This window comes from Lissotriton vulgaris, chromosome 2_1 (assembly GCF_964263255.1).
Source record: "Lissotriton vulgaris chromosome 2_1, aLisVul1.2, whole genome shotgun sequence".
Taxonomy (NCBI): Eukaryota; Metazoa; Chordata; class Amphibia; order Caudata; family Salamandridae; genus Lissotriton; species Lissotriton vulgaris.
In genome coordinates this window covers 2,080,562,135-2,080,706,313 of record NC_141687.1, presented here as the reverse complement: position 1 = coordinate 2,080,706,313, position 144,179 = coordinate 2,080,562,135, and positions in this window count along the sequence as shown.

Below are 144,179 nucleotides of genomic sequence, written 5' to 3'. Positions count from 1 at the left end.
AGACCCATCTCCCTCTTACAAACCATACTCGGCAAAGATCCTCAGTCTCAATGACCTCAGCTACCACCAGCTCCTCAACACCACGCAGTCCAGATTCAGGCCCAGCCACAGTACATAACAGCTTTCATTGCAGCCAAAGATGACAGCCACTTGATCCTAGACAGAGGAGATATGGCAGTCCTCATTCTTCTTGACCTCTCTGCAGCATTTGACACTGTGTAGCACTGCATCCTCATCAGGTGACTGAGCAAGATTGGCACCTAAGGACCCACTCTCTGCTGAATCTGTTTCTTAATGGATAGAACACAAGTTGTCAGTATGGCACTTAATCCTCAGAAGTCTGCAAACTCATCTGTGGATTGTCTCATGGTTCGTTGCTAAGCCCCACCCTCTTCAACACATACATGACCAGGGCACAAGTCCTAAATGAAGAAGTGGGGGGACGCTCGCATACAGGAAGTGACATCACGACCGGAAGTGACGTCACGAAAGGCAGCAACCTAGAAGTGGGGGGACGCCCACAGACCGGAAGCGACGTCAACGGCATCCATCCATTGGTTGCAACGGCGAACCTGGTAGGTGAAGGGGCGTGGTGACCGGCGTGGTGTCCTGCGGCAGTCCGAGAACCTTCCGATTTCAGCCATCCACCCGCGCGCACCTATTTTGTAAGGGTGGACGCGGTTTTCATTGTATATGGTGGACGGCTTTGTGATTGAGCAGGGTGGACGGCGTCCACCCTGGAAAACCCTCGAAAATAAGTGGGGGGATGCCGTCCACCCGCGTGGTACCCCGACTCGTGCCCTGTACATGACCCATCTGGCCAACGTCATTCAAGCACACAAAATCAACATCCTCCCTTTCAAAGAAGGCATACAACTCATACTCTCCCTCTCAGACAAGAACTCCAACACAAGAAAAAAGTTCACAGCTTGCATGACCGAAGTTACTATCTGGATGAAGGCCAGCTATCTCAAGCTTAACACCAACAAGACAGACGCAGTGATCTTCGGGAAGAGCACCTCATCATTGGGCTCCAACAGGTAGCTGGCCAAAATTGGACCCACACCCGACCCCACACTATGAACTTCAGAATAATCATTCACAGCAAATTGGACATGACTGCACAAGTCAATGCCATCACTGCATCCTGATTGTACACACTAAAGATGCTGAAGAAGATCTTCAAATGGCTCCCAAGCAGCACTGGAAAAACATTCACTCACACCATAATCATCAGCAATTTGGACTATGGAAGCACCCTCTATGCCGGGATCACCAAGCAACTCACTAGAAGATTACAAACCATCCAAAACTTAGCAGCCAGACTCATCCCCAGCCTACCATATATATAACTTCACCTCATGAAACTACCCTGGCTCCCAATGCACAAATGTGCACAATTCAAACTCCTTACACATACACATTCAAGGTACTACACAAATCAGGCCTCACTTGACTGAACATCTCCTTCCACCAACTACCCAGACTCCTCCCCTCGGCAGGATTCCCACTTGCACATATCCCACACATACAAAGAAGCAGATCAGGAGGACGAACTTCCGCTTACATCGCTCCTAATGTGTGGAATGACATCCGACTCCATAGCAAAGCCTCCTCCTCTCTTCTTGAACGCTGAAATAAGCTGAATACCTAGCATTTCCATCAACCAATTCAGGTCAGGATACCCTTGCAGGTGATAATGCACCCTTCACATACACTTAACAAAATATAATAAAACATAACATACAAACTCTACTTACAAATCCAACAGAACCCTGATGGTGTTTTAGATATTTGGAACAAAAAACATCCACCAACAAAGATCCACAGTATAGTGTTGCCTCTCTGTTAAGTAAAGCGGCACACTGTGACCAAACATGTGCTACATGTGTCGGTCAACAGTAGTGCCTCACAATGAATGAAGTACATCATTAAAACATTGGAGGGTCATGCTTGAGGAACTAATAAGAGGGCTTGCTCGAAAAGGCACAATGAACACCTGAAATCTACAGTGACATATCCATATTTTTATATCCCAAAGCTCATTATATCAGATTAGTTTCATGTCACTTTCTTCAATGGTAAAATGCATATCAAACAACTCTGCAATCTGCAAGGCTAAAGTTGGTAAGTGTGCATAGGTATACCTCAATGATACAAAGTTATATAGGAGGCTTACTGGAAAAATGCTGTCATTTAGATTACATGTAAGATTTAGTGATAATATTTAGCTGGTTGGTCAGATACAGTTTTACCACAACATTTCCAAAGCACTTTAATAATGGTAATGGTAATTACGATTAGCCAGTTCAGTGTTTCTCCTATAATGAATCTCCAAAGACTTAAAAGCTAAGTGAACAAATAGAGATTTGAATTAGTGATTTTTAGATTATACATAGACGTATGCAGACAATGCATAAATCCACTGAGCTATTTTCATATCATGCAGAGTTTACACACCACAAAAAACAAGACACCAGAATCAGAAGAGAGATTATTTCATTCAATTAATCCCTCTGGAAAATCATTTACAGAGCTAATGATTATCCTGAAACTCTATCCCGAATCAGGCCTATATAGCAAGAAGCACTGTAAAATTAACAGACGCAAAGACTATTTTCTTTCTGAAGAAGGGTATAATCCTTATTTAATTTGTTCGGATGGTTTAGGGACTCATTTTTGCGAACCAGGATTGAGTGTTCCTCATCAATGTTGGGAAATGAATGTCCCCTGTTAGGCAACACAGAAAGGGGACTACTGCTCTGAGTAACATATCTGCATGATATCTTGTATAATTACATTTTTCCTTTGGCCTAGTGCACATAATCACAACATGTGCTCACTGTGGCCTATGCAATCCTGCAATTGGTGAGAGGTCTTTAACCTGTATAGGGAGAGTGCAGCACCTATTGGCTCCACATGTGTGAAGTTGTACTTAAGTCCAGACAGGGGTGTGGCCAAGTTGGCAAGCCATAGCAGTCACACTTTTTAGAGGTTTGGCAAGGTAGTGGGAAAAGGGGTTTAAGCACAATTGCACCTATCCTGTATACTGCCCAGTTTTTTTGTATGGTGCCCCGGATCGGAGATTCTTTTCCCTAGATCTCCAAAACAAGAGACTTGTTCTAGCAAACAATTTTTCAACAAATGATCCAGCACACATATCAATGTATTTAGAAATCTATACAATAATGGTCATTGCACATAGGTCAAAAAAGCTAAAAAAAACTTCATTAGCAGAGTCTTCTGATGTTTTTTTTAAGTATAATCTTTATTTATTTCTTCAATCCTGTAGCCAACGCGTTTCGTCCTCCACGGACTTCTTCAGGGCTACAATCAATATATATACAGATATACACACAATTAAAATGTGTACCATGAGTACAATGCAAAACATTATTTTCCACATTTCAAATGCTGCCAACATGTTAAAAAGAACTACAACCTAAATCTAGTGGTGGTTTCTAAAAAATGTGCTAAATCATATTGGGGTACAATTTATTACATTTCATCTATTTACACAGTCTTTACACATATTTACAAATTTACAAAAGACACATATATAAAGCATTATTGTATATTCAAACTCTGCTACCTACTTAATTATATGACCTGGATGGTTAAGATAGGGAAGGGCCTATCGACCTCATAGTCCATGAGAGTTAAGGTGGGTGGATATTATATTTGCTATATACTAAATGACAAACCTAAAGTTAGGAATGGATTAAATTAAGAAAATACATGGGAACCATTTTATGATTGTACAACCTATTGGGTTCGTTTACCGATGGGGATGAAGAAACTGCAGTATGTATTTATATTTGTTCTAAAACAAATTAATTTGAAGCTTCTATATACTAAATGACAACCCTAAAATTAGGATGAATTGGATTAAGAAAATCCATAGGAACAATTTAAGATTGTACATCCTATCTGGTTCGCTTACCGATTGGGGTGAACTCTTCTTAATGATGATTAAATATCTGTAATTCCAACAGGAAAAGAAACTGCAATGTGTATTTACCTTTGTTCTAAAAACAAAAGGATTTAAAGCCATATTAGTACATCAAATATTGTATGCCCAACGATGTCATTGTTATCACCTAAATTCTATATGCCTACCGTTTATTTGTTGAAAAATATTCCAATTCCATATGGTTTAGATGATTTAGGGTCAGATAGCCCAGTGTGACAAAAATCTGAAAAAGTAAAATAAGAGTGCTTAGAGCCTATATCTATAGCTGCAGCTATGGTAGGAAGGAAGTAAGGCTTTCTTCTAGCATAAGTACCAAGCTCACCCCCATATTGCTAGGAACCAAGTAGTGTTAGAAAAAAGAAATAGCGGCCCAGATGTTGCAGACCTGCATTTTTCTTAGATAGAATGGCATTCTGGTATATTGCTATGAAAGACAATACTTAGCAACCGGAGCCTGCGGATTTGTTATGTTACCAAGTTTAAGGTGTCTCATTCCAGAACCATAATAATCACTCGTTCTAATCATAAGCCCCATGAGTTGTAAAGAATTTGTGTTCTTAATCAAATAGTGATACGATCGATGTGTAGGAAAAGAGGCCGCCATATTGTAAAATCGCATTCCCCATAAGCTTGTTAGCCTCGACCCCGTTAAATAAATACTGCTATATCAAGTTAAGAGCAAAATTATCACCAAAAGGTCTGGTGACAGAGATCAATTTAATGGCTAGAAAATAACAACATGATTCCTAATGGGGCATCTATCTGATTAAATAGCTACATTCGCAGGGTTTGGCTTACTTATAAGTCTGGATCAGGCCGGCTCCATCGCGTGGCGTCTTCTCTTGTGATGTGTAAATCACCAAGAAAAGCGAGCCTTAATGTAGTGGTTTCAATTGATAAATTGCTGTCACCTGTAAATGATTTGCGCCAACAACATCGAATCATCACTTAGTTTCTATGCTAAACGGGCGCCATTTTAAGCGTCCCGAATATACATGTTATAGGTCTTTCCTTTACTGAAACCCGGACTAGAAACCAAATTTGGATGTTTATATAAGAAGATCGTTGCATGAATTTTAATATGGCTCGAGCCATTTTACCATCTATGCTATTAAAAAAAAGGAAAGAAGAATTGTAAAACACTTTTAGAGGTGTTCGCTTGGCCTGAATATTATCCTGTGTTTATGTTAATCATTCAACACAAAGACTCTGCGAAATACCTTTCCTGCACTTTGCACAGTGAAGGGGTACTGGCCGCTGCCATTCTTAGTGATCCAGTCGAGGGCATTGTTCCGGATCCTTGCAGTCTGCGTATTAGGGTTTGGTGGGATACTGTGTTGTAGGCGGCTGAGAGGTCGATGAGGATGAGGGCTACTGTTTTCCTTTGTCCAGTAGGCAGTGGATGTCGTCTGTTGCGGCGAGGAGGGCGGTCTCTGTGCTGTGGTTTTTTCTGAAGCCGGATTGGGATGGTTCGAGTATGTTGCACTCTTCGATGAAGGTGGCGAGTTGGCTGTGGATGGCTTTCTCAATGACTTTCGCTAGGAATGGGAGCAGGGAAATGGGTCTATAGTTTTTGAGGTCGGTGGGGTCCCTCAAGGGCTTCCTTAGGAGGGGGTTGATCCTGGCATGCTTCTAGTCGTCAGCGAAGGAGGCATTTGCCAGGTAATGGTTGATGGTATGGCGAAGCATGGGGGTGATGGTGTCGGCAGCTCTGTTGAAGATTTGGTGGGGGCAGAGGTCCGTGGGGGCCCTGAAGTAGATTGACTTCATTGTCTTCAGTGTGTCTCCAGTGTCTCCGGTGGTGAGGGCTGTCTAGCTGTCAATTTTTGGCTTCAGGGTGTCATGGGTGGCTGGTGGGGGTTTAGTGTTTTGGTTGTCTTTATCAAAGTTGTCGGTGTGATGGTTGTTTTAGTTGAAGTTGTGGTAGATTTTCTTGATTTTGTGGTGGAAGAAGGTGCTGAGTTTGTTGCAGAGGTCTTGTGAGGGAGGAATGTCAGTCGACTCGCTGGTGGGTTGGTCGAACTCCTTGATGATTTTGAAGAGTTCTTTGCTGTTGTGTGCATGTGTGGAGATTCTGTCTTCAATTGCAGTTTCCTTGTGGTTCTGATGAGCTGGTGGTGGACGTTGGTGGCGGCTTTGAAGTTGTGGGCTGCTGTGGATTTGGAGTTCCTCCTGGTCTTCTCGAGGCAGTGGCAGGTGCGCCTGGACTCTCGAAGTTCAGGGGTAAACAATCTAGCCTTCTTAGCGTGTGTGTTGTTCTTCTTGAGGGGGGCAATGGTGTTGACACTGTCGGTGATCCATCTTTGCAGAGTTTGGGATGCGGTGTTGGGGTTGTCGTCTTCCATGGTGGTCGGGGTAGAGTTGCTGAGTGAGGAGGTGAGTTTGTCATTGGTGATTTTGGTCCAGTGTCTCCGTGGGAGCAGGTGATGGTGTCTGTGGGTGGTAGGTGCTCTGAAGGAGAAGTGGATGCATTGATGGTCTGTCCACAGGAGTTCGGTGGTGTGCATGAAAGCGATGGAGTTTCCTGTTGTGAAGAGGGGGTCGAGGGTGTGTCATGGGTTCAATCATGGTCTTGCAATGGCCAATGTTGTGGAGGTTGTCCAGGAGGGATGCGGTGTTAGGGTCTAGTTGGTTGTCGAAGTGGTAGTTGAGGTCTCCCAGCAGGGTGAAGTTGGTGGATGCAATGGCATGCGGGAAGCTGATGTGCTTGATGGAGTTGGCAAATGGTCTGCAGGGTCCAGGGGGCCGGTAGATGAGGGTTCCCCGGAGGGTGGTGGTAGGGCTGGCTGGTATCCTATAGTGAAGGTGTTCCATCAGGTCTATGGGCTCGTCAGGGAGTGTGCTCAGGCGTAGGGTGGATTAGTGGACAATGGTGATTCCTCCTCCCAGGAGGGTGGGCGGTACTTCCTGGAGATCTTGTATGCTTTGTCCGGGGTGGTGCTGTCAAGGAGGTCCCAGATTTCTGTGGCATGTTTGTGGAGTGATCTTACGTTGAGGAGGATGCATTGCAGGGTCTTCGGTTCGGGTGTGTTCTTATGGGCTGGTTGTGCTTGGTCTGTGTTTGTGGCAGTGCTGTAGATGGGCCAGCAGCGATGACAGCTGAAGGATCTGTGAGTGTCGGCTGGTGATGCTATCTTGCAGTTGTTGTTGCAGCGTGGGTTGAGTGTGTGGAATGCTGCTGGGTCGTAGCGTTTGTGGTACAGAGGTACAGGGAAAAATGGGCAAAAAAAGTGGGAAAGAAAGGAATATAAGTGGAATAAGAGGGAAAAGTGCAAGAAATGTGGAGGAAAGAGATAGAAGGAGAGTAAAAGGGAGAGCCAAAAAAGAGGGTGAAAAATGAGTAAAACAGAGCAGGAGATAAAAAGCGGAGTGAGAGAAGGAGACAGAGGTCCACTGGACCACCAGGGATGAGGCGCAGGTATAACCTGCGGGTGGAGGAGGGCCTTGAACACCAACTATCAAGAGTGCAGGGACTCGAGGGGAAGCCTCACTTAATGGTGGAGCTGCGAGGGTTGGAGAGCAATTTCACTGACAATGAGTTTGTGGTCTTGCTCACCTGTACCCGCAGCGGCCGCCATTAAGTAGGGGTCAGGGAGGGCTGGACAGCTCGGAGGCGGGAGCGGGGAGGGGAACTGGCTTGGGCAAGTCATGCTGGTCATTCTGGGGGGAGGGGCCGCCGGGTCAGCAGCGGCGGGAAAAAATGGGTAAAAAAAGTGGGAATGAGTGGAATAAAACTGGAATAAGACAGAAAAGTGCAAGAAAAATGGAGGAAAGCGACGGAAGGAGAATAAAAGGGAGAGATAAAAATGAGGGTGAAAAACTAGTAAAACGGAGCAGGAGAGGAAAAGCGGAGCGAGAGAAGGAGACAGAGGTCCACTGGACCACCATGGATGAGGCACAGGTATAGCCTGCAGGTGGAGGAGGGCCTCGAACACCAACACTCAGAGTGCAGGGGCTCGGGGAGGCCTCACTTAATGGTGGAGCTGTGAGGGTGGGAGAGCAATTTCACTGGCAATGAGTCAGTCCACATCCAAATCACATCCGTAAAAAAATATATAAGTATTATAACATGCTAGTTCATAAATCTTCCTCATTCATTCAAGATTAAACCTTACTAACAACTCGAGACATTCTTGTTCATCTATAAATATCAAAGCTCAAGTACAGAACTTACCTGTGCATGAGCAGCAACAAAAAAGGAATATGGCTGCAGGTTTTGTGTATTTATGCATGCTCTGAAATGCTCAGAGAGTTCTAATGTTCATGATTCTAGCCTTGTATGTGAAGAGCAATAACGAAACAATGCATAATGCCTTGCTATAAAATTCCAGTTGCTGAAAAACACTGTATGGAATGCCACCAAACTGGTAATCAGTGCTGAAGTGGCAGGACAGGGGTGGCACCTGGTCAGGAATGGCCCGTGCCGGGCGTTATACTGGGGCGGTGACGTCAGGCAGGGGAGGGTCAGGGTGGGGGGTTGTAAAATGCAGGATATGGACCATTAGAGGTAAGTACCGAGAGGAAAAAACGAATGTCGATGCCCACGCTGCATCACATTTGGCAATGCAGCGTGGGCAACGAAATTCGTTTTATTTATTTTTTCGGTACTTACCTCTAATGGTCCATATCCCGCATTTTACAGCCCCCTACCCTGACCCTCCCCTGCCTGATGTCACTGCCCCAGTATAACGCCCGGCACGGGCCGTGCCTGCACCAGGTGCTGATCTTTGACTCACAATAAAACGCCACAGGTTGCTGTGAATATACATTTATTAAAAGCGTGCACCTGTTTCAAAGCACCAAGCTTGTGACCTTATATTATAAAGGGGAATTTCCCATGAAGCTCTCTTACAGCTATCCCAGCAGGCACCAAAAAGCTGCTCTCCGTAACTTTGAATTAGAACCATTGTTAGCTAGCAGGCTGACTTCATCTAACTACCTGCCACCTTGGAAATCTTTATGAAACGAGACACCAGGATCCCATTGTCCTACTGCTAATTGGTCAACCGGGGTGCCAAACACTGAGATGATTTCCGCCTGAAGAAGCTTCTCTAAATCTACAATCTCAAAATATTGTAAAACTATTGACAACCCCATGTTCTTGGAAAGAATTATCATCATATTATTTGCTCCCTCTGTTCTAGCGCTCTGACGGTGCCTAGGTGAAACGTAGCACTTTATATAAGATTTTACAATGATCAACACCTATTGAAAAATAACAGGTACAGTTTACACATGCTGGGGCATATTATCAAGGGGCTTTATCTCCGCTTTTTTGGCTTTAAAGCCAAGAAAGCGGAGATAAAATTATCTCCCTATTACCTAGCTGTCGCTAACACCAGTTAGCGACAGCTAGTAGGAGATAGCGACCATCTTGGGCCCCACTTTGCATGTCAGTGATATTTATCACTAATGACATGCAAAGTGGGCGTGCCAAGATGTTAGCGACTGGAAACAGTCGCTAACATCGCTATCTCCTATTACCAACTTTTGTAGATATTCGCACTAAGCGCGAATATCTCCAAAAGCTAACACCTGCCCTGAGTAGTTCTTAGCCATGTTATCCAATGGGAGGTGGATAACATGGCTAAGAGCATTAGCTCGGTAATGCATGAATATCGCGGACTTTTCAGCGATATTCATGCATTGCGGACGATTTTTATCGCATTTGCGATAAACCTTGGTAATACCAAGGTTTATCTGCGATAAAAATCGCCGCAGCTCAGCGGTAAATTATCGCTATTATCGCTATTGCTTGGTAATATGCCCCAAAGTTCCTACACATGAAACTGGCTGGATTCCTTGGAGCTATGTAAGGGAGAGGTATTCCACCCACCAGATTCTTGGTTGGAGGGGGGTGGGGGAAGTTGGTCCAATGAACAATAAAGAACGCGACATAAGCTGTAAATAGTGAGCAAAAAAGACACGTTTAGCTCAGTCATCCAACACAAGTAGACATGTGTTTGAATGTTCGCACTACATTACTCCAACCCTACATCGAGGGATGCACTTCAGCCAATCTCTCCGGAGACTATAAAGTGCATTTATGGTGTTTGCAAGACGTTTATGGAACCGGGTATGGAAACCTAATTAGATCTGGCCAGGCTATCAGTGCCATCAAGCCAGTCAGATTCTAACACATTATCCTTGAAATGTTGTGGTCACCTAAACATTGTAAAATGGTAATAGTATCACTCTGCATGGTGAAATAACGATAGTAAAAAAAGTATTTGTCTGTCTGACCTTTTCAAACAAGAGTGCCTTTTTCCGTGTTTTTTTTTAATGAGCATCACATGTTTATCTAAAATGTTATATAGTGAGGCATTAATAGATCTCTTGTTCTGTGTGTTCCGTACAATTAAGGCATTATCAATGTTTTTAGCTCGGGATTGTGGTGCATATCAAGCTGGTGATTGCAGGTGGGGTCCACTAGCCTCACTTGTTTGGCCTGCAGACACGTTATAAGGCATGGGTAAAGTGGGATCTGACCCAGGGCCCCAGCCTTTACAGGGGCCCCTGATAGATCCGGTCTGGTTTCCACACAGTCCTGCTCTGATGATCTTGAATGATTTCTGAACATAGACTCTTTTAAATACAATTTCCCTTTAATTTATTTTTGATATGGGTAATGTGTGGGAGTCTGTTACAGATATTTAGCAGAGAAATTCATTACAAAAAGTTCCTTTTAGATCAAACAAAGACCTCACATATGAGAAATAGGAGGGGTCACAGAGATTATTACCTGTAACATTAGTGTGCTGCTGTGTTACAAGATTGAAAACACACATCACTGTCCCGGAATACTTAATGTAAACACATCTAGAATTTGGACCACTCTTCCGGTGCAGTGTCAGTGACCTGGTCAAAGAGGGCAAGGAAAAAGCCTAATTTGGATCATAAATTCAAAGCTGGTTCAAACAGGAGCCATCAAAATATGTTTGGTCCAGGGTCCCCAAAATCCTTATAATGTTTCCGGTGGCTTGGGATTTTTTTTCATCAATAGACTTTGCTCAGAAAAAAAGAGAGATAAAGGCAGAAAAGTGGTATAGAAGAAGGAAGGGAAAGACGGAAAAACAAAAGTGATAAAAGGAGAAAGCTGGGATGAAAAGAAACCGTCATGAATGAGAAAAGGATCAGCAGGTGTAATGTGGTGAAAAAAAGAGGCATCAGGTGGAATCATAACTAGGCAGCCCTTTGTATGTGGCACCCCTTTCTTGCAGCACCCCCAGCATAGGGCTTCTGAGATAAGTTTTGCGCTTTGGTTCTTATTCTTTAACAAACTAAGCACAGACTGGTGGCAGTCTTAACCCCCCACCCCCTCCATCCACCAGCCTCTGCACTGTCACTTGCCTGTTCTGGTGACGAATCTGGCCTGCTTCAGATCTGTTACTTGGTCTCTGCGCCAGGGTCCTATGCCCACAATTGCTTGGCTTTGTGATGGCCCCTCTATGTGTGTTTCTTGCACTTCTTTTTTCTCATTACTATGGAGTCTCCTTAGGATCTGTCTGTGTTTGCCTATTATTGTCCATTACGCCACCAGTTTAGCTCTTATAATTTCTTCCTTAAATCTTTCCTGTCATTTCTGTATTGATGATTCAAAAATCTTTACTTTCACTTTTCTCATTCGTTCTTCAACTATACATCAGTTTTCTCGTCTCTGTGATATACAGCTCTGTCTAAAACAGCCTACACATTTAAACCAACTGACCTTGCATTCTACCTTCTCTTTCTCTTCATGTCCCATTCTCCATCTCACGTTATCTCCCCTCTCTTCTTCTGCAAAAGCATTGGTATGATCGTTGATTTCTCTCCAACCCTCGTATCTCACCATAAAGCAACATCTCATCTCCCTCTAGCCTCTTTCTCTCCCATTCTAGTTGCCAACATTGTATCAGTTGCACTTTAAACATGTCACCTGATTTTTTACGGTGATTAACTAAAAGTGCCATTCAACTTCAATAAGTTACAAATGTCAATGAGGGAATAACATTTTTGCAAATGCTCACAGCTGTGAGACCTCAGTCAGTCACATTGCATTTCGAAGCAGAAATGCAGTACTGGTATTCTGGTTAGAATTAGCAAAATTTACACTACCTTGTGATTGTCCACGTTCGCCCTAAGAAAATGTAGTAATACAATACATAATTGTTAGCTAAAATCATTAAAACTCTTGAAAAATGGGAGATTAAGGACATTTGCCACAATGTTTAAACTGCTAAACTGTGTATGAACTGAATATCTCAATTCTTTTTTCCCTTTGGTGGATTGTTTGCAAACACTGGACATAAAAAATTAACTCAGTCATTGAAGACATTCTTCAAAAGCACATTCCGGGGAAACTATTATATAAGGAGGTATAAGTATAGATGAGCATACTTTCTGCATACAAAGGTAGTAAAAAGCCTGCTTGAGGAAATAGAGTGCTTCATCTGTTGTCATCAGATGTGCCGCTTTGGTGGTGTGAGAGCTTTTATAGGAACACTCATTGATAGGTATTCAGACAGCAGTTAAAAAAGCTGCTTTGACACTCATCTGTAAGGAAAATATCAATGCACTCCTTGCTGGAGCGCCAATTAGTCTGGGGAAGCAGTGTAGGGGGAGGGGGAGAACATAAATGCTGGCTGCATCCGCACTTGATTACTCTAATGAAATGTCCATTGATTCCTATAGATTAATGTGAGAAAATAGAGGCTGCCGAGTGGCTAACACCTTTAGGTCAGCAGCTGTGTGTGGGAGGGTGAAGGTGGGAGTGTTCAACAAAGGCGAAGGTGGGAGGAGGAGACAGGGCGATGGCGGGGAGAAGAAAGGTGGGGGGCCTTTTGAAAGAAGTAAACAATGGAAGCCCTCTCGGTCTCTGTGCTGCGCGCTGCACACCGAGAGCCATGCTTGTCTGCCTCTGCCAGTCCCCGATTTGACTTTGCTGCTGGGCAGAGTGAATTCTCACAGGTCATCTGTTCCTGTTGGATTAATTTGATTCAGCGTTTAGAAAACGAGGCTGGGTGTCGAGCCTGTTAATAGCTCTCTGCTGCTGACGTTGTGGTTGGTCAGTGGTTCGTTTCGTTCTCTCCCTTAATAAATGACACAAGCCGGCTCCATCCTGCCACCAAGGCCACATTTGCTATGCCAACTCAGTGCATGCATATATAGGAACGCCGCGGTTTATGGAAGTGGCGAAGCTGCCATTAGTGTGGCAGGTTCAGTCGTACCAGCACCTAGGGGGCAGCGTGAGAGCACACAGCCCACCTATTATCGTTGCAATTTACTACCTATATGAGGAGAAAGGAACCTACTTTCCTACTGGCATTAGAGTTATGCACCCTTGGTACCCCAGCAGCTTAGAACACCCCTCCTTTCTATCCCTCCATTTCTCCTGTTATGTCTGCAGCTGAAAGAATATTCAGCAAGGGAAAAAACGCCCATCAAATTTCATAGGTATTGTGCTGCAAGGCAAGTGGTAATGGTGGCCAAAACGCAACTGGTTCCTGTTTTAAACACTAGAAATATTATAGATATTTTTATTTAAAAAAAACATTACCGTGATTCAGAGTAACTGAAGCTACAGTTATGCAGTTCTTGGGCTGTTAATATCTCTTTTTACTATCGCACAGCTCAATGCTGCTTATTGCATTGATCGAAAGGACAAATCGCACTTCTCAAGGGACCTGTGACCCGAAGGTTGTCTACAGATTTTTGCACGGGGACGTTACATGCCGACCTTACTTTCTAGATGAGAAGATGTGTGCACGTGCCGGGGGAGACCGAGGGCCAGCGAAAGATTAAATCGCCGATGTACTCAGTGGTGAAAGACGCCATTTTGTAGCACATTGCTTCAAACAGCAGTGAGGCGAAGGCACAGGACAGGAGGGGCTGCATGTCTTCTGCACAGGGGGAGAGTGAGATTCTCTTTACAAACTTGTATGAAATTCTTCACCGTGTCTCATGCATAATTTTTGGTAACATTCTAATTGGGATATGTTTTATACAGATGTAGAAGAAACCTTGAAATGTACAATAAACACTTGTTTCAATTTGCTTCCCCACCTTCTACTGTTTTGTGTTGTTTACATAGGGTTTATAATGTCTGTAAATGAAATATGCTACATCACCTATAAAAATAAACAAATGGTGTATTCGTGATATATATTCTTTTCTGTTATCTAATCTTTTATTTGACTTTACTATGCACGACAGAGTTGTCCTTTATTTTCTCAAGGTGGCTTACACTTTATTGTCGGCACGTGGCACTTTCTCTTCTGTATCATGTGACCCTGTGCCATTCCCTGCTATCTTCCTAATGACATCAAAAACGTGCAGGCTGATGTATGGATGAAGGTTTCCACACGCACATGTAAAATATGAAAATCTATGCTCATCTCTACATTGCCTCTTGCCTGGGTCCACCTCCCTCTTGCTAGGCATGTTCCAGTGAGATGGATTGCTTCTGCAGAATGCTTGCTTTCAGGGTCCATTAATGAATGTGCTCTTGCCTGCAGCCAGGTCAAGCTCGTGTGGGCGTTGTATCGGATCAATATTTTTTTTTCAGATAGAGGGCTATCAGCAATGGCAAGAAATACAATTTCGTGAAAAGAAAGTCAAACGGAGAAAACACAGGTTAGAGGGACAGATGCTGCATGTTTCTGTTTGAGCTACTCCAAGTGAAATTCTTAATGGACGCAGGAGGCTGTTGGCAGCATTTCGTATTTGCCCTACGTGCGATGGAGGCCATTGTGTTTTTGGGACGCTCTAATGGCCGGAATACTTCAAGTCCTTAGAAAAGCTTTCTGCTTCCCCATGTCTGCTTCGCCTACTGGCACCCTATACGTCTCGCTTTTAAGTAGTACTGCAGGTCCACAGATCTTTTTTCCCTTTATTGAGGAGCGGCAGAACTCCAACCACTGGGTCAATAAATTGTATTACACCCCCTTTGTACTGAACGCCCTACAAGCCGGGGCTTTCCATGTGTAATTGCAGGCTGCTATTAGCCCAGAGCCCTGTCCGCGGCTGCGCCACACTATTGCTGAGCGCTCCATTTTTCCCCTGCCATTTGCTTCTCACACACCATGCTGACCACGTTGGCCAGAGGCAGCGCTGGGTTTATAGCGCAGCATCGATTTTTTTCCCCTCCTCCCTCCACGCTGACAGACTCGTAGATCCAAGACAAATAAAGAAGTGCATTCAGTGGCGATGAAATGCCTTTCGTTTAGCCTGTGCTGAACTGCAGCTCATCCTGGCGCCCTTCGCCTCTGCATGCTGGTGGAGCTGGGCATTTGAATACACATTTGTCATTTCTTGAACCATACGATTAAATCATAAAACTGAAGCTGAATTCGAAAACAAATGGAGGTACCGATGCTGCAAAACCACGTCTAATGGTGTTGGCATTCGGAAAGCTGTGAACTGCTGTTATTTGAAATTTTCTCAGGCACTGTGTTAACTAAATGACGGTAGATATTAACATGACGCGTGAATGACTCTCGTGTGTTGTAAGGAAATATGAAGGTAACTGAAGCAACGTTCAAGGCCAATGCTTGGTTGGAAAGATAGTTATTCAATAGCGAGTTTAATAATCAACATCTTTTGGTCCGATCTACGTAGACGTGAAGGGTGATGTTGACCCATTTTACATCTTCAACTAGAATGGCATTCATCAGACCTGTATGGTTTTGAGAAATGTAAGATTACCTATACCAGCATGCACTGGGGTGATTTTAATATCACCATGCTGATGATTGTCTATGCTGCAAGTCATACCATTGCCACATAAATTGCACCTTATGATGCACCCCCCCTGCGCCCCCCCCCACTCTTCAGAATGTGAAGAGGGGTGCCTGAGTCTCCCATATCTAAAATATATTCATTGGCTTTGGGCTGAATGGGGGCTCCCTGAAGAGTTTTGGTCCCTGAAGAGTTTGGGGGCCCCTATGCCACAGAGGTGACAGGAACCTCCTTTATGCCCTAATGCTCAAGGGTATGTCGCTGTTTACAAAGGTCGGCCTATTGGGTGTGAGAGGAAGACCAGAAAGATCTTCAGTGGAAATCTGATCATAAGGTAGCAGAGGCACATCATGTGATGTGTAGGTGAAGATATTAAAATGTCTAGAGTTAAGACTCCGCACATTTTACATCTCATTTGTGGTGGTTGCCCTCGATGTAATGTGGAAAACATGTGTATGGGTCTTCCTTTGATAAGTGTAATGGACACCCTCCACCCATGGAATCCCATTGCTCTGACAACTCAAACTGGTTATTTCACCAGTTAGAAAGCTTTTGTCTCCGCTTCCTTATTTGTTACTGTGTATCGCTTAGCCTGTGATTGTTTTGTTCTGCCACTGTTGTAACTCTAGCTGTAACATCTGTTTTTTTTGCCTACTTTTCATTATCTGTTACTATCGATCGCTTAGCCTCTACTTGTTTTGGTCCATGGAGACTATTTTTTCTGCCACCGCTTCCTACTGGTTTTGCCACGGTTTTTCTGCCTGCCTCCCACCTCCAGTAAACCCCACCCAGGACCTACATAATGTAGACACCAAACGCAAGCTCATCTGCACTTGTCTGTGCCTGGACCATGCCCGGTGCCAGGAACCCTGGCTCTGCTGCCACACGAAGATACCCCCCCACCGAGCTCCAATCCCTGGACTACACAACAGCAACTGCTGCTGTACATCTCCCCTATCCATGGGTGGGCCTTTCACCTGCCAGCACTGCCTCTTCTCTGACAACACTGAAGAATCAACACAGAACGAGCACCACCATGCCGGCCATGACCAACTGAAGCCTTCTCTATTGCCCTCTGCTCAACGCACTTTCACTCTGCAAGCACGCAACCAACATTTGGAACACCATCACCTCCCTCACCCAATGTAATTTTCCTCACTGAGACCTGTCTCAACTCCCCATCCACACCTGACATCACCATAGCTACACCGCATGGCTACAAGAAGACAGCACCAACAAGCATGGATATGGAATTGCCATAATCCACAAGAAACCATTCACTGCACCACCACCGCAGATGATGTCACCCCTATCATGAAACACCTCAACTTCCAACTACCAACCAAAAACAAAACCACCATCAGAGGCGCCTTCGCCTACAGACCTTCAGGAGCTCACCTCAGTTTCTGCAATGCCATTCTCAAATTCAGCACTCTGCTCACCATAGACTCAAGAAACTACATCTTCCTCAGCGACCTCCTTATTCACCACAACGACCCCAACAACACCGACAATGTCAACCTCCTCAGAAGCATGAACAATATAGGTCTCAGCCAACTTGTAACCAATCCTTCACACATCGCAGGAAACTTACTAACCCAATCTTAATGGCCAGCTAGAGAATCAATTACAGCCATGTCACCAAGCCCACCTGGACATACCACGCCATTGTCCACTTCACCATCTCAGGATCCCAGGCACTGCCCCTAAGCTACCAGGCAGTCCACACCGCAGCTTGAATAAGGTATCAGAGCACCAATGGCTGACACCCTCAACATCTCCTGCTCTACACCACAACCAACCTCGAGCAGGCGGTCAAGAACTTACCTGCTGGATCCCACACTTTGCTAACAGAGTCAACCCCAGCAAACCTACTAAGCCCACGAAATCCACCAACCAAAGTTATTGGTACACTACAGAATTAAGGACCATGAAATGCACCTGCAAACAACTCAAAAGGAAATGGCACATCAGCATGGAGCCCACAGAGAAACCCACATTCAAAACGACCCTCAACTAATACCAACAACATCTGAAAAAGACGAAAAGAAGTGCCCTGTCCACCCATATCGAATCAAGCTCCAACCACAGCAAGGAACTCTTCAACATCATCAGAGAGTTCTCCAGTCCCTCAGCCACTGAAAATGTAACCACCTCTTAGCAGGAACTCTGTGACACCCTGTCAGACTTCTTCCATGACAGGGTCTCCACCATCTACAGAAACCTAGAACCCCAACCCTCCAACATCCCCAGCCATCTCGCCCCCACAAATAAGAAACATGACAACTTGCTCACCAAGACAGCACAGCCTTCTTAAACTCCGACCACCCAGGAGCACACACAAACCCCAGCCCCTTCTCATCTTCAACCTTGGAAGTAAGAAAATAAGCAGCAAGCTCATTGCTATTTTCAACGCACCATGGCCACCTTACTCGTAGAATTGAAACGCACAGAAGTCAAGCCTTTACTCAAGAAACCCTCTGCTAATCCCAATGAACTCAAGAACTACCATTCCACATCTCTGCTGCCCTTTTCTACAAAAGTACTTGAGAAGGCCATCAACTACCAACTCACTGAATACATGAAGAATAACAATCTTCTGAACTCTTCTCGATCCGGATTCTATCCCAACCACAGCACCAAATTTGCTCTGATTACTGACACAGACAATAACAGATATCACCTAGTCCAAGGAAAAATGGCAGCCTTAATCCTCTTGACCTCTCAGCAGTGTTCAACACTGTTTCATGAACCTGATCAAAAGACTTCACAACATCGGAATCCAAGGAGATGGATTCAAGTGGATCACCTCCTTCCTCACCAGAAGATCTCAGCTAATCCGACTCCCTCCCTTCACCTCGGAACCCAAGAAGACCATCTGCGGCGCCCCTCAAGGTTCATCTCTCAGCCATAACCTGTTCACTACCTACATCACTCACTTGGCCAACATCATCAAATCTGACATCTTACGCAGGTGCATGACTAGCATCGCAGACTGGATGAAAGACAACTGCATAAACCTCAACACAGACAAGAATGTAGTGTTAATTTTTGGGAACAACACCTCCCCATGGAACAATGCCTGGTGGTCTCCATGATAGGGCCAGAGCCCATCCTGACCAACCACACATGCAACCTGAGTTTCATCCTGGACAGTAAGCTCACCATGAAAAGATAGATCAATGCCATTTTGACCACCTGCTTCCTCACCCTCCGCTTGCAGAGCAAAATCTTCAAGTTGCTGTCCATCGACACCAGACTGACCATCACACAAGACCTTGTAATCAGCCAACTAAACTACGGGAACTCACACTAAGTAGGAATCACCTTGCACCTCGTCAATAGACTGCAAACTGTACAAAAATTACAACTCCCCCAAACCGACCCACATCACCCCCAACTCAAGAAGCTCCTCTGGTTCCCTGTTGCAAATTCAAGCTGCTGGTCCATAACTTCAAGGTGCTCTACAACCTGCTACCAGCCTTCATTACCACCAACTAAACTTCCACCTTCCCTCCAGACACATGCACTCCGGTTCCCTCTGCCTCACCCCCACCACCCACATCCACCACAGCAATATCGGAGGATGCTCTTTCTCCTTTCTCGCCAAGAAATCCTGGAATGACCCCCCTCTTCACCTCAGGATCATGTCCTCCTTGCTGGAATTCAGAAAAAAAGACTCAAGACTACAGCAGCACTCCCAGAGCCTGGATACACTCAGAGGTGATTAGACACAGTATACAAATCCTAATTGTTTGAGCTCTTTCTTACAGACACTCTTTCTTCCAATGTCAGATGCTTGCCTTCATCGTTGATCTTTTACAGTTGATGACAACACACTAGAGCTTTTCTCAGTATGCATCAGTAGACTAAGGTCCCTATTGTGAGATTTTGGTGGAGTGGTGGTGCAAACCACAACACCACAATTCCGCCAAAGCTCGTGCAGCTCTCCCGCCAGATTACAACTTGTTCGTAGTCCAGCAGATGGGCAATGAGGTAGTTACCCCTGCGGTGCACTTTAAAATGCAGCAGTGCCTTTTAAATGCACTGCAAAGGAAACTGTTCCCATGGTTCCTGCACAGCATGGACGCATAAGTCCATGCCATGCAGTAACCTATATGCATCCACATATGTCTGTGGCACAGGGTATTTCCTCTCTGCCAGGATTTGTATGGCAGTTGAAAAAGCCTGGCTTAGAGGAAACTCATAATATGCTTGGCAGGACTGTCGCTGTCCCCCCAAGTACAGCGACGGCTCGTGGAGGGAGTTACGGTGGGGCAGGAGGGCGGGGAGGGGGAGGGGCAGGGCGGAGGTTGCTAAAAACCGGCATATGGATAATTGCAGGTAAGTAAACAATTTAATTAATAAAACGAATTTCGTAGCTCGCACTGCATTGCATTTTGCGATGCAAGGCGCACTACGAAATTCGTTTTATTAATTAAATTGTTTACTTACCTGCAATTATCCAAATGCCGGTTTTTAGCAACCTCCACCCTGCCCCTCCCCCTCCCCGCCCTCCTGCCCCACCGTAACTCCCTCCACAAGCCGTCGCTGTCCAAGTATATTGCGGCCTCGGATCGCCGCTGCTATGCGAGGGAATGGCGGTTCCCTGGCAGAGCCGGCGGTCTTCGTATGGTCTGACTTCCTGAGTCATAATCGGGTAGTCGGACCTCAGATGAGGCTGTGCCTGGATCCGCCCCTACTGCGCTATCACGAGTCTGGCGGTCTGAGGACCGCCAGACTCGTAATTTGGCCCTAATGTTATTGCAAGCAATGTAGCAACAAATTGCTATACCTATCCATTAGGCAAGTGGACTATGTCAAAGAAAGGGAATGATACAAGACTATTCACAGTAGTGAGGGAAGAGAAGCTAGGGATTTTTTTATTATTGGTCCGAGCTTATATGTTGGGTCATATTTTGCCCTTATCAATGGGTAAGGTGTGTATGGGTGTCACTATTTTTAAATGGCAGAGGAGCGAGGCTGTCCTTATGAATAGTTTCTTTAAAAACTCTGAGGATGTTGATGAGGTTCTTCCTTAAAAGGGGTCTAAAGGTGTTCCATTTTGGGATGTTGTGTATGTGCTTCTGCCTGGGAGATGCCTGTTTAATGATCTCAATGTAAAGTCTGGTTTTAATTATCTTATCTGCAAGGAATTGTTTGATTGAATTGCATTTGAATAATGTGGCATGTGCTTGGAGGCATGAAGAGGACTGATGCAATGCTTAATTCTTTAACTAAAGGTTTGCTTTTGGTGGATTTTTCCATTAGAGTGTTCTTGTATTATGTCTTCTTAGCTGTGTTGATGAGGAATCCAGAGTTGTCAGCTTTTCTTGCCTCCATTCGTTTTTCCTTTGCAGCTGAAATATTTTTTTTGTCACAGAGTATTTGGAGTTACCAGAGTGAAGAGGAACTTAACTTGGTGGATGGCATTTCCACTGGGACACTGGGTTCCATGATGTTTTTCAAGGTTGTATGTCAGGCACTGGGAAGAGTTTTGATGATGTTTCCTAACGATCTAATTTCATAAATATTCGAATAGTGTTTTGCAACCATAACTTCATTTTAACTGTGTTTTGCCATGATATTTCTGAGGTCAAATGAGTAAAAGTGACTTTTTGAGTTTTTGGATGAAACACTACATCCTATTCACATGCTTTTATATTCAATGGATCACAACTCTCTCTGTGCCAAACTATGTATAGCCGAGGTTTGCTGCAAGACCTGCAACTGACCTCTTGTGGAAAGACCCCAAGCCTAACGCATCATTGACTATGCACACTGTCGGATTGTCGCTAGGCCTGTTCTGTGGTTTGATTCTGTGTCCAAGCCCTGAATTGATCCTTCAGTGCTGCAAACTCTACTGTGCACAACATTTGGCTGTGTGCAGCAAGCATTGATCATGGGTCCTAGTGTACTGCCAATGCCAATTTCCAGGGACTGCAACCAATCACTAGCAGTCACATGTGCACCAGGCAACCAGTGCAGACTCTTCCATTACACACAGCCTTTGCCCATCTGCAGGGGCATTTGGCTGCATGGCCTGCATCCAACTTCCAGTGGAGTTAATGCCCACTCCATGGAGTTTGGCTGTGGTAAGAGATGGCACTCAGCTACCTGGGGTGACAACCTTTGCTTATACAGAGAAGAAGTTGGCCATAGGGCTTGTTCTGCTGCCATGGCTTGCACCCATTTCACCCAATTCTTTCTGCACACAACATTTGAATCAATGACACAATATTATATTAAACAATTTCATCAAAAATATTGTGTAAAAAATATAGTTTACCACAGCTTCTTGATTTCATACTTATGATGGTAAATACCAAATATGGCTGCCACTAATATCATCCAAAAACATACAAAATATTGATTTTTGTTAGTATAAATAGAGGTTATGGTAGTAAATGTAAAATATTTTAATATATGAAATTAAATATAATTTACATTAAATAAATTCCACTAATGTTCAATACTTTATATAAATATATACTTTTATAAACAGACACATGTTTGTATTTATAATATATATGTATATTACATATATCTATATGGCTAGATATATTTACATTTATATGTGTGTATGTATATTTATATATATATATATATATATATATATATATATATATATATATATATATATATATATATATATATATATATATATATATATATATATATATATATATATATATATATATATATATATCCAACAACTTGCCTCATTTTGGTCGACCCCTGGCGAATCTCCAATCGGTGCAGAATTCCTCGGCAGAGCCTCGTCGAATTCAATCGTCCACATCTCCACTTCAGGAATGAAAACGCACTCGTAGGATCTCTTCTTTCCAAATTATTTATTTATCCATAGTTCTCAGCATAAAAAATACCAACGCGTTTCGCCGCCAACTGACGGCTTGCTCACGGTAGATATTTACATTGACCACTAGCTTCCTTTAAGGAGTGGTTACCAAACACACGTGATTTCATTGTAACTTCCTGTCATATTTGCTAGGCATCATGGGTCTTGTAGTTTGTTCGATCTGTTAATACACAGAATTCTATTTACGAACATACAATTGTCATTTCACGCATGATCAATGTCGATCATCATGTGTATATCGTGCCCACAATATTTCGATGTTTTTTTGGGCGCCATAAGGTCATAAACATTTTTCCCCATATTAATTACTTCAACCCATGATCGTATCAGTGTAATCAATTGGAATTACATTCATTGCCAACATTTCCAATAGAACGCGGGTTATCATTTATATTAATGGGGTGTAGCCCTCTAGTGGGCGAACTCTACTTGGTGATTGCTGTTCAGATTGAGGCCCTCCAGTGGGCTTTTTCATTTAGCCTTTACCATAGCACCCTTCAACCTTCAGCTAATTTCTATATGAGGGCTTAGTGTTTGTGTTTCTTTGTTCTTATGTGTTCATATTTGACCCGTTTGTATGATTATGATACATTCTATGACATTACAGAAGATAAAAAAATATTATTATTTTTTTTGTTTTTTTGTTATGTATATATTTCACATTCCCTATACGACTATTCCACAACTTGGTGCATTATTCTTATTTTACTTTTTTACAATTTTACAAGTGTACATAAAGTTCTTCACTCTGGTTCAGACCGTCCGGATGTAAAGTTCGGAAATTCAATATTTGTCGTGATTCCCTGCCTCTTAATTTTCGCTCTCTGTCCCCTCCTCTCTCATGAGGGACAATTGTTTCAAGAGCGTAAAATTTTAGAAGTTTCCAGTCCCCATTGTGTGCAGCTTCCATATGTTTCGCGACGGCATTACCTCTATCCTTATTTACCGTCGCTCTTACATGTTCAAGGATTCTTAGTTTCAATTCTTTCTTTGTGCTGCCAATTTATTTCAAAGCACATGGACATTCTATCACGTAAACTACATATTCAGTTTTGCAGTTTATCAGTTGTTTGATTATCCAGGGTTTTTTATTGGGTAAGGTTACTTCTGTTTTGTTCATGGCAATCTGGCATACTTTACACTGTTGACATTTTACAAAGCCTTTGCTTTTCAACCACTGAATGCCTTTTTTCTTTTTGTCCGGATCTTGATGGTGGCTGTGTACCAGCTTGTCTCTCAGACTAGTTGCCCGTCTGAATGTTACTTCAGGGTGTTTTCCCATTATTTTGCCGGCAGTATCATCTAGATGTAGGATTTTCCAATTCTTTCTTAAAATATTTATGATCTGTTTGGATTCCCTTGAATGCTCTATGATGAGTCTCACCTGTTGTTTTTCAGGCTGCATTTCATCCTTCTTTTTGGGTTTTATTTGGAGGATTTCTTCTCTCTTCTTTTCATTTGCTGGTGCCCAGCTAGTGGTCAATGTAAATATCTACCGTGAGCAAGCCATCAGTTGGCGGCGAAACGCGTTAGTATTTTTTATGCTGAGAACTATGGATAAATAAATAATTTGGAAAGAAGAGATCCTACGAGTGCGTTTTCATTCCTGAAGAGGAGGTGTGTATATATATGTATATGTATATATATATATATATTACCTACTGGCGGTCGCCAGTAGGTATATATAGTTAGGATTTTTTCCCTATGGGATTTCTGAAAATTCTATGTCTAATATCTTTGGCGTTTGTGGACGGAATCGGCTGAAATTTTCAGGAAAATGGCACATTTTGTTTCTGAGCAGCCCCTGAAAATTTGGGGGGTGTTCGGCAAGGGGGGCCGAGAAAAAAGGGGGGTCCCAAAACGCATTTTTCCCATGTTAATTTCCATAGGGCGGTTGGCCTCACTTTTAGCCCGAACGGCTGAATGGATTTGCACGAAACTTGGCAAAATTGTAGGGACTGTTAGCCCGATGTGCCTTTGCTAGGTCTCAATATATGTGCTCCAGTGGATTTTGAGAAATTAACGTTTAAAATAAGATATATATCTGTAACAGCGCTCCGGGTAGCGTTCCGGTTCGCGTACTTTTCGCGTAACGGAACTTTGCGCATGGAAAGCTGATTGGCTCTTCGGTGTCTGTCAACATTCTAAACAGTCCGGTGCGGCCGCCATCTTGTCTCTCGGTAGGATCGAGAGACAAGAGGAGGCCAAAACAAAGGGGGAAATTTCCATAGTAGTAGATCCTCCCTGACCCCCTAGGTTTTATGTGGAGGTTGTAAAAGGTCCCAGCAGGGCAAAAAAAAAAAAAAATTTTTTTTTTTGCATGGTGAGCGCCTAGTACGCGAACCGGAAAGCGTTCTGGACAGCGTACTATAAGGATAATAGAATGATAGACTTTTTTAATACTGAATGTTGTTTGTTGTTTTTGTTTTTTTTTTGTTTTTTGTTTTCTTTATTTTTAATTTCTTTTTTTATTTTGATTGTGTTTCATACTTCATTAAACTTTCTAACATTTCAGTGTCAGAAATGTCAAAATTGAATATAGGGTGTAACATTTTCTCATTTTGAAGCAGGTTATCCACTGCTTCAACACATTGTAGAAGTTCGTGGTCTCTACTTTGATCCATAAAATCATCAATTTTGTCTTGGCTGCTCTCCTTCAGTTCAATTGAAAATGTAACTTGTTGCTCGCCTTCCATTTTGCCTGAAATTTTGAATAAAAACATATATATTAGTAGAGATAGGGCACTGTTGGGATTAATGTTAGATAGGCAGTTTTTATCTGTGAATTCTTCTTTTGGTAGTGTATAGTATCAGAGTGGAAATAGGACTATAAAAAAGTGTATGTGATTTAACCAAGAGAAGCCTAACTCCATTCATAACTATAACAGAGAAGTCTATCTAAATCCATAACTACTACAGAGGGATAGTGTATATCTATCAGAAAAAGTCTACTATATTAAGTTATAGTGCACAATATATTTCATTTTTAAAAATTATAACTTACCTTCACAAAGAAGTTGAAGTTTTTGGAAGCTATTGAAATGTGATGTACAACAAGAAGTAGTAGTCAAAATGGCTGTGTTTTCTTCTCTTCCTTTATATATATTCAGGTATTTAACCAATCAAATGTCAGTTAATAAAAGTAGAAAATGAAAGTAACATTTTCATTGGTTGTCAATTCCAACACTTCAGATGTGTTTTGTGAAGTAATTTACCTCACGGTATTTAGAGAGGTCTATAGGCTTAATGGCTAAATGGAATTTCAATCAAATTTGTGAAAAAGAAAGGGATTGTTATGTAGTATAAGCTAATCTATATTTGGTGAGAGTGTCTCCAGTCGTTTTTCTGTGAATTACTTTCGCACCTTTTTTTTGGACCGCTTCCCGGAAAGCGGTCCGGTACGCGAACTAGGAGCGTAACGGGAGTCCACCATTTTGTGTTTCGGTCGAATTAAGATATAAAATGGAGGGTAAAGAATGTTCAGAATGGGTAGAAGGGGGCATGGTACAAGTATTTTGACCCCCTAGGTTTTCTGAGGGTGGCTGAGGAGGACCATATGTGTGAAGAAAAAACTTTTTTTTTTAAATTTTGCGCGGTTAGCTTCCAGTTCGCGTACCGGGTAGCGCTCTTTGAGCATAGTTTGTTGAAAATTACAGAAAAAAGTTAGAAAAAAATAATAATTGTGAGTGATCAGATGAAGGGTAGCTCTGAGAAGAGCTTTTGGGTTTATGGTACATTTAGGTACTTATAAGTAGGTACCAATGCACAGTCTTAAATTCAGAATGAAAATTCTGTTGCCCTCATCTGAGAAGTGAACTCCATCTCCTCTGTAGATATCTTGCATGTAGTAACGCAAGTTATTGTTGTACAAGGAGCCCATTCCATGGTCTCTCATGTAAGCTGAAACAGATTTGTTTACATGCTTCCTCGCTTTCTCAATTTGTGGACAAAATTGGTTGGACCACCTCCATTTCTGTCTTTGGCATATATTGGAATATACCAAGGCAGTTTGAGGAAAAAGTGCCATTAATTGCTCAAAGGTGTCCTTTAAAAGCATTTCCAGACCTACCCCAGTCAAAGTGCCCAAATCATTACCTCCACAGTGCACAATTAACAGGTCAGGTTTTGGCAAATGCATAAAGGTTTTCACCAATGGTATCAATTGGTGACATTTTAATCCTCTTTGGCCCAACCACTTAATTTCCACATCTTGTAAATTGAGGTTAGGTAAATTTCTGTTCTCAGCATACCTTTGAGCCCAGTGGATGTAACTATGTCCAACAATCCAGACATTAAACATGGTGGGAGAAGGTTGTGCTGCAGTCAGATGAAGTGTGGTAATGAAAGGGCAGTTGAAACAGTAGGAGTTTGTAAAGAAAAAAAACTGTGGATTTCCAATGCTAATGGAAAGGGGCGACCATTCGGTCCCCCCGAACGTATGGCCGAGTACCACGATCCCCCCGGGAAGCCATCTTGGGCGGGGGGCGAGTCTCGGCTGGTATGCCCGAAGCGGCGTAGCCGGGGCGCGCCTTTTTCCCGCCCTGGAGTGGGCTGGCCTAGACACTGACGCGGCCGGGCCACGCCCTCGGGGCAGGCCGGGGCGGGTTTACGCCCGCCCTGAAGACGGATAAAAGGAGCAACAAGCCAAGGAAGCATCCTCTTGTTCCTGTGCTCTGAAGCTGCACCACCTCGCTGCACGTGAGCTCGAGACGGAACGAAGAGCCAATTTTGAGCGTTGTAATCTTTCTTGTTTGTTTTTCAGATACTCTATCGTGAGAATGCCTAAGAAGGTGGGAAAGCGAATGACTACCGACCAGATGCTGCGTGTTCTCATGAAGGAGGTGACCGACTTAAAGAAGCGAATGGCGGAGAAAGACGAGGAAGGGGGGCCGAAACGTCCTCTGGCAGGAGCAGCTCCAGGAGGAAAAGGCAAGAGGCCCAGAAGGGGAGCAGCTGGGGGGGACAACCCAGTTCCCTGTACCCCACTCGAAGCACCCACTCCTGTGCCGGAGGAAGGGAATCCGATTCCCGTAGTGGTCACCCCTGTGTCCGGGGAAGATATGCCGCCCGAGCTGGCAGCTCAATTAGCAGCGTGGTTGGGAAAAGGTAGCAAGGGCGCCACGGCTGACGACGCGCAGGTGTTGATGAGGCAGCTGCGGGAAACAAGGGAAGCGACGACGGCACCATCGCCATCAGGTCCAGTCGCAGATACAGCTTCCGGTTCAGGTAAGCGGCCATTGCCGATTGCGAGGGATGAGTCAGCACCCTCTCGGCGGGAAAAATTGGGTCAACATGTCCCTCTGGCGATTAAAGAGAAGATATGGGCAGGGGAATATATAAACATCTTCTCGTTGCTTACCGATCATTATGAAATGGAGCATGTTAAGAGCCAGAAAGAGCTCATGCATCCAAGTGTTTGGCGCGCAAAGATGGCCGCCTTTAAGGTAAATGAAAACATTGGTAATTGGGGCAAGGCATGGGGGGTTTTTACATCCATCCTGGGTGAACGTAGGCCCGAATTGCTGCCCGAATTACCGATTTATCAGTCACGGATCATGGGCTACTCCGTATCGCACGAGGGCAATCATTGGTTTTGTTACGACAATGTTTTCAGAAAAGCGAAAGAGCATGATAAAAACTTAACTTGGGATTGTTATGATTCTGTGTCTTGGTCCAAAATGGAGGACTCCGGTATGTTGAAGGTGCCATTGATAGGAAGTAACGTTGGTGAATCCTCCCGCCAATATGCGGGGACGCCTTTTCGATCAGGTACAAGTAACGACAATCACTCGAGGCCAGCCGGCAACGCAAATAAAAGGGGAGTTTGTTGGAACTTTAACAGGGGGAAATGTACTAGGCCTCAGGGGTCATGCAAATTTAGGCACGAATGTGGGGGGTGTGGGCAATCTTCCCATCCTGAGTCCATGTGCAGAGCCAAAACGGGTGATAACGGGGGTAGAGGAGGCGCCAAACAGGTCTGACATAGTCCGAGGGGCGCCTTTACCTACCCCGATTGATACCATGGCAATGATTCCCTGGCTCAGCGAATACCCGGATCACGCTTCCGCTGGGGTGTTGCGCAACGGATTTTCATATGGTTTCCGCATCCCAGTGGGAGAGTTTCAGGGTATGCCGCGATGTAAAAATCAGATATCGGTCTTACAGCATACGACCGTGGTACAGGAAAAGATCAGGAAGGAGGTGGCTCGAGGTCGAGTCGCCGGTCCATTTAATGTGCCACCAGTTGCTAACTTTGTTTGTTCCCCTTTAGGGGTGGTCCCCAAGAAGGACCCGGGTGAGTTTCGGCTGATACATAATTTATCAGCCCCACGTGGTCTTTCAGTGAACGATGCGATAGACCCGGAAGTGTGTTCGGTACGGTACGCATCCTTCGATGAGGCCGTAGCCATTTTGAATCGCCTGGGGCCCGGTGCGCTGATGGCAAAATCTGATATCGAGTCAGCGTTCCGGTTGCTCCCGGTACATCCAGACGATCAGCGTCTCCTTGGTTTCACGTTTCAGGGTCATTATTACATGGATAGGTGTATGCCGATGGGGTGCTCTATATCTTGTGCCTATTTTGAAAAGTTCAGTTGCTTCCTGCAATGGGTCTTCATGAGGAAAACGGGGTTTCAGAATGTGATGCATTATCTCGATGATTTTTTGTTTCTGGGGGCAGCCGGGGATCCCGAATGTGGACAGGCCTTGACTGCATTTTGTGGTCTGATGAATCATTTTGGCGTGCCATTGGCACCAGGTAAGACTGTAGGTCCCTCGACTTGCCTCGAGTTTCTGGGGATCGAGCTGGATTCCGAGGAAGGTTGTTTTCGTTTACCAGGGGACAAAGTGTTAAAATTCAGGGCATCCCTGCAAATGTGTTTAAGTGAGTCTAAGGTTAGGCTACATCAATTGCAGCAATTGGTGGGACAGTTGAATTTTGCCCTAAGAGTTATACCGATGGCCCGCCCCTTTTCTCGCTCGATCGCTCAAGCCATGGTCGGCCTAAAGGAGGGTCATCATCGCACACGGCTCTCGGCAGAGGTTCGCCAGGACATGCGCATTTGGTTGGCATTTCTGGCGGATTTCAATGGCCGAATTGTCTGGAACAAACCGGCCGTGTCCTCCGAGGAGCTGGGGCTGTGGACGGATTCAGCAGGGAGCATTGGTTTTGGCGCCATATTCGGCACTCAGTGGTCAGCACAAAAATGGCCGTCATGGTGGCATGAGAGTGATCTGACAAGTAACATTGCTTTCCTTGAACTTTTTCCCATTCTGGTGGCCCTGAGAACTTGGCCAGAGGGGTTCAGAGATCACTCTGTGGTATTCTGGTCTGATAACATGACCGTTGTTGAGTGTATCAATAGCCAGGCAGCACGCTGCAAGTGGATCCTGAGATTACTCAAGGAAATTGTGTTATTATGTATGCAGTTGAATGTAGTATTTAAGGCAAGACATGTCCCGGGGGTGATGAACCAGGCGGCTGATGCGCTTTCTCGTTTTCGTATGCAGGCCTTCTGGGGTTTTCTGCCCACAGCGGACCCGGTGGCAGCACCCTTTCCCGAAGCTCTCTGGTCTCTCGGTGCCCCGAACTACAGAACCTCGTGGGAGAGAGTTTAGCACCCAGGACGAGGAAGGCATATGAAGGGGCGTTCCGTTCCTATTGGGCCTTTTTGGGGGCAGCTAGGGGGGAGCTTTGGGGCCAGGAGGAGTTGGTAGTGAAATTCCTGCTATCTTTACGTCATGCAGGCAAATCGGTGGCTACGGCCCAGAGGCATCGGGCCGCCATTTCCTTCGTGGCTAGGGCTCATGGGATCCAGGACCCGACAGCGTCTTTCGTTGTGCAAAAAGCGCTACGTGGGTGGCAACGCCTTGAGGGTCGCAGAGTAGATGATAGGCGCCCGATAGGTCTGGATAGGTTGGCTTTGTTGTTATCTGTACTTCCTGCAACATGTTCATCCCAGTATGAAGCAGTGTTATTCCGAGCCGCTTTTGTGCTAGCATTCCATGGGGCTATGCGAGTAAGCGAATTAGTGGCAAGGAACAAGCTGGATACCAGGGGGGGACTGTGCCGAGAGCATGTCCGAATCAGGGGGGAGACAATGACTGTCTCATTTGTCAAGTCCAAAACCGATCAGGGTTCAATGGGGGACTGCATAATGATACGAAGGATCCCCGGGTCATCCATGTGCCCGGTGAGTTGTGTAGAGGGGTATTTAGCACAGAGGGTGGCATCATGGGGGGGGACATTGTTGAGACACGCTGACGCCACCCCACTGACGAGGTTTCAGTTTCAGCGGGTGCTTGCGATGTCGATTACGGCTGCGGGCTTGAACCCGAGCGAGTTTGGGACCCATTCCTTTCGGATAGGGGCCGCTACAGAGGCTACGGCCAGGGGTCTGAATGTTGAACAAATTAAACGTGTGGGGCGTTGGTCCTCCAATTGTTATAAGAGGTATGTGCGGTTGCACATGTTGTGAAGCTGTAACGATGTACTCACGCTTCTTGTTTTTGTTTGGTTTCAGTTGCGCAAGCTTACGAGGCGGGGCGGACTATGCAGTCGACCCAACACCGGGCCAGCGGTCATACTTCACCGGCTGTGAAAAAGGAGGTGTGGGTCGTGGGCCACTCATACGTGAGGCGAGCCGCGGACGTATTCAAAGAAGGTGACATGTATCACGTGGCTGGGGAATACGGGTACAGTGTGTCCTTCTACGGAAAGGGCGGACTCTGTATTGACCAGTTTCAATCATTTTTTGAGGGTTTGCTAGGGCGGACGAGGTCACCGCCGTCTATAGTCATAGTACATCTTGGGGGCAATGATTTGGTCACCACTGGTAGACGACTTCTTCTTGAGGCGATGCTTTCCACTGTAAGTTGGTTGGCGAGGAGAGTTCCAGGGTGCACGATTGCATGGTCCCATATGATCCCGCGAAAAGTATGGCGGGGGGCTGTTTCTGTTTCTGCTTTAAACCATTCAGTAAGGAAAATTAATAACAAAGTGAGTAGATTATTCCGTTCCAAGACACTGCATTCTATTTCGCATGGTTGTATTACTGGTGACAGTATGTATTTGGGGGATGGTGTTCATTTGTCCCGGGTGGGGAACGAGTTACTCATAGGAGACTGTATAGCTTGGCTAAAGACTTTAAGTCATGACCTTTAGGTAGGAGTGTTGTGGGGGGTCCGGATAGCCGGTCAACTATCCGGCCTGTGGCGGTAAGGTCATGATCGGTGAGCACTAATTGGAAGATCCCTATGAGTGGGCGTCACCCATTACGGATGGGAGCGCTCGAAGGAGGTGGCCATTGGCCCCTCAACGGGGAAGGCGGTCCCTTCTAAGGATGGGACGCCGAAAGGAAAGGAAAGGCGGTCAAGGCCCCTTCCTGGGTAGGGGGGGCTACAGCCCCCTCCCGGAGAATTTCCCGGGGCCAAGACATCTGCGACGGCAGATGTGGTAAGATGTGTGGGGTTTGGGGGGGGGTCTACGCTACCTTCTAGATTCCTCACACGAGTCCTCGGACGACCTTTAAGTGGCGTCGAGTTTATTGGGGCCCCCGTCAAGTCAAGGGAAATTGGTAGTTGCACTCGAGGTACGCCTCTGTGCGGTCGCCCCTCACAAGTGAGGGGGATATTTCTGGTTAGGGATCTTGACACCGGTTACGACCTTGCCGTTGGCCCTTAAACGTTAGGATGTACAATTTCAAAATTTCAAGTTAGATGTTTTTGTAGGATGTTAGTTCGGCTAGGAGAACCTTTGTATTAGAGAATATGTTAAGGTTAGCCAAACATCGCAATGTGGTAATGAAATTGTACATAATATGAAACTGTTATTTTAATGTTTTAATTTTGTTTCATATTTTAATAAATACGGCCGGGAGGGTCACTCCCTCCCGTCTTCCAAAAGTTCAGAACTGTTTCCGGGTTCCCATCCTTGGGGATTGTGTTGAGAGGGGGTGGCGGGTATCTCGGCCATATGGAAAGGGGCGACCATTCGGTCCCCCCGAACGTATGGCCGAGTACCACGATCCCCCCGGGAAGCCATCTTGGGCGGGGGGCGAGTCTCGGCTGGTATGCCCGAAGCGGCGTAGCCGGGGCGCGCCTTTTTCCCGCCCTGGAGTGGGCTGGCCTAGACACTGACGCGGCCGGGCCATGCCCTCCGGGCAGGCCGGGGCGGGTTTACGCCCGCCCTGAAGACGGATAAAAGGAGCAACAAGCCAAGGAAGCATCCTCTTGTTCCTGTGCTCTGAAGCTGCACCACCTCGCTGCACGTGAGCTCGAGACGGAACGAAGAGCCAATTTTGACCCACCCACCAGCCCCTGAAGACAGCGAGTTGTTTTGAATAAAGTTTGATGTGGTAACTCTTTTATTTGCAGGTCGGATTATTATCGTGATAACCTTGAATATGCAATAAAGAAATGGTCAATTTATGGTATGTTTTGCAAATAAAGTGATCTTGCTCTAGTGTTGATCAGTAGCATGTTTTAATAAATTGTTGCTTTTAACTGTCTTTTAAGTAATTTAGTCATTTAGTTTAGAATTCATTTAGCTTAGAACTGTCGTATTTATTTTGGTCGGGCGGTAAGGTCATGTTCGGTGAGCACTAATTGGAAGATCCCTATGAGTGGGCGTCACCCATTACGGATGGGAGCGCTCGAAGGAGGTGGCCATTGGCCCCTCAACGGGGAAGGCGGTCCCTTCTAAGGATGGGACGCCGAAAGGAAAGGAAAGGCGGTCAAGGCCCCTTCCTGGGTAGGGGGGGCTACAGCCCCCTCCCGGAGAATTTCCCGGGGCCAAGACATCTGCGACGGCAGATGTGGTAAGATGTGTGGGGTTTGGGGGGGGGTCTACGCTACCTTCTAGATTCCTCACACGAGTCCTCGGACGACCTTTAAGTGGCGTCGAGTTTATTGGGGCCCCCGTCAAGTCAAGGGAAATTGGTAGTTGCACTCGAGGTACGCCTCTGTGCGGTCGCCCCTCACAAGTGAGGGGGATATTTCTGGTTAGGGATCTTGACACCGGTTACGACCTTGCCGTTGGCACTTAAACGTTAGGATGTACAATTTCAAAATTTCAAGTTAGATGTTTTTGTAGGATGTTAGTTCGGCTAGGAGAACCTTTGTATTAGAGAATATGTTAAGGTTAGCCAAACATCGCAATGTGGTAATGAAATTGTACATAATATGAAACTGTTATTTTAATGTTTTAATTTTGTTTCATATTTTAATAAATACGGCCGGGAGGGTCACTCCCTCCCGTCTTCCAAAAGTTCAGAACTGTTTCCGGTTTCCCATCCTTGGGGATTGTGTTGAGAGGGGGTGGCGGGTATCTCGGCCATATGATTCATTAGCAGTGATTGGTGCATTTCCATTTCTGAAAACAGAACGTTAGGGTGCATGGATGTGTTCTTTGAAAGATGTAATTTGAATGGTCAAGTAAGAAACATTTAATGAAAGATTGCACTGGATACGCAGGTGCACTGAGAGTTCAGAGTTCAATTGAAACATTGTTGTGTGAATTTGCAAACATGAGAGGTCTTCCAGGAGGTGGTTGCTATGGAAAAAAGGCAGAGAGGGCAGAGGGGGGAAGGGTTTCGATTTGAAAAAAGTGAGGGAAGAGTTATGATTGGCTAATATGAGAGATATGTGAAATGAATATCTGTATTTCTGTGCTTTCAATAGCTGCAGCCTCTGGAGTGCATCCTTTTTCTTCTGCTGAAGACAATTTGGTGTATTTCTGAGACTGTTTTCAAAACTCAAAAAGTATTTGCTAAGGTGAGAAAAGATTTATTTAATTTAGATAGAGAATAGTATGATTTAAGGAGAAAATGATGAAGAAAGCTGTGTTTTTAAAATGTGGCTTTGTCTCTAGTGATATACATATAGATTTTGTTTCTTTGAGAAATTGTAATTGCATATTCGGTGTAGCATTCTGGCATGCAGTAACACAAGTTATTGTTGTACATGGAGCCCATTCCATGGTCTCTTATGTAAGCTGAAACTGATATGTTGTTTTTAAAAACGATTTTTAAAATCAATTACATTTCTGGATATGTACTGCTAGAGCTTCATAGGTTGTTTTGGGTCATATTTATAAGGCATTTGAGTGTCTTTGATGTTATTTTTTCCTTTTTAAATGGAAAGCATTCCTCATGGGGCAAGTGTCTTGTAAATACGCTCCCACCTGTGCTTGGCAAATTTAGATTTTGATTATGGGAGTTACATAGCCATGTTAATAATGTCCAAAAAATGGTGCTAGGGCATTCCAGAAAGCGCTTTCATGTGTCTCAAGGACATTTTCAGTCATTTCCTCTTGAATGCAGGTATACTATTGATTTATATGCTGTGTTTAAAAACGATTTTTTGAAATCAATTACATTTCTGGATATGTACTGCTAGAGCTTCATAGGTTGTTTTGGGTCATATTTATAAGGCATATGAGTGTCTATGATGTTATTTTTCCTTTTTAAATGGAAAGCGTTCTTCATGGGGCAAGTTTCTTGTAAATACGCTCCCACTTGCGCTTGGCAAATTTAGATTTTGATTATGGGAGTTACATAGCCATGTTAATAATGTCCAAACAATGGTGCTAGGGCATTCCAGAAAACGCTTTCATGTGTCTCAAGGACATTTTCAGTCATTTCCTCTTGAATGCAGGTATACAATTGATTTATATGATGTGTTTAAACACGATTTTTTGAAATCAATTACATTTCTGGATATGTACTGCTAGAGCTTCATAGGTTGTTTTGGGTCATATTTATAAGACATATGAGTGTCTATGATGTTATTTTTCCTTTTTAAATGGAAAGCGTTCTTCATGGTGCAAGTTTCTTGTAAATACGCTCCCACTTGCGCTTGGCAAATTTAGATTTTGATTATGGGAGTTACATAGCCATGTAAATAATGTCCAAACAATGGTGCTAGGGCATTCCAGAAAACGCTTTCATGTGTCTCAAGGACATTTTCAGTCATTTCCTCTTGAATGCAGGTATACAATTGATTTCTATGCTGTGTTTAAAAACGATTTTTTGAAATCAATTACATTTCTGGATATCTACTGCTAGAGCTTCATAGGTTGTTTTGGGTCATATTTATAAGACATATGAGTGTCTATGATGTTATTTTTCCTTTTTAAATGGAAAGCGTTCTTCATGGTGCAAGTTTCTTGTAAATACGCTCCCACTTGCGCTTGGCAAATTTAGATTTTGATTATGGGAGTTACATAGCCATGTTAATAATGTCCCAAAAATGGTGCTAGGGCATTCCAGAAAACGCTTTCATGTGTCTCAAGGACATTTTCAGTCATTTCCTCTTGAATGCAGGTATACAATTGATTTATATGCTGTGTTTGAAAAGGATTTTTTGAAATCAATTACATTTCTGGATATCTACTGCTAGAGCTTCATAGGTTGTTTTGGGTCATATTTATAAGGCATTTGAGTGTCTATTATGTTATTTTTCCCTGATGTCTTCAGTGATGTCATTTGAGATGTCATCAGTGAAGTCATCAGTGATGTCACTGACCATGTCATGAATGATGTAATATGTGACATCATCAGCAGTGGATTGCGGGTGCGCGATATATAGTTAGTGCAACTAACTATATATGGAATTTCAATGGTTTTATGCGAGTAAAATAAGGTTTTGTAAATGCTAATCCCTAACTATATATGGTCTATAACCTATGGTTTTTTCAGTGAATTTTTAAGGTTTTGTAAATGCTAATTCCTAACTCTATATTCTCTATAACCTATGGTTTTTTCATTGAATATATATATATATATATATATATATATATATATATATATATATATATATATATATATATATATATATATATATATATATATATATCCATATATATTACCTACTGGCGGTCGCGAGTAGGTATATATAGTTAGGATTTTTTCCCTATGGGATTTCTGAAAATTCTATGTCTAATAACTTTGGCGTTTGTGGACGGAATCGGCTGAAATTTTCAGGAAAATGGCACATTTTGTTTCTGAGCAGCTCCTGGAAATTTGGGGGGGTTTCGTCAAGGGGGGGCTGAGAAAAAAGGGGGGTCCCAAAACGCGTTTTTAACATTGAGTTTTCCATAGGGCGGTTGGACTCACTTTTAGCTCGAACGGCTGAATGGATTTGCACGAAACTTGGCAAAATTGTAGGGACTGTTAGCCCGATGTGCCTTTGCTAGGTCTCAATATATGTGCTTCAGTGGATTTTGAGAAATTAACGTTTAAATCAAGATATATATCTGTAACAGCGCTCCAGGCAGCGATCCGGTTAGCGTACTTTTCGCTTATCGGAACTTTGCGAAGCGAAGCTGATTGGCTCTCCGGTGTCTGTCAACATTCTAAACAGTCCGGTGCGGCCGCCATCTTGTCTCTCGGTAGGATCGAGAGACAAGAGGAGGCCAAAACAAAGGAGGAAATGAAGGAAAGGGGGCAAGGTAGACCCCTTCTGACCCCCTAGGATTGATGAGGGGATATTATAGAGCCACGCTGGGCCCAAAAAAAAAAAAAAAAAAAAATCAGTTTTTTTCGCCGTAGAGACGCATCTTGGTACGCGAACCGGGCAGCTAACCGGAAAGCTAACCGGCAGTGTAACGGGAGTCTGACGAGTAGCTGATTGGCTGTCAACATTGTAAACAGTTCGGAGCGGCCGCCATCTTGTCTCTCGGTAGGATCGAGAGACAAGAGGAGGCCAAAACAAAGGGGGAAATGAAGGAAAGGGGCAAGGTAGACCCCTTCTGACCCCCTAGGATTGATGAGGGGATATTATAGAGCCACGCTGGGCCCACAAAAAAAAATTTACGATTTTTTCGCCGTAGAGACGCGTCTTGGTACGCGAACCGGGCAGCTAACCGGCAGTGTAACGGGAGTCTGAGGAAAAGCTGATTGGCTGTTATTATTGTAAACAGTCTGGAGCGGCCGCCATCTTGTCTCTCTGTGGGATCGAGAGACAAGAGGTGGAGAAAAAAAAAGGTGTAAATGAATGAAAGGGGTAAGGCAGACCCCTCCTGAACCCCTAGGATTGATGAGGGGGCTATTAAAGTTCCCTGGGGGGGTGAAAAAAAAATGCGATTTTTCGCGGTAAAGGTGCTTCCTGGTACGTTAACCGGGCAGCTAACCGGCAGCGTAACGGGAGTCCGACATACTGTGTTTTTTGAACGTTTGTGATATGTGCACGTGTGGATTTTGTCTAATTAAGGTTAAAAAAATATATATATATCTTTAAGCGTGTTTTGGCGCGCTTACGTTTTGGGTTTGGTTTGCGCTGCAGAGACGATACGTCACGGTTATGCGATGCATCATGAGGCGTCTCACGGGCTACGTGATACGTAGTAAAGAATAAAGAATATATTTTACAGCTATAGATATTAGCTTTTAAAAAACCAATGAAATTCACAGAAAAAACCATAGGTTATAGACCATATATAGTTAGGAATTTGCATTTACAAAACCTTGAAAATTCACTGAAAAAACCATAGGTTATAGACCATATATAGTTAGGGATTAGCATTTAAAAAACCTTATTTTATTTGCACAAAACCATTGAAATTCCATATATAGTTAGTTGCACTAACTATATATCGCGGACCCGCAATCCACTGCTAATGATGTCACATATTACATCATTCATGACATGGTCAGTGACATCACTGATGACATCACTGATGACATCTCAAATGACATCACTGATGACATCACTGATGACATCTCAAATGACATCACTGATGACATCACTGACATCTCATTTGACATTACCGATTACATCACTGATGATATCATTTATGTGATAATACATCTTCAGACTGTAATATAACCTTAGATACACTCAGTGTAAACAGGCACTCACAGACTGTCACACATCCATGGAGTTACTCACACACCTAGTCAGTCATGCAAAGAATCAATCACACCTCCATTTCCTCAACTATACAGTTATACAAACTTTACTTATTCAAACATATACTAACACATATTTACTCTCTTATACAATCCCTGATACAAGTTCACAATGATCCATACAGCCACTCACACATTCACTGGCTCTTATGCACAGTTATTTATATATGTCAACTCTCACATGTACTGTGTTTTACATATGTACTTACTTTGACATGTAGCACTGAGATATCCATTCACTCACCAATACACTCATGCACACAGTCAACCGCCCATACAGCTGTTTCCACATGCACTTTTGAAACCATACATCTAGTGAATCAACTGCTCACACATCTATGCACAGAGTCATACACCTCCCAGCCACCCACACACACACTCAGTCTCCCATACAAATACTTAGGCAACCAATCAATAACCCATATAGTTACTCATATAGCTACTTATCAACACATGCAACAGTTTACAGAACAACAGACATAATGATGCACAAATTAAGACAGTTTAGTCACTAAGCCATGCACTCAGTGAGACACATTTAATCACTCACTCATACAGTCAGTCATGCACCTACTAAATCCTTCATCCAGACACTTATACATCCACTCATTCTTCAATATGTAAGACATATTTTAACTTTACTGAAACATACAGTCACTGGATGTTGTCATCAGTGATGTCATCAGTGATGTCATTTGAGATGTCATCAGTGATGTCATCAGTGATGTCACTAACCATGTCATGAATGATGTAATATGTGACATCATCAGCAGTGGATTGCGGGTGCGCGATATATAGTTAGCGCTTATAACTACATATGGAATTTCAATGGTTTTATGCGAGTAAAATAAGGTTTTGTGAATGCAAATCCCTAACTATATATGGCCTAAAACCAATGGTTTTTTCATTGAATATATATATATATATATATATATATATATATATATATATATATATATATATATATATATATATATATATATATATATATATATATATATACACTAAAAAACCATAGGTTTCACACCAGTTATAGTTAGCTGGAAATTTTACTGACATAAACCATTGAAATTCCCATGTTATAGTTAGTTGGACTCACTATAACTTGCGCGCCTGCAATGCACTGCTGATGACGTCACATATTACATCACTCATGACATGGTCAGTGACATCACTCATGACATCACTGGATTGCGGGTGCGCGATATATAGGTAGTGCAACTAACTATATATGGGAATTTCAATGGTTTTGTGCGAGTAAAATAAGATTTTGTAAATGCTAATCCCTAACTATATATGGTCTATAACCTATGGTTTTTTCAGTGAATTTTCAAGGTTTTGTAAATGCTAATTCCTAACTATATATGGTCTATAACCTATGGTTTTTTCGGTGAATTTCAATGGTTTTTTAATAGCAAATATCAAAAGCTGTAAAATGTATTCTTCTTTTAAATGACACTTTTTCCCCAAACTGCTTTGGTATATTCCAATATATGTCAAAGACAAAAATGTAAGTGATCCAATCAATTTTTTCCACAATTTGAGGAAGCACAGAAACATGTGAATAAATCTGTTTCTGCTTACATGAGAGACTATGGAATGGGTTTAATATACAACAATAACTTGCGTTCCAAAATTCAACACATCTACAGAAGAGATGGTGTGCACTTCTCTGATGAAGGGAATAGAATATTCGTCCTTTATTTAAAAGTGTGCATTGGAACTTACTTGTAGGTACCTAAATTAGCCACAGAACACAATAGCTCTTTTCAGAGCTACCCTACCTCTGATCATTCAAAACGTTTATCTTTTTCTATTTTTTTTTCTTCACCAAAGTACGCTCCCCGGTTCGCTTACCGGTGCGCGTACCGGGCGCCTCCCCCACGAAATTTTCAAAAATTTAATTTTTGTATTTTTCCATATATCAGCGTCCTAATCCCCCCTCAGAAAACCTAGAGGGTCATAAACTGTCTACCGTGCCCCCTTCTACCCATTCCGTACATTGTTTGTCCTCCATCTTATGTATCAATTCTACCGATACACAAAATGGAGGACTCCCGTAACGCTGCCGGTTCGCGTACCCGGGAGCGCACCGGTAAGCGCTCGATAAAAAAAGGTGGGAAAGTAATTTACAGAAAAACTACTACAGACACTTTCACCAAATTTGGAATAGGCCCTACTACATACCAGTCCCTACCATTTTCCAAAATTTGATGGAATTCCATAGAGCCATTCAAGTTGTAGCCCTGTCTAAATAACCTGAGGTAAATTACATGGCAAAAACACATTAGAAAGAGTTGACATTTTCAACCAATGATAACATTACTTTCAAGTTGTATTTTTATGTGCTGACATTTGAATGGTTTGTTACATGAATATATATGAAAAATAAGAGGGAAAGACAGCCATTTTGACCGGAACTCCCTGAGGCACATTTACAGAGCATTTCCTGAGAAACCTAAGACACTTTTCCAAATGTAAGTTAATAGTTTTGAAGGAGAAATATGTTGTGCACCTAAAGTTATTTTTATAAAAACGTTTCCTGTTAGATATTTACTGTCCTTCAGTTATAGTTATAGATTGAGTAAGGCTTCTCTGTTGTAGTCATAGATTGAGTTAGACTTGATCACATGCAGTACTTTATATTTCTACTTCCTGCCTTGTAGAATACACTGCCCAAACATAAATTCACTCTTAAAAACTCAGAACTATGTTGTACACGTTAAGTTAAAAATAAAAATGTTGAAGTTTCTTACTTAAACTCTATTTGTCTCTCTCTTTTTATTCTACCTTAACAGCAATTATGGATAAAGAAGCACAGGAACCCAAAGTACAACCTGAAATACAGGACAATAATGATGATTTTTTTTAATGTGACAGTAGATGAACAACTGTTGGAATTTATGGACAATTTTGATAAACAAGAGACAATTTATGAAAAAAAAGATCATGAAATTTCAGATGAAGTACTACTTGAAATTTCCACAGATTTTTAAAATTAATATCAATAAAATTTTATTTATAAATTAAAAATTGTTTAAGACATTATTCATTTTTTTTTCTAAATTTAAGATATAACAGTAGAGTAATTATAAAAAAAAGTCAGACTAATGGTAAAGAGTACAACATTTTTATATTACTATGTGCTCAGGGAATGCTCAAAGGATCTGTTTCTACTTTCCCATGAATCTAGGAGAATAATGTACTTACTTGATGTGTTTTAAAATGTGTTTTTTGACTTAAAATGGCTCAAAGGCTTTGTAAATATGCCCCATGCTGACTATGAATCTCTAGCAGTATATATCAAGAAAACTAAATGACTTCAATAAACGTTTTTAAACACATCAAGTAAGCAAATTATTCTCCCCCATTCATGGGGAATTTACTTAAAATGCCCTAACACACATGAGGGTGTATATACAAGGCCCTTGCACCACTTTTGCATCACTTTTAACATGGGAAAAATAACTTGAAAGTGGCTTAAATGCCTTGTAAATATGCCCCATGCTGGCTATAAAACTCTAGCAGTACATATCAAGAAACCTAAATGACTTCATGAAACGTTTTTATACACATCAAGTAAGCAAATTATTCTCCCTGAATCATGGGGCAAGTGAAATATTTGTTTAAAGAAGCAGACACCATTTTTTCCTTCTCTGGGGTAGGTCTGGAAATGCTTTTTAAAGGACACCTTTGAGCAATTGATGGCACTTTTTCCTCAAACTGCCTTGGTATATTCCAAAATATGCCAAAGACAGAAATGGAAGTGGTCCAATCAATTTTATCCACAAATTGAGAAAGCGAGGAAGCATGTAAATAAGTCTGTTTCAGCTCACATAACAAACCATGGAATGGGCTCCATCTACAACAATAACTTGCGTTACTACATGCAAGATATCTACAGAGGAGATGGTGTGCACTTCTCAGATGAGGGAAACAGAGTTTTCATAAAAAATTTAAGACAGTGTATTGATACCTACTTAGAACTTACACAGAACCCAAAAGCTCTTTTCAGAGCTACCTTAATTATAATTACTCTTTTAAAATTTCGAATGTACCTTTTTTCACTAATTTTCACTTATGTTCGCTTCCCGGTTCGCTACCCGGTTCGCGTACCGGCAGCTAACCACGCGAAAAAATCTAATTTATTTTTTCTTACGACATATATGAGCCTCCTCAGCTACCCTCAGAAAACCTAGGGGGTCAAGATACTTCTCCCATGCCCCCTTACACCCATTTCCCACATTGTTATTCCTTCATGTTATGATAAGATTTGTCCAAAACACAAAATGGCGAACTCCTGTTACGCTGCCATTAAGCTACCCGGTTCGCGTACCGGGACGCGCCTCTACGGTGAAAAATCGCAAAAACATTTTTTATTTCATTTTTTGCCCCATGGGGCACTTTAATTTCCCCCTCATCAATCTTAGGGGGTCAGAAGGGGTCTACCTTGCCCCCTTTCATTAAATTCGCCCTTCGTTTTTCTCCACCTCTTGTCTCTCAATCCTACCGAGAGACAAGATGGCGGCCGGTCCGGACTGTTTAGAATGTTGACAGACACCGGAGAGCCAATCAGCTTCGCTTCGCAAAGTTCCGTTACGCGAAAAGTATGCGAACCGGAGCGCTACCTGGGACGCTGTCACAGATATATCGGTTTTTTAAAACATTTATTTCTCAAAATCCACTGGAGCACATATATTGAGACCTAGCAAAGGCACATCGGGCTAACAGTCCCTACAATTTTGCCACTTTTCGTGCAAATCCATTCAGCCGTTCGAGCTAAAAGTGAGGCCAACCGCCCTATGGAAAACTCAATGTTAAAAACCCCCCTTTTTTCTCGCCCCCCCCTGGACAAAACGCCCCACATTTTCAGGGGCTGCTCAGAAACAAAATGTGCCATTTTCCTGAAAATTTCAGCCAATTCCGTCCACAAACGCCAAAGTTATTAGACATAGAATTTTCAAAAATCCCATAGGAAAAAAATCCTAACTATATATACCTACTGGCGACTGCCAGTAGGTAATATATATATATATATATATATATATATATATATATATATATATATATATATATATATATATATATATATATGCACTGAAAAAGCCCATAGGTTTCATACATGTTATAGTTAGCTGGACATTTCACTCATACAAAACCTTTGAAATTCTCCCATTATAGTTAGTTCAGCTAACTATAACTTGCGTGCCCACGATGCACTGCTGATGACGTCACATATAACATCACTCATGACATGGTCAGTGACATCTCAAATGACATCACTGATGACTTCAGTAAATGTTTTTTTTAAATTTAAATATGTTTTCTATATGTGTATCACAAGGTCGATGATAGAAGAAATAGATAAATAAATGTCTCAATGGATTTTTTTGTAAAAATGATTGCATAATTGACTTATTAGGTATATCTTAGTGAATACATGTATTAGCGAGTGATGTTTAAATATGTAAATATCTGTATCAGTGTCTCACTTTGTCTATAATTGGCTGCATGGGTTGGTGAGTAGCTACATGAGTGTCTATATGAGTTATTAGTTGGCTTTTTGAGTATCAGTATGAGTGTCTGTATGGTTTGGTGGGGAGTATTACTTAGCGCATAAATGCATGAATGAGTGACTCACTGTTTGTATGTGTTTTGAAGACAGCATATATGCAGGACTGTATGGGTGGATGAGTGTGTTTATGGGTGTGTTAGTGAGAGATTGACTGTCTCAATCGTATCTTTATGAGTAGCTACATATGTTTTCATCTACTATATATGAGTATTGATGTATATAAGTGATTATATGTGAGAGAGAGAGATTGAAAGAGTTCCTGAATAAATAAGTATGTGTTTCTGTAACTGATTGTTTAAGAGAGTAAGTATATGTACGTTTCTGTAAAAGTAAGTGTAGTGTTGTGTATATATGCTATATATGCAAATAAATGTATGTTTGATAGTTTATTTGCATGTGTGAGTATATGTGTAAGTGGATGGATGAGTGCCGGTGTGTAACAGGATGTATAAGTGTATGAGTACATATGATGAGTGAGTACATGTATAAGTAACTATGAAGAACTGTTGGTGAATGAGTGTATGTGTATGTAGATGGTGGAATTACTGAATGGCTTGTTGGTAAGTGGTATCAGTATCTCCATTTTTTTGAAAATTTTACTTTCTATTTTTGAATGGGTGTATCAAATGTAATATTACACTAAGAGGAGGTCTGCCACTCTTTCACAAGGATGATGTAATCAGTGATGTCATTTGAGATGTCATGAGTGATGTCATGAGTGATGTCACTGACCATGTCATGAGTGATGTAATATGTGAGGTCATCAGCAGTGCATTGTGGGCACGCAAGTTATAGTTAGCTGAACTAACTATAACGGGAGAATTTCAAAGGTTTTGTGTAAGTGAAATGTCCAGCTAACTATAACATGTATGAAACCTATGGGGGTTTCAGTGAATTTCCAAGGTTTTTTAAATTCCTAACTATTACTGATGTAATATGTGATGTCATCAGCAGTGCATTGCGAGGGCACGAGTTATAGTTAGCTTAACCATCTATAACAGCTGGATTTCTCTGGTTTTGTACAAGTGAAATGTGCAACTAACTATAACGTCCGGAAACCTGTATTTATTTCAGTGAATTTCTAAGGTTTTTAAAATTCTAATTTCTAACTATACAGTCCCTGAAACCTGTGGTTTTTTCAGTGAATTTCAAAGGCTTTTTAAATTTTAATTTCTATCTGTCTACAGAGGTTGGACATGTGCAGAAAGAGAAAGAAAGGGATAGAAAGAACCAAGAGAAATGCAGAAAGTGGCAACAGAAGTTCACAAAGACAAAGAAAGGCTCAGAAAGAAGAAAGAGAAATGCAGAGAGAGGCAACAGAAGTCCAGAAAGACGAAGAAAGGTGCAGAAAGAAGCAAGAGACGTGAACAAAGAACCAAGAGAGGAGCAAAAAGAGGCCTTGTTGCAAAGTCATCCTGTGCCTCCAACCTTTTGCTGACGGGTACTAGTGGTAACTGACGAACCAGGCCTAGAGCCAGTGCAATGCTAAAAGAAAAATAGAATACAGTGAAAACACCTACATACACTAGGGAAAACTATGCGCTGGGGTACCCCTGTGATTGGCATGACCTCCTCTGTAAGGCCATAGTACATAATAGGGCAGTGGGATTAAAACTACCTCTAAGTCAGAGGTACAGAAAGATGCTTCTTTAAGTAGTAGTCATGTTTGCAGAGTGGTGGAGAAACGGTGCTGGGCCTCCAATCAGCGCTCAGGAGTACAGCTGCATAGTACTTAGGAGAGGTACTAGGAGGGCTTATTGGCACCCAAAGTCCCTCAGGAGTAAATTGGACTTCATCCCCCTTCCCATAGTCTGCCAGGAGGCACGTTTGCACAATGGTGTAGAAAGTAGGGCATGTCCCCTGAAGACGATTTAGCAATCCCACAGTGTGGGACTTACTAGAGGTAACAAGAGGGGTAGTTGGCCCCCAAGAACAACCTTGGGGGCCAACTACCCCTCCTTTTATCTCCAGTAAGTCCCACACAGCAGGATTGCTAAGTTCTCCCCCTTTGCCCACCACTCTGCAAACGCGCTACCTGGCGTGCTCTTGGATGGGGATTGAAGTCCCCTTCTCTGCTGGGGGTCCTTTAGGGGACAACTAGCCTACCTCTTACCTCCAGTAAATTGTAAATTGATACTTGTATAGCGCACTACTCACCCGCAAGGGTCTCAAGGCGCTTGTACGAATACCGCTGTGGAACCCATCCTGGCTTTCCCTGTGAGGCGTCCACTCCTGGGCACCCCCAAGGTGGAGGCAAGGCATCCTTAGCATTGTGGGTGCCGTTGTGGAGATTAGGCAAGCTATTGCCCAGAGTTGCAGAGTGGGGAATTGAACCCTGGTCCCGGGCTAGACCTCTGCATCAGGGTCTGCCGCTCTAATCATTGAGCCACATTTCTCCACTCAGAAAGCCCCACACAGTGGTATTGCTGAGAGCTGGACACAGGCCACACCCCCTTTCCTCACAACTCTGCAAATGCGCCTCTTGGCGCGTTGTAAGTTAGGAAATTAAGTCCCCATGAATACTGAGGGTCCCTGGGAGCCAACTAGCCCACCAGGTACCTCCAGTAAGCACCACATAGCTGGTCCGAGACCACACACCCATTTTGCACCACTCTGCAAATGCAGCTCCTGGTGCACTGCTGCTCAGGGGTGAATTCCACTTGTGTCTTGAAGAGGACCTCATCGCCCCGTCAGCAGTGCGCCACAGGGCGTGTTTGCAGAGTGGTGAAAAAAGGGCATGGCCTTGGGCCACCTCTCTGCAATCCAGCTCTGTGGCGCTTACTGGAGGTCCCTGGTGGGCTAGTTGCCCCACAAGGACCCTCAGTATTCAAGGGGACTTAATTCCTAAACTTAGAACGTGCCAGGGGCCGCATTTGCAGAGTGGTGCAGGGAGTAGGCGGGGCCTCCGGCGGGATGCCGGCTTTCCTATCTTTTAAATATTTGTACAATTTTGGGGGCCCTGGGGACCCCATCCCCCAGGGCCTGAGTTTTTAAAAAAAACATGAAGGGGGCACCCATCTCAGTACCACCCAGAGCCAGCAAGTAATCATAGGAGGCTTCAGGGTTTTCCATGACATTGCTATGAGGCACTTGACACATGGCCAAATCTGTGAATTTACAGTCGTTTTTGGTGCGTCTTGTACTTTTCATAATACCTAATTGGTAAACTAGAGGATCTACCAATAATTGCACATCAATAATCTCAGAAACATAAGCCATGACTTGCCCCCATTTCTGCAATGGGGGGAGTGTGAATTCTGAAAGCGTGTGAATAAAAGTTGTGTCACAATGGCCATATCTAGGACATGCTTGAGTCACACCCAGGGACATTCTAGGGAAGGGTAAGGTAAGTGTAATGCAGTAATTAACCTGGGTAAACTTAAAGCGAGCATTGTGGGAAACCCATTTTACCTGTGTAAGTGACATCTACCACTTTTTAGAGTTCAACTCAGTACCCAGACATGAGACCCACTTGCGCTTACTAATCAGTGCCAAGCTCGTATCCAAACCTGTATCACAGAGAATAAGACTGTAACAGCTCTACAAACTAATCCATGAGTCAGTTTTCATTGTAGTCCATCATGCACGGCAGGGGCCTTCTGACAATTCATCCAAATATTTCCCATCTCAAGAATCAAGGCATTATGCATCAGGGATTGCCCAGCCCCCAACCCAGTACTGTTCTGCAGCTCCCGTCTGTGAACAGGTTGCCGAGACACCTCACACCTGCCTCACGCCAAAGTGTAGAGTCGTGGGCATCCAACAGGGAATGCAACCCAGGCATGCTCCATATTGGCAATTGAGGGGCATACAGCAATGCACCTCGACTAGGCTGAATACATTTATTCCACCACTAATTTTCAATTCACACTAGTCTACTTAATCTCCTAGAGGGCCCCTCCAGGTGACATCAACACCTCCAATATTCTGAGGCCGCAGATTTCATCACTAATCAATTTACCCTCTCCCACCGCAGCACCAATTGTAATTGCGCAGCCACAAAGTAGTATTCTCGGTTCGATACCTCCAAACCACCCTCCATCAAAGGATGCTGCAGTGTAGGAATAGAGACCCGCTTGCGTGCCTCTCCTCATACTAAATCAGCCAGGAGAGTCCGAAGGTTCCTAAAATAGGCTCTGGTAGGAACCACAGGAAGCGCTGCAAAGGAAGGAGTTAGGATAATATTACATTTTTTGCTACAGAAGCCTGGACCATAGGGGATAGGGGAAGGTGATTCTAAAACCCCACAGACTGTCGTAAAGCCACCAAGGTCCTGTCATGATTACCATTCAGGAGGTCTCTATCCACGTGATATACATTAACCTCCAACTCTCTCTGTAATGTACCAGTGAATGGAGTGGGAATAATACATTTTACCCCTTCTGAGGCCAATGCTTTCCCTTCTGTTACACACACTGGATTGGGAATAATATATTTTTCCCCTCCTGAGTCTGAAGCTTTCCCTACTGTTGCACACACTGGAGTGGAAATAATAAATGTTACCCCTTTGGTGTCCAATGCCTTCCCTGATGTTGCACATTCTGGAGTAGGAAAAGTTTATTTACTATTTTTGAAGTTTAATAGTATTTTTTGTATTGTTTACATATGTATTATGTGTTTATGTATTTAATGTTATATTTATATATACATTTATGGAATTTGCAACATATTTTTAGTAAAATGCATTTTTATATAAGGTTTACTGTTTTATGGATAGTTAAATGAGAAATATTTTACACTATTTTGCAGTTTATTTGCCACATTTATTAATTATTTTTGCATGTAAAAATGTATATATATATATATATATATATATATGATATAGTTGTTATATTGGTATATTTAAAAAATAGTAGGATATTAAAATATATATTATAATTAATATTTTTTGACCATTTTTTATTACATATGTGTATATAAACATACACACATTCATATATATGTGTGTGTTTAAATACGTTAGTATTAATATATGTTTAAATATAACTTACACATATTTAATTTACATAACATTAAAAATATATATTAAAATATTTAAAATGCACTGCTTTTCACTATATATATATCACACTACGGGTAAGCCGGGCTGTGCGTGTGGGGTTGAGAAACGGGGAGGGAGTTTCGAAGGAGATTGCCGACCTGTCATCTCCTCCCACTTGCAGTACAGTGCCTCTGCCCCAGCGCTCTAACAGTACGCGCAGCAATTCCAAATCCGAACACGGAGGCAAACGTGGCTGCCACGAGTAACAATAGTGGCGCGAGGAAATCTAGAGCTGAATGATGAGTGAATGGGAGACAGCGAGGCAAGCGGAAGCCCTGTCCCTGTTCAGTGAGGAGCAAGATACTACGCTTATCAGCGTAGCAAGCAGTAAAGCACCAAGTAGCGGAGAGCCCACATTAAAGCAAAAATTGGCACTCTTATAACGATTGAGCAAACGAGAGATCAATAAGTGGTGGGAAGTGGCCTCCCTCACGAACTACATCGAGGTGGGCAGAGTCCCTAGAGGATTAAGGATAAGTATCGTACCAACCTACGATAATCCTAACAAAGACTTACTTACAGAATGGGCATCGTACATGGCCAAGACTTGAAAGGGCATGCTTGAAATGCTCGTGAAATACGCTAAAATTGACCTCAATACAACACGCAAAGATCTAGCAGAACTTAAGATTGAACTGGAGAAATATAAAACTGAAAAATTATTTGAGGAATTCAATAAGACACTCCCAAAAAGACTGCAAGACTACGAGGAAACCATCAAACAAAAGAAACAACGTAAGTTCATTAGGGACAAACGGGATTATGCTGAGGGACGGATACTAACGTATGCCAGAAAGTACGACAAAGCACAGAAAAGTATCAGGGCTAAACTAGTAAGCAATAAGAAATCTACAACAGTTACATCTGGATCAAGCTCAGACCTGAGCATCGACACAGAGGATCGCACACGAGGTATCCCTTTAGACGAGCTTCTGCTGACCATTCATCAGGAGTTCGAAATTCTGAATCAGAAAAACGAACCAGGCCATCAGAACAGAGTACAAACCAGGGGCCAAACATCGAGGGGCAAGAGTACCACGAAAAAAGTAAGAGGAAGAGGACGCGGAATGCCAGTAGAAGAAGAAAGTTAAAAAGGAAACACAGGAAAACCAATATGTGCAAATCCACTTTTGAATACAATGAAGCAAACAAAACTGTCGTAAACATTTCAGATAGAACCCTGAACCACATTGAGATTTCGGTGCTACAAGTAGGATTATCCTTTTGCCCCAGTACTCCATTGGACTATGTTGATACTAGGGTGGACCTTTTTCTTTTCATTAGAAAACTAAAATTGATGAAAATGTATGCAACTCGCTCCAGTAGCAAGCAACAAACCGTAGATCCAGTGGGTTCCACCAGTGTCAGTTTGCAGGTACATGACTTGGAACTACTGAAGGACATGTATCAATTGGAAACGGCAGATGGGAATGAGAGAAATGAACATGCTATTTTACAAGCCTGTGGAGTAACAGGCGAGCGAGTCAAACACAGTGGCCTGAAATTAAAGACTAAATTCAATCCCAATGTCCCATTCGACAATATAGAAGCATACAACCAAGTGGTGATGAATGAACTTAAACGAACTCGAATGAATTTCAAGAATTCCAAATGGGATAACCTAACCAAAGAACAAAGAAGTGCACTGAAAGCATTAGAAGACGATGGCTCTATTATAATCAAGCCCTCCGACAAGGGGGGCAATGTAGTAATAATGAATTACAAGGACTACAAAGAAGAAGCCATGAGACAGCTGAGTGACTCTTCATGTTACGAACTTATTAATTGGGAAAGGTACAGACGCACCATTAAGGAATATCACACACTACTTGGGGACTGGTATCACACTGGTCTACTAGACACTGATGAATACAAATTCCTAAAGACAGAAAATCCACGCATCCCTTGCATATACTTCCTCCCCAAGATCCATAAGGACCCCACTAGACCACCAGGGCGTCCTATCGTATCATCCAATGGAGGATTGTTGGAGAACACATCCATATTCCTAGATCTATACTTGAATGAATACGTTCGGAATCTTAACTCATTTTGCAAAGACAGCACAGACTTTCTTAGAAGACTGCATGATGTGAAATGGGAGGAGGGATACTATATGATTAGCATGGATGTGTGCTCTCTGTACACTTGTATTAATCAAGTGAAGGGTGTGGAAACATGTATGCATTATTTAAGGAGTCGTCATGTGGATTGTTGGAGGCACAATACCATGCTTCAAAAAATGATGTTATTCTGTCTCCAAGAGAACATTTTTCTTTTTGAAAAGGCGGTATACCGGCAACTCTCCGGGACCGCAATGGGGACTTGTTTTGCCCCCAGCCTAGCGAATCTCTTCCTAGGCTGGTGGGAGGAACAGGTGGTCTGGGCTGAAGGGTCTGAGATGTGCACTGACCACATTCTTATGTGGGTCAGGTACATCGATGACCTATTTTTAATCTGGAATGGCCCTGAGACACTAGCGAGACAGTACATCAGCCATCTAGGAAATAACAACCTTAATCTCAAATTCACTTATGTAATAAGCAACACATATTGTGAATTTTTGGATGTGGCAGTAGAGATAAAAAATGGCGAGTTGACCACACGTCTTTTCCGGAAGACCACAGCCGGAAATGCGGTCCTGCATGCGGCGAGCCACCATCCGGCTCCCCTGAAGAGAAGTATCCCCTATGGGGAGCTGTTGAGGGCCCGCCGCAACTGCAGCACCGACGCAGATTTCCATCTTGAACAGAAGGCCATGATGGAACGCTTCGCCCAAAGGGGATATAGTGACGAGGTGTTAAACAGTGCTCAGACCAAAGTTCAGGGTCTAAAACATGAGGAAGTCCTATTCAGTACATCTAAAAGTGACTCCAGAAAGAAAGGATTGGAGAGTAGTACCCAACCCAATCCACCCCGAATGATAACCAACTATAGTAGGGGAGCCTGGGCTTTGGAAAAAATAATGCGAGCTAACTGGAAACTGGTAACATCTGACCCCATTGTGGGGGGACTGGTGGGCAATAAACCTCAGATAACGTACCAACGAGCACGATCCCTAAAGGATAGATTAGTTCGAAGCTATCCAGGAGAAGATAGAAGCACAAAATGGCCCCCAATTCCCAACGGTTTCACCACGTGTGGGAGTTGTAAGTGTGACCGCAATGGCAAATGTTGCAAAAATTACAAAACAGGATCAGGTCAAACACGCACGATCAGTCAACCCATCAATTGCAACACCGATTTTACTGTCTACGTACTGGAATGCCCATGCGGGCACCAGTACGTGGGAAGTACTAAGCATCCTCTAAAAACTGGGATTCTGCAGCACCTTCGTGCCATCTCGAATAAAGACCATAATTACCCCATGGCCCGCCATTATGAAGAAATACATGGCAGCAACAATGGTAGTCTGAGATTCTATGGAATAGATAGAATACCAAGAACCATTAGAGGTGGGGACTGCGAAATACAGCTGAGGATGAGAGAGTCTAGAAAAATCATTGACATGGAGAGTAAGACCCCAAAAGGACTGAATTATGGGGAAGAATTGGCATCCCACATAGGCTCCTAGAGCTGATCAGGGCTGGGCAGAAATATACCCGCGTTGTAATGAATGGTTTATGTGTTACACTTTTTCACGTTTTATTTGATAAGGATTTTCCTATGTTTAGACATGCATAATACAATTAGTGGGGAAGGCACAGCCTCAATGAGTTAGCAGACTGTATCATGATATCCCCACTGTTTGAATTGAAAGCAATGCATATATTTATTGAACATAGGAACATGACACCATACTCAGGAGAATGGATTGAAATTTGAGTTGGTTGTTACGTATAATTTTAATGTTATTATATTATTTTTTTGAATTGTCACTGTATAAACACATTCATTTGGATTGTAATTTCTCACCTTACACTCATCCTGAATAAGAGCACTCATACCTTGACCTTTACCACCAACTACCCACTGGCAAATTTTACATGATGATCAATCTACGAGGGGAGCTCTCCTCTACGCACATAGCCCCATCCCATGGCTCTATCGCGCATTTAAATCAGGGAGCTCCCGTAAATAATCTCGGGACTACAGTCCCGATCCGCGGTATCTACCCAAACTACAATTCCCAGGATACCTAGGGGTGACCTGTCAGCAATTGGCTAGATATTGGCCAATGTGAGCACTACATCACGCTGGTTATTTACATTGACGGGCAATTCGATTAATGCGGGATATATTGCTCGATAACTCACTAGTTATCTCTTCCCTTGGGAGGCTCACTGTCAATTATACATGACGATCATCGACAACCTTGCCAGCGGGGTTACCGAACACAGCCAACTTTCGTATCCCACGCACTCACAAAATTGCATACAATGATTGTCGAAATGTTGACATAGTGCAATAGAAATTGTTGAATCGATTCAAGTTCTACATTAACGATGTTTGTTATTGAGTATTTTCTTTATGTCCATTGTGTATTGAAACAGTTGTGGGACTATAAATATGGCAAAAAACTAAATGGTGGTTACTTGATAAAGGCTTACGCCGAAACGCGTTGTCTTGGGTTAACGAGTGCACAATAAAGGGTTTGTGCAAGATTTCCTGGTGTGCCGTCTCTGTTTCCTTCTAATTGGTGGGATCCAGTACCTGCAGATATATATATATATATATATATATATATATATATATATATCTCGTCATGCGGGGGCCGAGAAAAAGGGGGGTCCCAAAATGTGCTTTCCTCATGTTAATTTCCATAGGAGGAACAGACAAGGCTACAGCCCGAACCACTGAACGGAATTACACCAAACTTTGCAAAATTGTAGGGACTGGTACGCAGAAGTGCCTTTTTTATATTTGGTGAAAATTGCTCCAGTGGTTTTTACGAAAATTAGGTTCAAAAACACATATATATCTATATGCGCACTTCCAGTGCTTACGGGTACGCGTACCGGGGAGCGCACCTGGCGCGCCACGGAAGTGCGCGATCGGAAAACTGATCGGCTCTCGGGTGTCTGTCAACATTCTAAACAGTCCGGAGAGTCCGCCATCTTGTGTCTCGGTAGGATCGAGACACAAAAGGTGAAAATATAAAGGGGGAAATGATTATAAAGGGGCAGGGTATACATCCCCTGACACCCTAGGTTTTCTGAGGGGGGCCTAGAAGGACCCTGTGGTGCAAAAAACTATATATTTTGTTTACATTTGCGTGGGGTAAGCGCTGGGTGCATTCCCATGTACACTTACAGGTACGCGTACCCTGACGGTACTACGGGGAAAACCAGAAAAAAATATATTTCTGGGTCTGGGGGGTCCTTGTGGGACCCCCTTAGCAGGCCTAGGGGGTCAGCGAGCTTCTACCTTGCCCCCTTTGCGTGTTTTGCACCAGTGGCAGCCAATCAGCATGCCTTTCACAGGAAAGCAGCATGCTCATTGGCTGTCAATACTTCTAACCAGGAAGTGTTGGCATTCATCTTGTGCTAGGTAGACCGAGGCACAAAAGAAGCAGAAAAACAAACGTGTAGAATGCAAAAAGGGGGCAGGGCTGCTCAGGTGGTCCCACAAGGATATTAAGATATTTAAACTTTAGCTGCTAATAGAATTAGCATAAAAAACCTTGCAAATTCACTGAAAAAACCATAGGTTTCAGGCCTTATATAGTTAGGAATTAGCATATAAAAAACCTTTGAAATTCACTGAAAAAACCATAGGTTTCAGGCCTTATATAGTTAGGAATTAGCATTTTAAAAACCATTGAAATTGCTCCTATATAGTTAGTTGTACTATCTATATTTCGCGCACCCGCAATCCACTGCTGATGATGTCACATATTAGATCATTCATGACATGGTCAGTGACATCACTGATGACATCTCAAATGACATCACTGATGACATCACTGATGACATCATTCACGTGACAACCACATACACCTTTTCATACACTAGTAAAATCTTTCATCACTCTTTGTAAAATACAGAGTATCATATTTGAATCCATTGTCACAGCAATACAAGTATCTAAAACCCCACTCAGTGAATCATAGATGTATACACACATCTAATTCCTTACCTGTAGATTCACTCATACATGCTCTCAATGAACAATAGAACACTGTCAAAAATACTTATACACCTATATCGACATTACACACCAGCACACATCCTATTCACATATGAAGTCATCCTACTCACGTATGCAAACAATGGATCATACTTACATATTTACTTAGCTACACACTTATACAAACACCACTTCATCCATTCATTTAGATATTAAGTCATACTTAGTGAATTATAAAATGATTATTACAAGTAAACAGTTATCCTTACAGTCACTCGCACAATCATTGAGTCGTATGTATACTTACTTATATACAACAATTGACACATACACTGCCTTTTAAATTTTCTAGTTTGTTGGACATGTACCATTGAGAAATATATTTGCTCATCACCACACCCATAAAGAGATTCACTCACCCAAACAACTGTTAGAACATGTAGTTTTCACTTCATATATCTACTGAATCAACTACTCACACATCTTTGGACAGTCACACACCCCCCACCGAACCACACACACTTTCACTCTCCCATACAAATACTCAGTTAACTAATCAAGAACTAATATAGACCTTCACATAGCTAGTAACCAACTGTAGAACTAGTTTACACAACAACTGACAAAGTGATACAGATATTCACACAGTTTAGTCACTATCCACTATATTTAGTGAAATATAATAAATTGGTAAAGAAAACAGTCAATTACACTGCTAGTAAATCCTCCATCCAAAAATGTATTTATATATATATCCACTCATTCTTCAATGCAAATTGCTATATTTATAATGCATATTTAAATACCGAAGCAAACCACATTCATTGGATGATGTCATCAGTGGTGTCATCAGTTATGTCATTTGAGATGTCATCAGTGATGTCACTGACCATGTCATGAATGATCTAATATGTGACATCATCAGCAGTGGATTGCGGGTGCGCGAAATATAGTTAGTACAACTAACTATATAGGAGCAATTTCAATGTTTTTTTAAATGCTAATTCCTAACTGATTATTGTATATACTTTTTTTTAATATTAGTGTAAAAGGATATTTTTTTGAACTTTTCTACTTGCCATTATATGTAGAGATAAACTATATTTTTGTAATCAACATTTTTGATACAATATTGCTGTATCACAATATTTCTGGTTTCAATATTGTGTCAGAGATCCGAAAGATTGGGTAAAGCGTCTAATTGGGAGTGGTGTAAACATAGTATTCAAAGCTCAAAAACATTAAACAATTAAGAAAGTGCTTAATTTGTAGGGGTTAGATGTAATATTCTAACTTCAGTCCAACAAAGATATGAGGCTTCCTCTGTGGCTAATGTATTTACCCCAATTCCACTTATGCGTGTGTGAGTTACCAGCTGTCTCTATTGTGCTGTCTTCTCCTTCTCTGACTCCTGTGACTCCAGTGCTTTAAGCCTGCTGTAGGAGGCTTACAGCACTGGCTTGGGGTGGGGCGCTGCCTCACTCTGATGAGAAAGTTGTGTCCGAAATATCCAGCATAGGTACTCCGTCCAAACCCACTGTACCTGATCAAGACCCAATAATGAATAACCAAGAAACAAGATCAAGAATTAAGATTAGATGCTCACTGGGGGGCGAGGGGGGCAACGTAGACGCGTTGGCTGGTTATGATAATTCCCTGCTAGCAATGATCCCGGAAAAGAAGACTTACAGCAGGCACACCATATAGAAGTGTCCAACATATACATCCATGGCTTCTTTGTTACAACTTCCCAGTGGCAGCTGTAATGTACGGAGGGTGTTGGGCAGGTGGGCAAAACAAATAAATAAGTACATTTTTTTTTTACATTTACCTCCCTGGTGATGTTCTCTGTGCTCTGGTCTTCTCCAGGCAGGCAGGCAGGCTCCAATGCAGGCCCAAGGAAGCGGCAATAACCAATCCTGGTGCTGCTCTCATGAAGCATGAAAGAAGCGCCAGGATTGGAGGAAGCAGCCTCATTTGACGCTCCAGGGGACACTGGAGCCGTATTCTGTTTCAAACCTAGCTGTCTTAGACAAGAGAAGTTTAAAATGTGCATTACTGTTTGGCTGTCGCAAGACAGCCAGCCAAAGAGACCTGCGCATTTTAAACGTAAAGTGCACTGCCCATTACCCCATTCTGTTATTTGTACCACAAATAAACCTGCAACTTCTTCATCCCAACATGATTGTCTGTGTATCATTTGGGTGGGGGAGGTTGTGGGCCGAGGTGTACCGATGCAACTACTATGCCCATTACTGCTCTCTGCAGCTGCCTGACTGGCAGCAGCAGAAAGCCCCACCCCCGCCCCCCCCCATCCTGATGCTCGACTCGGGTTGGGGTTTTGAAAAATAAAATGGTAACAAATTAACTTTATTACCATTTTATCTTTCCATTTCGGGGGCAATTTGTGCGGCAATGCTCTTCGGCCTTAACGGAGGAGTTGCTCCTGAAAACTCCTACTCAGTTCAACATCCAGAAACTTTGCATTTGAGTATAATGTGCAGAATAATTCTTATAAATACTGAGTACTAATCACTTAATCTAAGGTATGACGTTATTCTTTTTTTATTACTTACCATGAAATTCACCATTGCGTGGATAGACAGTTCCTGAGTCCTGGTGGAATGGAAACACAAAGTACGGAATTGAAATATTGAAAATGTCATGGCTCTGCAAACTGAAATGAACACTAAGGGAATATGTACAAGAATTGTAGCTCTGCTGTTTTGATGCTCCTTAGCATAATTTATTTTACTGCTGCAGCACAGCAATTCCTACTGCATGCTAGTGCCATATTTACAATATGGCGTTATGGGTAGTTATAGACAGCTAGCGGCCATAGAAAATGACGCTAACGCAACTTTCAAGTTGTTAAAAAAAATGCACATTACCGTGAAAAAATAACTACCAGCCAATTAGGGGCAAGAAAAATCATTGATTATATCTTGGAATGCATGGGACAAAGAGCCATTTCAGGATATTTTCTCCCTTAACAGACTACCTTGTAAGGAATATGCCTCTTGACTGCGCATCCCGTTACCCCGCATGTTGTCACAATGCGGTCATTACAACGGCCACATTGTAACAACGCCTATCATTACCCCACTAGACATAACAATTTGTGGATGGGGCGCTGGATGTTAGAACAGTATAATTTACTATTCCAACTCCAGTCTGTGCGGACAGTAGGGAAGGTGTTGGATTTTATATCCAACACCTTCTCCTCCCTCCGCAAGTCATTGTTACAACTTGTGGGGTAATGGTATGGGTTGCTACAATGCAGTCGTTGCAACAACCTCATTGTAACAGCATGCGGGGTGATGGATGTGGGTTAAGGTTGGTTACCTCTTGTAAGCATGAAATGTAATAATGTATGCAGGAAAAGTACACCAGATCAGACAGTGGCATTTTAACAGCTCCATTGTCATCATGATGGCACTTGGTGTACCATACCAACCCTGTATACAAGTAGACAGGTTGTCAGCATGTGCAAGCAACATACATACTGTTGCAATCACACCGCATTCTGAATGACTTGTTCTACAATTACCACATACATTAGCAATGTCAGATAGTTAGAAAATATGCACACCTCACACCCAACTTTCATTTTCTCATTTTAATCATCAATACTAGTCGGAAGCTGATAAAGATGCACATCTTGGCCACATCTATCCATTCTTATTCCACCTGTTCAAGAAGTCAATTGGTGGGTAGATTGCACAAGGAGCCAGGCAATTCCATGCACATCTGACATGACACTCACTCCTTGAAACACATTATTACACAGAGAAAAACAATCACCAGTAAGCTGGGGTTGCTGAAGTTGGCCATCTCTGCATCTGTATAAGGGGGGTCTTTCTACAAGACATAACATGTACAGCACATCATCAAACCTTTTTTACACCTACATGAAATGCAAGTACACCACAGTTATATGCTACACTATTGGTCATGTGACCCATCAGGTTGTAAGTGGTCAGATACCATGTTCACATTTTGGATTACACATATTTATAGGATGTCTTAGTCATACATACATGTGAAACTATTACACATGAACCTGCTGGCCATTTATCACACCCTTGTGCAGATAGGCATCTCAATAACCTATATACATGTAGCTGACTTAGATGATGGGGTGCACCCACACAATTCACTTACATATGCAGGTAATGGTTTATTGAAGCCCTCTGTATACAAACAGCATTAAATAAATAGCCTACATGTATTTGTAATTTTACATACTGGTCCACATATCAACTTGTGCAGCCTACCTGTCAGTGCTGCTGAGGGTATGTTATCATACAACATAATTTCCACAACCCCCTGAGACTTGTACAACAGATAACTACTAGGGAGTAGCAAAACGGAGTAAGCTATGGCAGACATCAAAGATGCTAGCCAAATCAGAGGTGGCATGCCAAGGACCTTCAAAGGCGCCTCACTATGTAGCCCCTTCACAAGACACTCACTCAGCCACAGGATACTTCGGCACATCGTAAGATGGTAAATGGCAGCTGTCTAAGAACCTTGCATGACACTCCCTTTATGTGATGCACATTTCAAACTGGAAATGACTGATGCCTGTAGCAGGACTACCTTCTTTGGAGCACAGGTGCATTGTCAGCCAATTATTCACATGAAGGGACATAATTAAGAGAGAGTTACTGAGAGCAACTTAGGGCCCTATTATGATATCTGGCGGAGTTTCCTCCACCCGACATCATGTCAGTCATGGAACCGACTGACACCCATTCGGCGGTCCTGACCGACTACTTAGGATGCGACCAAACACTGTTCAGTTGCATTCCTATACTTTACAATAGGAGCATGTATTCTGGCTGGAATGCATGCTCCCATTGTAAAATAGGAGGTGCAGTACATCCCTGAACCCCCTGGCAGGCACCTCAATGTGCCTTCCACAGGGTTCAGAGAACAACAGGGGGGCACCATAGTGCCCCATCGGCTTTCAACTTCAGGCCGTGCACCCAAGGGGGCCCTGCTGGGGGTCCCAGAGAGGTCGGCATGGAAAGGCTGCCGAAACCCGACACTGTGATCCTAAGAGTGGAAAGAGCCCCCCTTGGGATTACTAGCTGCATTCCAACTGGCAGATGGTCTCTCCGAGTCAGTCGGAAACCAGTTGGAATGACTGTTCAGATTCCTTTCGGACCGTCTCCATCGTAATGAAGAGGCCAGAAAGGAATCCGACCAGCAAATTACGATGCAGTTTCTGACCACATCGTATAAGGGCCCTAAATTGGTAAATATGTGTTACTACAGTTTAAAAACACTAGGATGTGCCTTATGTACAAGAATGTGGCCCACCTCAGTGTTACCTCTAGTGCAGGCCCAAATGAAGCAGAGTAGTGCCAGAGCTGGCATCATAGTGTTATTTCGCTAAGGTGCCTGCACTGCAGGGGCAATTGTTCATGTGCAGGAAGGGACACCTTCCTGTACATAATCAATTTGTGCAGGGAATTTGCTATATATCTGTGTGCAGCAGTAAGCAGCACATATGGAAATATCAAAATATGAGGAGAAATATTACATTTCTCATGTCAACGCCTGCTGCAGACCAGGTATTTCCTGGTGGAATATTTGGCACAGTGCCATACTATGTAAAGATGGGGCAGCATCATGCAGTAATAGGTGTTGTGATGGAACACCCACTGCAACACACATTATACAGATATTCCATGCAAAGTGCTGTGTGAGTATGGCCCTTATTTAGAAGTTGGCATTAAGCCACGTTAAATGATGTAACACCCACTGGTACATGAGGTGAACAACTGGACTCCAGCAGAACGCCTGAAAAAGTTATCTACTGATGACTTTGACTCCTTGTAAAAGTGTCCATAAGTTAGAGTACACGCATGGCCATGCATGTCAACTCCATGCTTACCAGGAACTCATTTAGAATGCCAAGATCTTGCCAGAGATGATTATGTTTTTGGGTCTCCCGGTCCACACAATATAGCCACAAGATCTGCTGGATGATGTTCTCCCAATGGCTTTTCCTCACCCTCACAGGGTACCCCTGGATCACTCGACCACCAGCTGCAAGCATTTTGGGCAGGTGGTGCACCACCAGCTGCAGAAAAGTGCCCAAATCCCTGGAGTTCATGAGCATAGAGTGCTTTGGTCCTGGCATTATCCCACCCACTTATAAATACTATAATCTAACTAAACCCCATAAAGCCCCCAACGCCCCAAATACCAACTACCCTAAAAGACAAACACCCAAATCGTATCAGTACACTTGACAATAAACTTCACAAAATATGCATTTAGTTGGACACAATACACACAACTGGGACAGCAGACACAACACAGCAACTCCAGAAAAACTCTAATCTAGACTCTCCTGCCCCACACACACCACCACTCACAAGCACAGACAGATTAACTGTGAGTAAATGTGAAAGTGAAAGTATCTTTGCAGATGCTGATTTCCAGCTTGCAATATCAATGACCTCACTTCCTTTGCACCATTACATAATTTCCTATGTGGATGCATGACAATCTTCAGGCTTTGGGTGGATTTTGTTCATGTTAGTGTACTTAACCTCTATTGCACTAGAGGGCTTGCTATGTTTTTAACAGTAGATATTTTGCGTATGCGTCAGAGCAGCTTTTTTAGGTATGCTGAAAACAAGCTCGAGCGGAAGTGTCTAGAGTGATTCTTTTTAGCACTAGGAAGAAATTTATAGTAATTTTTTTATTCTGATGTGCTATTCATGTTCCTAATGAGAGTGCATGTTGTGTTCTATGTTATGTGCATTGTTGTACTGTTTGCTCATGTGTGAAATGTGTGTAAATAATCATACACATATGTGTGATCATCTGTGTAATGGTTCTAATATTGATACATGATCATACACAATTATAATACATTTGGACACTTTTCCGTGGGTGGTAAGTGTGGCTGTTATTTCTAGCCTGCCTATTACTATTTATATGGTTCCACCTATGATGCAAGAGTCAACCTATGCAATGGCGACACTGTAATACATGTACTAAAACTCTGTGCAAGGGCAAAATGGCCCATGTAGCACATTGGAGGCCTCAGGTAGTAGTCCGGAGATATAAGTGCCTAACTTTTGCCTGTACACACATGCATGGGGATGTTTTGATGGGGCTTCGTGAGTGATTGCATACACATCATTTGCATCCAAATATACTTTCCCATACAACAGTAACGGCGTAAACTTTTGTGGGCACCAACACCATTGTTTATCACCATGCATGTCTTGGTATGATCTTGTACAGTTTTTAATGACAGTATGCCCTCTCACATGACTCCCTATCTATAGTACGCAACAAGACAGTGTATCTTGTGCATTTCATTGGGTGTACAGATGCAACACCGTGGCATAGGCAACATTTGATAGGTAGCCTTAGTCCATAGTAATGGAGCTAAATGTCTGACTGTGACGTGTAAAAAAAAATTTTTTATAGCATATTGTTGACTGTAAATATGTGAGTGTGTTTAAATGAATATCCTATGTGGAATACTGCCATGTACTTCTAATAAAAGTAGACTCTACTGGTAAGAACAAGTAATAGACCAATCACATGGCTAGCATCAGAAAGGACACACACACACAGTTGGTGCCCACCCTCTATGTAACAACACCAGAATCATAGTGACTCCCAATGGTGATCCATCTACATCTTGTATTTGGCACGCACAAAACATTTTCAAGTAATGGATGATGTTATGGTTTGCATCTTATACTCTGCTAGATTTCTAGTCTGTGTGACAGACATAAGTTTATAAAATATTGTATGCCATAAGTGTAGTGTAATGTGTATATAGGGCTCAAATACTTACAAGCTGTTAGTGTTGTGAATGTTTATTAATGGATGGAGGAACATTTCTCACTATACAACCTTTCTTTGGATGATTTATGTTAAATGTTATTTGGAGAAGGAATGGGTGATGATGTTATAAACCTTGTTGCTGCTGATGAAGTTGCAGGTTGCATAGGCTCCTCTTCTCCTCCCTATCCCTCATTTGGTATTTCTGCTTCCACAGTCTCCTCTGGCAAAGGCACATTTGCCTTTACACACATGTTGCTGTATGTGGCCTGACGCCGAAAGGCCGTCAGGACTCTAACACGCACTACAAAAATTAAATACTCCTTTTAGCAAGTTTCATTCACTTTTATCAAGTATGCTTAATCAAAAAAGTTCATTACATTACAACCATCATAGAGAAATACTTTTTTTACATTGTCAAATTGGCTTCACGTTTCAACAAACAAAAGTATAAATTTATACATTGAGTAAATATCACAATAACACCCGATGCATTTCGGGGCATCAGCCCCTTAGTCAGGGGTCTGTTGAAAAAAAGGGAAAGGAAACCTTATTACTTTCAATGTTCTGTGGAATCAGTGTTATTAAATTCTACCTGTTTGATTCATAGGGGGCTTACCTCGTTATTGCAAATACTGAATGCTACTATCCGATGATGAGCATTTAAAAATTAAGTTCTATAATGGAGAAAGAAAACATTCTTTTACCCTCTGCGAGTTTATTTTCAAAATCAACGTTTAAATTGAAGAGAGTCATGAATTTTACCTGATACTCCCTCGGGTATGTAAACTCTGTGAAAAATAATAATAATCATGGACTATAAATTATGGAACTGATTGATCAATAAAATATTAACAGTTCGATATCTCCAATTCAGTATTGGGCTCACCTGTTGCTTTCATAGAGGTGATCTTAGTTCGTTTTGTCTGCAATGATTAAATATATAACTTTCAATCTTTTTATTTAGTGCTACAAAATCCATCATGAGTTTTAGGAAAAGAAAGTTCTGTTTACCTGCGGGGTTTCAGTTATAGCTTGACCCCGCTCACTTGTTTGTGGATAAATTATGCCTGTAGAACATTGAAATAATCAAGTTCAATATATGACCCTTAAATAGTCACCGAGTGTAGCACTTGCGATACCGATATGAATATAATAGTAAGTTCTGTGCACCTTACCTGCGGGTTCTCGTGTTGAGCCGATCCCGCCATTTTGAATACACAATTATATGATTTGCGTATTAACGAACACATTTCCGATTCCAACACCTATCTACCACTGGAGGGTAACCCCACCAGGGAATTTCAAATTGAATTGTTGAAGATCATAGAAAAAGCAGCATCTGACGACACCATTGACGACAGAACAAAAAAATACCTCATTGTAGAACATCCGAGAAGCCCCACTATCACCATGCTCCCCAAGATCCACAAGAACCTAATGGATCCTCCGTTTCGCCCCATTGTTTCGACCCGAGGTTCTATCCATGAACCCACGGGTAAATTCATAGATCGTTACCTACAACCCATGGTTTCCAGTCTCCCAAGTTACATTAAGGACACCACGGATTTCATAAAAAAACTATCGTCCTTACAACTGAAAGAGAATGATAAGCTTATCTTATGCACAGCAGACGTCAGAAGTCTCTACACTTGCATCCCTCACGAGGGTGGAATTGCTGCAGTGGAACAAGCCTTATTACAATCCAACATCAATGACTCCTTGAAAACTTTCATTCTTGAACTCATGGTATATACCCTATACCATAGTTATTTCGTACACAAACAGAAATGGTACCTGCAAATGTCTGGGATGGCCATGGGAAATTGTGCGGCTCCCACCTACGCCAATTTGTACATGGGAAACTTCGAATCCAATCACATCTACGGAAATTCAAGTTGGACCGACAACCTCATCTTATACGTTCGATATATAGATGACCTATTTTTCATTTGGAAAAACTCTCAAGAAAACCTTGAGCTAGCCTTGACTACCCTTAACTCTAAAGATGATCGAATAGAGTTCACATGGAACACCAGCAACCAAGAGATTGCGTTTTTAGACGTCCTAGTGAAAATCACCCCTCATGGAATTCAGACGGATTTATTCCGGAAACCCACCGACCGCAACAACACCCTCCTGTACAGTAGTTTTCACCGACACTCTCTTAAAAAACATCTTCCATACAGCCAATTGCTGCGAGTCACCAGGATCGTTTCCGACCCAGACACCAGATTGAACCAGATTCAAACTATGGCATCTAGATTTCAGACAAGAGGTTATCCTGAGGATCTTTTGAAAGATGCCATTGAGAGGACGGTTTCCATCTCCCGGCAAGATGCTCTCCAAAGCACCCACAAAAAGGATCAACAGAGGATGGTCTTAGTTTCGAAATATTCCACTGTCAGTAACAGTTACAAAAGCATCATCTTAAAACATTGGCGCATCTTGGCATCAGAACCTGATTTTGGAAACCTCTTCAAAGAACCACCTATCTTTGCCTATACCCGACCAAGGAACCTCAAAGAAATCCTATCTCAACCCAATCCAAACATCATTTCCACCAAGCATACTGGTACCCGTCCTTGTCACCATTGCAACAATTGCAATAATATCATTAAGGGAAACAACATTAACCATCCAATGAGAGGCTATAACATCAGATTGAATGTGGACGCAACCTGTGACTCCTCCAATCTTATTTATCTACTTAAGTGCCCGTGCGGGAAGATTTACGTAGGTAAAACCAGCAGAAAGGTCAAGATTAGACTGAATGAACATAAGTCGAACATCCGTACTAAGAACACCAAGTCTACGGTAGCCACACATTTTAATGAAGCTAACCACAACGTGGCTCAACTGAAATACATGGTCCTAGAGACTGTCCCCAGGATTGAAGGAAGGGACAATGACAAGTTTCTCTTACAGAGAGATACCTCTTGGATTTACAGACTCCAGGCACAGAAACCGTGGGGTCTCAACGACCGGACTGAATTAAGCTGTTATTTATGATGCCCTCCGGGCACTGTATTGATGCTATATACTTTGCTTCTGCTGTTTGTACTGAATGTTAATTGCACCTTTAGCATGCCACATACTATTCACCCCTCACGGAGTTAACTTTCCCATTCTAACATGGCCGCGCTTTTTCACGTTGTGTTTTTAGTCCTTTTTCTATTGCACCCTCCATTCTTTCATATTCCTCAACCCCGCGTTTACTTCGCGGAGTTCCTGACCGCAGAACCCACCTACTGCAAACATACGTTGATACTTGTCGATGTAAGTTTTTTTTTACCCTGTTCGTTACCTTTTTCCCGTCCCTCACTCCACTCGCTAACTACAAGCGGTTCGTTTTTGTTTATTTCAGCTGCCTTTCCCGCTACGCGGAGAGCACCTAAGAAGCCTCGCGCTTTAAGGTCTGTTTTGTCACCCGCTCGTTTTCATTTTTTTACCCTCCCTCCAGCCTCGACCTAGTCACATTTCACTGAGCTCTTATTTAGTCACCCGGTCCGTCTTGGCACGTTGCTTTCAACCTTGAGCATGTTTCTCTACATATTTCTTTCGCACCATCACCATTGCCTCTGGTTTTCACTTTTTCTGGAGCCTCGTTCCTCATCCACATTGCGATTTTTTAACCATCCACACTCATAGATCACACTGGGCAGCTTGAGGTCGCACAATTCAGTCACCCTTGTTTAGCAACTATGTTACTTCACTGATTCATTGATTTGAGTTATTTTTTCATATTCTGTTGTAGTGCTCCTCGACAAAGGACTTGGTTAGTCCGAAATGCATCGGAGCTTTCTCAATATCTGATGTTTGAAAAGAAATAAGAAAATCACGAATTGACAAATCATCTAATAAACTTGCACAAATTGCACATTTGGAACTATTCATTGAAACGTTTTGGAATCTACTGTGTCATCGACACACAGAACCCGAATAAGTGTGCCCAATACAGGGATGCGCCTACATTTCTGTAGCGCACTCACCCTCATTGACAATTCCAGACGCACTGTAACAGTTGCGTCACCTGTAGGAGCACCTTGAAATCCTCAAACCTCAATTACTCTTCTCTTGAATTTCAGCCTACAAACCTCAGTAGTGCGCCGTGCCCACTTCCCCTTTCATTCTTATTGCCTATACTGTTCACTGGGCAGGCTGCACACACCCACCCAGAAAATGCAATACGACGAGATTTCAAAATCAACTGAAGCACACGCTAAAACACTAGCGTTTGATACAGAAGCAACAGAAAGAATCTATGCCCTCATCAACAAAGACTTGACCCAAACCACAACCAGCAGATCCAAAGAACAATGCATCAAACAACTTATATACTTATCTAAACGCCGTATCAACCAGAAACTACACGCCAACACTTTGATTAAGTATCATAAGGTTCTCCGCATTCCCCGTGGCCTACGGATTGCCCTAAAACCGTCCCTATGCAAGAACTCCAAAGCGTTTGTTGAGAGATGGAACGCAATCCTCAACAAATGCAGTTTGGATCTCATACTACTTATCGTCGAGGAATTGTCTGGAATTTTGGTGGAATTATCACAAGAAATCTCTGTCATAGAAAATGAACTTAAAGACTCCATCTCACCAGAAGAACTCACCGCCACACTGGATGATATCAACAAGCAATTAGACAGACACACAAAGGACATCAACGACCGTAAGATCCGCAAATTCCGCAGAGACACCTTGGATTACAAACTAGGCGAGGTATACACGTGGGCAGACGTCTATGCTCAACTTCGCAGGAATAAACCATATAATCCAAACACCGACACTTCTTCCTCCGGAAGCGACACTTCCAATCGTCCAAAAAAAAACTCCCACAGGAGCATCTACCACTATCACCCCATCCAGTGCAACACCATCAACTAGCACGAGTGATCTAACCACCACAGAGCCTTTTTTAGAGGTAAGCCCGGACAGAACCGACGACCGAGGCGGGGCAAAAGAGCAGGACAAAGACACCGGAACCAACCAACAACCTCTGAAGTCCAAGCCAAAAACGAAGCGAAATTGTTAGTAATTAACATTTCTGACACCTCTTTGACTAAGCATGAAACAGAGATCTTACAAAAAGGAATGTCATTTGTACCCACCAGCAATACTAACCTACTGGAACTGGAAGTTAGCACTTTCAAACTTACAAGGAAACTAAGGTTGAAACATTTTTTCGAAAGAGTCCTAGAACCCCCAATGAACCCGAAACCAGACCAACTCTTGGGCCTACGACCTTCGAGCACCTTTATACCACCGATCAGCCACAAGAGCATAGACACCTTTGAGACTTTGGTGAAACAGGACATAGCCAAAATTAACTATTGTAAGAAAATCCATAGGAACATCACTAACAAGGATCTTGACACCCTAAAAAACATTGCCCGAAATCCTGCAATCAAATGTATGAAAGCAGACAAGGGGGGAGCCCTCGTCATTTTGAATACACAATTATACGATTTGCGTATTAACGAACACATTTCCGATTCCAACACCTATCTACCACTGGAGGGTAACCCCACCAGGGAATTTCAAATTGAATTGTTGAAGATCATAGAAAAAGCAGCATCTGACGACACCATTGACGACAGAACAAAAAAATACCTCATTGTAGAACATCCGAGAAGCCCCACTATCACCATGCTCCCCAAGATCCACAAGAACCTAATGGATCCTCCGTTTCGCCCCATTGTTTCGACCCGAGGTTCTATCCATGAACCCACGGGTAAATTCATAGATCGTTACCTACAACCCATGGTTTCCAGTCTCCCAAGTTACATTAAGGATACCACGGATTTCATCAAAAAACTATCGTCCTTACAACTGAAAGAGAATGATAAGCTTATCTTATGCACAGCAGACGTCAGAAGTCTCTACACTTGCATCCCTCACGAGGGTGGAATTGCTGCAGTGGAACAAGCCTTATTACAATCCAACATCAATGACTCCTTGAAAACTTTCATTCTTGAACTCATGGTATATACCCTATACCATAGTTATTTCGTACACAAACAGAAATGGTACCTGCAAATGTCTGGGATGGCCATGGGAAATTGTGCGGCTCCCACCTACGCCAATTTGTACATGGGAAACTTCGAATCCAATCACATCTACGGAAATTCAAGTTGGACCGACAACCTCATCTTATACATTCGATATATAGATGACCTATTTTTCATTTGGAAAAACTCTCAAGAAAACCTTGAGCTAGCCTTGACTACCCTTAACTCTAAAGATGATCGAATAGAGTTCACATGGAACACCAGCAACCAAGAGATTGCGTTTTTAGACGTCCTAGTGAAAATCACCCCTCATGGAATTCAGACGGATTTATTCCGGAAACCCACCGACCGCAACAACACCCTCCTGTACAGTAGTTTTCACCGACACTCTTTTAAAAAACATCTTCCATACAGCCAATTGCTGCGAGTCACCAGGATCGTTTCCGACCCAGACACCAGATTGAACCAGATTCAAACTATGGCATCTAGATTTCAGACAAGAGGTTATCCTGAGGATCTTTTGAAAGATGCCATTGAGAGGACGGTTTCCATCTCCCGGCAAGATGCTCTCCAAAGCACCCACAAAAAGGATCAACAGAGGATGGTCTTAGTTTCGAAATATTCCACTGTCAGTAACAGTTACAAAAGCATCATCTTAAAACATTGGCGCATCTTGGCATCAGAACCTGATTTTGGAAACCTCTTCAAAGAACCACCTATCTTTGCCTATACCCGACCAAGGAACCTCAAAGAAATCCTATCTCAACCCAATCCAAACATCATTTCCACCAAGCATACTGGTACCCGTCCTTGTCACCATTGCAACAATTGCAATAATATCATTAAGGGAAACAACATTAACCATCCAATGAGAGGCTATAACATCAGATTGAACGTGGACGCAACCTGTGACTCCTCCAATCTTATTTATCTACTTAAGTGCCCGTGCGGGAAGATTTACGTAGGTAAAACCAGCAGAAAGGTCAAGATTAGACTGAATGAACATAAGTCGAACATCCGTACTAAGAACACCAAGTCTACGGTAGCCACACATTTTAATGAAGCTAACCACAACGTGGCTCAACTGAAATACATGGTCCTAGAGACTGTCCCCAGGATTGAAGGAAGGGAAAATGACAAGTTTCTCTTACAGAGAGAAACCTCCTGGATTTACAGACTCCAGGCACAGAAACCGTGGGGTCTCAACGACCGGACTGAATTAAGCTGTTATTTATGATGCCCTCCGGGCACTGTATTGATGCTATATACTTTGCTTCTGCTGTTTGTACTGAATGTTAATTGCACCTTTAGCATGCCACATACTATTCACCCCTCACGGAGTTAACTTTCCCATTCTAACATGGCCGCGCTTTTTCACATTGTGTTTTTAGTCCTTTTTCTATTGCACCCTCCATTCTTTCATATTCCTCAACTCCGCGTTTACTTCGCAGAGTTCCTGACCGCAGAACCCACCTACTGCAAACATACGTTGATACTTGTCGAAGTAAGTCTCTTTTCACCCTGTTCGTTACCTTTTTCCCGTCCCTCACTCCACTCGCTAACTACAAGCGGTTCGTTTTTGTTTATTTCAGCTGCCTTTCCCGCTACGCGGAGAGCACCTAAGAAGCCTCGCGCTTTGAGGTCTGTTTTGTCACCCGCTCGTTTTCATTTTTTTACCCTCCCTCCAGCCTCGACCTAGTCACATTTCACTGAGCTCTTATTTAGTCACCCGGTCCGTCTTGGCACGTTGCTTTGAACCTTGAGTTGTATCTGTATACACTCTTGAATTGTTGATCTGTTCCTATGTTATTCCTAGCCATAGCACTTGATGTTTAATCCATTGTGTATCTTGTGTTGGTTCTAACAAGGAGGTTTTTTATAATTTAACAGTCCCCTTGTTCAGTTTATATTCAGGATTGGAGCCTCTTTGACTGATTGACCTGAGGCCTTTCACAGTTGTCCATGTTATTTATGTATGGCAATTTTCTTGTTTATACACTGTGTTTTGACAATTTCCTTTCGGTTCACTCTGTATACACTCTTGAATTGTTGATCTGTTCCTATGTTATTCCTAGCCATAGCACTTGATGTTTAATCCATTGTGTATCTTGTGTTGGTTCTAACAAGGAGGTTTTTTATAATTTAACAGTCCCCTTGTTCAGTTTATATTCAGGATTGGAGCCTCTTTGACTGATTGACCTGAGGCCTTTCACAGTTGTCCATGTTATTTATGTATGGCAATTTTCTTGTTTATACACTGTGTTTTGACAATTTCCTTTCGGTTCACTGATTTTGTATTTGTGTATCGTTATAAATGTTGTGTTGTATCTTTTGATGCCAAAAAAAATCCTAAAATATTTTATAAAAACAAAGAGTCATTCAATACAAATGGTTGTCCAACCTAGTGATTTATTATACTAGGTCGTGTACTGTGACGCAAATTCGAAACTGCCAGGCCCTTGATTTGTTTCTCTATATATTTTTTAATGGCACTGCGTGAAAAAAGATACACGCTTTTGTTAAATAAACTGACTAGATGTCGGCGAGCGTATTCGCTATTTAGTGTTCTGAATGGTTCAGGAAAAAGCTATGCTTACCGATACACTCGACATGAAGCTTCTTTCAGTTTCCCGGGAAGCTAAAGCATCAACGCCCCTCCTGAGCTTTGTTGAATATAATGTCCTTTCTCGCTTTGGGTGTGCTATGCACGGAAATCAAAATAGGACTAAATATCTACGGGCGCCATTTCTACAAGGTGTTTTGCACTGTTACGATCTATTAGGCACTAAACACTTTGTTGCATTGTTTATAAATGGGTAAAAGGCTCATACTCGATTATTTTCTTACCGCCACGGTATTTAGGGCATCCTAGGTTATATCAATGTGGAGAATAAAACAATTAAACAGGCGCTAATTATTTTGAGAGAAATCAACAAGACCAAAAATGATGAAAAGATGCAATAAAATAATAATATTAACAGCATCTCACCTGCCTATTTACAATCTTAATGATATGTTTATGCAATTACTTTCTATGTTCTCACAATATCCAGTCCAAAAACAATTTTTTAAAAAGGTTTTTTTATGTTGAGTGTTAGAATCAAATGTATACAAGTATCACTGTGTGTTGGTGTCACCCAATGGGGTTTAGTGTTTTGAAACCTTATGTGTTAATTTTTTTTGTTTTTCTGCGTGCATTACAAAAAACACGCCATGTCCATTTTATCATTTAACCCAGTGGGGGTCAGAGTCTGTAATTTTCTAATCCAAAAAGCTTCCCTCTGGAGTAGGATTTTTGAGTTATCAAAGCCTAATCGCTGCGGGAGTACCTCAATAATTTGGAATCTCAGTTGCGCTATAGTATGTCCTGCTTCCAACCAATGTTTTGCAAGTGGAGACGTCAAATTTTTATTTCGAATGCGGCTTTTGTGTTCTGAGAGTTGCAATCTTAGTTTTCGCTCAGTCTTTCCAACATATAATAAGCCGCATGGGCATTTGATGGAGTATACCACATACTCTGAGTTACATGTCGTACTATGTCTCAGTTGAATTTTTTCACCAGTACGTGGGTGTAGTAGTATGTTTCCAGGTATTATGTTGATGCAGTTTTTGCAATTGTAACAACGTGTAGTTCCTTTATATGTCTCTTGTTGTGGGCTGGCGCCCATACGTCTTGTTGGTTTATTCAATAGTTCCTTCAAGTTCTGCGCTCTCTTGTATGCAAATAGAGGCTTATCACAAAATAAAGTTCCAAAGTCTTTTTCCACTTGCAGAATCTCCCACCTCTTCAAAATGATGCGCTTGATGTCTCTAGACGCAGTGGAGTATTTTGAAACAAACACCATCCTCTTGTTTTCAGTCCGTTGTTTTTTCTTCAGTAAATCCATTCTTGGAATTGTCTTGATCTTATCAATATGCGCTTCCAAAAGTTTCTTCGGATATCCTCTATCTAGATACCATTGCTTCTGTTCTTCCATATGCTTATCACAACTTTCCTTATCAGAAGATATTCTTTTAATTCTCATGAATTGGGTAACTGGCAAGTTGTTGATGAGATTAATAGGATGAAAACTTCCATACAATAATGCGGTATTCTTATCTGTTGGTTTTTTATGAAGGGTAGTGCTGATTGAATTGTCTTTAAGTTCTACCCACACATATAAGAATGATAAAGCTTCCTTGCTGGTGGTGTATGTAAATTGAATCCTGGAATTTACAAGGTTTAAGCTCTTGATAATTTTAATTAGATCTGAAGATGGCCGTTTCCATATTATGAAGATGTCATCAATATATCGCTTGTAGTATACAAGCCCCTCTTGCCAACAGCTATCTTCAAGAATGAAATCCAGTTCAAACTTTGCCATAAAAATGTTGGCGTATATACAGGCCCCCGGAAAACCCATTGTTGTTCCCGTGAGTTGTGTGTAGTAATCATTTTCCCATGAGAAATAGCTGTTCTCCAAACAGAATTCCAACAGTTGCAGTATTAGACATTTCAATTCTTCAGGCTTATCGTCCCGAAGTAAGGCCCATTCCATGGCTTCTAGTCCTTGTCTATGGGGAATAGATGTGTACAATGATGTCACATCAACTGTACATAGAGTCCAATCTGTTATTCCTTCTGCATCAATGGTCGACAGACTACGTAAGAAGTCCGATGTGTCTTCCAAATAAGTTGGCCAATTCTGGATGAATGTCTGCATGTGGGCATCAATGAAAATTCCCAAATTTTCGAAGATAGACGAACAACCTGACACTATCGGCCTAAATGGAGGGTTTTTCAGATCCTTGTGCACCTTTGGCAAAAAATATATCCTCGGTCTTCTGGGATAGATTTGTCTTAAATAACGCCTTGTTGTGGTGTTCAACCAACCCAGTTCCTCTCACTTGTCTAGTATTGCATCAAGATTTTTAGCAATTTCAGTGGTTGGATCTCCTTGTAATTTAGCGTAAGTGTTTTCATCCTGCACATGTTCAAATCCCTTCTTGATGTAAAACTCAGTGTCCATTATGATTAGTCCTCCTCCTTTGTCGGCTTTTTGGATTACCACTTCTTTGTTATTAATCAATGATTGTAGAGTACTGTATTTAGACCTTATTAAGTTGTTAAGTTTCCTCTTGTATTGAATCTTGCTGAGATCTGCCTTGACTAGTAATTCAAACGTATCCAGGCTTTTAGGAGAGATTGGAGCCATAAAAGTACTTTTGGGTTTGAATTTGACCGAAGTGTTGTCTTCATTTTCAATGGGGTTAAGTACTGTGAAGAAATGCTTCAATCTTAGGATCCTCATGAATTTAAAGAGAGCTATTATTGTTTCAAGTTGATTTGTGTGGTAAGTATTGACAAAAGTTGTTCCTTTGTTAAGCAATTTCTCTTCAGCTTTCGTCAAATGGTGGTTAGATATGTTGATCACGAGGTTTTGGTCTGACTCCGTAGACCAGTTTTTTTGATCTCCCGTTCTTTTTCCTTTTCTTTTTCCTCGTAGCATTTTTTGTCGCTCACTAGAGTTGGTGTATCCGGTGGTTTGCTCTGGGCATGGCCCTTCTCTAAAAAAAGATCCGACGCTGATGCACTCTCAGTCCCAGGAATTGAATCTTGCTGTCTTGCTTTACGCGGTTGCTGCTTATCCACTGGTTGTCTGGTGGAACTAGTGTCACTATCTGACACTCCACTCTCCTCAGATGAAGCTGTTTGTTGCTTTCTACCAGTATACCTCCTTTTTGCGTATATTTCAGCCCAGGTATAGGCTTCGTTCAATTTATAATCTATAGTATCACGCTTGAACTTGCACAACTTCGTCTCCTGCAACTCTTTCCCATATTTGTCAAGTTTAACTTCCAGGTCTTCCAAAAATTTACTCCATGGCTCATCTTCCATTCTAGCAGATAATTCTTTCTTAGCATTGAAAATTTCTTCCTCAAGATCCCGGATGGTTTTAGAAGTAATATGAGGTCAAGCGAACACTTGTTAAGTATTTCAAACCACTTCTCCATGAATTGAGGATTATTGTTGAGTCTGTATAACATGGGTCTGATGGCTAGTCGCAACCCCCTTGGGATTCGTTTCACACGATGATACTGAATTAAGGTTGATGCGTGTAATCACTGATTTAATTCGCGTCTGGTTAGATATTCTAGTTGCTTATGCTGTTGTTCAACTGATCCTCCTTGAACATCAAAAGTTTTTTTTTCCTTATGTTGGGCAGGATGCAGAATACCAGGATGATCTTACAGCCCATGGGGAAGAGTATAGTACTCAACTCCCAGATGCAAGAAAACAGCAGAAACGTGACTTGAGGACACCAAATGTTCGCTCCACAAGAGACCTGGTGCGGCTGAGAGCTTGTCTGTATGTCATTTGTGCTTGGGGATTCTTCACCAGTGTCATTACGCACGGCATCAGAGCATATCCTTGGTCAGCTGGGAGAAAGAAAATAGGTGTTACATTAGTCAGCTCTCATGACCAGGATGAGAAGTACACTGGTCACCATTGTGGCCTGTATCTAGCTTTCTACATTCACATTGCACACAGCCATGAACATGCAATGACAATGCGTCTCTTACATACAAGTGACAGTTGGTAATGGCAAACATGGAACAACAAAGCCAAGTGCGGTGTCCTCTGTGATTCCTCAATTTCTTGACATTCAGCTAAGTGGTAATGCCATGTAGGCATTGATTAGTCATAAATGACAATAGTTGCTTAGACATGTATTGGGCAATTGTCTGACAAGAATTTTTTGTGTTGATGTATCTGTGCCATGCCTACATCTAAACCTTTATCTTTACAATTACATGACAAAGGAAAGTAGCTGCTGTAGTATCTTCATTCTGGCACACAGCTTTTCTGCATTTTTGATTGCATCTACCTTCTTCTATGTGTCAGGCATGGAAATGGATGCATATGACATGTTAATCTACACATGGTAGTGCACAGGGTCCACTGTGGGGACACTATACAGAAGTTAGTAGATGTGTTGTGATGTTGAACAGAATAGTTGAAGGCGGTAGCTTTGACATTAATCACTATACATTCATTATGTGTCTGCGCTGGCAGAAGCAGTGCAGCTTTTCTCTATGACACTCGCAGTATGCCCATGGAAAAGTGGTTATTAGCTGTCATTTGGGATATACAGGCATATTCGCAAGCCCCTATAGCTACCACAATGTCACTTTTAGTGACGTTGTGGTGGCGATACGGGCTTCACCTTATTTACAATGCAACTTTAAGCCATTTACCATGGCTTAACACTGCCTTGAAAATAAGGTGCCCTTCCATGCCATTCTAAGAGTGAAACGGGAGGGCAATGGGTGTTGCGGTGGGTATTCCACCACAACACCCATTGATTTTGTCACTGACCCATATTTACAAGGGTGGCTTAAATTTTGGGCAGTGCCAAAATCAAGACCCAAAAAAACCTGGTCTTACCCTGATGAAACTAGGAGAATGTTATATTTCTCCTCGTTTTTGCTATTTCTATGTGTGCTGCATTGTGACACGTTGCTTCTTCTATGTGTGCAGCATTCTGCAGCACACAAAGAAGTTATAAAGTACCATTGGTGATTGCTTATGTCCAGGAAGGGAAATCTTACTGGACATACCTTTTCCCGCAAGACAGACACCCTTGCACAATGGTGCAAGAATGCCTGCGTTTGCGCTAGGCAGTTGCAATTAGCACCAGTGCAGGGAAAAATGCAGGGCTGCCCTATGTTGATGTGGCGGAGCACAGCGTTAAGCCAGCAAGGCTAACGCCACATGCGGTCACTTCATTGTAAATATGCCCCAGATTGGATGAGGAGGTCACCTTGTTGCACAGCCTGAGGCCTTGGATGAGAGCTGTAGTGATTTTGGCAAAACATGTTGTGCACATTGAATGCAATGTGTGTCTATGATATGTGATGCGATGCTGCATTGTTGATGCAAATTATTGCAGTGTTTATGTATGCCATGTTTCTCAATCTCCCAGAAGTGTGATATATCTTTTCTCCTCTTGCCCATTGGAATGACTTGAAGTACAATGGGAATGGTTTGCTTTCACAATGTCTATTTGTGTCTAATCTTTCAGATGTATTGTTACATGAGTGTCTCAGCAAAACTTGGATGGGCATATAGGTCCTCATGTTGTTTTTTAGCCACTGTATCGATGAGTTTAGAAAAGGCTGAGCTAACCTGCATCCACAGTGAAGTGGTAGTATGTGCATTTCTTTGACATACATACAGCACATCCATGAGGTTCTGCATTGAGTTCATGACATAATTGTGTGTAATGGCAAAACCACCACCCACCACTGCACCATTGTGCACATGTGTCAGCTTGTTGTATGGACATAAAGTTATGTTTTGATTAACAGATTCAAAATCCAGTGTCATGTTATCTGTGCATCTACAATGTACAATGCGTGGCACAGATTACTGGTCAAAAGTCATATTGGAAATTAAATTGAGCCCTATTCTTATGTATCCTCTTTTGTGGTCCCCTAGGGAGGCACACCACTTGCACACTGTCACATGGTCCCTGTGCATTGGAGTTGTGTAATGATGTTGTGGATTACATTGTTATTGACTGGGAAGGGGTAGCATATTGTCTACGGTATACATTATTGACATTAGTAAAATGAATGTTGTCCTTTGTAATGGCCTGCCGTACTTCATACCTATTAGGCCTTGCAATGTTATGCAGACATATTTCCCATTACCATGTTGACATAAAATGGGCATGTGTTCCACCATAGCAACATGGTAGATGACAGTCCTTCATCCCATTATATTGATTAATGTGGCCCACACTGTCTTAGAAAGTGTCAACATGTGAGATCGTTAACTATATGTTGTACTTTTGCCATTTTATAAGGGAAAAGTATATGGGCCCACAGCAACAATGCATGCACAGTGGAATTCAACATAAGACCAAAGACATTGTTTCCCAACATGATTGAATGCTTTGTGGTCTGTCGTATGTTTGAGATGTACTTAACAACAAGCAGAACAAGCAGGCCATTCCCATAGGTCTCATTCTGGAAATTCTGATTGATGGTAGGTTGCAGGAAGATTTAGGAGTCATGTGCACTGCCAGGGTGCTTTGCATGTACATTTATGACTAAGCCCAGATGGTCCACGATAGCCTGCACATTCATTGAATAGGTGTGCTTCCTCTTGCAGTATATGTGTGCTGTTTCCACAGGAGGCAGTCCATGGCCCCCAACACATGCGGGAATCCAGCTATGGCATAAAAGCCTTGCTTGTTGCCCTGTTGTTCTTGTGCAGTGCTGGGGAAGTAGACATATTGTGGCATGAGGCTTATGATGGCATCCAGGACGGTGGGGAGGAATCTAGAAAAAGATACCTGAGATACTCTTGCCACTCTGGCAGAGGTAGGTTGGAAAGTTCTGGATGCCAGTATGTGCAGGACAGTGAGTAACTTGGCCTGTAGAGGGCTGTTGGTGCAGTGCTGAGATGTTGGCTGTAGCCTTGGTGCAATCTGGTTCAAGAGGTGACAATGGATCCCCTCTTGAGCATGTTATGAGCTATGACCTCCTCTGGCCTGAGGTCATTGATTGTGATCCTCTGATACTATATCTGCTCCATTGTCTGCCGTTGCCTCTGTGGTGGTGGTGGTGGTAGTGGTCTGATTGGTGCTCTTAGCTACAATAGCAAAAGATCCATGGTGTAGTTGAGCTTGCCAAGGTGATTTGGGTCTGTTCTACATTTATATAAGTGTGTTAGTGTGTTGGGGGTGGGGCTTGGAAGCCACTGATGTTGGACGCGTGAGCCTTTAGTTCTGTACCAGTCCGAATTGAATCCTGACAACAGATGGCCCTACCTGCCTGAGCTACTTCAGGGCAGGTGGCACGACACCGGTAAAGGTCAGAACTAGATATATCCGTGGTGGTCGAAAGAGATCACTGATTCCGGACGCACTGGTGGGACTTGTGAGATGAGGGCTGCAGATAGTAGATAGGCCCAGCCGGTCAAGGAGGAAGCTTGGATTGCAGCTGGGAAGGATCCTGAGGTCTTGCTGTGAGCACTAGTTCTTGGTAGTAACTCATGGTTGGCGGGCAGCTGTGGAGGTGCTGGAGGTCTCCTTCTTGACTGCAGCTCCTGGGCTGGATCCTGAACGAGGGTCTGCTTTTGCGGCCTGCTGCGGACTATCGGTGTGGCCCTGGGGCAACTAAATTAAAGGTTGGCCTATTATAGGCCTGAACACGTTATACAGTGATATGACTGCATAGATACTGTCGACCAAGACATGCAGTGGGACTGAACATTGCACCTCTACATTGGCTAGAAACTGAGGAGGGCTTTCCTGCTCACACACTGTGCATGTAATCTGATACCTGGGCACAAAGGCGGAGATTGGGCCCACTGAAGAATGAATTCACACACGACCCCCTGCTGTGAACCTACGCCATGCCTGTTAATGACTTTCCAAGTCAGATTATAAACGGTGAAACGTGAAGCAACTGGGTACCTAGGTGATGCGATTGCTGGACCCCCCTCTCTTCTCCTGACAGGAGCACTGTGCTGAGATCGTACTGACAGTACCCCTGCAGAAACCTACTCCGTTAGGATGGGGAAAGCCAGGGTGAAGACGGCGGGTGTACCCTCGGACCGTGGAGAAGACATCCTTGAGCAGCAACAGGAGCCGCCAAGATCGACGACACCGGTGGACCCGATACAGCAACTGCTGACAAAAACTCTGGAAGCTATTACAGACACCACGGCCACCCTCCACCAAGATAACAGTACTGTGTCGGTGGGTCTGGGGTTGCTCAGGACTGAACACCACAAATTGGTAGAAAGGGTTGCAGTCACTGAAGACTCAATTGAAGAACTTAACCCTGCACAACAAACACTGATGCACCAAGTTACAGAACTTGTTGACCGTGTCTGCACACTGGAATGCAAAGGCAAAGAGGCAGAAGTGCATAACAAAAGAAACAATATCAGGGTGGTTAAATACAGAAGGGTACAGAAGACGGCGATACGATTGCCATTTTAGAACATTGGCTTTGCACCACCGTAGCGCCCACTAGTCTCTCGACATTGTACACCCTTGAAAGAGCTCACTGAGTCCCAGCTCGTACTCATGTACCAGGCTACCCACAATCGCCAGTGGTGGCAAAACTTGTTCACTATAAAGATCGTGATGCCCTCCTACGAAGAGCATGCTCAGAGAGCCCGTTTGTTACAGACAACAGCAAGGTTTCTATCTTCCTGGGTTTATATTGCAGAAGTACAACAGCGAGGGCCTCTTTCCTTGAGGCCAAAAAAGCACTGCCTGATCAAAACCTACAATACTCCTTAATGTTCCCGGCCAAGGTCCGCATACTGCTAGAGGGAAAGGTTTACTTTTGCAAAGGCACCGAGTCAGTCTGGGAATGGCTTGAATCCTACAAAACCAGAGGAGCACCCCGAAAGAGGGAAACTAAGTCCACAACAAGAGTCCCGTGGTTTAGGAAGAGGAAGAGGACCAGGCACAATCAGAGAACATCCCAAGAACCTAGTAATTCCCAGTTCGAGCAAGAGAGTACCGCAGCATTACAGGCAGTGACTGACATCCTGAAAGCAAAAGAGCTGTCCTTGGAGCCTGGTTCAGGTTTCGCTAAAGGGACCGTAGTTTCCAGATCGGATTTGGATGTTTCCCGCGCTGACCTCACCCTGAGAATGGCAGACAATATTTGAAGGTTGAGGCCTCCAAGGCTCCGTTTCTTGATGAGAAGCCACTGATCATTTACTTGCTATTCACCCTGGGCAGGTTGGGGGGACATCACTAGTCGGACCTGAGCAGACAAGTCCCTACCTGATGATATACGTATTGCAGCCATCCCCCCTGTGAAGGGCCATACCTTACTGGGTTGGAGCCTTCAGTTGACCAAGATGATTTGTTTGCAAGAAGCTTGGCAGATCATTGCCAGACTGACTGCTCTGGGGTAAAGGGAGTTTTGCTGTGTCAGTGTTTTTGTTGATATGTTTATGTTATAAACGGAGGAGTGGTCCTAGTTTATTATAAAGGGGTGGCCTGGGGGGTGATGGTGGGGATATGGAGGTGTTCGACCAATCTTTCGATGACGAAATCCACATGTGATTCATTGAAATTCCTTACACGGAACATATGGGAGATGGGCTCCACTGCCAAAAGACACAATATGCATAGATACTTGTGGAGGAGGGGAGTTAAGGGAGCCTTGTTGCAGGAGACTCATTTAACTACCAGTGAAGTGGGAAAATTGCGCAGAAGATAGAGATGGTGAATATTTGCGACTTCCTACTCTGCGTACGCCTGGAAATTGTTAATTTGGATAAGAGCCAGCATACCCTTTGACAGCCTGCACACACTAATAGATAAAGAGGGTAGATCTGTAATGTTACATAATAAACTATTTGGGTAAGAGGTTATATTGGGAAGCATCTACGCCCCTAATCAGGAACTGGTGTCCTTCCTCTGGGACCTTTGCGCACCTTTGGCCGAGTTGGTGGCCCAGAGAAAGTCTCATAAGGGAGACTTTAACTGTGTCTCTGATGCCACACTGGACCACACCTACCCCGCTGCCCAGTTCCCAGGCCCTTAACACAACAGCAGGGTGTATGAGAATTGTAGAATCACTGGGGTTAATGGATATCTGGAGAACACAAATTGTAGGAGACATAGGCCACTCGTATTACTCTACCATACATCAGTTGCGTACCAGAATAGACACCTTTTTATGTGCCCCTGATTTGAGAAGCTCTGTCACCCACATGGAATATTTGGGGTGTACGCACGTTGTTGTCTTACAAGCATATACAGGTACACCCACAGATCCATCTATGGTGTCTTAATACATTGATGCTGGAAGACAACTCCTTTAAAGAAACTGTACTGTAATAGACACATATTTCTCTGTTAACACACAAATAGCCTCCACACCACTTGTGGAATGAGAGGAGTTCAAAGTGGTTAAGAAGGGACACTGCTTGGGGCAGTCAATAGGAGCGCAGTGGGAGCTTCACTGGGAATTGGAGGACCTGAAGAATAGCTGACATGAGCTGAATAATGTACAAGGTACAGGTCCAGGTGTGCAAGATGCTCTATGAAAGACAAGAACACTCTATCACCAATCCCTTGAGTGGTTACGATGCCCCGATTATAAAGGGTATCTTACTAAAGTGCAAGAAGAGGAGGGCAGACCCGGTAGACTGTTGGCGTGGTTGATTAGGCCAGAATCTCCAATCAAACATTTCTGGAAGGACACGGGGGACTCGGTCCATGACCCGGAAGTGATTATTAACCGTTTTGGGGAATACTATGTAGCTCTTTACATGCCACCCCTGCCTGCCTCTGGAACAGGGGGAATTCCTGATATCACTGAGACTTCAAGTGCTGGATCGGCAGGAGGGATAAGTGTTGGGAGGCCCAGTGATGGAACAGGAGATTAGGACAGCCAGTATGGCTACTGGGAAAACTTCAGGCCTAGGTGGCCTCCCTGCCAAATTCTATTGGGTATATGCCTCAAGGCTGACCCTTCACTTAGAGGCTCTGTATTCGGAGTCTCTTAAGCTTGGCCACCTCCCGGAATCTGCGTGAGATGCCTTAGTGATTCCACTTCCGAAGTTGACAGCTGCGGGGGCATGGGTTGTGGATTTTTGACCGCTATCCATGCTTAACATGGATTTTAAAATACTCAGCAAAATTCTGGCCCTCCGCTTACTACCCATACATGACCACTCTGGTCCATGCAGATCAGAATGGGTTCATCCCTTCCTGAAATACATCACACAACCTACAGAGGTTGTACTCTGTGTTATATCATCCAGATGTAAGGCTTAATCCGCAGACAGCTCTCCTTTCAATAGATCTGGAAAAGGCCTTTGATACAGTACAATGGGATTAACTGTTTGAAACCATTAGATGTATGTCTCTCAGAGAGGGCTCGTTGAAATGGGTGACAATGCTGCATGGAAGACCTACAGCGCATAGTAAGAACGGGAAAATAGTGTGAACAAAATATGTGGTCTTCCGGGGTACGAGACAGGGAGGCCCACTGTCGCCTCTCCTGTTCGCCTTAACGATCGAGCCACTGGCGACATTGTTTAGACAGGAAGAAGAGGGGATAGGTGTAACTGTGGGGGGACAAACTCATATTATCTCCATGTATGCAGATGACCTCTTGATATACCACTGCTACGCAGCGGCGGGATCTGTAACAGCACTAGACCTGCTCGGACGATTTGAACACTTATCCGGACTAAAAGTCAATCGGACTAAGACTTATTTATTCTCCACAACAGCAGACCAGCTCTGACCCCTTAACTGGGCCCATCCACCTTTAGATACCTGGGAATTAATGTTTTCCACTCCCTAGATGATCTACTCGAGGAAAATATCAGTAGGGTTCTAAGATCATTTCGATCATGTGGCCCGTTCTGGCGCTCCCTTAGGCTACCAATTTTGGCCCGTATTTCCCTATCTAAAATACTCATGCTTCCACGCCTGTTAGATATTTTTTATTAATCTTCCAGCCACCATACCTGCCATGTAGTTTAGACAATTAGACACACTACTATGGGACCTTTCTTGGGAGAAAGATAGAAGGAGGGTATCCTCAAAAACACTACAACATTCTGTGACTGAAGGCCGGTTGGGGGTGCTGAACTTCAAACTTTATTTTCTGGCCTCCCAGATGCAGTGGTTAGAGCAGTGGCTGGGGGGAGTGGGACTAGAGGGAACAGACAGGAAGAACTCCAGAGCCCGCACAGGTTTGCTCCTGGCCAAGATGCTTGATGCAACATTGGTGATCTCCCAACAATCTCTATTAAAGACCACATCACTACAATGCTGGCAACGCGGTATTGTTAAACGGCAAGGGCCACCTTCTATACTCTGGTCATGTCCCTGATTGGCCTGCCACATGGTAATCCCAAGACAATGTTCTCTCCTGACCAAATGAAAGTCTGGACAGAGGTGGGAGTAGACACAGTGGAAGATTGCTACCAGCAAACTAATCTGGCCCCCGTTGAGGAACAAATTGAGAATTTTGATCTCCAACCTGGTCAGTTCTTGCTCTATGAAGCCATGGTGTGAATGTTTAGGGAATTATGGGGCGGGACTCTGAGAAGAACCTTAAACACATGCAGTTTTGCACTCTAGCCTTACTTTTGGGATTGTGAAACACCAAGTAAAATGGTTTTTTGCCTCGTTGTCGGAAATGTCTCGCGACTCCCTATTAAAACTCTGTGAACGTTGGGAGTCCATTCCAGATAGGGAATCATCAGACCCAGAATGGGGTAAGGTTCTTTCCTCTCCCCAAAAAGTCTCTCCCACTACAAAATATACGCAGCTCAATTATATTCATATGACCTATATGACCCAGCATAGGCTTAGAATCGCCTAAGGAGGAGAAATGCATGAAGGTCTGAGATTTAACAATGTGGATGTGGACTTCCTCCATTTGATTTCAGGCTGTCCCTTGGTGCAGGGGGCAGCAGTGGGGCAAACGTTAGAACCCAGATTGAGGCCTGCTTGCTGGGACTCTTCCCCGGCCACCTAAATGCAAGTTGAGAAATTGATTTTCTCAATCAATTCTCAATTGATGTCCTAGTTAGAAGGAAGGTTGCAATGGCCTGGAAGACCGTCCGTGGACTCATGGGTAAGGCATGGAATCGGGATGTGACACAATGGACTGGTGCAGAGGGCAGGGTTCTGGCCAGGGAAGAACTGAAAGGGTCGAGGCAGCACCTATAGCAGGGCTCTGCAGGGAGGTCATGGATGAGTGGGAAAACCCAGCAGATTAAGACAAAGACAGCGTAGGAAGCGGTGAGAGTGCCCAGTCTGATGGAGAATGCAACCAATCCACTGAGATCCCTGATAGGAATAATGCCATATTCCAGACTGAGGTCTAAATAGGTGATTACTGCGCTAACATTTGAACAACTAAGCCATAGAACGAAAGACCCCCTAGGTGGAACCTATGCTCCAGTCTGCCGGCAGAACGGGATAGCTGTTGTATTAACTGGCAACTGGGCAGCCAGTAGTAGAGGCCAGCGGATGGCCCTTCACCTCACACACTGGTAAGATTGGATCCACTCTCCACAGTTAATTAGTTAACAAATACATTTGATTTATTGTTTAATAACATGTGTGTAGTTTGCCCTTATAGGCTATCTTCCCACCTTTTTTTGTGCCTATGGTAGTATACTAAGCATGAAGTTCTACACTCAAGTTCAACACAGAGAATACTCCTTAATTGCTATATAGACATGCAAAGAGATGTACACAAGCGCCCCTGGATTTATGCTGTTGTTATGATTACTAGCTATCGAAGTTGGGTACTACTGACTAACTGATGGGACACTTGGGCTTATGTGTGATACTGCTATGCTGGATGTTAAATGTGATATGAGTAATGTATACGTCACATTTCAAATTGCAGATAAATTAAAAACCAATAAAAATATGTTAAAAAAAGTGTTAGTGTGTTAGCGTCATTTTTAAGAACAGGTTTTACCTAGTGGTAAAAAACTGCAGCTAATGGGACCTAGCTGTTTTAATTTTTAAGCTGAGTTCAAGAAAATCCTTGTACATATGGCGTTGTGTGGTTTGTGGGTGTTTTACAGTGGGAGAACCTACCTTGCATATCATTTTTGATACGTCCCGCTACCTGAACTGGCGTTGTTTAAAATAGGTGCTAGCTATGTAAAAGTGATGCTATAAAGGTCTAGCAACAATTTGTAAATATGGTGATTTAAAAAAACCTGCTGTATCTTCAAGAAAATGTCATTACAACAGCCTTAAGTCCTTGTAAATATGCCGGCAGAGGTTCAAGGCAATGTGATAAAGGGTCAAACTACCTAAACCTACTTGCGAGAAAGGGTCTGATTTTGACCTCTCTGGCCCATGAGCACAAAGCAGCAATCAGTGTAAGTTAAGTAAGGTAGTAAGAACCGGAGCTTTAACAGATATTTCGAATGGGAAAGTATCGCTATTCATCCATTAGAAATATCTGTCCATTGAAAGCACTGGCAATAACCACCTGAATGCATTCCATACCCCATGTCTTGTAATAAAGGAGATGGCGGCAAAGGGCCTTCACACATCATGTTGAAAGCATGTAGAGTAAATACACAAAGCGCAAACTATTACATCACATGGATATTGTTGTCCTGCTCCTTGCCAAAGGAAGGAGATAAGTTAGAAAACCTGGGTATAGTATAATTTGAATCCTGTTTCTCACTGCATTCATTAACACAGCCTAAAACCTTCGGGGAGAGGCCTCTTCTATATTTCACAACATATCAATAAATGCTCTCAGTCTCGACAAGAAAGGCAGTCAGGTTTTTCAACCATGGTGGAGGATTAGTAATTCCAAACTTTATTCACTTTTGTTTCTTGAAAATCTGTGTGTAAGTTTCTTTAGCACACAGAAGAGAAAACCCACAGGCGGCAGTGACAAGTGTAGATTTCCCATTAACAGGCAGGTTTGCACTGCAGACTGACTGTTTTATTTAGTAGTGGGCAAAACTTTATACTTCACCTGGAGAGTCAAGTATAGAAACTATGGGGCATATGTACAAGGGAAGTGGCGGAGCGTGTCGTTAGCCTCCTAGGCTTAACGACACGCTCTGTCACTTCTGAAACGCAGGGCAGCACCATATTTACAAGAATATGGTGTAGCGTTGCGTTTTCTGCTGCGCTGGCGCTAAGTTTAGCAGCTTAGCGCAAACGCAGGCACCCTTGCACCATAGTGCGAGGGTGTCTACATGCAGGGGAAGATTTTTTATGTACAAGAAGGTCCCCCTTCCTGCACATAAACAATTGTGAAATGCTCTTTTGTAACTTCTATGTGTGCTGCTTAATGCAGAACACACAGAAGTTGCTAAACGGCATTCAACAAAATATATTTTTATGTGCAGGAAGGGGGACCTTATTGTACATAAACAATCATTGGCCTTTTGCTGTATTCATGTGTGCTGCACAACTCAGCACACAAGAAAACAGCAAAAACGAGGAGAAATTAAACATTTCTCCTCGCTTTGCCAGGTTAAGACCAGGTTTTCCCTGGTCTTAATTCTGGCGCTGCCTCCTTTTTACTCCTCCCTTGTAAATAGGAGGCAGCGTCATAAACAATGGGTGTTGCTGTGGAATGCCCAACGCAACATCCATTGTCCTTCCCTTTCTGGCTAAGCATAGCGTGAAAGGGGGCCTTATTTACAAGGTAGCGTTAAGCCTTGTAATTAAGGCGAAAAAAGTGACGTTCCCGTGGCGATAGGGGCTTGTACATATGCCCCTCTGTTGTTCGTAAAGGCGGTTGTAAGGCGTTGGCCTGGCATATGCTGTCCACTATTCTAGTGGGCACCTTGCACCAGTCTAAACGACCCTTATTGATGGTAGGTTAAAGACAACCTTTATTGAAAGCTATCCTAGTGGTAGCTGTTTAGAGCAGCCTTCAGGCTAAGTCTCGGACAAATGTAAAGTAGCTTGTTTTACCAGTCTATAATTTCGTGAATGACCAAATGAAAGGAGAACCACACCAAGTATATATATAAAATATATGTATTTTATTCTAAACACATCCCACTAGTCTCTTTATGCGGCTAGAGGCAAAAGTACATACAGTAAACTTAATAGCACACAGTAAATTAGCACAATATACGTTGAGCCCTAGGGGCATACCAAACCATATATTAGGAAAGTGGTATAAGAACCACAACAATGCCTAGAGCCTGTAGAAGTGCTGGGACCATGAGGAACCACCCAGGGTAGAGACACAGGGGACCCACAGGGGACGCATGCAGTGTCTGAACACAGCCGCGGATCACTGTTGACTTTAATGGGGAAAGTTGCGGTTGGAAACTTAGAGAAAAGGGACACTTCGGAGAGGACTCTGAGCAAACCCCTTTAAAGTTAAGGAGTTCCAGGGCCAACACCCACGGGAGCACCAGACTACTCGAGTTAACTCATCCACTCAACTCTTCAGCAGCAAGGACCAGGAAGAGTTGACAATGACCAGGATCTGGAATGTGGCTGTCCCACAAAGGATGTCGAGTGCTGCGGTATCGGCGCCCGAATTGGACCCAACAAGCCTTGGCAACAACAATCCATGCAAGAAATAAAGAAATGCTTCGTTGCAAACCAGCAAGAGTCAGGGCATGTGTGGAGCAACCAGGGAAGCTCAAGGAAAAGTAGAGTTGCCTTCGTATGGACTCTCCAGTCGACGGACCAGGGATCGCGAAGGAGCCTCAAGTAGATATGCAAGAAGTGGGATCACGGTACACTCGTGAAGTGTAGGCCCATAATCTTCGTTGCAGATAGTGCTCGGGTTTGGGCTACAAAAAACCCAGAGCCCAACTTCAAGAGAAGTCGAGAAGTCAATGCACTAGCAAATGTGCACGGTGTCCAGGAGTTCCGATTCCACGTCACTCACGAGGGCTGCGGGTCTCAGCTTTGCTGGAGTCTTGGGTCAACCTCTGAGAAGTCTGGAAATCCACTTCCTGGGCTGCAGGTACTTCGGAGTCCGTCGGGAGCTTCAGAGATGCAGACCGGCAAATCCTTTGTTGGTGCCTGCCAAGCAGGGGAGTCACTCCTTGACCCTAAGGGAGGTTTCTTGAGTCCTCTAGTTTTAGTAGAGCGTCGAAGTTCCAGGATTCAGTTGCATAGTTTCGTCCGGGGAAATCTCAAGTCCTGTTGCCAGGGGTCCCTTACTTGTACCTAAGAAAGGGGTTGTACTAACTCTAAGGACCCACCTATGGAAGGGTTTTGGAAAGAGGGGTGGCTTCACCCATTCCCTTTGTCCAGTTTGGCACCAGAGCAGGGGCTGGTGACCCCTGCAACCGGTTTGAACTAGGCTATGCACAGGGACATCAAATGTGCCCCCATGGCAGACTTCAAATCCCTCATGGAGTGCACCCACCCAGCCCTAATCCACTTAGGCCTGTCTGGGAGGTGGTTACACCTCCCTGTGACAGGAACCCTATTGTCCAGGCCTCCCCTGCCGGAGTTTCGTACAGCAGTAGGAGGCCAGACTCGTGTCTGTGGCTGCAGCATCCATTTTGTGATGCCAGGGTTCTTTTAAACTGTTACTGAGCAGACCGGTGTGTACATGTCTCTCCCTCTAGAAGGGTAGAAGTCTATCCCCGCCGCCAGGGCAGGTGGGGGGGGGGGAGTAGGATTCTAAAGTGTTTGACACCAAACATTAATTAATTAATTAATTTATTTATTTATAAAGTTTTATATTGCGCGAACTTGATCCCGAAGGATATCGGAGCAATTTACAATTTGACGCAAAGGTAACAAATCAGAGCATTAGTCTAACATGGGGAATCTAATGGGCATTGAATCAACTAGTACAAACATAACAGCTCAATATAACCTGAGTGCATGAGTAGGAATGGGCTATGCGATGGAGCATAGAGAAATAAGGGGAGCACATTCAATAATCATATGTTTTCATCACACAATAAACAGCAAAGAAAATAACATTTGCGTGGGTAGTAGAACTCATTGGCTTAGAAACCATACCATGCTTTCACAGCATTACCCTACAACACTCTTCCTGCTGTACGCACTACACCCCACAGCCAGCACCACGACCGCAGCAGCTAGAGAAGGACACAAAGTGTGTGCCCTCTCCAGGGTGTGGTAGTTAGGGACAAAGCTGGCTTGTGGAGTATGGTACCAGAATATTGTGGACTGAATATGCGAGCCGCAAAGTGCTACACATAGCAGAGACACAAACACACTACAGAAAACCACATATGCACAACAGGAACCAAGATAACATATACAAATGATGGCAGAAATTCATGAAAAGTAAAACACTCACAATGATACACAACACACAGACAAACCACGTAGATACACACACAGACAACAGAAACTCAACAGGCAAAGAAACAGCCCAAAATAAACACACCAGATCAGATAATACAGAAATACACATAAACAGCACTAAATCCAGAAAACGCATACACAGAAAATCAAACATGCATCTCTAAACAGAGCCTTACTTTTGACAACGCAGAGTTATCGTTGATCAGAGAGAATCTCTCTGGGAGAGGATGTGGTGTTTCAGATGGATGTATGACGTCACAACGTATACTTTTACAACGCATACCTTTACAACACATTTTTTACAATGCAACATCCATTACAGCGCACGTTTCCATGCAGCCATCCCAAAGTTAGCATTTACTGCGAGGTTCTAATGCGCTTAAGAGTATATGGGCTGGCTGCATCACAGAACAGCCACATAGAATAGATTCCGAAAGCTGCAGAGGGGTCCTGCTCATGCATGGGCACCCTCTCACACGAAACCTATGCCCTTAGTACCTAGTGTACTATATAGTAGGGACTCACAAGGGTACCCTACTAACCACACTGGAGTGTACCTATAGCACATGCAATCAATTTAGAGAGGAATCAGCTAGGCTGGGGCCCTGAATAGCAGGATCCCAGCCAAACTAAGTCAAAAACTTAGGAAAAAAGTGGGGGCAACCATGTCGTCAGATTCCACCTTGCCTACAGCGGTCCAAAAGTGAAATTTTGCTTAATGTATCCTCTATTACCTGCAGCAGGATGTCCTGTTCAAAAGGGATGGAACTGCTGGATTTAAGGAATTGTTTTACCTTATGTAACTCTGGGCTACGCTCAGTCCTGAGTAGCTGTGGGGAAATTAAGTAGTTGCTGCTATGTAGCCACACATCTCATTCCCTAGTCCTCAAAGCCCACCTTGCACCTCAGGCTCAATGGAATGGTACACATGTGGCTCAGAGGTCAGTACTCACTTTAGGAGAAAGGAAGAGGCTGCAGCACCAATATTTCCACTGCTTTCCATTGCCCTATTCTTGCTCCTTTTTGTTTTTTAGATCAGCTTCTCACGTCATGAAGTAGTGAAGTTTAAAAATAAAAATTACATGAAGCTATGTAGCGTTTGGTTACACAACTTCCTATACACCTTGTTGTAGATTAGTGTAGATTGATAAATATAATTTTGCTACACAGTAGCTAAAATGATTGGCATTATCAGGCGATAAGAGGAATGTACTTGAGCAGTGAAGGTTTCAGTGGAGTGAGAGCAACGTATGGCCGGAGAAGGAGTCGTGGGTATGGAGCAACTCAGAAGAGCAAAGGGAAAAGTAGGGGCAAAATTGGTAGGTTTGAAGAGCTGGCCTGAAGAGTAAGGAAACAACTCATAGTCAAGGGGCAGGCAGCAGTGCATGATAAAGATGGTAAGGAGAAGCACTGGATCAAGGGATGGAACATAGCACTGCTACAAAGAATGCAACCCAGGTCCAAGGGGAGGAAGGAGCAAAGGATCTGGGGGAGGGAGCAGCACAAGACCAGGTACAAGGTGCAATACAGTTTTCAAAGTGGTTGAGACAGCTTTAGAGTAAAAGGAGCAGGGGCAGCACAGAGCCTAAAGAGGAATAAAAACAGTGCAGGCTCAAGGGGTGGGAGCAGTGCAGCATCAACGGGTATGGGGGCCACTACACCAAAACCAAATAAACAGCCATTTGCAGTACTTCCTTATTTTACATTCTAGAAAGAGCCACCAAGTATGGTGGTGATCCAAACATTCACACCTTAGCCTCAACGGTCTTAGCACTTTCAACTTAAAGCCAAATATCTAAATATTGACTATGTCATTTACATTATTCACTTTATATTGTCTTTTGGCTACTTTACAGTATGAGTGGTTTTGACAACTAGTGTGTTGATGCTGCGAAGGAAATGTCAGAGTACACTTGGAAAAGGTTCAAAAGATTGTTTGGTGTACTTCAGTTGATACCCCTGTTCAGCATGGAGTTCAGTCAAAATGGAGTTTTAAAAACTATTTTGAGGTGTTTTTAAAAATGTTGCCGGATTTGGGTGTTCCACCGAGATTGGCTTTGTGCATTGCCCAGCCTAGGGCACTGTTCAACCAAGGACATGTCAGGATGTATTAGCTGCTTGAAGATTGTTTCACTAAATAAAGAATCCTGGCTTGTTATGTTTCATAGGGTACCCCAATATAGGCCCGAGTAGTCTCCTGACCCTTCACCTACATGTTCCATACCATTACAGTAAATGACGGATTTTGGTATTGACCTTTTATCTAGTTAAGCACTGCATTGAATGGTGTGTGGTTTTCCCTAAAAACTAGCCTCATTAATTATGCATGAAGATTCTCAGAATCACAGCAGGATTACAAGTCTTCTGCCTAATAAGTATGTATAAGGGTTATCCCTTCTGTCATCCTCGACCAACATGACATAACAAGGTAGAATCCCCTAAGGGTACCTTTTGGGTATATATACACCATATCTTTGCCAAGGCAGGCAGAGGAGAAAGACTTCCATGCTGACACACTGATGCGAGACGCTGAGGTTCATGCAGGACTGACTCCAGCTCGCAGTGGTCTGACATCCCTCGGGGGGTGTCCATCTTGAGATCAAGATGGGGTCTCTGACTTCAGGTAATGGGGTTGGCCTCAGCCTAGGGGGATTCTTGGCTCTACACCTCAAGTTTCAAGTTTCAAAAGACCTTTATTCGAATTTCATAAAATTCATAAAAGTACCGCAATTAAAAAGACAACAAAATATTACAAATCATTGCAATATACATACATACAGAAAATGTTACAGTTAATAAATATCTTAATTAAAAATCCCATAAAGTTCAGCTCCAGTTAGACAATTTTCTTCTTTCAAGGATTTTCCATCATTTTACGCACTCGAGTAATCAGTCTCAGGAAAGTGCTGGTGCGGAAAATTAATTCATCAGAATCCAGGGAAACTAGCTTTCTATAAGACTCCTTTAGTGAGAGTGGTCTATGTTTCTTAAAATAGGGAGTTAAAAACCATTTAATATATCTAAGATAAAATTTACAAAAGAATAGGAAGTGCAAATCATCCTGTGAACTGACACCGTCACAGGGGCACGGATTAAAGTCAATGCTGTATCGATGCCCCAGTGGGAAAGACAACAGAAATTTCACTGTACCCGCTCTTAAGCGAAACAAAAGTGATCTCTCCCAGCTGAGATAGGGCGGGAGAGGTTGTCTACACAGTTTGTTCCCTAAATATTTTGCAACAGTTGATTTCTGGGATTTTTTTCCTATCCGTTCAGTGTTGTAAAGTACATACAGTGCATTTTTAACCTCGACCTTATCCTTTAATTCAATTAAAGTAGGGTCAGTGAATAGATTGCCTCCAACCACTGTTCTCAGTGTTTTAGATACTTCTGAGAGCCATGGAATCGTCATCCCATGGTCGCAATTTAAACAGTCTTTTATAATGTTTTGTGTAAGGGTGGCATCATCATTCCTCCAGACTCCAATCCAGAAGAGTGCTGGTCTGGCTCTAATAAAATCACTGATATATGGCAAGTTTAATTCACTATGACAAATATAATCAGAGGAAGAGATCGGGCCACCCAATATTTTCCTACAAAAACGGCTTTCCTCCCGTTGAATACATTGGTTGCTTCCCGACCCCCAGACCTCTGCTCCATATCCGGCAACAGCTAAGCACTGCAATTTAAAAAAATTTAAAATAGCTTTGGTTGCACCAATTTTCTTTGGACGGGGAAGGCTCATCACAGAATTGGTGGCTTTCGAGAACTTGCTCGTGGCGTGGGCCAAATGCCCACTCCACGAGCCGTTCGCAGCGAAAATCAATCCTAAGTAGGGGAATGTGGGGACAGATTCAAGTTTATCTGTGCCTATCTGTATAGTGTTGAGCTTCCTTTTGCCGGGGCCGCAAGACATAATAAAAGATTTTTTTAAATTAACCCGCAAATCTAGACCCTCCATAAAATGAACAAAGCTATGGACAAGCAGGCGAAGGGCATTAGGTGTGCGGGCCATAAGCACCGCATCGTCTGCATATAAAAGCACTGGTAAGGGTTTCCCTAAGATTGTCGGAACATCCGTAGTGACTTTTTTCAAGCAGTTGGATAGGCCATTAATGTAAATAATAAACAACAGGGGTGCTAAAACGCACCCCTGTCTCACCCCCCTGCCTATGTCAATGGGTCCTGAGACTTCACCGCCCATCCCTATCCTGACCCGTGCTTTCAGGTCAGTGTGGAGATAGGCAAGGAACCTGACAAGAGTGTCATCTAAGCCATTATTAGATAAGATAGTCCAGAGTTTGGATCTATTCACTAGATCAAAGGCGGATGAAAGATCCATAAAAGTGAGGTAGGTGGGAGATGATCGGGCGATGCCGTACTTGTCAATTATCAGTTTCAAATTCAGGCATTGCTCCACTGTTCCTACCCCACTCCGGAATCCCATATGACATGAATCCAATAAGTCTGTGTCTTCAGTCCATTCAAGTACTCTGTTGTAGATTATGCGTCCCAGAATTTTCAAGGTGTTATCCAGAAGGGAGATCGGGCGATAATTACCTGGTTCTGACCTATCTCCCTTTTTGAAAATTGAGACGATAATACTGGTTGCCCATGTGGCCGGCATAGCTGTTGTTGGCAAGCTATTAAAAACGTTAAGGAGAATAGGGGCCCATAAATCAGTGTTGTATTTAATAATATCTATAGGCAGACCATCAGGGCCAGGCGCCTTGTTTCCAAGGCTCTCTTTTATAGCTGTTACAACTTCATGAGCTTCAATCTGTAGGCCAGCCAATTGTCCTAGGTTTAAAGTGGGTTGCTCCTCTGGTGGAGCAGCGTAAATTTTTGAGAAGTGGGTCTCCCATACATTGCTAGTTATGTTGCAGCTAATTGGGGTGAGCTTCTTACCCATTTCTCTTGTTTTCCTAACAGCGGACCAAAAAGGGCCACTCCCACCCAAATTTGCAGTGATCACCAGCGATTCCCACTGTTCTGAGAGCAGTGTTGCCTTTCTTTCTGTTAACTTAATTTTATATTGTTTCCTGGCAATCTGGATGGTCGTTTTACACCTAGGTTTGGCGTTAAGTTCCTTCCTTAATTCCTTATTGGCCAATGAACAGGCTGAATCAAACCACCTTGGGTCTTTCCCTTCCTTAGGTAATGGGACTGACAAAAGAGTTTTGTATAGTAGAACACAATACTTCAAAATCTGCAATTATTTTATCATTGTTAACATTCATAGGCAGGCAAGGCTTTAACAAATGTGGGTGTGAGATTTGTACACTGTCCAAAATTGCCCCACAGTCAACCCCCCTCCACTTTAGTCGTAAGCCATCGATTGATGGTGTAATATCCTTTGCACCATTCAATTTCATAAAAACAGGGCTGGGTGCAAGGTTCAGGATTACTGTCAATGGGTTGTGGTCACTAAATGATGTCGCCATCACTGTAGTCTTTACTATACAATCTATTAAATGTGGTGACATGAATATATAGTCAATAGTGGAGCTGCTATCCCTACTTGTAAATGTGGGGGCATGGGGGAAACTAGGACTATGACCTGTTCTCATGGCGTTGTCAAGGACAAATTCAGTTAATATGTTAGCTAATTCAATGCCCCTGCGTTCCGCTTGATCATGATAGATCATATCCTCAATCTCATATTTCTTTGAGAGTTTAGCGTTGAAATCACCCCCAATTAAAAATCCTGACTCTATATCAGTTACTACACTACATTCCAGTTTTCTTAAAACCTTTGATAGGGCCAGAAAGTTCTTGTTCGGTACGTGATAAAAATCCTTATTATAAAAATGTATTAAATAAATCTTGGTCTTTGACTTTAACTTATATTCAAGGATTTGAATATTCGGATTGTCACTAGACAAATCCCTAATTAGGCCACCGGCCAGGATCTTAATTCCAATGAACAGACCTCCCACTGCTCGTCCAAAACTAGGTTTGGGTGATGTTATACTGAAGCAGTGATAACCCTCTATATATAAATTCCCAACGGCCCATGTCTCCTGAAACATGAGGATATCCATGCCATCAATTATCTCAGCCCATGCGGGGTCTGAAAGCTTAGGTTCCAGCCCGCCACATTCCAGCTGAGAATTGATAAACCATGTATGTATTGGCATTTATATAGCGCACTACTTACCCGTGGGGTCCCAAGGCGCTTCGACCGCTGCGAAACCCTTCCTGGCTTCCCTGAGAGATGGTCCCTTAATGGGTATCTCCAGGGTGAGACCAGGCATCCCCAGCGGTCTGGTGGGGCCGTTAGTGAAGATGAGGCAAGCTAATGCCCAGAGTTGCCGAGTGTGATCGCTGATCAGAGTGGGCACCGAGGAGAGAGAATTATCGAGTCCGCTGACCCTGGTCCAGAAACCTGCCGCGCCGGGAATCGAACCCTGGTCCCGGGCCGTCCTCTGCTCTCGGATCTGCCGCCTCTAACCAGTGAGCCACACTACTTCACCATGGATACTACGATGATTGGTAGGCTTACTCCCAGCACTCCTAGGTGTGTCCTTAGTAATATTAACAACTACAGGTGGGGTACTATTAGCATTCATGTAATTCGCTGAGTTATTCTGATTTGTACATTCTTCAGCTAATGATGAGTGTCCCTCATATCTGTCATTTATAACCAGACTACTGGTAGTGCTCTCAACCATTTTATCCAGTCAGTCCTGTTCATCTAAATTGGAAAAGTATTCAAACTGATTATGAGTGGGAATGTTAAGTAGTGGCCTGGCTTCATTCATCGGTGTATATTGATTGAAAGTGAGTCCTGGATATGACCTTTCCCTATGGTCATAATGGGGCATATTTGGGAATTGTGGGTAATGCAGAGGATATGCTGGCATTGGGGCCTGGTGACGCCAAATATGGCCATTCAAGTGATTAAAAACATGATTCTATGAAAAGAGTGGGGATTTAATTCTTGCTCCGAAATTCAAATCCTGATGCGAATTGGCAAAATTATTCGCCATGGTCTGTTTGGGGGATATCAAATGCCTATAAAAATAGCCTAATGGGAGGAGAGTATGATTAAATTCCCAAGGAATGGGGCGCTAGCCAATGTTTTTTCCGCCCATTGGGGTTTTTTAAAGTTTATAGTTATACAGTCCCCCTCAAACTTTTTCCTCAGTGGGCCTATCCAACCCACTCTCTGAGTGTGGATAATCTCCCTTGCCCCTTCTGTAGGAAAATTGCAATTTGCAATTTACCAGTGTAAGGTTTTGTTTTTAAAGGATATGGGGCTCTCCTCTTGAGCCTTCCTTAGTTTAGGAACATTGACTAGGACCAACACATATGCCCCACACTCAGGTGGCAAATTAATACGTGATGGAATCTGCCTAATAGTTTTTTGGGGAGGCTGAACCAAGGGGGAGTCATTTGAAGGATTGTGCAATTGACTTATAAGAATCCCCTTAGGTTGTTCAGTATTTTGGTCCTTCCTTGGCTGTGATACTGCATTAGTAGTGCTAGGGTTAACTGCTGACTGATTGACACTAGTCCCTTTAGCTAAGGGCTGCGGGAGTTTGGGTGTTATGTTTGTAGTTGTCGCTTGGGGATTTTTAGGTTTGGTGCATACAGATTTTGAGGAACTTGATTTGGCTCCTGCACCACTGGGAACACCCTCTCTGGAAATATTCTTAATAGGGATACTTAATTCCGCTATTTGTTTTTCTATGCGAGTGAGCCTACTTTCTATAGGTGACAAATAGATACTGAGTAGTACGCCCATTCTTTCCAGTAAGCGGTCATTTGCAGTGTTGTCATCAGATTTACCATCAGTACCTGTCGTCCCTTCTTGATGCTCCTCACTATCTACCTCGATAGTCTCCTTAGAATTAGCACCTTTTCTAGCCTTTCGTTTAGGCATACCATATTTCTTAACCTTAGATGTGCAAGACTTTGGTGCGTGTTGTGCTTGTTTTTGTTTTTGTTTTTGTTTTTGGACGGCACCCTCCCGCCTACCTCTTAGTTGCCTCGTGTTGTTTGCGAGTATATCATCTGGGGTAGGGTCAATCGGTAGGTTGGGAGTTTTCTCCAAATCTGTGCTTGTGTCTATCTCAGATTCTATCAATGGGATTGATGCAGATAGATTTACCTCACTTGGTATAGTGTGGATATCAACATGTGCATCAATTAGGGGTCTAATGTTACTAAGTCTAGCCTGGAGAGGTGTAGTTGCCGATGCAAAGAGACCAAGGGATGAACGTTTGGCTTGGGCTAGGTCTTGCGAAACCCTGCGTCCCAAAAGTAAAATACTTTGTTGGCTCTGGTTATAAAGTTATCTATGGGGCCAATCACTGAAGCTCCCCCAGCTGCGGTTTTACTGCGAGTGCCCCTTGGTGACATGATAATGGGATAATAGTATAGTAATCAATTCGCAATATAGAATCCAATAACAATCCTAATCAAGCAGGACAGGAGACAATTGATGCAAGGTGTTAGACCGTGCACCATATAATGCAGTAATATAATGCAGTATAAGTCAATGACAGTCAAGGAAAATCAAATAAGATGTTAATCGACGTGTTGCCCCTCTAAGTGCATATGTTGCAAAGGGGATAGATGAATACTACCGCATATCCACAAGTATCTAACAGTCAAAGGTTGTTCAAGTACCTTGATTGATGATATTATGGGGGTGCGCCCGCCCCAACCTCCTCAGGCCTCTAAGGGCCACAGAGGGCCCGCCCTTTGCCCGGGCTTAGCCCGGCGTCCCGCGAGGTGGGGTTTACTGGAGGCTCCGGCGGCAGGACAGCACAGGAGAGAGTGCATGCTGTGGCAAAGTACAGGTCAGCAAAGATTCCCCACTCACCAGGGGTTTACACGTCTTTTAAGCGCCTCCTGGCGCGGTTAGATGGTGCGTGTTACCGCATGGGCTGCTGGGATGTGTAGTCCCCAGCCCGCTCTCCACACGGCGGCCGTGCTAGCAAGGTGGAAAGGCTAGCGAGGCGGCGGGAGGCAGACTGGAGGCTCCGGCGGCAGGACAGCACAGGAGAGAGTGCACGCTGTGGGAAAGTACAGGTTAGCAAAGATTCCCCGCTCACCAGGGGTTTACACGTCTTTTAAGTGCCTCCTGGCGCGGTTAGATGGTGCGTGTTACCGCATGGGCTGCTGGGATGTGTAGTCCCCAGCTCGCTCTCCACACGGCGGCCGTGCTAGCAAGGTGGAAAGGCTAGCGAGGCGGCGGGAGGCAGACTGGAGGCTCCAGCGGCAGGACAGCACAGGAGAGAGTGCACGCTGTGGCAAAGCACCGGTCAGCAAAGATTCCTCCTAGGTAAGCATAGGTATATCTAGTTAGGGGTGCATTGTAGGAGTATGCATTATTACTGTCATGTATTTATATACCTGCCTGTATTCATTGTTTAGCACTATTGTAGGAATCTACCATCCATTGGTGCTCATAATCATTTATATCTGTTTGTATCTTATGGTTATTTCAGCACAACTATGTTACACAATAATGACACTAGTTCAATAATTGCTTATTGAAAACCTCTCCACTGTATATTCTGTGTATCTTTCTCTGAGACCAAGTGAGCACGAATGACTCAGCGAAAATGCTGTACTGTTTCCACGATCCCTGATGGGACAGGGTTGTCATGTTCGATAGTTGCCAAGAACTTTTCTCTCCTTGGTAAGAGGAATTTACAGTGGCACTGTGAGCTAGCCAGGTATACAGGCAAACATACCCAGTGGGGCTGTCTGGAATCAGTCTGGACACCAATCCCACAGTCTATGTTGTCTAAGAGTGCTGATCCTATATAGGTTTATAGGAACTACACAACAGACTGACATGCATTTCTGAGACAGCTTCCTGGGGTAGCTTGGTTGCTTGCTCCAGTATGCTTTATGCACTGTGCAGAAGACTATCACTGTGATGCTTGCATCCTCTAAGAACAATCGGAGGGTCTGCAAGCCGATTTAAGTGATAAGGCATGTATACATTCAAGCGCATAATGGCCATCTTGATTTGTGGCCTTTTCAATCTGTCAGTCAGTTGTATATATGGTGTTGCAATACTCCAGGTGTACCATAATCAGGAATCTTGTTATCTCCACCTGGTGTTTGTATAGAAGTGCAAGGATTTTCTTATTTTAGCGGAGCTGCAGGTTGACACTTATAACTGTTTGATTAAGTGGGGAAGTCAAACAATCTCTTGACCCCTAAAGTTGTTATGGTAGTCAGTTGTGGATTTGTTTATGCAGATGAAATTATCCTTCATGCTGTGAAACCAGGGCTGGATCCTCAATTTGAGCGGAGGAACGTCGCCCCACAAAAGAATACCACAGAAAAGTCCCAGAGCTGAAAAATAAAATGGCAATAAAATTTATAGAGTACCATTTTATTTTTCAACAAAACGTCCTGAAGTGAGGGGTTGATTACAATGGCAGTCGGACCGCCACCAACAGGCCATCACCTTTTCATGGTGGGAACACTGCCATGAAAAGGTTGTCAGAAAGTGATATTGTAAGCCTTGTAGGCCACTGAGAAGTGGCCATGGGGGCACATGTAGTGCCTCCACTCACCTCCCTGCATAGTGTGCCATGAACTGCATGGTACATGGCACACAGTGCATGGACCTGCCGGTGGTGCTGCAAGGCGGCAGCATGTGCTACGGCCATTTACATTAGGCGCAAGAAGCAACCGCCACAGTTCTGACAGCTTTGTAACTGACAGCCAGGTGGTAGCAGTGAAATGTGGCAGTCGGACCTCCTCCTGCTTGTCGGGAGGTCTCCTGACCGCCGCAATACCGGTTGGTAGTCCTAACAACCACAGTCATAATCAGGGCATGAGTATTCAGATGGAGTGGGGCCATTGCTGCTAAGTGGCAGCAGGGAGCTGGGAGCTAAAGTTTAAAATGAACATGTCTCTTTGGCCATCTGTCTTGTGACGGCCAGTCAGGCATGCACATGCAAAACTCTCTAACCCATCTGTCTAAGACTGCTGGGTTAGAGAAAGCACAGGCCTTCAGTACTCATAAGAGCACTGAAAGAAGCCACTCCCACCAATCCTGATGCATCGTTCACACTGTTTAACAGCATGAGAGACGTGCCAGGATTGATTAGTGCAGTTTCCTGGGTAACGCATTGGAGCCTCCCTCGAGAAGACCAGAGAGAGGAGGACGTAGTGCCAGAAAGGTAAGTGCATTTATTTTATTTCTTATTTATTTTAGTCTCACCTGCCCCATCAACCTCCGTACATGCCAGCCACCACTGTGTGAACGTGGTCTAGGCAAGATCTGGTTGACCGTTCGGTTCATGCAGATGAAATGACCCAATCATGATTTAGTGGTAGGCTAGTCAACCAGATTCTTTTCGAGCACAAAGTTTGGTTGGATGTTATTGGCACATATTTGGAAGTTCACCTGATACTGCTCTAGAGACTGCCCAACGGGGTGCAAGTAGCCTTTCATTTGTAGTCTGTAGAAAAAAAGAGAAGAACCCCAGAGCATGCCAGATTACGCCATGCATAAAGATCAATCCACTGACACAATCTGCAATTGTAAGTGCAGTTAAAAGGAAAGGAATGTCCCAAACTAAGCAAGGTTCTGACACACCTGCTAATTATTTTGACCTTTCTGTTCATATGCTGTGGTTCACTTTTTCGTCTGCAGCAGAGAGTTTAAGGAACATTGTTACTGTTTTCTTGTTTATGTCCATAGAGAGGAAGGACTCTTCCCTGATGCTGGCCAGTACAAATACAGTGCCTCTGCCAAGGATCTCATGCATGAAAAGCGATCCAATTCGAACACATTTCAGCTCCACATTCTCTCTCCACATTCTCTTAAAGATGCCAAGTAATTCTCTCTTCCGTGGTGTTACTGAAATAGGGTATGTTAGCGATTAGGTAGCAAGTAAAGACGATCTTGGAGTCTGTAATAGTTTCCTCAGGCTGGCGATGACGATGCGTTTCAGAGGACATGAAACAGTTCCATTTATAAAGGCGACATTTATCATACTTGTGATGTCCACAGTGAGTGTGGGTTGAATAGTTAATGCTTGCAGCTGAGTATGGGCCCACAGATAAGCTGCAAGCCCGTTTTGTGAGGGTGAGTCTCCGTGTGCCTTTGGTGTTCAAAGGTTTGAATGTGGTGAAAGCAAATTTAATGGAGGAGATGTGGTAGGAATGTCTTGTGAGGATTCTATGTACTGCAATTGCACATTTTGGTTGATTTGGACTTGATGAGCTCCAACAGTTCTTCATAATAGTGTTATGAAGTAAATCTGGTTCTGCAAGGATTCTGGGTTAGACATTTTCTGGTATAGTTGAAGAAGTAGCTCATTTAGCTGGGAGCCTTCGGGATGCATTCCATCAGGCAACATACTCTGTCTCTCTTGACAGCTTTCTGCTGACCTATCCTGTATAGTGTCCTCTTATATTAGTGATTGGTGCAATTGCCATTCCATATTGCAGCTGGAATGTTTCTGTTTCTCTAACTTCATACTATACAATTCAATGCCCAGAACTGTTTACCTTATTTTGAGTGGATGAAGCTTATCTAGAGTAGTCGTAAATTGAGGAATGAATTTGAACAAGAATGTAGGCTACTCCAGACTGCTTTGTTGTGTGATGCCTGACAGGGGCAGGTAGTCGATCACTCTGGCTGTGATAAATGTAGGGTATATCAGAATTGAAAGTAGGGTAGAATGTTAGAGAAATTGCTTAATTTAAACAGCTGCTAAATTACTCCTTGCCGATCCTGAGGACATTTTTTTAAATTGTTGTAATAAAAAGATGCTCTAAAGCTGCAGAAGGATACAGAGAAGTGTGTAAGTGAGTAGGTTGTGTCCAAAGAAGGACTAGTGGGAGGGAAACATTTTAGACCAGGGATATTTCAGAGGAGATTTCTCAGAAGGCATATCCAAGGAGGCCCTGTCACTCTAGCCCCAGAGAAGAATTAGCCACGGTTCAAGACCCCATCTCCAAGACGGCCCTGTCCCCTCTATCCCCAGAGAAGAACCAGCCGTGGATTAAGGCCCCACATGGAATGAGAGTGAGAAGGGGCCAATGGGAAGCTTGGGATTATGTACCTTTTTAAGCACCGCTAGGCTTTAAGACCGGTGTTAGGATTCATAGCAGATATTTCATAGCTAGAGAGAAGATGTCAAAACTGGCTCAATTATATTCCGGCCCAGTCTTGGAGTAAGTCAAGCACCACACATAGCCAATCAATAGTATTGCAACACATGCCCATTTAAAACAATAACGGAGGCAGGAAATTAAACTAATACCCAATTGGAACTAATAAGGCAAGATAATATATTTTATGATTAATTAAATCATCACAAACTCATAAACAAAAACATGTAACTAGAACAATTCCAAGGATGGAAAGTAATACAATATATTTGAAAACACTTTTCGAAAATCAGCGATCAGGATTGTGCAATTGATCTAAAATCTGAGTATGTCATATAAATTGCAGTTGTCAATTCTAAATTTCAAACCCACTAATCTACACATCAGACACATGGTCCTTCAAATAATCAGTTGCCAGCTTCATAAACCTGAAAAAACAGACTGCAAGATGGACTGAAACACTCATCTAACTTAGGTCAACAGAACAAATCAAAGGGTAGTAAAAAAATCAATATATTGAAAAAAAAACGAATAATTCAAATCTGAACCACTAATCTAAAATCTGGGAATGTCATGTACAGTGCATTGTATCCTAAATCCCTAAACCCCTAAACTACACACTGGAGACTTGACTAATTAGTTGTTAAGTTGCCTGCATCAAGAACTGCGCTGTAAACAGGCCTAATGAAATCCAGTATTTATAAATTACTGCCTGAATCACCTATCAAACATGTTTCCACCATGAGGTCACAGGTGCAAATCTTTACCAATCTGAATATTGGATTAAGCCAACATTTACACAGCCCCATAAGTTTAGGGCATATGCAAGTAATATGAGTTAATGATTCGGCAGCAGACCTACATAGCCCCATGTTAAATATGTTTGTTTTGATGCTTATAATTATTTGTATAATTTCCAAGTCATAGAAAAGTATATATAATTATTGAATTGAGTTTAAAGCTTAATAATTACTTATTTTAAAAAGAATTAAATGCAACTTTAAACTTTTGGTTTTATTTTTAATGTATTAAATATCTTATGTTTGACTAAGGTTGTGAAGTATTAAAGCAAAACATAAAAATGTAGTATAGGTGAGAATGTTTATAAATAATTGTTTAAAATAAATTATTTAAATGATTGTATTATTTAATACAGATTTAATTTGATAAATTAATGTGCTCTAAAAGTAAATTTTATTATGTGTAGGTTAATAATAAATATTATAGCCTTTTAGCCCGACATAGAGGGCTATACCGGCTATTAAAGGCACTCTACAGCGTTGAACCTTTAACAAGGGAGAGGGACTTTAATAGCCGGTATAGCCCAGCTACGAAGGTCTATAAGGCTATTAGAACATTCTGTCACTAGAGGGCAGAATGTTCTAACGAAAAAGAACAAAGCTTTATGGGAGGAGGAGGAGATTGGAATCCCCTCAGGCTCCCTAATGCCTTTGTTCACAGCACGCCAAAGTAGACAAACTTTTTACATCTAACCAAAGAAAAGCAGTTGTTAAGAGATAAACATAAGGAGTGCAATAGGCCAACCTTTTCCTTTGTATGATAATACAGATTCTGACAGATCACAGATGGGTTGCTTTACCTTTGGACATCAGCATAGAAATGCAGAGGCCAAGCAAGGAGCATGGCCGCTGGATCATTAGTATGATGGCATGCTGAAAAGTCAGGAAAATAACCTAAAGACTGCAGCTACCCAATGACTAGTGATGCAACAATGACATTCTAGGTTTTAAGTCAGGTTGGTAAATTAGATTCAATCGAAAGACAATTGGGAATCAAAGAAACAGCGAGTAGGCTGACTAATCATATCACCGACAAAATAAAAACACCTCTCAATACATTGCCAATGGGGAGGTCTTTGTAAATGTAGGGACTCTCCATGTTTCCTTGATCCTCATTCTGATTTAAAAATGTGTTTATTGTTTGTTGTAATTCAATTCACAGACCACCCAAACACTGTGCGGAGGCTTATAACTGATCTATAATGATATAACCTGAATATCTCTTGATTGGGTTGTCTCTGACAAGAAAGCAAAGTCAATGCCAACCAATTTGAATGTGGAGTAATTCAGGACTTCTCTCTGGGTGTTTACACCAATGTTGTGAAGGTTAAAATCTTAAGATCCTCTTTGATTTATGTCACTGATCCATCTCTAAAATCAATGTTCTGCTTAAGGTTGTCCATACTCAATTATTCATGCCTCTGAAAATTGTTCCACTTCTGAAAACCTCTCACTATATTGAACTTGTAAGGTACTTTGTCAGGGAGTGACTAGACTATGAAAATGTGTATGCAGGCCTTTCAAATAAACATAAACAGACTGCAGAAATGAAGATCCCATGGTATGACTTTATCTTCGCAGGTAGGACTACCGGAGATAAGCACTGAAAACACTCCATTAGCTCCCTTTGGGGTCCATGATACATACAAAATACAGTCTCCATTACATGCTTGACAGAAACATCTAATTAGCATCTTTAAGAACTTGAGTTACTAGTTGAGTTGAGTTGAGTGAGGTAAGTACCCACCTCTAGTAATTAGCACAATTTTTGTCAATGTCAATTCTTAAAACCATCTAAATAATCCAAGGTCAAAACACTATGGTAGCTATGGCACAGAGGAGACAGGCTTGGCCTAGAGACAACGTCTAAAGTATTTATGCAGTACAGAAACAGTATTAAAGTGTAAAAGAAAAACTATAAAAACATCAAAAAAATTTGAATACATAGTAAAATGTAACAAACAAAATGAAACCAAAATGAGAAAAAATCAAATTAGGGTAACTGAAGATATGAATTTGCAAAATTGTAAGTATAAATCACGCCAAAAAGCACACAGTGCCAATGATAGTCAATGACAGTCAATGGTTGTGGCAAAACAGAATCTTGACTCAATTTGACACTTCAAAGTTGTAAGGGTTAAAAACACTAGCCAGGTTCCTGATTGAAGATTTTACCATCTTACTTTGGTCCTTTAAGAGCCAAACCATCACAGGAGTACTGGAGTACACAGAAATCTCTGACAACTTCACCCTGAATTAAACCCTCACCTACCTACCACCTGGTCGCTCCACTCACTACTCCAGAGCCTACATTCTCCTCAGTGACCTCAATTTTCAATTGGAAAACTGAAAAGACCACTGATCCACACCACTCCTGAAAAGCTTGAGCAAAATGTGGCTACCCAGCTTGTCTCAGAACCAACAGCACCACAGGACACACACTAGAACCCATCTTCACCACAAGTGACAGCATCGCATACAACTCCACCACACCACTCACATGGACCGAACACTCCATCCTCCACCTCCAAATCAACACACCTCATTTCAACACCCCAAGCAGGTTCAGTATTGCAAGCCACAGGTGGAGCAAAATCACAGAAGTAGACTGTCTCCGCGCGCTCCCCAAGGATCCTCCAAACTCCACAGACAACCTTGACAAGAACATCAACTCCAACAACTCGATCAAGAACTGCGCAGACTTCCTCACACCCATCAAACTCCAAGAAAAATAGTAGATCAAATGAGCAGTGTTAACTGTGATTGCTCCTTTAGGCTTTTAAAGAGCAGAGTAAACATTGTCAGCTCATCGCCATGCTCACTGTATAGTAAAAGCTCGAATAATGAATAGGGATAAAGGGAGGCTGCTAGGTATTCACAGACACGTTAATTTGAGCCGACGTGATAATTATTTGGATTCGCTAGAACCACTACCTATTGCCCCAATGCACCCTTGCCCCTTCCACGTGTACAACTTAGGAACATCAACAATCAGCACCACCTTGACCCACATTATCAACACCCACAGCACGTCTGTCACTTTCCTGGATGAAAGGAAACTTGCAGGAATAAACCCACTCCTTAAGAGGCCCCACAGCTGACCTAAAAACAAATGAGAGGATCTTCAAACCCATCTCCCTGCTCCCCAATCCAGCCAAAGTGATTGAGAAGGACACCAACAAGCACTCACAACCCACTTCAAACTTCACCATCTACTAGAAAACTCTTAATCAGGATTCAGAAAGTACTGCAGAACTGAAACATCACTCATCATGGTCACCGATGACATTCGATTCATCCTGGACCAAGAAGAAAATATGTCCCTCATTCTGCTCTACCTCTCAATGGCCTTCAACATTGTCTTCCACAACATCCTTATCAGAAGACTCCATGAAACTGGCATACAAGAGCCCAATCTCAAATTGACCTGTTCTTTCCTCATAGGAAAAACTCAAAGGCTCAGGCTGCAACCATACACATCAGAGACCATGAAAGTGATATGTGGAGTCCCACAGGGATAGTCTCTCAGCCCGACCCTTTTCAACATATGCATGACACCACTCACCAACGTCATTTGATCACTAGACATAAATGTCATCTCCTAGGCCAATGGCCCCACCTCATCTTCTCCCTGACGGACAAGACAACCACCAACAGAACCAACTTCACCAACTGCATGACGATAGTACAAGATGGAAGTAATAGTCTTCAGAAATAATACTTCCCATTGAGACTCCACCTGGTGGTCATAGGACCTTGGACCCACACCTGCATCCACAGGCCATGCAATATATCAAGACAAGTTCAACATGATGACTCAAGTCAATGCAGTGTGCACCTCGTGCTTCTACATCTAATTCATGCTGCAAAAGAGCTTCAAATGGTTGTCTCAGCACACCAAACTGACCATCATGCAAGGACTCATCAACAGCAGGCTGTACTACGGCAACACTCTCTATGCTAGATTCTCAAAAAACTTCCTACACAGACTCAAGACCATCCAGAACACCACCCCAAGACTCAAGTTTGACCTATCATGCTGCAAACAAATCACACCACACTTTAGGAAGCTTCACTGGCACCTCTTTCACAAGAACAGTCAATTCAAACTTCTCATGCACACATTTGAAGACTCACGCAGCACAGGACCAGAATACCTGACAGTTCCATAAGGTTTCGCCAACCCACCAGATACATTTGCTCTGCCTCACTCTCGCACACTTCCCACATCTGCAAAGGCAAAACTGGAGGTCGCTCATTCGCCTACATTGCACCCAAAACTTGGAACAACCTCCCTCAACACATCAGAGCCTCCTCCTCACTTCTTGAGTTCCACAAGAAGCTGAAAACCTGACTCTTTGAAGAGGCACATTGAGGACCAAATACCTACAACCCTGCCCAGGTGCCTGGATACCATTTTGGGTAATTAGTGTGCTATACAAATCAACATAACATGACATAACTTCTAAAGCATCCCAGGATCTCAAGATGGAACTTAGAGAATCACAGGGTGGCAGACAGATCCCAGTCCAGGGCCATTTACCACTGACCAACTTGGCAGTAGAAGGAAAGTCCTCTTGGACCTTGTTGAATCCCTTCAGCTTGAATAGGAGGACAGTGTCATGACCCCTGGAGTCCACTGCTTTGCCTTGGGTACAAGAGAGAGCAGGCCTGGTCCTCCAGGGATCTTCTTAGGTAGCAGCCAGCAGGTTCAGTCCTCTTCTGATCTTCCTGAGGCCGAGGATTGTTCTGAAGTGGGTGCCTGAAGATGCTAGATTTATGCCTGGATTGATCTAATAGGTGGGAATAACCCCTGGGGATACTGTAAACAATGGAGTAAAGGTTCCTAAGCCTAACCCTCCCACTATGTAAATGTAAATGTAGTTAATTTATATAGAGCTGTATCAGCGACCGGTTTCTAAGCGCTTGCTTAGAGAACCCGTCCTGGTGTTCCCCTGTGTGATAACCCATTACTGGGCATCCCCAAGGTGAAAGCCAGGCATCCCGCTGCGAGGGGCCATCGTGGAGATTAAGCAAGCTATTGCCCAGAGTTGCAGTGTGGGACTCCATGATTGGAATAGGCACCGAGGTGAGAATTGTCAGGTCCGGGGAAATTTGAGCCCAAGACCCACCGAGGCGGGGAATTGAACCCTGGTCCGGGCCAGACCTCTGCATCAGGGTCTGCCGCTCCAACCACTTGAGCCACACTTCTCCATGGGCATTTTCAAGATGGCCGAAGTCTTTGGCCAAACTAAAAGTGGGCTCTAAGGGATGGGGGGCGGGGGGTGTTTCAGGAGAGTAATTTATGGTAATCCTAGTCTAACACTTAAATCCAGTTTTAGTCAGCCTTCAACCCATAACAAACTCAGAGACAGCAGTCTGTTAGAACAAATGCAGGGCTTCAGCAACCAAACCGGGGATACACACAAATTGTGACGGCATTGTGTTTTCCTCCTTTGAAATGCACGCCAAAAGTTATATGAGAAACCCCTGCAAACCTGTCCAGCAGGTCTTGACACTCTAGCAGGATCTAACACTGTAATCTAAACAAGAGGCGCACTGTGATGGGGCAGGTCTGGCTAGGGGGAGGAAGTAGGGTGCAGGCCTGGGTGTTAGCTGCATTTGCTTGGGATAGGAAAGGGCTATTTAAAGTTAATTAAGTCCTTAGACAGGCCATCCTGTTAAGGGCACAACAACACCTTCCAAAATCCAAGGCCTTTTGTCTGTGTTATTGTAGCAAGTTCACACCTCACTCACACCTACTGAAGTGCTAATCAATGGCTGGTAGAAGTGGGAGAACAAAATACTGATTTACCTTTCAGAGTCTTCAAGCAGGGCAAAGTTAACATTTTAAAAGTCATCTTTCCAAAATATTGATTTCAAATCCAATTTCACCAGTTGATTGGTCTTGCAATAAATATTTCAAAAAGTTCAACAATTTGGCGAGGCAAGATGGCCGCGGACCGATCCGCTGAGTGAGAGGCTGGTATCTCTCTCCCTCCCTTGAGAGACACTAGGGATATGCAGATGCAGAAGGAGAGTTTTTAAATGTCATATAGATGCTGTTTAAGATAGGAAATAACGGGGCCACTACTGTAACCTTACTACAGTTGGAGCAGAGTATATACAAGCGAGTGGTCCTGGTGTCACGGCTGTTCAAACTTATCACCTTATATCTGAGGTCCGAGGTAGTGGCAGAGGATACAAGAAAGCCGCTACTCGGAGTACGTGAACAGAGAAGGCGGAGAATGCCCTCGCAGATCACGACGAGAAACCAGACTGCCAGAACCAAGAACCTAGACTCAGACGCCGAGATGGATTCAGCCGCTAAGAAGAGGGAGCTGAAACGGAAAGAAAAGGAACGCAAGGCCGAAATCAGGGCCGAGCAGAGAGCAGAGCGCCGGGCGATGACAGCGGCGGCTAATGCAGGACGCACTGAGAAGAAAGCGCTCAGAGCGGAGACAGCGGTAAAAGAAACGGCAACGAAGGAGTCTACACCAAGAGCGGGAAGAGGGGGTTTAAGGCAGCCTACCCTGGCAGAATCTTTCAGCAGGGATGCATCAAAGGACAGAGACAGGACCCCAATTCAAGTCGATGCGGAGGGCACCAGGACGCCACCGCCACGAGATCCAGCTCTCGGGGAGGCGGTGAAAGGGACGGCAGAGACAGAACAAGTCAGGCCAGCGAGAGCTCCGAGGGAAGCCGTGACCTGCGCGGACGAACAAAGGCTGGAGGGTGTTACAGAGCCAGGCTCGGGAGCTCTGATAAGTGTGCCTGGAATCGAGCCCGGTAAGGACATGCCCAATATTGTTGCTATTGTGGAGGCAAGTGAGGAGTGTGGAGGAGCAGGTCTGGATGGGGGAACCCCGAAGAATTCAGGTGATATAACTGGGGCGAGGGAACCTGATGGCAATGTGACTGGGCCTAATAATCAGGGTAACAGTCTAAGTAACAGCGATTCAGGAGTAGGCCCACTAGGAGAGAACATTCCCACTAATAGTGCACCCCAGAACAATAATTTCGCTACTATCCCAGGGGTCACCCTCAGTCAAAACCTGGCGGTCGCAGTTAATCCACACGATGTTCATCCTTGTGTCGTGCCTCATGTCGTGCCTCATGCTACGAAAGCAGATGACCAGAGGGGGGGTGTAGGTAGCACTACGGACATTACAACGGGGGAGAATGCCTGCGTCAATGCAAGTGGTTTAAATTTGGATAAAGGAGTGCCGAGCAAGACGCTTCCAAATAACAAAAGACTTGAAGGTGGGGGTATGGCATTGGCATCGGCAGCAGGCACACTAGATCCACTGCCAAGTATATTACCAGGGACTCCAGGTGATGATATTTTCTTTTCATTGAATGAGGAGACTGATGAAACAGACAAGGTAACGGACATGCATAAAAGTAAGGGGAGTCTGCCCGATTCTGAAACAACTGATTTAGATGCAAGTCTAGAAGAGACGGAGGTGTCTACCTCCGAACAGGGATCTGAGACAGACACAGACACCGAGACCGAGACAGGTCAGACCCAATCCTCTATGGACGATAGTGTGCAGAAACAAACAGTTGTAAGAAGGAAGCGACAGAATACCAGGAAAACGCAAAGCAGGCTTAGTCCCAGGCTCACTGAGAGGCCTAATAAACTTGTGTGGGATTACTCGGCTACCTCGAGGATGTATCAGGAGGAAGGGGAAACTAGGTCTCGGCATAATGGTCCCTCAGGCTCGCAATCTCAAGGACAGGGCCCCACCATGGAAATGCTTTATGCCACTCTTAGGCAAATGCAGGGAGAAATGAGGGATGAAGCCAAGAGAGCAAAACGGACAAGTAAGAAAATCGAGGGGTCATTGTGTAAAGTTAACAAGCTGTATGCAGAGATGGCTGGTAGAATGACAGAAGTGGAGGAAAGAGCAGGCCAGTTGGAGGACGAGGTCTCACAGTGGAAAGAGTTCAAGACGGCGCAGGAAAAATTCAACGAGGACTTGCAATGGAAGGCAGAGGATGCGAAAAATAGGCAGAGGAGGAACAACATAAGGTTACTAGGGATGCCGGAGGGGGCAGAGGAACAGAACCCCAGGGCTTATGTGGTTACGTTATTAAGAGAATCATTTCCAGAGATCACTACTTGGAATTGGGACGTTGAGGTACAACGGGCGCATAGATTTCCGTTGACAATTAAGAAGAGTGAGAGACCAAGAGCTATGTTGGTATACATCGGGAACTTTCTGGCAAGACAAGAAATCATGGACAAGGCTAGGCCACAAGACCGTCGGGCTTTTAAAGGAAACTCCTTCTTCGCCCGGCCGGATTTTTGTCACGCCACGGTGGAGAGGAGATGGAGATTGCGGCAAATGATAGATCCATTCCAGAAAGCTGGATGTGAGGCATATCTCCTGTTCCCCGCAAGGCTGAAAGTAATACTAGAGGGCCACACGAGAATGTTCTTCTCGGAAGTTAAAGCACAGAGCTTCTTGACTGAGTTAAAAGAGAAAAGAAGAAAATAGATAATACAAAAAAAAAAGGGGGACTTATGGCTGTAATTGATATGGATTGAATAGGGCAAAAGAGAGTCTAAAGAGGTGAAGGACTATAATACTTTGTATATGCACAGCAGGATTAGGTTTTGTGGGGTACACTGTTTTGTTTTGTGTAAGGAGTTCCTAGTGGGGATTGGGGGGAGCCTGGTGGGATTTCTTCTTTAAAAAGTATCTTCTTTCTCTCTGTTGTTTTCCTTTTTTTTTTGCATTTGCATTTGCATCTGCTATACAGGCGGGGAGGGAGGGGGGGAGGGACAGCATCACTCAAGGGGATTGGGAACCAGTCATACATAGGTCAGGATTGACCTAGTTGCTTGTGGACAGGGGGGAGGGTAGGGGGGCGCCAGAGAGGGAGAGATAAGATTGATGGTACAGGTAGTACAGATGGTACAGGTAGCACAGCCAGTTCAGGCAGTACAGGCAGAAGGAGAAGAAGGAGTAAATACATATAAAATACGGTGAGAAGAGTTGAAACAAGTGAACATGCATAATGACTCTAATGTACTCAAAGAAAATACAACAGGAGGAAGAGGATGTAGGGAAAGATTGAATAGTCTTCCATGAGTGTGAGTGTTAAAATTATTACCACGAATGTGTGTGGGTTGAACGACAGATTAAAAAGACAGCGGTTGGCACTACTGCTAAAAAATACTGGGGCGGATTTTGTTTGTCTACAAGAGACACATGTAGAAGGGAATAGGTCGTTTTTGCTGGAACAACTGGGTTTTAGGGTCTTAGCACGTTCAAAACAAGGGGCGAGAATTAGAGGAGTGGCTGTATTAACCAAACACGCAGATATTAAAACGAGGAAGAAGTTTGAGGATGAGTGGGGGATATGTTCCCTGATTGAGTGTTTTATAGGGGAGGAGTGGGTTACTATAGGTTCTGTTTACGGGTCGACCGAGGATGACTCAGAGTTGTTCCTTTTTCTGGATACTGAGTTACCATCCTGGGCGCCACGGGTTATCCTGGCAGGAGATTTTAATATCGACGGGGCCAATGGGCTAGATATAGGTACAACAGGGCAATATCAGGGTAGAAAGAAGAGAGTGTGCAGGGCAATACAGAGCTTAGCAAGAAATAATGGAATGTACGACGTGTGGGGGGCCAAGAAACCGTCAGATCACGAATACACATTTTTTTCAGTGCCTCACCGCAAATGTGTCAGGCTCGATTATTTTTTTATATACCGGGTACTATTAAGCAATGCAGTAATTGAGAGGTTACCGCGTATACTGTCAGATCACAACCCTTTAAAATTAACAATAGAAGGAGAAGGGTTTAAGAAGGTGGCGGGGTCATGGACGTTTGAAAGGGGCTTGTTGAAGGACGATGATTATACTGCATATATGCATGTATGGATTAAACATTTTTGGGACATTAATAGAGGCAGTACTAACATCGGGAACGCTTGGGATGCATTTAAGGCTTGTGTCAGAGGGGAGACACTTAGCTATTCCATTGCTAAACAGAGGAGGGAAAAAACAGAGAGAGATCGATTGAACAACGCCTTGATCCTGGTAGAAACGCGCCTCGAGCTAGCTACCTTAGATCAGCGGGGATTCACTGAACGACTATTAGAAGTAGCAGTAGCTAGGGCAGCGGCTCTGGAAGAGGTGGCGATCAAAGCCGCCAGACTGTACGATGTGCAGAGAGAAAGGAGCTATGAATTTAGCGAAAGAATAGGACGTACGTTAGCTGCACGGTCAAGACAAAGAGTAGCTAAAGGCGAAATCAAGGAAATTAAAGATGGAACAGGCCAGATAGTCACTGACGATAAGGGGATAGCGGAGGTATTCAGGGTTTACTACAGCACGTTATACAAGGAGGAGCTAGATCGAGACAGGGAGGAAATAGAGCTCTACCTAGAGAACACCCCGGGTAAAGTACTAAGCGAAGAGGACAGAGAGTATTTGGACAATGATATAAGTGATGAGGAGATAAACGATGCTATATTGGGGTTACCAAACGGGAAAGCAGCTGGACCCGACCAGATACCAGGAGAATTTTATAAAGTATTCCTATCCTCAATATTCAAAGAAATAGCAAGAACCTTCAAGGGAGTACAGCAAGGGCAGGCGATTCCAGGTAGCTGGGCGGGAGCAGACATAGTAATTTTACTAAAAAAAGGGAAGGACCCGACAGAACCTGATTCATATCGACCCATTACATTAATCAATGCCAACACAAAAATATTCTCAAAAATACAGGCAGTCAGATTCGCCAGGGTAATCACTCAATTGGTGAGTGTCAACCAACACGGGTTTATACCTCATAGAGACACCACTACTCATGTAAGGAAAATGATCACACTGTTTGATATCCAGGAAGGGGAAGGGAACCCAATGGCCACCCTGTTACTTGACGCTGAGAAAGCATTTGACAGGGTGGCATGGGAGTACTTATGGGCGGTTTTGAGAAGAGGGGGAGTGCGCAAAACTTTTAATAAAGTAATACAAGCTCTTTATACAAACCCAACAGCGTGTGTCAGGTTAAATACAGGCCGTACGAAACCCTTCAACATCACCAGGGGCTGTTCGCAATGTATATAGATCCATTGATACATAAATTAGAACAAAACGCACAAATTGAACCACTGATTACTAGGAGGGGAGATATAAAGGTTCTAGCATATGCAGACGACATAGCGGTCATTACACCTAACCCAATGGAGGCGATAAGGGAAATCGAAGCAGAGGCGGAGCAGTTTGGGCGAATAGCGGGATATGCATTGAACAAAAGTAAGACACAAATTATCCAAAACATACATACAGGCTGTACAGACACACGGGTGGTCAACGAAGGGAAATATTTGGGTATTACTATTACCTCTGACTTAAGAAAATTGGTGGAAATCAATATTAATCCCATTATAGCAAAAATGAAGAATGACCTGGACAGGGTACATAATTTGCATATGTCACTTGTTGGAAGGGTCAACTACGTGAAAATGAACCTGTTGCCTAAAATTTTATACTTGTTTAGAACAATTCCTCTGTTTTTTAGTTTGATTTGGTTTAAAAAATTAGAAAATACGGTAAATCGTTTTGTGTGGGCACAAGGGAAGACTAGAAGGGCACTGAAATATATGTCACTACCACACGATAAGGGTGGGTGGACTCTACCGGATTTCAAGATGTAATATTGGGCTGCAGCTTTGCAGCAGATGACCTGTTTGCTGGGAGGGACGGAAGGAGAGGGGGAATTACACACAGGGTCATTAGAAGTGTATGGTTTAATTTTGGGAGATGAAACCAACAATGCTTTCTTAATGTACTCGGAGCCAAGTTACTTCAAGCGAACTAGGGTTAAGACACTAGAAGCTGCCGATAAAATTTGGAAGGCATTTAAGAAAAGCTTTGGTTTGGGGAGATTTCATGGACATACAAGATTAGCGGGGGACTTAACGTTACCTTCGGATATTTTCAATGATGTAATTTTTAAAGAATGGGCCAGACAAGGCATTAGAAATATGGGAGATTTAATGGGGGAATCAGGGGTACGTCAATTCACGGAGCTCCAGCAGGAATTCGGGGTCAGCAACCAGACATTCTTTAAGTATCTACAAGTAAGAAGCTTTCTAGGTAATAAAAGTGGTGGCCAGGCGGGATTTAAGGGGAACCCAATATTACAGATGATCGAAGCAGAGCAGCCATGTACAATTAAACGGCTGTACGCAGAATTGATAGAACATAGAGGGGACGATCTAGTGAAGTACGAGACTAAATGGATGGAGGCATTAGGAGTTTCAGAGGGGACATTCTCAAAATCACTAAGCTTAGGGCATGAAACCTTATGTTTGGCGTCACTGCAAGCACAACACTATAAAACCCTGTATAGACTTTACTACACCCCAGCCAGGATTGCTCAGTGGGGAGGAACACAGGGGGTAAGGTGCCCGAGATGTGATAGCTCAGAGGCGGACATAATTCATATGTTCGCAGGGTGCCCAATCCTCTCACCACTCATAAACAGTATTGAAATGTTCTGCGATAAATCTCTGGCCTTCAAAGTAAAATTGACACCTGATGTAATAATATTAGGCCTAGAGGATTGTAACGCACAACAACATACTGCAGGAGGCTTCATATTTGTGGCAATGGCCGTGTTACGCCTTTGCATAGCGGCTGCATGGAAAGATAAACTGGCTCCCCCATTCCAACAGTGGCTGGCTAGGCTATTGCACATGCATAATCTTGAGAAGGCTATCTACGCGAGAAAGGGGAAAAAAAGAGAGCACTTGGGCTACAGCTGTGGAAGCCGATTGCTGACTGGAAGGATAGGATGTTAAATGTATAAGGGGGTAATGTAAGGTAGCAGGTCCTGAAGATGTGTATATCGGTCTCTTCTTCTTTGTCCTTGTTGGATGGTTGGGTTTTGGGGTTTCTGGACTGTTATGTTTAATGTTTCTCTTCTTCTTTTCCAAATGCCTAATGCCTTAGTTGGTATGTCCAGTCAGGATCCTTTTTCTTTTCTCCTATTTTATATCTTAATATGTAAGAAATGAAATAATGCATTATGTACCATCTGTAAACGAGAATTGACAGTCATTGTCTGGCGCGGGGTGGGGGTAAAATTGCTGTAAAATGTTAATAAAAATAATAATAAAAAAAAAAAGTCCAACAATTTAATTCGTAGCTATTTCCGAGGTGGAAATAACATTCATTTAACTTAATATTGAATCTCAATGTTTCCTATAAAACAGTAAACCCTGCCACAGTGAAAATATATTTTAGGGTTTTTTGACATTACAGACATTTTTAAAATTCAGCTTTTGCATGTCCTATTAAAATACTATGCACGCTGCCTTATGAACAATGAGGCCTACTTAGTGGTAAAAGAAAGTTTAGGCGGAAAAAAGGGGTTATTTTGACAGACCAAATTTACACTTAAGACCTACACAGACAGGCTATTGGTGACAGTCATATTTGCATAGTTACTGCAATGGGTGACACAATGGGTGCTGCAGCCCTCTGATGTCATTTAACTTACAAGCCCTGAGTACACTCTGTACCAGATGCTAGGGACATGTAGGCAAGTAAAAGATGCCATTTATGGGTATACCAAATTCATCATGTTGAAAGGGATGAGCAGAACTCTTTCCCTCTGGGCAGCAGGCGGTAAAGTGCACAGAGCTCTATGGCCAACAAAAACAGTCAAAGCAAAAATCTGGCGGAATATCACACAAACACAGGGCAATTTCTAACAGCATTTATACAGCTGCATCCTTCAATGCCAATTTAATCGACTGAAACAGCGAACATTCTCTGGAGGAGTGCACAGCCCTAAACTTAGGGACTCCGTGGATCCCCACCTTAGATCAGAACCAAACTATTGAGGATTCAGAAAATACCTGAATACTGAAATATTCGGGAATTTATTTTACTGAAGGTTTTACCTATAGTCTGCGACTCAATAATGTTCCAGTGTGATTGTTTCCCCTCTCTTTTGTTTTTTACTCTACTGGCTATTATTTATTCCGTTTCCTGCATGCATTTTCCTTTTTCATTCTGTATAACAGCACTCGGAATTTAGTGTAAGACGTCAAGCAACACTTTACGGAATACTTAAATTGATAGGTATATTCTGTTATCTTATTACACTACCGTAGATTGGGGGTCAGAAGGGAAAAGTTTATAGACTAGTAGGTGTGTGTCATAAAGTGACAGTGGCTATATATTTACACCACTGTGCTGTTTCATTTTAATCCTGTCAGTTAGAACACTATAATAAAGTAGTTGACAGTGTATTCTATCTAGACAGTTTTTACTCACTTTCTATTCTCCCACACAGCGCTGCTAACCTCACTACACCCATCATTCCACATATGGGATAACTATCCTTTTCCTTACCAAAAACATCTCTGAGCTCCTTCCTTAAAACTTGAAGTAGCAGCTCCCAGTGTTGACTAGGTTTTCTACACTGGTAAGGAGGACCCATATGATGAAGCATGTCACCTTCGGGTGAGTGAGGGTTCTTATACTTAAGGGATGTCTCCCCCTTGATGATAAATATCACTTAAGTTAGTTTCGAGAGAGGTAGGGCTAAACTGCATAATTTGCTTTGATTCACATGGATGAGACTAGAGGTGTGTCTTTTGGTATACAGGTATATTCTGTTGCCTTAAAAGAACATGCCAAAAGCGGTTAATTTGAGCCCATAATTTGAATTGATCCTTGTGACCTCTGCCTCTTGTCCTGTGAATGATGAAGGATTTGGGAGTAAGGCCCAGAATCCGCTACAGGCAGCAGAGAAAAATGCCTGACTAAATACAACACTACTTGTTCTTTGGCAAGTGTGTGTGGTGAGTGTTAGTGAAGAATGAATATGTCCAGTGGGGCACTGCAACTAAGTACACTCAAGATCAAGAGGGATAGTTTTTAAAACCTGTGATAGTCCTTAAACTTGGCAGCAAATTAACAGATCCTTGTATAAACACTTAGGGACACCTTTTGGTTGTAAGTGGGCAGTTCAAAGTGTAAGGCATGTTTATTTACTGTGTTACTTTTCCTCTTTTGTTCCAGTTTCTTGCTAAGTTTTAGCATGTGCATTGGTCGCAAATGGCATTCCCTCATAACGACGAAAATAGGGTGATGAAACGTCATTTTGGGAAACAGTCACAATGAGCATTTGCCATTTTCACGAAAGTGGAAAGATTTTCGTAAAAATGAACCGAGTGTGAATTATGGGACCTGGATTTCATTCCAGTGTCCCAGGATTGAATCCTGGGTCAGTGATTAAAAATATGAATAAAACATTATTTCAATTCATAACACATCAGGAATAGTAACAATACATATATTAACTCGGAGAGGCTAAGGGGGTACCTCCCTTTCACAATATAAATAAATAATAAAGGTTAGAGGATGGATGCTTGAGATGTGAAATCTCCATTAACAAAAAGGAAATACATTCTCATTTTTCTTTCCACTGAGACGGCCACGGTAAGAGCTATCATAGGTGAAAAAAAATGCCAAAACAGGATTGACAAAATTATTCATGAGAACTGTTTTTTTCAGGTTGTAATTTTGGTATATGTATATACTACTGCCTCATACACCCTTGAGTTTAGGTGAGACGGATGTAATGGGCCAAATAGCTATCCATTTGAACGTAGTTAACAATTTGGTACATCAATTATAAGTTGTTAAGTGATTTTAATATATGTTAAAGGATGTAAACCTCTACACACACTCTGGATCACACTTATATATTGTAACTTAACACCTAACATTACTTTGATTGTTATCTTTCTTTTCTGTAACTGTTGGCCCCAGATATCCCATTTTAACAAAAGGTTTACATGAACAATCTTCATTCTCACCTTGACATACAAGGACCATTTCAAATGAATTTTCAATGAAGTCCAAAACCTTGGCTTTGGTTCTTCCTTACAGTGTAGAGAGGTCCTAAGTGAATTTTGCATGGATCTACCAACGGTCAGGCTGATATCTGGCAGAGATATTTTAAACCATGGGCTAAGAGGGCAATTGCCAGAAGCCCTAACCTTCCAATGGGCCCCCGGTATAGTACATTTAAAAGTCGAATTTCCTGCAATAATAAATTACCCATAAAAAAACTGTTTCTTTTGCAAAATGTGTCAGCTGAGCAAGCTTAAAAGAAAGATAGGTCCAGATTTATTAAGGTTTTGGATCAAGGCAAAGTCACACAAAGTGAGACAAAGCACCATTTACTTTCCAGGGTACACAGTCAAAATATTGAATCCTAATTGTCGACCTACAGAAATATCGAGTTTGGAATATCGAAGGTACAGAATTTTAATGTCAAGAATATCGTTGGACAGAATATCGACCCTTAGGTAAGTAATATCTAAATTATTTTTATTGATGTAAGTAATATTGAAGCTAGTAATATTGATAGCATATATATCGATGTAACTAATTTCGATGTTACTAATATCGGTATTTGTATTATTTTTATGTATTTAATTATGTATGTGTAATATGTTTTTTTTAAGTACTTCAATTTTTTTAAATTATATATGTATTATTCTTATATATTAATAATGTTATTTTTAAGTGAATTTTATGTGTTAGTACTGGAGCGGGTTGTGGGTTTATAGGGGAATAGGGTGAGAAGTAATTGAAATATACTTAATTAATTATACATTTTTAGGAATTATAAATTAATTTTAATTATTTTTTGTTTTTAATTCTGTAGCGGGTGGGAAGTAATTTAATTGTAATTAATTAATTATTTATAATTTTTTTGTTGTGGATAATTATTTTATGTTTAATTAATTATAAATTGGCAATTAATTATTTAAATTGATAAGTTATTGTTTTAAATGGTAATTAATGTTTTTAATTGTTATTTAATTTTTTTAATTAGTAATTCATGTTTGTAATTGGGAAATAATTTTTGTAATTGGTAATTAATTATTTACTTGGTAAAACATTTTGTTAATTGGCAATTAATATTTTTAATTGGTAATTATTTCTTATTAACTGGAAAATATTTGTAATTAATTGGTAATCAATGTTTTATAAAAAGTATTATTTGGTATAAAAATAATGTTATTGTTTAATATTTTTTTATTGTGAATTAATATTAAATAATATTTTTTGTAATGAAAAATATGTTATTGTTTAATATGTATTATTTTGTAAGTAATATTTATTAATTAATATTTATGGTCTTTGTTGTTAATTTATTGTTAATTAATTATTCAAATGTAATGTTTTTTAATAATTATTAATTGTTTGTAAATGATGTAGATTTATTTTAAAATAAAATTATACATTATTTTAAATATAAAAATATTTATAAGTATGTTGCATTTAAATTCTACACTATCCAACGCTTTCCCTACTATTGCACCCTCTGGGGTTGGAATAGTAATTTGTACCCCTTCGCTATCCAACGCTTTCCCTACTGTTGCACCCTTTGGAGTTGGAATAGTAATTTTTATCCCTACGCTATCCAATGTTTTCCCTACTGTTAAACCCTCTGGAGTTGGAATAGTAATTTTTACCCCTACGCTATCCAACGCTTTCCCTACTGTTGCACCCTCTAGAGTTGGAATAGTAATTTTTACCCCTACGCTATCCAACGCTTTCCTTACTGTTGCACTCTCTGGAGTGGAAATAGTAATTTTTAACCCTACGCTATCCAACGTTTTCCCTACTGTTGCACTCTCTGGAGTGGGAATAGTAATTTTTACCCCTATGCTATCCAACGTTTTCCCTACTGTTTCACTCTATGGAGTTGGAATAGTAATTTTTACCCACCCGCTACCCAACACTTTCCCTACTGTTTCACTCTCTGGAGTGGGAATAGTAATTTTTACCCCTACGCTATCCAACGCTTTTCCTACTGTTGCACTCTCTGGAGTGGGAATAGTAATTTGTACCCCTACGCTATCCAATGTTTTCCCTACTGTTTCACTCTCTGGAGTTGGAATAGTAATTTTTACCCTTACACTATCCAACGTTTTTCCTACTGTTTCACTCTCTGGAGTGGGAATAGTAATTTTACCCTTACGCTATTTAACGCTTTCCCTACTGTTTAATTTTCTGGAGTGGGAATAGTAATTTTACCTTCTACGCTATCCAATGTTTCATTACTGTAGTTTTTTTTGGGACTTTATATAGTAGTTTTATTTATTTATGTATTTAAATATATTTATAAGTATGTTACATTTAAATTCTACACTATCCAACGCTTTCCCTACTATTGCACCCTCTGGGGTTGGAATAGTAATTTTTACCCCTTCGCTATCCAACGCTTTCCCTACTGTTGCACCCTTTGGAGTTGGAATAGTAATTTTTATCCCTACGCTATCCAATGTTTTCCCTACTGTTAAACCCTCTGGAGTTGGAATAGTAATTTTTACCCCTTCGCTATCCAACGCTTTCCCTACTGTTGCACCCTCTAGAGTTGGAATAGTAATTTTTACCCCTATGCTATCCAACGCTTTCCTTACTGTTGCACTCTCTGGAGTGGAAATAGTAATTTTTAACCCTACGCTATCCAACGTTTTCCCTACTGTTGCACTCTCTGGAGTGGGAATAGTAATTTTTACCCCTATGCTATAGTATACTGTAGTTTTTTTTGGGACTTTATATAGTAGTTTTATTTATTTATGTATTTAATATTTTTGTATTATTTTAGATACTGTTGTATTTAAGTTTAAAAATATTGAAAGTATATTTAATGTTTTTAATTTATTAAATATATGTATTTATTTTTATTTATGTTATTATTTTATGTGTGTAGATATTTTTGTAATTTATAGTATACTTTAATAATTTATAAGTAATTAAAATAATTAATAAAATGTAATATTAGGTAAGTATATACTATATTTTATGTGTTTTTTAATTAAAGTTATATTATTCAATATGTATTATTTATTAATTTTAAACATTATTAAATATGTTTAAATATGTTTCTTTTATTTATAAATATTATTTACTTTATTTAACTTTTTTTAACAGAAAAAAACTGATATTTTTAATTATGATATTTTTAACATTGATATTTTGGTTTCGATATTTTTGTACTTACCATTTTGTAGATAGGGTGTCGATATACTTGCCTTCGATATTCCAGCGTCGATGTTCTGTAGGTCGATATTATGCCTGTCGATATTCTGTCATAGATTCACTTTCCAGCATTTTGCACTAAAAAAGTGCAGTTTTCTCAGGTAATATTGAATTTTGTGCTGCTTTGCACCATTTAATGTAAAGGGCTTGTTACTTGGGTTTAACTTGGGTGCTTTTGTGCAAGCATCCATAGATTTTGATGCAAGACAGATCTACTAAGATAGCCTGACTGTGTTTTGCGTACAAAATGCATCCTTGAAGCAGGTGAAAACATGATGAAATGTTTTCATGTCTCCAATTATTCCACACATTGTCCGTGCACTGCACTGTACAGCACACATTAAATGTGCAGAGCGTTTAAGAATAGTCTGTGCACAGGACCTTCTGTTGTAAAAGTATGCTTCCATGACACATCAAATGATAGACAGCACACACACACGTCTGCACCATAGTGCAGATGTTGTGCATGGGGCTATGTAGTTTGCACATCAGGACAGGTGTAGTGAGCAGCAGAAGGCAATTTTTAATTAATATGTCTGGAATGATTTCTCCTCCTTGTGCAATGCAGCAAAGCAACTGTGGATAATAAATCCATAAGATAATAAATCTGTCCCTTACTGTGCAAGCCATTCCTAACCTGTCTTAACGATCACACACTTAGGCAGTTGGTGGCACTTAAGTTGAAAAATAAACTTTCTGTATCAACCTCTCCATTGATGGCGCGCTGAGTTACCTGCTCAATTACCATACTCACCTGGGCCCATAAACATACACACTTTGAACAGGTAATCCGGCTTTTACCACTTTCCAATCAGGTTTTATTTACTTTAGGACTTGTACCTATACACATTTGGCTTACCAATCCTTGTCACCTGTATTCAAGTCCTAAGAGATCAAGAGTGTTAGAATAATAGGTAGAAAATAACATTTACCTTCATAAAATAAAATAACCACAGACTCGAGAACAATTTAAACGGTTTATCTATGTAAATTCTTATTTACACATGTCCATAAAAGCTTAATAAGTTTTCAAGCAATAATATAATAATCAAAATGAATAACTGTAGAAATATTGATTGACTTTCATTAGACATTAATATCTGGAAAGGGTGAAAAAGGGAAAACAATATAATGACATACCCACACAGATTTATATTTACCTAGAATGGTGTGAAGACCAACCCTGGCCACAGGTTGGGACGAAGAAACAGGACTCCCGATAGTTCAGGTGTCAATAGGATAAACAGGTGCAGACCAATGCGGGACAGGACAGATGCAGGTCAGGACAGGCACCCTCAGCTAAGTGCAACACCAGCGTCACACCGCTCTCTGTGGCTAACAGTTGGACCCCGATTGGGTTATCCATTCTTCTCCCTCAAACCCCGATTGGGTTATCAATTCTTCTGACAGAGTGCTCTGCCAGCACCTCTGCTCCAGATTCTTCTGGTAGAGTGCTCCGCCAGCACCTCTGCTCTCGATCTCCTATTAAGTGCGTTGGGTCAGTGACAGGTCAGCTATTTGGACAAGTAGGACAATCTAACTAGCTAAGCCTGCCTTAGTTATACCATTTTCCAGGGCAATGTACCACCCCCCAGTGTTGCAAATTTGTGTATTCCCTTGATTTGATTGGTCAAAAAGCAAGGAGAGGTCATCACACCATACCAGTCTGAGATCATTTCATTCACTAATAATGATCACGTTCCCGCCCATAATTTATTTTCCCATGACTTTATTCCACCCAGCGATACTGTAACAAAAGATATACAATTTATAACATTTTATATTTTTCTCTTCCTCTGGAGAGTTCATGGGGTGAGATTCCCAGGCGCATCACAGGCAAGACTGTCACTGGCATTGATTCAATGCCACTGCTTGAGAACTCTTGAACTTCTGGCACATGCGCATTGAGAGTTTCAATATGGAGTTACATTCACTCTCCAAACCCAAATACGAACTAGTAACAAAGTCAAAGAGAAACATTTTTTGGACCAAAGAATAAATGAATGCACTGTATACACTTATCTCTACACTATTCCCATTACTTTATTTTAACTATAGAATTAGTAGTTAAGCAGAACGAACACGGTTTAGTTAAAGCAGCAGCAGGTGCTTTAGTATGTGATACATGAAGGGGCCATCTTTAGTACTAGTGCGCAGCTGCAAGAAATTCCCACCAAACGAAAGGTATGTCACACCACATGAGTGTGGCAGACGCATGTGCAGAAAGTTTCCTGCATTTTCGGCGGCCATTTTAATGCATTTGAGTTACTGTTAGTAAAAGCACATAGGCGAGCTTCCCCTAGATACTAGAAATGTTGTGTAATGCAATTATTATTTAAACAAACATGTTGATTAATACATTATTTCGAGAGGATTGAATCCGACCAAGTCTTTTTATGTATGAAACCTTGCTCCATCAATCCCCTCTTTGATGGTATTCTATACTATCACCAATTACAGAACCAGATACCAACTTTTAACATTTTCCCAATTCTATTTCTTCAAACACTCTGTTAGGTCTTTTCGCATTATTCATTTGAAAATGTTTAATTTTCTTATATAAAGTCCCTTTCAACTCTTCAAGCTGAATTTCTTCAAAATTCCTTTTCTTTCCTTTCTTGTTTACTGTATACGTCTTTTTGCTTCTGCAGCATTTACACCAAATCGTTATCCCTAAAATCAGTAGGGCTATTCCCATCATTGGCATCAGTGTTCTTCCTACAATACTTTTTCCTATGTTAGCAAACCAACTACCTACAGAGGAGATACCATCAATTAGTCTCTTCCATGCACTATCAACTTCCAGTGGTTTCAATTCTTCTTCCAAATAAGTAATATTTTTACCATACCTTTCAATTTCAATACTTTTGTCAGGTATATAAGTGCAACAATGTTGTGCTTTCAGCATTCTATAGACTCCGCCCTCTTTAGCCAATAATACATCAAGAGCAAGTCGATTCTGTAAAACCATTGATCTGATCGCAACAATTTCTGTATTAATTAATAAAAAACCACCAGCAGAGTCAGTTGATAAACGATCCACCACTGTAGACAATTTACAAATTCTTTGAGTATTCAGAACTACTCCCACTGAAGGTATCAATCCACTAAATATGTCACCTACAATTTCTGCTGTGTTAGTTCATTATTGTCTTCATTGCGTCCAGTGATTCTTTTTACATGGGATATCATCAGGAATACTATTCCGTAATAGCAACTCCCATACCAGTGATCAGGCAGTTTAAAATATGCCTTGTTCACACCTTGTATATGTACCCTCATCCTCTCTATCTGCAGTCTCTATTGCACACATTTGTCTAACCTCTCTCTCTCTCTCTCATTATACCTGAGTTGACATCAACTCCCTCTACCTCTCTCTCATTACCTTAGCCTTCTCTATATCTATCAGTCTTGATCCCCTTTCCCTATATCTGCTCTCTTTAACTCACTGCTCTTTTTTGATCTGGCTGTCAGATTTCCCTCCCTCTATTTCACTTGTCACTAACCTCACCTGTATGTCTCACTTCTGTAGTTCCCTTTCCATGTCTCAGCAATCTTTCCATTCTCTACCTCTTTATTTTCCCTTTTTCTACCTCACCACAGCCTCTCACCTCTCTGTCTTATTTCTCTGTACAACTCCAGTTTCCACCCCTAAATCACCTCTTTTTCTAGAGTACTTTCGTCTCTACTTTACCATTTTGGGTAGTTCACTCCGCTGCCTCTCTGTATATATCCCTCTCCCTATCTCTATCTCTCCCCCACTCTAAAACGATTCCTATTTCTTTACGTCTCTTTCTCTACCTCCACCTTCCTCTTTCTATCTTTATATTTCCTTCTGCTTACCTCACTATTCTCTATTTACCTTACTTCTCTCCCTAACTCGTATATCTGTTTACATTATTTCTATCCCTTCTCCCTAGACTGTCCTCACTGTGTCTCTGGCCATCTCCTATATTCTGACCCCATCCCATTTCTTTTACTCAGCAGGGTCACAAGTCACAGTCAGAGAAGTGCACACATATAAAGAGGAGAAAATGGACAAGGAAGGGGATGACAACTGAGGAGAAAATTATTAATGTTATCCAATGGAACAGTGAAAATCCTCAAAGCAGCACTTTGATTTTCCCCGTTGCTGCAAGAATGCCAGTAGTGAAGGAGACTGTATTTGTGATTGCTAATACTCAGCACCTAAAGCAGCTATTTTGGCTCATCATTAGTCAATACAAGTGTTACAAATGGAGGTAAAGTATCACCAGAGATTTAGAAAATTCCAGCAAGCAAGGGATCTTGTAATGCTTGAATGAAATGCTTAGACAAGGGATCTTTCAGCGCACTCCTATACCTTAACAAGACCTACTGAGACCAGTGCTTGAAGTACAAAAGCAAGAGAGTTTATTTACCTGTCCTATTCTTAATATTTATAAATTAATTCTTGATATGCAAAGAAAATTAGCTTAAGCAGAAAATAACATTACTATTTCTACAACCTAAAATGTCCTCGCGATGACATTTTTTTCAACTTTATCAAAATACAGAAAGCTGTGTCATTTATGATAGCCTACACACCTGCAAAATTGAGGTCAGTAATGGGTCATTTGTAACCCAGAGTTCAAATGCAATAAGAATTGACAAAAGCAATTAAATCTGGTCTTGGTGAGCTTATGTGTTAGTCATCTTCTTTTATTTTTTATGACAAGATAAGCATAAGCAACAAAAATACAAATGGGCCCTAGTCTAAAATGGGACAACCATGTGCTCTCACTAAATAGAAAAAATATTAAACAAATTAATCATTGCTTATTATTGTAATGTTACTTTACAAGTGCTTCTGAGAAGGCAGGTGTATTTAGAACGAGTATTGAAACCCGGTATAATATAATGTACATCACAGGAATTACTGACACGAAGAAGATTTTTGATTGGATTTAAATTATTCTGATCTGTGTCATTAGGAAGACTAAAAAAAATAAAAAGAATAAGGATCAAAAACTAAAGAGCATTGGCATACTACATTATTCGGTCAGCATCCCTGGCAATTAAGTGTTTTTCTTTTTAGCAAGACGTGTACATATATCATGAAAATTATGTCACTGAGTGCAAAAGGATATTTTCTGAAAGACCTGACCCCATTGTTCCATGAAGTATGAGGTGGGAAAGCAAAACGTGAATGACAAAAGAAAAGACCAATCGATGAAAAGGGCTGACTCTAAGTTCTGTATGTATGTGCATTAATGCATTTTTTTTTTAATTACACGCGGGTGGTGAGACAACTAAAGCTATCTTTAGGCCAAACCTAGAAAAGGGCAGAAATCGTTTTTTCTCCCCCTTTTTCAATCACATATATTGTGCTCACTCTCGCTTCATCCAAGCACATACAATCAGATCCTAAGTGTACAAAAAAACTGGAAAAAATTATACTTCATACAATGCAAAATGGTCACAAAAATTACTTCATGGTTTTAGAGAGGTATTAAATACGTGCACTAGCACACCGGAAACCCAGCGTCAGTTTTCACGTGGTATCAGCACCATAGTCTAAATAATTCGTACTTGTGAATGCTCTACTGAAAGCAATGTTCAAATAACTGTGTATAAAGAGGATAAGTTCAAAAGAACTACTTTCAAACAAGGTATTCTCTGGAATATTCCTCTAAATTGAGACTTTTAGGGACTAATAATAATTAACGACTTTCTTAGCAATGGAAAAGTCTTAAATGCCTATTTACTTAAAGGTCCCCTAGGGTGTCTTTGTTTAAAATAGACTAAAAACCCTTGCTGCAAAATAAACAGGCGATTCCAATCAATAGAGCCAGAGGACTATATTGATTATAAGAACTGCATCCTTCAGTCATTAACCCTGTGAATTCTTTGCAGCCAGTGTGTAGAACTACCCTTATTCAATGAGGCATAAATGGGCTGCCGGAAGAATTAAAATTTCATTAAACTTCAAAGTTTATTGCAGTGAATTAGATTTGACTTGTGTTATCTTGTCGAGTAGTTTTACAGGTCACAATTGCCTCAGAGAACCGAAAATAGCCTCAACTGAACACAAATTGCACAAACGGAATGAAATCTGTAGACAAATCCAGTTCAAATGTTTTCAATGAAATGTACAGTGGTTGTCAGAATGATGTATGCTAGAAATTAAATAAACACTTCTTACTTTTATGCTTCTAATGGTGGGCTATGCTAATATTTGTAACAATCTTTCCCTATTATTACCAAAGATTTAAAATAAATAGTACGTATGTACTGTGTAAGCAAAGAAGAAATAAAGTCTATAATCTACAACACATATAGAAGTGTTGAATTGCTGGTAAAAAAATACATCAAAAGCAGGCCACCTACAAATGCATTAAGGAACTCAGGTCTCCTTCCATATCCCCACTAGCAAAAATACCTCGTTTCAAGGAAAAGAGCAAGTGAGTTCTAAATACCTACACCCCCGAGGATATTGTAGGCACTCTCTACCTCAAGATACAGACTGAGGTAAACACGCACAGTAAAGACGCTAAAAATCTTTCCTGCAAAACCTGAAAACAAAGCATTTTGACAAGAGATTACAGCACGCAGTACGGTGGTGAATGGGTTGATAAAAATATAAAGCACTTTGAGCATCAATTAAGCACAACGTCAGGATTAAATGTAAAATGTGCACCAGGAGAGTCAAAATATCCTACTTCACAAAAACTATCAACACGGCTAACTAGTCAAGGAAATCATTTTATATGTACCATAAGCCGATCAATTCCGGAGCACTAAAAAACAGCACGACGAGCATCTCATCAGAACTCCACAAAGATTTTATTTTTGGTTCCAAAACTGCAATAGTTATTCTTTCGTTTAAGCTGTCCCAGAGCAGTCAGTCAATCTTGCAATTATTAGACCTACTGGGGAACCAGACTATCTTGCATGCAAACATTATCGCGCAAAATGCACAAAAATGCTCTTGTCAACACTTTCCTCCAAAAATGTTGACAGAGTGAATGTATAGATCAAGTGTGAAATATAACGGCAAGAAGTAATTCCGGATCCGATTTTTCCGGTAATATCCCACAGGCACTATCCCACTACAATACTGGAAATAGAAGAGGTTTTCTGTTTACAGACATAAAAGTCACTGAAATACCACAAAACTTGATAGACATTGTCTGATGAGAAATAGAAGTCCAGAATCAAGGAAAGCTTTGGCAAAGGGCAGTAGAGTGAGAATCTGAGCATATGGACATAAGTGGAAATTGCAAAATGCGCCTCACTATACATGACTGGAAAGTTGTTAAATACAAAATTGAAGGAATACCAACTAACCTTAATTCTGATTCACTATCATTTGATCTTCTACATTTGTTCAAGAAACGATCACATCAAATTCAAGTAACTCAATATAAAAAAGGTTGTTCGTGAAATACATTAAGGAAACTGTGCAAATAGGAAGCATAAGGTTTCCCTTTGGACAAATAGAGAACAGAGACTGTCGAGCAAGGGCAAAGATGATGAATTCTCTGTCATTTCTTCTTCTGGTGGCACAAGTGAGCTGGAGCAAGAATCCAAAGACAAACCAGAGCTAAGGACCAAAAAAATATTGCGGCCCAGCGCAATATGGCTGAGATACCCGTCACCCCCTCTCGACACAATCCCCAAGGATGGGAAACCGGAAACAGTTCTGAACTTTTGGAAGGCGGGAGGGAGTGACCCTCCCGGCCGTATTTATTAAAATATGAAACAAAATCAAAACATTAAAATAACAGTTTCATATTATGTACAATTTCATTTCCACATTACGATGTTTGGCTAACTTTAACATATTTCTAATACAAAGGTTCTCCTAGCCGAAACTAACATCCTACAAAACATTTTAACTTGAAATTGTACATCCTAACGTTTAGGGCCAACGGCAAGGTCGTAACCGGTGTCAGATCCCTAAACCAGAATTACCCCCCCCACTTGCGAGGGGCGACCGCACAGAGGCTGTACCTCATGTGCATCTACCAATTTCCCTTGACTTGACGGGGGCCCCAATGAACTCGACGCCATTTAATGGTCGTCCGAGGACTCGTGTGAGGTGTCTAGAAGGTAGCGTAAACCCCCCTCCCCACCCCGCACAACTTACCACATCTGCCGTCGCAGGTGTCCTGGCCCCGGGAAATTCCCAGGAGGGGCCCGTAGCCCCTCCTATCCAGGAAGGGGCCTTGACCGCCTTCCCTTTCCTTTCGGCGGCCCATCCTTAGAAGGGACCGCCTCCCCGTTGAGGGGCCAATGGCCACCTCCCCCGGGCGCTCCCATCCGTAATGGGTGACGCCCCCCCATAGGGATCTTCCAATTACTGCTCACCGATCATGACCTTACCGCCCGACCAAAATAAATACGATAATTAACTAAAATCACTAAATTAAAACAATCATAACTGCTTCACGTATGATTACTGATCAACACTTGTGCAAAATACTTTATTCGAAAAAAAAAATACTGTAAAGAATCATTCACTTTATTGCATACTCAAATAACATTTTAATCATAACAACCTGTAAGAAATAGAGTCATCACATAAAAACTTTATTTCAAAACCACTTGCTGTCTTCAGGGGCTGGTGGGTGGGTCAAAATTGGCTCTTCTTTCCGTCTCGAGCTCACGTGCAGCGGGGAGGTGCAGCTTCAGAGCACAGGAACAAGAGGATGCTTCCTTGGCTTGTTGCTCCTTTTATCCGTCTTCGGGCGGGCGTAAACCCGCCTCCGCCCGCCTCCGGGGGCGTGGCTGGCGGCTTCAGTGTCTAGGACAACCCACTCCAGGGCGGGAAAAAGCGCGCCCCGGCTACGCCGCTTCGGGCATAGCAGCCGAGACTCGCCTCCCGCCCAAGATGGCCTCCCGGGAGGATCGGGGTACTCCACCATACGTTCGGGGGGACCGAGTGGTCGCCCCTTTCCATATGGCTGAGATACCCGTCACCCCCTCTCGACACAATCCCCAAGGATGGGAAACCGGAAACAGTTCTGAACTTTTGGAAGGCGGGAGGGAGTGACCCTCCCGGCCGTATTTATTAAAATATGAAACAAAATCAAAACATTAAAATAACAGTTTCATATTATGTACAATTTCATTTCCACATTACGATGTTTGGCTAACCTTAACATATTTCTAATACAAAGGTTCTCCTAGCCGAAACTAACATCCTACAAAACATTTTAACTTGAAATTGTACATCCTAACGTTAAGGGCCAACGGCAAGGTCGTAACCGGTGTCAGATCCCTAAACCAGAATTACCCCCCCCACTTGCGAGGGGCGACCGCACAGAGGCTGTACCTCATGTGCATCTACCAATTTCCCTTGACTTGACGGGGGCCCCAATGAACTTGACGCCATTTAATGGTCGTCCGAGGACTCGTGTGAGGTGTCTAGAAGGTAGCGTAAACCCCCCTCCCCACCCCACACAACTTACCACATCTGCCGTCGCAGGTGTCCTGGCCCCGGGAAATTCCCAGGAGGGGCCCGTAGCCCCTCCTATCCAGGAAGGGGCCTTGACCGCCTTCCCTTTCCTTTCGGCGGCCCATCCTTAGAAGGGACCGCCTCACCGTTGAGGGGCCAATGGCCACCTCCCCCGGGCGCTCCCATCCGTAATGGGTGACGCCCCCCCATAGGGATCTTCCAATTACTGCTCACCGATCATGACCTTACCGCCACAGGCCGGATAGTTGACCGGCTATCCGGACCCCCCACAAAAAACTCCTGCCTAAAGGTCATGTTTTAAACTCTTTAGCCAGGCTATGAGGTCTCCTATGAGTAACTCATTCCCTACCCGGGACAAATGGACCCCATCCCCCAAATACATACAGTCCCCCTTGATACAACCATGAGGAATAGAATGCAGTGCACTTGAACGAAACAATCTACCCAATTTGTTATTTACTTTCTTCACCGAATGATTTATAGCAGAAACCGAATTCGCCCCCCGCCACACCTTACGCGGAATCATATGGGACCATGCAATTGTGCACCCTGGAACCCTTCTCGCCAACCAACTTACTGTGGAAAGTATCGCCTCGAGAAGAAGTCGTCTACCAGTGGTCACCAAATCGTTGCCCCCAAGATGGACTATGATTATAGATGGCGGTGACCTTGTCCGCCCTAACAAACCCTCGAAAAAGGATTGAAACTGGTCAATACAGAGCCCGCCCCTTCCGTAGAAGGTCACCCTGTACCCGTATTCCCCAGCCATGTGAATCATGTCACCTGCTTTGAATACGTCCGCGGCGCGCCTCACGTATGAGTGGCCCACGACCCACACCACTTTTTTCGCAGCCGGTGATGTTTGACCGCTGGTTCCCAGGTGTCGGGTCTACTGCACAGTCCGCCCCGCCTCGTAAGCTTGCGAAACTGTAAACCAAACAAAAACAAGAAGCGTGAGTACATGATAGCAGCTTCACAACATGTGCAACCGCACATACCTTTTGTAACAATTCGAGGACCAACGCCCCAAACGTTTCACTTTTTCTACACTCAGACCCCTGGCTGTAGCCTCAGTAGCAGCCCCTATCCGAAAGGAATGGGTCCCAAACTCGCCGGGGTTCAAGCCCGCGGCCGAAATTGCCATTGTAAGCACCCGCTGGAACTGAAACCTCGTCAGTGGGGTGGCATCAGCGTGCCTCAACAAGGTCCCCCCCCATGATTCCGCCCTCTGCGCAAAATATTCCTCTACGCAAACCACAGGGCACATGGGAGATCCGGGAATCCGATGTATGACTACGCAATCCCCAATCGCACCCTGATCGGCCTGGGACCTGACAAACGAGACAGTCATCGTCTCCCCCTTAACCTGAATGTGCTCTCGGCACAGTCCCCCCACCGTATCCCGCTTGTTCTTCGCCACCAGTTCGCTTACCCGCATCGCCCCATGGAATGCTAACGCAAAAGCGGCCCGGAATAACACTGTTTCATACTGGGATGAACATGTCGCTGGGAGTACAGATAATAACAGGGCCAACCTATCCAGACCTATCGGGTGCCTCTCATCTACTCTGCGACCCTCAAGGCGTTGCCACCCACGTAGCGCTTTCTGCACCACGAAAGACGCTGTCGGGTCCTGGATCCCATGAGCCCCTGCCATAAAGGAAATGGCGGCCCGATGCCTCTGGGCCGTAGCTACTGATTTGCCTGCCTGATGTAAAGACAGCAAAAATTTTACGACAAGCTCTTCCTGGCCCCAAAGCTCCCCCCTAGCAGAACCCAAAAAGGACCAATAGGAACGGAACGCCCCTTCATATGCCTTCCTTGTTCTGGGTGCTAAGCTCTCTCCCACGAGGTTTTGTAGTTCGGGGCACCGAGAGACCAGAGAGCTTCGGGAAAGGGTGCCGCCACCGGGTCGGCTGTGGGCAGAAAACCCCAGAAGGCCTGCATACGGAAACGAGAAAGCGCATCAGCCGCTTGGTTCAGTACCCCCGGGACATGTCTTGCCCTAAAGAGCACATTCAACTGCATACACAATAACACAATTTCTTTGAGCAGTCTCAGAATCCATTTGCAACGTGCTGCCTGACTATTGATACACTCAACCACGGTCATGTTATCAGACCAGAACACCACGGAGTGATCCCGAAACCCCCCCAGGCCATGTTTTCAGGGCCACCAAAATAGGGAAGAGTTCGAGAAAAGCAATGTTACTCGTCAGCCCGCACTCGTGCCACCATGACGGCCATTTTTGAGCCGACCATTGCGTACCGAATATGGCGCCAAAACCTATACTCCCCGCCGAATCTGTCCACAGCCCCAGCTCCTCGGAGGACACCGCCGGCTTGTTCCAGACAATTCGACCATTGAAATCCGCCAGGAATGCCAACCAAATGCGCATGTCCTGGCGAATCTCTGCCGAGAGCCTCGTGCGGTGGTGTCCCTCTTTAAGACCGACCATGGCTTGTGCAATCGAGCGGGAAAAGGGGCGGGCCATTGGCATTACTCTAAGGGCAAAATTCAACTGACCCACAGTTTGCTGCAATTGATGCAAGTTCACCTTAGTCTCCCGAATACATGTTTCAAGGGAGGCCCTGAATTTCACCACCTTTTCCTTGGGTAGCCGAAAGCAACCTTCTTCTGAATCGAGCTCTATTCCAAGAAACTCGAGCGAAGTCGATGGCCCCACAGTCTTACCTGGTGCCAATGGCACACCAAAATGACTCATCAAGCCACAAAATTCTCTTAAAGCCTGTCCACATTCTGGATCCCCGGCTGCCCCCAGGAACAGAAAATCATCGAGATAATGCATAACATGCTGAAAACCCGTCTTTCTCGTGAATACCCATTGCAGAAAACAACTGAACTTTTCAAAATAAGCACAAGATATGGAGCATCCCATTGGCATACATTTATCCATGTAATAGCGACCCTGAAACATGAAACCAAGGAGGCGCTGATCGTCTGGGTGTACCGGGAGCAACCGGAACGCTGACTCGATGTCTGATTTTGCCATCAGCGCCCCGGGCCCCAGGCGATTCAACATGGCGACGGCCTCATCGAAAGATGCGTACCGCACCAAACACACTTCCGGGTCTATCGCATCATTCACGGAAAGACCTCGTGGGGCTGACAAATTATGTATTAGCCTAAACTCACCCGGGTCCTTCTTGGGGACCACCCCTAAGGGGGAACAAACAAAGTTAGCAACCGGTGGTAAATCGAATGGACCGGCAACCCGCCCTCGAGTCACCTCTTTCCCAATCTTTACCTGTACCACCGCCGTATGCTGCAGGACCGACAGTTGGTTCTTACAACTTGTTCTACCCTGAAAATCCCCCACTGGAATGCGGAAACCATACGAAAACCCGTCTCGCAACACCCCAGCGGAGACATGATCCGGGTATTCATTGAGCCAAGGAATCATTGCCATGGTATCAACCGGGGTAGGTAAAGGCGCCCCTCGGACTATTTCAGACCTGTTTGGCGCTTCCCCTACCACCGTTATCACCCGTTTTGGCTCTGCACATGGTCTTGGGATGGGAGTACTGTCCACACCCCCCACATTCGTGTCTAAACTTGCATGACCCCTGGGGCCTTGTACATTTTCCCCTGTTAAAATTCCAACAAATCCCCTTTTTACCTGCGTTGCCACTCGACTTCGAGTGATGCTCGTTACCTGCACCCGTCCGAAAGGGTGTCCCAAAGGATTGGCGGGAAGACTCACCCCCGTTACCCCCCGACAATGGTACTTTTAACATGCCTGAATTCTCAATTTTTTGCCAAGAAATGGAGTCATAACAATCCCAGGTCAGAGCTGGGTCGTGCTCTTTGGCCTTCCTAAAAACATTGTCATAGCAAAACCACTGATTGCCCTCGTATGATTGAGAATACTCCATGATACGTGTCTGATATATGGGCAACTCGGGCAACAACTCAGGCCTTCGTTCCCCCATAATTGAGGTGAATATGCCAAACGCTCTGCCCCAGGTACCTATGTTCTCATCAACCTTAAAGGCGGCCATTTTGGCGCGCCAAACACTCGGATGCAGAAGCTCTTTTTGACCCTTCACATGCTCGATCTCGTAGTGGTCGGTAAGCAAAGAAAACATGTTTACATACTTATCAGCCCAAATCTTTTCCTTAACTTCGAGTGGAACATGCTGGGCTACTTTCTCCCTTCGTGAAGGTACAGACCCCTCGCCCGCAATCAGCAGTAGCCGCTTACCTGAACTAGGAGCTGTACTTGCCGCCGAACTCGTGCCCGCTGCGGTCTCACCCACCGGAACCTGTGGGGGAACCGAAGATGGTGCCTTCGCAGCCTCTCTAGATTCTCGCAATTGCCTCATTACTGCCCTGGCGTCGTCCACCGTGGTGCCCTCACTATCCTTTCCCAACCACGCTGCCAGTTGCGCAGCCAACTCGGGAGGCATATCCTCCCCGTTCACCGGGATGACTACAACGGGGATCGGTTGCCCCTCCTTCGAAACCGGGATTGGCTCCTCGATCGGTGTATCGGGAACCGGGGCCTCCCCCCCAGGTGCCCCCCTCTTGGACCTCTTGCCTCTCCCGCTGGGGACTACTCCTGGTAATGCTGGTCCGACGATTCGCTTCGGGCCTCCAACCCCGTTCATTGCCGCCATCTGCTTTTTCATCTCGGCCATGTCCTTTACGAGCATGCGGAGCATCTGATCGGTACCGACCCGCTTTCCGACCTTCTTGCCCGGCATTCTCCAACGAAGATATCTGAAAGAACAAGAACAAAATTACAACGCTCAAAATTGGCTCTTCGTTCCGTCTCGAGCTCACGTGCAGCGGGGAGGTGCAGCTTCAGAGCACAGGAACAAGAGGATGCTTCCTTGGCTTGTTGCTCCTTTTATCCGTCTTCGGGCGGGCGTAAACCCGCCTCCGCCCGCCTCCGCGGGCGTGGCTGGCGGCTTCAGTGTCTGGGACAACCCACTCCAGGGCGGGAAAAAGCGCGCCCCGGCTACGCCGCTTCGGGCATACCAGCCGAGACTCGCCTCCCGCCCAAGATGGCCTCCCGGGAGGATCGGGGTACTCCACCATACGTTCGGGGGGACCGAGTGGTCGCCCCTTTCCACAAAATCAGTGCTCCAATTTATTTTACAAGAAACAATCGATACTAGCTCACAATCGTAGGTTACCATCTTACACCAGCTTCCAATGTACCACATAGGAATGTGAATAGTTACAAACTGTGCCATAACGGCTCTGTGATCAAATACCAATGAGGCATGGTCGTCTATGAATCCAAATGAAGAGTACACTTCTAGTCCCACTCATGCTTCTAGTACCAAAAGCAGAAGAATGCAAACATCTCAGACATAGATATATGCATCGATAATTGTATGAGTGCCAGAACAGATGAAAGGACCCTGTCAGGCACCCTGCAACAAATAATGAAACCGGAAGGTCACAGAATAGAGCTGTAAGATAAATTCCTGTACCACTTTCAAAACTCACTCTCCTCTCTTCTATCTACTATAGTCACCCTTATGTTCAGGCTTGAAGCATCTACATTGCCAGTTAGAAGCCATTCTCTCATTTACGTGTTTTGAAGACTCCCCCTTATCCTAGATTTATGGGTAGTTGAGATTATTATTGTTCACAATTAGCCTTCCTGCCAGACATTACATTCCTGGCATACTTTTATATAGTCACACAACAAGCGTGGCTGCTAAAAATATTGCTTAAACTAAAAACACATGGGGCCTCATTTATGAGAAATGACGCATCACTGCATGAAAGCAGCGATGCGTCACTTCTCAGTGCACACTCCTTGCGACATACCTGATGCGTCATATTTACTGTGTGACGCATCATGTCGCAAGGAGTTACAGATACGGCAGTATTTCTGACGTGTCTGTATGCCGCAAAAGTGACGCATTGCTGGAGTGTGTCACAAAAGTGACGCAACTCCAGCAATGCATCCTTTCACATGAGGCAAGCCCCATGTGTGTGAGGCAGGCGTAGGATTTTGACGCAACAGCGTCCTAGAAGTGACGCAGTGAAATCTCATAGATTTCATTGCGTCACTTCTACGAGGCTTTTTGCGGGGGAACGCCCCCTGCATGCATTATACCTGACGCAGGTATAATGTAGCGCAGGGGTTTACAAAGTGACGCATCTAAATAGTGCGCAACAGGGGGTATGTTTTACGCCGCTGATGCGTAACAAAAAGTGAGGCATTGGAAGCGCAAAATTGACGCAAGGCCGCTTAATGAGGCCCCTGGCGTTTTCATCAGGATCATGCAGAGAGGGATCTACATGAGCGAATTTGTTATATCCTTGTGAAGAGTTCCAGAAGACTTGGATAGGTTACAGATGATAAGTTTATTCTTCTTAGATGGTTAGATAGGTTTTCCAGTGTATATGTAATCAGAACCCCACCAGGAGCATCCTCTCTGCTGCTCAGCCCAGGATCCAACTGACAGTCCACTCGCAGCATACCAAACATTCCAATGACATCACATTCACACTAACATTCTATACTCATTGGCTTAACAGCAGAGGCAGAGAAACAGGGAAGATGTAATGTAGAAACCTTAGATATAACACACCTTCCCTCTTTATAAAATGAACAAAGAGAGAGCAAATGTAAATAGCAAAATTGCAGTAACATCACAGTATAATCAATAAAAATTGCAGTAGAAAAATTGCAAATGCACATAAGTATGAAAAACATACTAAAAATAAGCAAGGTGAAAAGTGATGTAAAAATAAGCAATAAAAGAAAAGAAAATATGTAATAAAGTACAAAGTGAGAATAGTATGACAAATAATACAGCACGAAAGGAATACAAAAATAGAAAAGACACGTCTCCTTTCTTAGCAGAGAAAAATTGAAGTAAGAAGTTTCTGAAGGAAGGAAATAGTAAAAGAACGGAAAAGCAAACTGAGAAAATTTACATGAGCAAGAAGTAATAATACCACGAAAACTAACAAAGAAGTAGTGCACCAGTGTGACCATCACAACTACACCAACTGGCCAGGCTAGCAAGAAGTATGGAACCACTGAACACAGCAACAGGAAGAAGGAAACAAGGGAAGCAATAAAAGTAAAGAAAGAAACAGGTGGTGTACAACTGACACATCAACCAAAAGGAAGACATATGGAGAAGGGAAAATGGTGAACACTCAAAAAAAAGAATCACCAATATTAAATGCAGGGAAAATGCGATCTGTGTAAACTGTACCACACCGAAGATAAGAGTAAAGTTACACTTAAATTAGACCACAAGAAAAAATGTAGGGAAAGTGAGATCTGGGTATCTGAACTACATTGCAAAGGAAATTCAGTAACACCTCAAGTTATACCACATGAGTAAACCTGGGCAAAATATGACAATTAAACTGTAAGTTCCAGGTACACATGTAAAGAATCAGAGGAACAAAGAAAATGCTCCAGGAAAATGCGATCTGGGTAAACTGAAGTACACAGCAAAGAAATTCAGGTTCGCCTCAAGTTAGATAACGTATGAAAATGAAAAAAATGCAATCTGGGTAAACTGAACTACACAGCAAAGAAATTCAGTCACGCCTCAAGTTCGACCATGTATGGAAACCTGCTCACTAAATAAAAAATGCACCATAAGTATCATTATGAAAAAATCAGAGGTACAAGAAAAAATGCTCCAGGAAAAGTGCAATTTGGATGAACTCAACTGCAAAGAAAATTCAGTCACACCTCAAGTTAGACCACATACAAAACCTGCACACAATATAATAAAGGCACTGTAAGTAAAAATGATTTACAGAACCCAGGAAAAAAGGAGAAATGCTCCACATGAAAATACAGAATAGAAAATGTAGAAAACCTGCATGCCAAGCAAAATACATTAACAAATTCATCAGAATAAAATGACAGTACTACAGTAGAATAAGATGAGCATCAACATATTGTATAATTATAACAGTGTTAAAAACCATAAGAGAAAACATAGTAAATATAGGAGCTAAAAATGAGAGCGAAACAGGTTGCCAAATGAGCCAGCATAACATGAAGTTCATCTCTATAATTGAGGAAAAAAAGAAAACAGCAAAGTGTCTCTAGTTTGAGGGCAAGATGAATGTAGGCAATGTAATAATAATGCCCCCTGAGAGACCTCCAAAGACAAAACTGATGGTCGTAGGTTTTTTGGAGAAGGTGTTGTAGTGTAGTTCCTATATTCCCAATAGTCTCTGCGCATTGGAATAACATTAATGATAGTTTAGACGTAGGACTGAGGTCGACTAGGTCTCTATTGAATATGTTAGACTTAATTGTGTGTGCCAGCTAGCTCAGAGGTCACTAGAAACTTTCTCGAGTAAACAAGAAGGTGTTTAGCTTTCCTGAATAGACAAGAAGGGATTAGCTTCTGACAAACATATCACATGACAACTTTGTTCCCCCTGCAATAAGGAATATATCTCCAGAGTCGCGCAAACAATAGATAGCTATTTTACTCAGTCAATCGTGCATGCTTCGTTTCACGAGAGATGCAGAGAAATAGAGAGACGGGCGTTTTCAATAAAAGGGTTATTTATTGATCAGTCTTCTTTCTCATGCAAGAGAAATGAATTGCCACAATTGCAATACTTGTCATAAAGTAAAGTGCGTACAGTAAAAGGAGTATTAGGAAATAATACTGTAAAAGCATTTATATGGTTTCTAAGCCATAAGATACTTAAAATGGATAAAATACATACAATGATAAAATAATGACTAAATGTACTCAACTGGTGTTTCTAAGATACGCCTACCCCAGTGTACCTAACCTAAGCCTACTACAGGGAAGGAGTAGATGAGTTACAGTTTTTGCCAAGAATCTGAATCAAGAATTCTCTATGGGTTTAATCAGCTCCGTACCTTGGGTATAGAATGAAGGAGGTCTTGTATCTCTCTCTCAGGACTCAATCTCCCAGTAACCCGCGAGGGTATCAGGGAAACACTGGAGCTGGATTTCTCGGCAGGAGAAAAGACAGCGTCTCTCTCAGTGCGTCAGCAGGGAGGGTCGGCTTCCTTCGGCACTCGCATCAGCAAGGCGTCGGGCAAGTAGATAGCCAATCTGCTCCAAACCACTGTGTGTTGCTTAAGGCAGATGTTAGTATATTTATACCTGGAAGGTGCCGAGTTTGACGTAAGGTTGGACATAAGATGTCACTAAGAACTGGCAGTTCTTTCAGGACTCTCAGGAGTTCTAGGACAAATCAAAACAGAAGCCGGGAGAATTCTCAGGCTGCTGGAGGCTTGGTTTGTTTAAGAACGCGTTGTACTTTCTAGGAGTCTATGGGAGTAGCCATGCCGTATTTGGACTGCATTGGCTATGACTTAATATGGATATGATTCTTATGCCTTTATAAGGATAAGATTTGTTATAACCACATAAGGGCATAAATCGTGAATATCTAATTAGGGTTCTAGATACATTCACAACACCCACTCCACGTATAATGTCCATCATTACTAAATACTAAGCAATATTAAACATATAATGATGCATGTGTTTTCCAGCCCACCCCAAAATACATAGTTTGCATTTGGAATGGTGTATACACGAAAAATTTGTATAATACTGTACGTTCTCAAGCACTGTTATCATTCAGATAATGCATATTTTGTTCATTTAGAATGTTGACTGAATGAATCACAAAATTTACATTTATGAAATGGCTCTTAATACAGAAGAGAAGGTCGAGACCATTTCATCACATATTTATACAAGACTTTACATGTGCTAGAGGCTAAATCAAAATATTGTCTCCAGGTATTTTAAAAATAGAAATCTTGTTCTCTAAGAATAGTTCTACTTTAAGCAGAGTATCATGTGCCAAAAAAAAAGGTCAATATTTTGGGAACAGGAGAAAAATAATTTCGCTTTCGGGAAGAAAAATAGTCCCAATGTTTTTTAGAAGTTCTGTTTATCAAAACTGAAGGCCGAATTCAAAGTTCAGGGAACGCTGTGTGCTCGCTATTTCAAATATTATTCTCATTGTTAGGAGAGAACATTAACTCAGATAGGCCGGCAAAAAATTTGTCTACAACGGTAGGTGAAAGATGGGCCAGATTTGAAAAAGAGGAAATAGTGCATATGTGCGATGCATTGCCATCATCTGTGTTTCGATCAGCAATGGTCACGGAAGGTTGTACCTGTGTGCCGCTTTCATCTCGTACCTCACTGCCACCTAAGCATAATAGTGAGGTCTCAACAAATGCCGTCATCAGAATTGGTAGCCGCTGGGGACAACACGTTGCATGAGCCGTTACCAAACCAAGCAAAGTATCGACATCCATAGGTACTGCTGATGGGAGTGTGAGACAGACGTCTAACACGCATTCTTCTCCGCAAAGCAAGCATCGGAGAACAGGTAGGATGCAAACTTGCCAGATTGGTCTGAATGAAAGAAACCAGGTAGTATTCAGATCTCTTAGCAGAGACAAGCTGAGGATTTTAGTGATCCGCTCTCGGTATTGCATTGCTAGGATCGTGTCTTCCATTGTAGCCTGAGTTTTGTCTGTGACTTGACTTGCCATATTGGAGCAGAAGGAACACAAATAAGATTCCTGCTACGAGTCCCAAGATGAGAGGCAGGCCGGCGAACACAGAATGCATGAAATTCGGGAAGATGCCAAGAACTGCCTCAAAGGGTGCTAGCAGTCCCGAAAAAATTGTCTTAAATACATGTGCGATGCCGCTGGTATCAGACATGTTTAAGATTTGACTTAACATTTCTACGAAATGTACGGGGCAATTTGTTGATAATAATGCATGTATCTCTGCTGCTGTCCTTGCAACTTGCAGATCATACGTTTCTCTAGACGAGGTTAAAGGCACAGTTGTTTGTAAAAGAATAGACTTCATTCTGCTTGAAGTATCAATTTGAATAGAAGAGATATTCAAAGAAGGCCATATTGACGCCTCCATGTCTGGTTTGCTGTTTGGAAACAATACTTGCATACAACAGGTGACTATGGAAGTAACGCTCACGAGATAGGCTTTTCCTGGGACCATGCCACAACAGCTGTGGTCACTTATTAGAACGTAGCTGCCGTTGGAAAGCTGTCTGAAAAAAGGCTCTATCTGTGTAGCAGGGGTGCCGTGCAGGTGACATGAAAGGTTTTTTGAAGAACCTTTGCAGGCTCCATGCAAGTTAATTTCTTGACACAGAAGTGTACCGCTTAGTGATTTTTTACAGTTGTTACCACTAAGAAATACTTCTTTCTTGGCCCCACTCCAACATCTATGTGTATAAGGCAAATTCCAGGTTGACTTGATGTATCCTTTACCCAACCTTTCATACAGGCCTGCTGGTATATACTTTTGACAGTATTGAAACTGAAATGTTGTTATCGGGATTGTAATGGTGCCATGTATTATCCATTCAATGACCGGTCGTTCTGACATTGTCAATGGCAATTGTTCGAGTTTTTCAATGCTCAGCACCGTATAGTCTGCCCCTCTTTGTGCCAAAGAGATTTGTTTATCAGTAAGGTTAAAGATTGAAAATAATGACGTTGTGTTGATTAGACGCCATGGCACGTTGCCTGAACCAAGTTTTTGTAACGTCCAGCCTAACTGTACAATAGAACATAATTGGGACTGGCCATGTTGTAACATTAGGATATCCTGTTCTATTATATCAATAGCAGATGATACAATGCTGTCCAGTGAATAAATTCTGGAGGACAGAGCCGTTAACCCATTGTCCACTACAGAAAGTGATTTTTCCAAATTAATATGATCAATTTCTCGCATTTTTTCTGCAGTTTCAATTTGTGTTATTTTCCAAGCTTCATTGTAAGCTGAGTATATACCGGCGTATATGAAACGTTTTTGATGCTGTTTGCGAGGTCCCAGTAAGAAATCTCGCAAGTCAGCACCTTCTTTAAGTAAAGTCAAGTGTTGCTTAATTTCGGGTAGT